This window comes from Lygodium microphyllum, chromosome 4 (genome assembly GCF_053477565.2).
Source record: "Lygodium microphyllum isolate KBCC chromosome 4, Lygodium_microphyllum_v1.1.10, whole genome shotgun sequence".
Classification (NCBI taxonomy): domain Eukaryota; kingdom Viridiplantae; phylum Streptophyta; class Polypodiopsida; order Schizaeales; family Lygodiaceae; genus Lygodium; species Lygodium microphyllum.
This window is the reverse complement of record NC_141138.1, coordinates 97125505-97269683: the sequence shown is the minus strand read 5'-3', so window position 1 is coordinate 97269683 and position 144179 is coordinate 97125505. Positions and strand designations below refer to the sequence as shown.

General features: G+C 42.2%; 1 protein-coding gene and 1 pseudogene across 11 annotated transcripts; one reads left to right on the top strand and one right to left on the bottom strand.

Annotated features, from left to right (window-relative positions):
* Positions 1-27555: 27555 nt before the first annotated feature.
* LOC148037360 (uncharacterized) lies at positions 27556-121580 on the bottom strand. Of its 11 annotated transcripts, XM_087676267.1 has the most exons (7): positions 121400-121580; positions 121188-121281; positions 120973-121033; positions 120142-120350; positions 75232-75279; positions 28334-29803; positions 27556-28232 (listed from the first exon to the last, which is right to left on the bottom strand). In XM_087676267.1, exons 5-6 carry the CDS (start codon positions 75275-75277, stop codon positions 28341-28343), a joined length of 1509 nt encoding a protein of 502 aa, XP_087532393.1. In that variant the 5' UTR covers positions 75278-75279; positions 120142-120350; positions 120973-121033; positions 121188-121281; positions 121400-121580; the 3' UTR covers positions 27556-28232; positions 28334-28340. The 11 variants fall into 11 exon arrangements, with proteins under 11 accessions (XP_087532393.1, XP_087532392.1, XP_087532394.1 ...); XM_087676266.1 differs by lacking the exon at positions 120973-121033; XM_087676268.1 differs by lacking the exons at positions 120142-120350; positions 120973-121033 and adding an exon at positions 75365-75501.
* On the top strand, positions 40042-40973 carry LOC148037361 (uncharacterized; annotated as a pseudogene).
* Positions 121581-144179: the final 22599 nt, after the last annotated feature.

The following is a 144179-nucleotide window of genomic DNA, read 5'->3' as shown; positions in this document are numbered from 1 at the left end:
GCCTAATTTGATTGGCCGCGAATCATCAAGCGTACCAAGGTCTAGCTCGATAACATCTGCATCCCTTATACGATCTTGGCCCTCTATCGGCTCATTCAAAGTGACCTGATAGATGTCCTCCGTAGTGGATCCCTCTTTGGACTCATCACTCGATGATGTCTCACTAGCAGATAAATCTTCTAATGTCTCCAATTCTGTAGAAGATAGAGGAGCTCTCTCACTCTGCGGGGACTCAGGATAAGCATCAACCACCACACGCTGGGCACCTCTGCCGAATATCAATCGACCGGCGGGTATATCCACTTGGCAATCCGCTTGCAAGATCCAAGGTCGTCCAAGTAATACTTGGTAACTTGGCCGCCCTGCAAAACGAATCACCCCAAAGTCCAACATGCATTCTACATTTGCAACAGTGACATGGACCTTAGTAATGCAGCCTTCCGGCTGTCTCAAACTGTCATCTGCCATTCTGAGAATTGTGGAGGTATCTTTCTGAATCGCAAGACCCAACCTTTCCATCAGTTCAGAACTCATAATGTTAACAGATGATCCTGTGTCGACAATGGCATAATCTACTAATATCCCATCGACATAGGCTGCAACCCTTGGGCAATGCTTCTCAGCATGCTCGAACCAGTCATCACCAACTCGCGCAATACCCAAAGGTTCTACGATATACCCGGTACGTAGGATCTTTCTAAATTCCTTGCGTACTCCTGGGGAAAGCTTAATAAGCTGTAAGAGGTTCACATCCGGCTTGACTTCGCAAAGAGAGCTTGCCAAATCGAATTCATGATAGTTTGATAGAGCTCGCTTTTCACGCCAAATCATCCGCTCTTTAGGTCGCTGAACTGGCTTTATTGCCTCTTTCTTAACTTTCACCTTCTTCTTTGGTGGTTCCTTATCGGCTTTACTTTCTACGGGCTTCAAAGGTCCCCCTTCCATGGCAGGATCCAAAACTTGTGTTCCTTTGTTGCCTTGTTTAGGGTTTCCGTCGACAGGCTTATCCATGTCGGCTTCTCTACCCTTTTTACCTCTTGTAAGGACAGCTCGTAGATTAGAGGTTTCAGCATCATTAACGGTACAGCCTCAATCAAACTAACCCCACTACCACTTGGTAGCTCTTCCACTGTAGTCTTTGGTCGTTGAAGTATTTGTTTAGGCCCATTTTCTGGCTGGGAGTCATTTCCTTGGGCACGATGATTAACAGGCCCTGGTTGCCGACTACCACGCTGGAGAGAACTGATCTTACTCCAGCAAGTAGCTGCTAGATGGCCGAATTTTTCACAAATGTCGCACTTAACATTGGGGCAATTTCGTGGATAGTGCTGCCCACCACACCATTTGCAACTAAACCTCGAAGGTGCACCCTCCTCTAGGTATCTACTTCCTATTAAATTCTGTTGTTTTTTAAGGAAGTTGACATCAACGGCTATTTGTCGATACTGCTCCGTAATCATGTCGGTATAATGCTTCATCATGTCCTTAACCTCGCCAAGAACATTGGAAGAACTCGACTCATAGCCTTGGTCATTACCATGTCGTTCAATCGGCCTAACAATTCGATTAGGCACAGGCTGTTGAGCTGCAGGCATGGTGTTAGAATTGACCGCCTGGCCTCCACCATTTGGAGCCATTTGACTGCCCGTCGGCATCGACATGCTAGGGGGAGCTGGTAATAAAGGGACATTCTGTATCATGTTCCCTCTCCCATTAGGGTTAGCCATCGCTATCCCTTGGCCACTACTGCCATTGGCTATTGCCATATTGTTTCCCAATACTAAACCCATATTCGAATTGCCTCGAGAAGCATAGGCTGCTTGTAGTCGGGATTCCACCTCTTGTGCTCGTGTAATGGCAGTATCTATATCCCCCAAGGGGACACTACTCAACTGCAATTGGATATTGAAGTCCAACCCATGTAGGAAATATTGCAATTGGGCAGCTGCGGGGATAGGAATAGAGGTGTCCAACTTACGGAAGACCTCTTTTATCTTCTTCGCATAAGCACGAATATCCTCGTGTGGATCTTGGCGGGTCACGTTGAGTACACGCAACCAGTATTGCCCACCCCTTTCAGGGGCAAACTCCCTTCAAAAAGCTCCATAAAATGCATCAATGTTCAATATGGTTCCGGCTTCTAAACCATGATACCATATAGCGGCTCTTCCTTTGAGAGTCATGTTGAAGAACATCATTAAATGTCCTTCCTCTTGAATGCGACAGTTAAACATCAGCTTTTGAAACTCCCTAATGTGGAGTTCCGCATCTTCCTCAACTAGCCCATTAAAAATGGGTAGCGGGTAACCTAGAGCCGGCAAATCCGTCGTTCCTGCTGGAATTGCAATAGGCTGCACCATGACGCGGATTGGATTTGTACTAGGAATAAAGACCGGTGGGGTTACACCTCCCGTACTTGACGTGGACTGGCTTATAGAAGGAAGGGGAGCACTAGAGCTTCCACCTTCTCCTAACTTACTGCTTGGGGTCCTAAAACCACTAGATCCACTCCCTCGTAAGGGTTCAGCACCGCTACGCTTAAGGGAATATCTCCTAAAAATTTCAGCACGTCGCCTAGCTCTTTCGTCTCTTTCTTGCTTTTGGATTTCTGCTAGACGATGCTTATCAATAAATAACGGATCAAGCTCAGTATCCTCTAGCATAAACTGCTAGTTGGTCCCTAAACAACCAGGATTCGGGAACCGCCACTTTTAAGCAGCTCCCGGCAGACGCACCACTGATGGACCTAAAAACGGGCCGGCACTGGCTCATGCACTAGCCGGACCTCGTCATTATGCACAAGACAACCCCTCGGCCTCGCGGCCAGGAGCGTCTATCAAAATCTCTGCCTTCCTAAACATTGTGTTTGTAATACGTTGTAGTCCAACTGATCCTAACCCAATATTGCTCCTCAGAGGGAGTCCCTTCCACATAGCCAAAAGGCTCGAATCACATACACATGGGGTTCCTCCTACGGCTGAATGCCGTCAACCCTCTGCGACTCTCCTACACCTTGGGGATTGGCCCCTCGATGCGCCGCTCAACATTTAGACATTTCGCACAAACGTCGCTCAAGGTACCAAATAAACGTATCCAGGAATGTACCATTTCCTCACTTGCTGTCCCCTATAACCCTCGTCTATCCTACAGCATAGGAACCTCACGCTCTCAACGGTGGGTCAAGGGCCTACTGAAAACAATTGCTATGCATGTCCAGGAGCTAACTCTGATACTTTTAATTTCCTCTAAATGATCATGCAAAGAGGTGGATGCCTAGTGCTCAAAAATTTTAAAAACCAGCAGCGTGCAAGTGCAAAACATCTCTTTCATGCTTTTCTTTCTAACCGCTTTATGCTTCGCTGCAACACCTAGCACCGAAGTGATCTTCGTGCCACTAGGTTTTAATTTTTATCATTATTATTCCGTCCTAGATGCGATGCATATACAATCAGCAAATTATTCCTCATGCTCAGCGGCATTTAACCATTTTTTCCCCAACTCTACCCTTCCCCGTTGATAGTGCATCATTGCATTCATTTCTTTTAGGGTTTCCTTGTCATTTTATGTGGAGAAAGGAAGGAAACACGCACTAAAACATATAAACAAGGCTGAACTGAAGCATAACTTCATGCCCCAGCCTTGCTATACATCAACAAACATAAATCCTATTTTTCTATATTTTTCGTAGCCCCAAATGTATTTTTCCCCTATTTTTCATGGTTTTTTTATCATTTTCCCGCCATTTTCTTCATTTTCTTGTATTTTTTAAATTGCTGAAAATGAAAACCAGTTTGTGGGCTGTGGCCCTTAGTTCATTTGCAACAAAATTGAAAGATTAGTTTATGTGTATCGACGGTTTTCCCCATTTATATGCCCAAAACCCTTGTTTTTCCCCATTTTTCATGCGTTTTCGGGTTTCTTGACATTATTTCGAGCCATGAAATGCATGTTTTTCATAATTTCTGGTTATAAACAGTAAGAACTCAGAAGAATCAGCAGCATAATCAAATCTTAGTCCATATGAACGGCATTCCATCAATCAAAAGCATAAAACACTAAATTTTCTTTGTAATTTTTTAGTTTACCGCTTAAACGCGTGTTTCGGGTTTTGTGTCCATGGCTGTAGATTTGGAAAACAGCAACACTTCATGTCCAGCAACATCACAAATCACCATTCTCAGCCCGTGGAGCAATCCGGTCCATGCCGGACAAGCCTCCATCATTCTTTCTTCTTCCTTCTTCTCCCCACATGAACTTGCCTTTAGAAGAGAGAGAGGGAGGAGAGAGAAAGACTAGAATCAGAAATTTCAAACCAGGCCACCATTCGACGGGCGAAGGGCGGCGATATGATCAGCATACGGAGTGTAGGCAAGGGCCATTGTCAGATGGGGGGGTTGTGTGCAAGCTGAAGATTGCCTCCTCCTCTCTCTAGCGCATTTTTCGGCGCAGTCTGATGGCGCCTTCTTCTCCCTCATCCCACGTTTTTTTTCCATGCATCTCTTGTCAATTGGCATAAAATGTTGGGCTCCCAAGAGTCACTTACTCATTTGGGCCAAATTTTGTCCACCTCTTCGTATCTTGACCGGTTTCTTGGCCATTTCCCCGTCCGGACTCGGAATCGAGCTCTGAAAAATCCTGGGCGTCCGGCTTAGCATCCCGCATTGGCCAGTAGCTTGTGTCAACCCGCACGACTGTCTGAAAAATTATGAAAAATCACCAAGTGTCGCTCGGGCGCCTTTAAAGCACTTTGGCGCTTAAAATCGTCCTAGATCAAGCCGCCGCCTTTGACGGTGAATATTTTTCCCTTGATATTCATAATTTTTAGCTATTTTTAAGCACTTCCCGTCACCTAAATTCCGCTCTCATAAAGGCACCTTTGCCTAGCTGCCCATGTATTACTACACTGACAGTCACCGCCACTGCACACTGCAGGTGGCGGGCGCCCGTCACCTTCACTTTATTCTTTATTCTTTTAGTGACAGTTTGAATAAAGGAAGGCCCAGTCACACATTGTGACTGTTGGAGTTCCCATTTCTTATCTCTCTCTTTCTTCCTCTTGCTCTCGCGCCATAGCTCTCGAGTGCAAGCTTCCATCCTTCTCACCTTTCAACTGGTATCAGAGCACGGCTTCCCGACTGTTGAGCTTGGCTCATTACATTCTCAGCTTCCCATCGACTCCCCACTTGCATTGGGTCTCCTTCCCGGCAGCCATAGCTCATTCTCTTGAGCTCCCGTCACTCCCTGGCTTCGCGAGCTTCTTCCCAGCCTATTGAGACACCATCAAGGCATTGACATTGAGGTATTGCTTCATTATTTCAGAGATTTATCTCAGTCCACAGGTCTGGGTAAACAGGGTTTTTACAGGTTGTGGGCAGCTATAGCTCGCACCTCTTGGAGCTTCCTCCACCTGGATCTTGCTTCCAGCCTATCAAGGCTTGTTGAGGCTTAGTGTAGGCCTTCTTTGGCCCCCATTTGTGCCCCCTTTGGGCCCCATTATTGACACGTGGGGCAAAAGACCCCCCCAGCTAGCTCACGTTTTTTTTGCGCCTGTTTCAAAATCTGGCCCAAAAATCACTCTTTTCATCATATTTCGGGCATTCGGAACCCGATTCAAGCAAGGTAAGAGTCTAAGTTGGGGTTTAGGCACGCTCTGGACACGATGGTGATATTGGATTTTCCAAATTCTGATGATAGAATATTCTACAACAGATTTCAAGTGTGAGATAGCATGTATTTGTATGTCTATGGCTTATGTGATGCTTCTACTGATGTCTATTGATACCGGATCACTTGTGGATGTTATGCCTCTTATGTGAGACGCATTTGGAGCTGATTTAGCTCAGCCATTAACTGTTTTTTAACAATCCCAGATCTGTTTAAAACAGGGCAGCCACCTGTTACTTCAATTTTATGCTTACAGGTCTTGGCATTTGATGCCTGGTTGGTGCCTATACATACGAGAATGTATGTCTATGGTTTGCCTATGGATTTGAACTTGGATTGAGCACTTGTTTGCTCATTTTATAGAGGTTATATGCTGCTAGAAACTTCAAGGCTGAAGCTATTTATGCTACAGTTGGGTTATGCCTATTGGTCACGGGGTGCTCCCGGCTACTCGGTATGATATCATGATGTATTTGGACTATGCCATATGTCTTGTTTATGCTTCGGAATGCTTTTGAGTTGAGATTAGAGCTCGATTTGGATTTGACTGTCACTTCTTTGTAGCTCGCATTTCATCTATGACATGGTTTATGCCTAGGCTACCTAGTATGGGTTATGATGTCTTGGTGAATGCTTTATGCTTTGGCTATGGATGGTAGTTGTTTGAGCTCGTCTTAACATTTATTTGAGTATTCCCTTGAGCAGTTGGACATTGACTTGGATTTTTCCATTATGACCTGGCTTTTTCCATTACGACCTTGGATGCTATTTGAGGCATTGTCTTGGTTACCTGTCTTTGGTACTTTGACTTGGTTTGCTTGAGTTGTTAAGCTCGTTTATCCGCCTTTTGAGCCAGTGGGAGCATCTTGTATGCTTGACCGACATTGAGCAAGAGGTTTATGCTATTTGAGCATTTTGCAAACACTTGAGACTTTGGGATCTCTTACACTTACATGTTGCATGGTTCATGCACTAATATCTTGGAATTGCTTTTGACCTGAGCTTGGTCTTTGCACGCTTGTGAGCATACACCTACTGGTGTCTGGTCTTGCCAGTGTTATGTATACTTTGCCCTATTGTCCAAGGGGTATGCCTACTCACTAACGGATGCTTTGATGACATGTTTGGGTGTTTGCTCAGGGTCTTGATGATTGTTTGGTGTTGATTTATGCCCGTTTATGGCTGGTCATGTCTTGGTTGTCATTTATTGACTTGGTGCGGTGATTTAATCAGCAATTGCTTCTCACAGTACCCTATTGTCATTTATTACAGCAAGCATATAACTCTGGACTGACATGGATTTCTCATGCTGATGTGATTGAGTCATTCAACTTGTGAGGAGATCTTAGAAATCAATTTGGGATGTGGAGACAATTCAATGGTTCTACAATGATAGCATAGCCACACTTTAGAACATATGTTCTTCCATTAAACATGATTGATGTAGAGTCCACAAGTATGGCTAGTGGCTCTTGGCACAAATTTCACCGCAAAAATAATCAACATGTTAGAGTGTGGAGAGTTTGTTCTATATAAGGCACCACTATAAGTAGGGGCTAATGAAGGCACACATACATATCAATAAGATGTCTTGAAGATTGTAGAAAAAATGATAGATTCAACATTGGCTCTACATGCAGCTATGAAGGGCTACACGTGATGAAAGTCCTAGGACATGAGATTTCGAACATAGAGAGACAACCAACTGAAGTGTCCTAAAGGAGTACCATGATGTGCACTTTGCAAAGAATCTAACATGCAATTGTTGGTAATTTATGGACCATGTTGTAAAAGGGAAGGCATATCTTGTATGTAAGAGCTTATGTACATGTACCTTTGAGTGTTTTGAATGGATACAAATGTAAACATGTTTATACACCAGCCCATGCATACACAATGAAACATGCACCTCAAATTTGCATACACAATGTAAACATGTTTATACACTAGCCCACGCATACACAATGAAACATGCACCTCAAATTTGGAAGTAGAAGAACTTTTCATCATCACCAATTGAGTGACCACCCTAAACAAAAAACATTGTGCTAGTAATATATAAATCTATTTCCTTTTTTAAGGAATGAAATTGTCACTATTCCCATGGTTTGCATTGACCCTCTCTCTCTCTCTCTCTACACACACACATACAATGCAAGATGGAGAAGAAAGGTTTATATACAAGACCTTATAAAAACAAATAAACAAGTAAATATGGATAGTCAAGATGTGGATAATATAAGCACACTAAAAAAATGTCTGATACCTAACAAGAGAGCACAAGAAAGAGATAGAAATTGTGTGTGTGTGTGTGTGTGTGTGTGTGTGTGTGTGTGTGTGTGTGTGTGTGTGTGTGTGTGTGTGTGTGTGTGTGTGTGTGTGTGTGTGTGTGTGTGTGTGTGTGTGTGTGTGTGTGTGTGTGTGTGTGTGTGTGTGTGTGTGTGTGTGTGTGTGTGTGTGTGTGTGTGTGTGTGTGTGTGTGTGTGTGTGTGTGTGTGTGTGTGTGTGTGTGTGTGTGTGTGTGTGTGTGTGTGTGTGTGTGTGAAGATCTAAATAAGGAGAATAGCACGCACACACACACACACCATAGAGAAGCAGATACAAGAAGCCTTGCCCTAGGAAATTGGGAGAGAGAGAGAGAGAGAGAGAGAGAGAGAGAGAGAGAGAGAGAGAGAGTGTGTGTGTGTGTGTGTGTGTGTGTGTGTGTGTGGTGAAATAGGACAAGGAGATGGTGGTGGTGGCATAAGAGGAGAAGGTGGAGGTAGTTGTAGTGGTTATATCAGAGGGTGGACTATGTGCAACAAAAAAGGGCTTACCAAAAAAAGTTCACTCTAAGGCTTGCTCCAAAAGCTCAATCCTTGCCATTCCTAACCTAGCAAATTTCGGTCTGTATCCATCAATCAACCTCATTGTCCTATTTGAGACAACTTTTCAACGCTCACACACTGGCCATTGATCAATCGTCAACTACAATCAACCATGTTTGGACACTACAAATCCCACGATGTTAGGAATACTTTAGTTCATTAGCAAGTTTCCTATTTGTACTCCTTGCAATAGGCATGAACTGAAGGGAAAAAGAAGATGTGTTCATTGATCATTGTTCCACCATAATGATCTAATCAATAATTACTAGTAGTTCATTTTTTGGCTATTTTTGAGAAATATGCAACTCGTAATCCTAAAAACAACATAACACCTTTTTGTTTAACTTTCATCACTTTTCTTGATTAAATTTTGAAAAACATCTAAAATTTGTGAAACATCATCAAATAATTTATTTTTGATGATTTTGGAGGAAAAATCATGTAGTTAATGGACACACAAAATTACAATCTGCAAGCCATGATCTTGCACATGTCTTAGTGCCATTTCCATGACCTACATTTCTATCCATACAACTCTCTTATGATGTTTTGTATGTAGGACAATCCCATCACCTACCTAACATATGAGCACATATACATGGGTGGTGTGCCAATGTGCATTTAATTCTTTCCTACTAGAATTGTAGCTATCCCTAATTACATAGCCTCCTAGTAGATTTGGAGCAATGACAAAGAGTCCATTGAATTGAGTCTAATCCAACCATATTGCCTCATGCATGGGGTAAACCTAATCTTGAGAAAACATTGAAGCTCCTCCATCCATGTACATATCTTGTACATATGAAGCAACACATGTACTAGAACCAACAACCCTTGAACCTTGTTAGCATCCACTAACTCTAACTCTTAATCTAGGGTCCCTATAGGAATAGGTTCATGATCCTCCTCATGATTACTCATATGAAACATTGGATGCATCTTCCAAGTTTAGGGTACCTCCAACATAAGTTACATCACTTAACGTTTCAATAATGCAAAAAGGCTTCTTCCTATGAGCTGCTAGCTTAAGTGAAATCCCCCCAAAGTTCTTCAATCGATGGTTGTGGATCTTGATATAGCACCTTCGACCTTCCTAGAATATCAACTTGTGCTGATGATTGTCAACCTCCTACCTTTGTTGTTGTTGTGCCAATTGGATATTCTATTAGACTTGTTGCTTCAACAATGATCCATGACCATAATCAATCAGTATGTTGCATTGTTTTTGGTACAAGTCTCCAAAGCATAGTGAATATTGCTAGCTAACTATCCATAAAGTATCGTAAATGGTGTCTATTTGGTAGAGGTTTTTTTACCAATTGTGGATAATACTCTATTTCCACATGATGGACTTGACAGTAGCAATGAAGCATGGTAATCATGATATGATTGGAATTCCCCATCTACCCATCACTTTGTGGTGGGTGGAAAGTGGTAGAACACTAATTTCATGCTAAGGCCATAGAACAAAGCCTCCCAAAATCCATTGGTAAAATTCCAATTGCAAGTAAACATTATCCTCTTTGACAAGACATGCTCTCAAAAGATCTCTTTGATGAAAATGTATGCAACCTCCATTGCATCCATGTTGGATTTGCATGGGATCAACCTCAATGTTGTGAACCTATCGATCACTATAAAGTGGCATCATTCTAAAACCACTTTTTTTTTGGAAGTCCAATTGTGAAATCCATTGAAATATGGTTCAAACATAGAAATATTTTCCAAAACATTTGGTTCAATCACAAACTACCATAATTTTTTTCCCTACATCGAAAGGCATGCAATTTTGCAAAGGGCTTAATGTATACTTCTTTGTTGTATTCATTTCTTTCTAGCATTTCACTTTGCAAAGGACCTTGGAGCCTCATATATATTAATATTCTCACTAGAGAAATTATCCTCATGAACTCTCTTAGTGGTATCCACGGCCAATCAAAAATGTGCGTTGAATAGAATACTACTTGCTTTTCGGTTTATTGTTTATTTTATTTGATAGTTTTTTTAAGTAGCATGTTTCCATTTACAGTGCTAGCAAGGTTTCAAGCTTTGGCAATGCCTAGCATCCCCTTGCTTACCAGTGAATGTATTGCTTCATTTGTAGCCAAAAGAAATGTTGCAAACACTTCACAAGAGTGGAACCTTCATGACAATGTCTTGTAGCAGATTCATGATGCATCTCCTATACAATAGCCACCCTCCTACAATATCTTGTACTTTACTTCAACACATGATTCAAACAAAGACCTTGTTTGCACTTTTGCATCTCTGAAGCAAAATCAAGATCATAAATCATCATAGGAGTGAAGAAATGTAACTCTATATAAGTAACCATCATCATTGTCCATTCGTTAAGGGATTTTGCTCTCTATCATCATCAATTTCAAGCCATTCACTTCAAGCTAGGAGATTCCATCCAATGTTTTTTTCTTCAAGTATTATCAAATTTGGACCATGCAAGTTGCCCTTCTTGAAGCACAACTTCGTGGGGATTGTTCTCTACAAGGTCCCTCCTAAATTTGATGGTGTTGCCATAAGGGCCAAAACTCATTATCTATAGTAGTGAGCTTCATATCAATGCAACATGAAATGTCTCTCAAGCTATAGGGTAGGCTACCTTCTTGAGTTGGAACTAACTATTCTATAGCAAGTACAATAGGATGAAGGGTCATAAGAAGAATAGGAAGTGTTACTTCTATGGAAATAAGGGACATTGTTAAAAGGACTACAAGAAGCTATCTATTTCAAAGAAGAAGACGAAGGAAGCTAAGGGAAAGGATGTTATTGACCACTCATTCAAACATTAGCTCCAATTCTAATAGCCAAGGCAACTATGACCTAGGAATTTGTCTTTAAGCCATAGTGATGTTGTTCTCCTCAAGAATTCTCACACCAAAGAGTGTGACCAGCTGGTGGTAGTGAACCATACCAACCTCACTCCTATCTTTGGTGAAGGCATTCCTTGACCATGGCTTTCTACATGATGGACTCATTTCTTTGGTAGTTTTGAAAGCTTGAATTCAGGTCAATGATAGGAGATGCGATTGTGAGTTGCATTTACTCTTAGTTGGATCTCAAGTGGGAAACCCTTTTGTTAAGATGATTGAAGTACAATCAATATCAACATTAATGTATTCTCCATGGCATCTTAGCATTGTCATGATCACCAATGGCTTGGATACCCATGGTTCTATCAAATTTCATTATTGTGTATATTATAATGTTGAGAGTTTTTTGGTGCCTACTATGGTATGGGACATGGTAGACATTAAGGAAATCTTCTTAGTTGATACTTTAAAATCCATACATCATTGTATATTGCATTGTGCATATCAACCATGATTTGAGAGAGTACGTTATTTTTATGCACATTATTGATGTGAGAACTACACTTATTATGCATTTCATTAGGCACTTTTGTGGACATTTCGGTGCCTCATTTGGGTACTTAGTGTGGTTGATCTAGTCCTCATGGATCTCATCTCCCTTGTTGCCAATATATAATGCATGCCTATCATTATTTTTTATTGATTGGCATCCGTAAAGAGGGTGAGATTAGAAGGACTATGGTTGCTCATCCAATAATGGTTATGTTGCTAGCATTGTACTTTTTTTGTGATTTCTATGAATTCCATTGCATGTTAATGAGTTCTCTTTGAGTTCCCTTTTTTTTCATGTTCATTGCTCATGAGAAGGGGGAAGAAGGGGGGTCTTGTAATAGTTTTTGTGCTAGGCATGGATGTGTATGCATGGGTGTGGTGCATTTTTAGGGGTAGAGATCTACTCATGATAATAGCTAGTCAATGTCTAGTTTGCAAGGTTCAATTCCTTGCAAGCTCTTTAGTATAGATTTAGGACTTCAATAATACATTAGAATTAGTGCTTAATTTTTTTTGGTGAAATTTGCATATTAGTATGTAAAGTAGGATTGGTTTGATTTTGATAATAGTCCATTGTTATTGTGTTACTCTACCTAGTTATTGCAACCTCAATGGCTAGTAAGGTAAAGGTATGGGTGATATTAAGATAAAGTATGTGAGTTTATTTAATTATTATAAGATAACTTCTTATTAAGGTTAAGGTATGGAGTATAGTAATGCAAAATATTATTAAGTTTAATTATTATTAAGACTAATTGTTATTGTGTTAATCCGCTAACTCTAAGTCGATCAAGTTATGGTTATTGTAAACCTTCATTGAAATATTATAATGTCAATTGTTATATACTAACGTATGAGGAATATTAAGGCTAGTTAAAGAGAGAGAGTTTTGGAAGAGACGTGGTATAAATCAATCTCAAGCAAGAGAATTGTCTCATATATTAGTAATTGAGCTGGGTAACATTATTTGAATTTTCTTAGATGATGGGAAGAAAACATCCCATCATCAACATCATTACCTAAGTTTGCTTAGAATACAAGAAGAAGGCATGCTGCAAACTCTATGATGTGCCTATCTAATGGATCCTTTACATCACAATTTTGGTAGTCCATCAAGAGATATACCTAAGGGACTCCATTTGAAACTCTCATAGAATATCCAAACTTTGTGGCCTAACATCACTTGAGTCCACCCTTGCATAGAAATCTCCACCCCATCCCCCATGACGATTGACCTACAACAAAGGTTCTTACTTAATTTTAAGGTCTCCTAACAAGTATTTCTAGTGTTAGTTATGGGTAGCTCCTTTTGGGAGAGAACCCCAATCAAAGTGATTTTCACACTTGGTTCAAAGAGAGTGAAAACAAGGGGGAGCTAGACACATTGACCCCTTTCGTTGTAGGGTAAAATCTCACTCCAACCCCTAAAACACTACTAGGTCGAGATCTAAGACGATATTCTAAGACAATCAACATTCAACCCTTCCTACAATTTTTCTAATCTAATATGTTCTTGTGGGAAAATGCATCGACTAATCAAGGCCACCCTACCATAGGATAAATCTATCGAGGATTCACCCTCTCACTTCCCATTTGTGATGGGGTTTGCTTAGTTATCTACCTATCATATTTGTTTAACACATAAAAATGGCTTCCTTAATTAGCCCATTAGAAACAAGGTTCATTCACGCAATTTAACCATTAATACAAAAATGGTAGAAAACAATCCTTTCAAAAAAAAAACCTTTATTCTAAAATTGAATAATCATAGTCTTATTACATTAATTTCCAGTCCATATAAATAATTCCACTTGAAGGCAAAATCACCAATCCACCTTCAGCTCTAGTATCAAGGCATTCTAGAGATCTATTCCAAATTCATAGGAGTCATAATAAGAGTTAGAATAGTCTTAGTGCGCCCAAGGAATTACAACTAGAGCTCCTTTAGCTCCTTAGCACCTCTTAGTAACATCTAGTCCCTATAGAGAGACCTCTTGCATTCCATGTTGCCCATCCCAGTATTGGAGCGGACAAACATCTTCTTGGTGAAAAGCTCCGTGGTTAACCTTGGGGGAGGTCTAGTCCATATTTAAAAGCTTAACCTATATTAGCATAACCTTAAATTAGAATACACAATCATCCAAGAAATCTTTTGAAACGCACCAAATAGTCTTTGAAATACCATTTATCCATCGGAATCCCTTGTAGGTACTGCTCCCTCTAGGGTGACATTCTGCATGATTTGAATAAGTTGTCATGAACTTATGGTAGACATCAATCTTATCTCTTGAAGAAAATTAAGACCTTGGGTTACTTTGACATCTTTGAATTGAGCCTAGTTCTTGCCTTGGGAACCTTTAATTCCTCCTAAATTCAAGGGTTTAAGTCATAAGGAAATTTATTGTTTCTTTGAACCATAATCCTCTTTTGTGGATATGAAAGCTTGGCTATGTGACTTGTTAAGAGCCACAAGTAGTTTTCTTTTCAAGGACTTAAAAAGGAACACTCTAAGTATGTAGGCCCATAAGCATTTATCTAACTAACATATCTTAATTTATCCTTTGTCTTTAAGCTTAGTAGTAAGGAGGAAACCTAACTAACCTATCTTAATTTATCATTTGTCTTTAAGCTTAGTAGTAAGGAGGACACCTAATTAATGTAAGAAAACGGCGTTCCTTAGTTTAAAACATATTTACTTACCTTAGTCAATCTTTCTATGGATGAGGCCTTGATGAAATATATACTTGAACAAGGTTAAGGTTGTTCAACCTTGTCAAGTTTAGCCATCCTTTGTGCTTACTTAAATTATCTTGGTTACAACCTAATTTTATCAATTCTCCTTTCAAGAAGAACTACGTGTTAACCTAGTGTCCCTTCAAATCTAACGTCTTTAAGGGGAACACAAGTTAAGGTTAACTAATACTTCATTTCATTACTTAGAGAAAGACTTTCTAATAATTTATCTTTCATACATCTTGACTTAAGTTCCTTTTCCTATCCAATAGACATTCTATCATCACAAATAAAGAACATATTCTAACTATCACAAAATAACATGCTACACAAGAACTAGTCCCATCACGAAGGGGATACTTCTTTCAAAAATTCCCTCCTAGATGACTAATTTAATGACATCCTACTAAAGTCTCGAGACATCATAAGGATTCTTGAACACCAATAGTTGTGTTACATGATACCCTTAATCTTTGGAATTAAAGCCACCCTAGTTTTTATCATATCAAATGTATTTTAAACATAGGGGAAGGCACTTGAACTAGAGTTGGTCAATTGAATGCACCACCTCTTGTCTAGCTCCCATGTTCCTTCGCATTATAGCCATCATGAGATGCACAAACTATTCCAATGCATCACTTGTACCACTTAGTTGTTGTTGGTCTTGATAAAACTCGAATGTTCTTGAGCTCAAGGGTTGTAAAAGAGAAAGGACAAGGTGACGATATAGGGTAATTTTTTGACTTATGAAGGAGAGTAGTTCTTCAAAGTAAATTTTCTTTGGCTAATAGAGAATTGAGGCTAGAGGCGATTATGAATGGTTTGGTGGAGGAGATGAGGATAGGATCAAAATTGTTGATGTTTCTTGGCTCTCATCTCCAATTGGATTGCCTACCTTCAAGCTATTTTGTCTCCCCCTCTCCCTTCTTTTTTTTCTTGAAAAGGTTTGAATTATTGTATAGAAATATTTAGATCATGCCTTCTAGCCAACCAAGCACAATCATAGCCTTTTCAAAATACATGAGACCTTCAAGCCAACCAAAAAAAATGGCAATAGTTGTTACAAAGCCAAAAGGCTAAAAAAAGAACACAATACACAAACAAAACTCTCCAAAAAGCTATCAAGCAACAATCCACAAGAGCAAAGGAAGGACATCATGAGGATGATACAACAAGGGTGGAGCGAACAGTGTCCATGCATGGAGCAGCCACCTCTCTTATACTAAGGCTACCTGAAATCATAGAATAAATCTACCATAATAGAAAACCTTGCATTCGTCCCACATGGCCATGAATACCTAAGGCCGTGAATCAAACATAAATGCATTTCTAGTCCACTAGATGTGCCAAAGAGCAATCCATCGCATGAAGTGAAAGAGGCAAGGGTGATGAGACTACAACCTGGCTAAAGAAGGTATATTGCCAAGGACCTAAGAATGCAATGTGATTCTTTGACCTGCCAGTGAGGTCCACACTCTAGAAATGAAGTCCCAAACCTGTTTGGCAACTGAGCAAGAAATAAAAAGATGAACCAATGTCTCATCACAAGTAGTACAAAAGATACATCTACCCCAAGATATCTTTTGGGCCTGCAACACATTGCCTATCAGGAGACACCCAATGAGAAGCCTCCAAAGAAAAACTTTCCCTTGATAGGGAAGATTTGATTTTCATAGGTGAAGCAGGTGATCCCTCCACTTAGCCGCACTATCATGCACCAACCAAAATTTATTAGCTTTATTATCCTCCATCATTTGTGGTAAATTTGATTAGTTGATCGCTTGAGAAGGTCCTACAGTTGTACAAAAGCCAATCCAATGATGGCGACAAGGATAGAGAAGCAAGCAAAGGAGAATGCGTCCAAAGGCAATCCTCCAAGGTCAACTAGAGTAATCTATAACCTCTCGGAATTCAGAAGTATTGGCAAATGCGGCAAAAACAATAAACCCTTGCCTGACTCAAAATAAAGCATCATGGATCGTCTTCACACCCAATCAATCCATACTATTAAATTTAGCCTTTTACAATTGCTTCTCATGCCAATCTAGCAGCTTAGAAGTAGGCAACACCTCTATTTGCATAGGATTCACTCCTTTCTAAAGTTAAGAGGACGCCATATAGTAATGCGAAGAGAGTCCTGCCAAGATGCAATTAGGTAGGTGAGAAGAATGGACTTCAAAGTTTTAAATGGTTGGGTGGAATTCATGATATTCCACCACAAGGCCTTGAAAGTAGTGTGCCCATGGGAAATGTCCAAGGGTGATGTCGAGCAGACAAAGCCTATACAAGAGCAAACCTCAAAGCTTTCATGGAAATTTTCACATCCAAAAAGGCAACACCACCCAATCGCATTGGCATAGTCACATGTTGCTAGGATACCCATACTTCGCCCATACGATTTCATTGTTTTTTCTAGAGCATGAAGCAAATAGGCTACACCAACTCATATAATGACTCTTGTGTCCATGGAAGCAGTGGCAGAAAATATAAAATCATAGTGATCATGAGTGTTTGGGCCACTTTCAATCACACATCTAGAGGCCAACCTTGAGATTTCCAATACATAAACTTATTATGTATGCGAGAAGACATCCAAACTAGCAAGGCTTAAGGATCCACATCTACCCCTAACAATAACTCACGTGATAAGATTAATAACCCGCACGGTGAGTAATATCACCTCGAAGAGCCACACCCCCTAACACCCCAGGTTATTCCTGTTCCTCTCTATACAATTGGTAAGAGTGATCTCCCTCTCCCTCCTTTCTTGTTGGAGGTAAAGGCACCTCTACCTAGCCGCCCGTGTATTACTACACTGACAGTACCCGCCACTACATATGGCAGATGGCGAGCACTCGTCACCATCACTTTATTCTTTATTTTTTTTGTGACAATTTGAATAAAGGAAGGCCCGCTCACACATTGTGACTATTGAAGTTCCCATTTAGTCTCTCTCTATTTCTTGCTCTTACTCTCCCACCATAGTTCTTACAAGCAAGCTTCGATCCTTCTCACCTTTCAACTTGTATCAGAGCATGGTTGCTCAAGCATTCCGACTTGGTTTTTGACTCCTTCAGCTTCCTATCAATTACCTACACTCATCGGGTCTCCTTCTTGGCAGCCATAGCTGACTATCCCAAGCTCCCATCACTCCTCGGCTTCCCGAGCACCTACCTGGCTCATTTGGGCACCCTCAGGTCATTCCTTTAGAGGTATTGGATCTCTCTTTTGTTATTTTGCTTCAGTCCACAGGTTTTGTGAAGCAGGGCAGCCATGTCCTCTTGCTTCTTGTGATGCCTACTCTCTATCGGTGGCTTTGCCCTTCAAGAGGGAGCTCATGGGGATCCTTGACTACTCCCCCAACCTTGCTTTGACCTTGCCGAGCCCTTCCATAGGCCCCAAATCAATTTGGTCTAACTTAAAGACCTGCAAAAAAGAAAAGAAAAACTTCAGCCCTGCCTTGGCACTCATTGGCAGCTTGAAAACACTTCATTTGGCACTTGGGAACACCCCCTTGATGCTCAACATTAGTGGTTATCATTGGCATTGATTTGTGGACTGATTTACCTCAATCCAATACTATTTTCCACAGTCCACAGGCAGCCACAAATAGTGTTATATTAGCACTTTATATTTATGCTTAGTTGGCATTGACATTAGTTGCTCGGTTGGTCCCGAATGCTCTCCGAATGCTAAGGGGATGTATGCCTATGATATGAGATGCTTTTGGGACTCAATTTTCTCAGTCATTGACTATTTTACACAATCCACAAGCAGCCCAAAACAAGGCAGTCCCCCTCTCATTACACTTTATGCTCAGGCTACATAGTCATTTGATGCCCGATTATGCCTTGTTGGTGCCTATACATATGGGAAAGTATGCCTATGGTTTGTCTATGGTTTTGAGCTTGGATTGAGCCACTATTTGCTCAGTTTTGGACGTTTATTTGCTATTGGAATATTCAAGGTTGAAGCTCTTTTGCTTATGTTTGGATATGCCTATTGCATTCGGGCTATGTCTTGGATGTATACATTGATGTAGTGACTCTCAGGGATCGATATAGAGCTTGGATTTTCTCTCGAATCATTGGTTGAGCTTGAACTTGCTTCGCATAGCATTGGGATCTTCATCTATGATGTACTTATGGCATGTACTTTGCTTATGTCTGACCGGTCTTGACATGCTTGGCCTATGCCACTACTATATGCCCATTACATTGTTTGGAGTTGCATGCTACTGAGCCTTACTTAGGCTTGACATTTGATTACCCGAATCTTACTTTGGCTATTTCTCAGCTTGCTAGAGTTACAGTTTGGATGTATTTGATGTCTATGGATGCTATGTACGGATCCTACAGGGCCTATATGCTCATGAGGCCTTATTGATGCTTGATCTTGGATCTTCTAGCACTGGTGCTGTCATATGTCCTTGTTGAGCTTCTTTGCTTGATATTTATGGATTTTATACCAGTGGGAGTGTCTTGATATGCTTGACAGACATTAAGCAAGCGGTTCATGCTACTTGAGCATTCGGATACTTGAGACTGGGATCTTCACTTGGATGTTGCATGGTTGATATGTCGTGGTCCTCATAGATGTATTGGGATGATTTGGGCTTTCCATTCCCTGAGCATACACCTCTTTGTGTCAGGTCTTGCCAGTGTTGTGTACACTTTGCCCTATTACACAAGGGATATGCCGACTTACTAACAGATTCACTTGACATGCTTCGGTATTTGCTTGATGTCCGTATAACTGTCACATGCTGATTTATGACCGCTTGATGTTGGTTCTGCTTTAACAATCAGTGGTTGACTTGGTGCATTCATTTTGCCTACAATTTGCTCTCACTGTACCTAGCTATAATTTATTACAACTAGTTATGCATGGACTGACATGGAATTTTCACACTAAATCATCCTAATTTTAGGTACTTTTGATGGTACTTAGTGGGAAAAATCATTAGCTATCAGTTTGTAGTCATTTTGCCTTGGTTTTAGTGATATTTTGGTTGTTTATAGTAAAAAATAACAAGCAGTTTTGAACTGTCTGCACCGTTTTGGACTATAATATGGCTGTATTGGTGCAAAAATTGCAAATAAAGCCACTAAGAATGCATGGCGAGCAACCTAACAAACGGGATGAGCTTGATGAGTTATGCAAGACCACCCTCATCTTGTCTCTCACTAAACAGATGCATTACAATGTGGTTGAGGAAGCATAGAGTGCTTGGCAGCTTTGAGATAAAATTAAGAACCTCTGTGATAACAAAATTCTAGCAAGACAGATCTATTAGCTGAAGCAACTTATGGACCTATGCATGAAGGAGAATATGATGATGTTTGCTCATTTGAGCCAGTTCCATGCTATTCTCAAGAACTTGACTTCACAGGGCATTACCTTCAATGATGAGGTCACTCCATTGTTTTTACTTGGGACTCTAAGTGAGTCATGTAATGTATTCTATACTGCCTTATGTGCTCTTGCTACTATTTTGAACTTACCTGATGTAGAGAGTGCTCTTTTGCAGGAAGAGATCAATTGTAAGAACTTGGATGCCTCTCGTGTGTCGCATGCTTTGATTGTTAGAGGCAGAGATAGTAATGGAAAGAATGACCGTGGGTATGGATGTGGCAGAGACTCGCAAAAGTCTAGGTCTAAGCTGCATGGTAAGTCACGCAGCAAGTCTCGTGGAAGAAATGCTAATGTGACATGTCATCGTTGTGGCAAAAAGGGTCATATACGCCCACAGTGTCACGAATTGCAAATTGAGAAACGCAAAGAGAAGGGGAAAGACAAAGTACAGGAAAAGCCCTCTCATCGTAGCATTATGCTTGCGAAATCCAGTGTGAAAATCAAGGAAATAAATATCATACAGAGTGATGATTACGATGGGGAGTACATACTTGTAGCTAGTTCTTGTGATGCTACGGCATTGACCGAGGTTCATTCTACGTACGTGCACTGCTGGCTTTTGGATTATGGTGCTTCATTTCATGTTACACCATGCCGTAAATGGTTCCATTCCTACCGCACTGTCTCTAGTTCAGTTCGCTTGGGTGATGTCATGTCACTTGCTATTATTGGCCTTGGGGATGTACGGCTGCAGTTATCTACTGGCAGTACTTTTCTGTTACAGGATGTATGTCATGTATATACGCTTACAAGCAATCTTATGTCTACATGACAGCTTGATGATGTTGGGTTTCATGTTTCATTTGGGGATTCTGCCTAAAAGATCACACGTGGCAGACTTGTGCTTGCTAAAGGTGCCAAGGCTAGCAACCTCTATCCTTGTAGTTGATGGGTCCTCTATTGACCATGTTTTGTCAATGGGTTTCATCCTACATGTATCTCTTTGGCATGCATGTTTAGGCCGTGTGCCTTTGAAGGGAATGAAAATGCTTTCTAGTTTGCAACACTTACTGCCCCTTGACTATGCATGTTTTGATTCATGTGAGCATTGTCTTTATGGCAGACAGCAGACTAGGAATACGCATGAGTCTAGTAGGACACGTATGAGTGAGCCCTTGGCATTGGCACATTCGGATGTCTATGGGCCCATGCCCTACCAGTCTATGGGTAGTACAAAGTATTTTGTGATATTCATTGACGATTTTTCTCGTAAGTTTGGGCTTACCCCATTAAGCTTAAGTTAGATGTCTTGACTTTGTTTCAGAGATGACTTGCATTGGTTAAGAACCAGACTGGGCATAGGCTGAAATGTCTCAGGACTAACAATGGGGGCGAATATGTTTCACGTGCCTTTGAGAAGCTATGTGACGAGAGAGATATTAAGCGTCAGTTGACCGCCCCCTATATCCCACCCCAAAATGGTTTGGCTAACCGGATGAATAGAACCATCCAAGAGCGTGTATGTAGTATGCTTAGCCATACAAGTCTACCACAGAGCTTTTGGGCTGAGGCAGTCAGTACAGTTGTGCATATCATAAATAGATCACCTTCCAATGGTTTAGATTTTCAGGTTGCAGAGGAGGTATGGACTAGGAAACCTCCGTCTTATGTACATCTATGTGTCTTTGGATGTGAGGCATATTGCCATGTGCCCAAGGAAAAGCGTAGTAAGTTGGATCCTTAAGAGTGTCAAATGCATTTTCCTTGGCCATGGAGATGTAAGCGAGAAGGGTTACCGCCTCTGGGATCCGCAAGTGCAGAAAGTCATCTACAACCATGATGTCATCTTCTATAAAGCAAGATATATAGGTAGCCTAAGAAGGTGGTAGAGATACACATGGTTATATTTCAAGAGGAGCCATGTGCTCCAATACAGCCTGCACAACTAGATGGTCAGCCTGCATCAACAGTTGATACACATGGCCAGGGTACTGGACAGGCAACAAAGCCTCCCGTGAGACGATCTTCTAGAGATTGACGTCCACATGATAGATTTGAGTCCTCTATGCATTATGACTTGGTTACAAATGCAAGAGAGACTCTCAAATATGTTGAGGCTATACGCAGGGGTGACAGTCACTCTTGGGATAGGGCTATGTAGTCTGAGATAGACTCCTTGCATAAGAATATGACTTGGGATTTGGTTTCCTTGCATGCTGGCAAGAAAGCTCTGCCATGCAAATGGATGTACAAGCTAAAAAGTACCCATAGACACCCCAAGCCGGCTTATAAGGCAAGACTTGTTGCTAAGGATTTTAAATAGAAGCATGGAGTTGACTTTGATGAAGTCTTTTCTCCTGTGGTCAAGATGACCACCCTATGCTTGGTTTTGGTCTTAGTCACGCAACTTGACTTGAACATGTACCAGATGCATGTCAAGACTACATTCTTGCATGGAAATTTGCATAATGAGATTTACATGGAGCAACCTAAGGGCTTTGTAGAATCTAACAGGGAGCACCTAGTGTGCAAGTTAAAGAAAAGTATTTATAGCTTAAAGCAGGCACCTAGGGAGTGGTTTCATAAGTTTGACACCTTTATGCAGTCATAGGGCTATAGCAGGAGTGCTATGGATCCATGTCTTTACACGAAGAAAGCCCATGATGGCTCATTGTTTATTTTGGTACTTTATGTGGATGATATGTTGATAGTAGGGAAAGCTCATGATGAGCTGAATACTCTTAAATCTCAGTTGAAGAAGAGCTTTGAGATGAAGGATTTGGGACATGCCTCGCATTCTTAGTATGCGCATTAAGTGCTCTGCATGCAAAACGTGAAGCCTATTGGCTGTCCATTATCTTCTTATGTGAAACCTTATCTTCTTATGTGAAGGTTTCACAGGCCAATTGTCCACAGACAGATGAGCAAATGACCAAAATCTCGTATATATTAGCCGTGGGTAGTTTGATGTATGCCATGATAGCCACTCATCCAAATTTTGCCTTTCCAGTTGGTATTGTGGCACGCTATATGGCTACACCTAGCAAAAAGTATTGGGATGCCATAAAGGGTATCTTGAGATACCTGAAGAGCACAACAGATATGTGTACTTGCTATGGCAGCTAAGATACAGGAGTTGTGGGCTACATAAACTCTGATTATGCAGGACAAGCAGATAGTAAGAAATCCACTTCCAGCTATGTCTTCACCTATGCTGAAGGTGTTGTTTCTTGGATGTCCAGGATTCAGAAGTATATACGGCTCTCTCTACCATTGAGGCCGAGTATGTTGCGGCTGAGACTTGCAAGCATACCATATGGTTGGGCCGCTTGGTTCATGACCTTGGGATTGATACTATACCTACGTTGCATTCGGATTCTATGAGTGATGTTCAACTAGCCAAGAATTCGGTCTTCCATGCGAAGACGAAACACATTGAGGTACGGTATCACTTCATATGTGGGGTCATAGAGGACACGAGATGACGTTTTTCTTCATCCTGTTATACATGTGTACATTGTAGTGTCTTTTCTTTTTCTTTTTACTCTTCAGTGAGACATATTCACCTTTAAGTAGGAGATTATTTGGGGTAAAGACACTTTTGCCTAGTCGCCCGTGTATTACTACACTGATAGTACCCGTCATTGCATATGGCAAGTGACACACGCTTGTTATCGTCACCTTATTCTTTATTCTTTTAGTGACAATTTGAATAAAAAAAGACCCAATCACACATTGTGACTGTTGGAGTTCCCATTTGATCTCTCTTTCTTGCTCTTACTCTCTCACCATAGCTCTTTCAAACAAACTTCGATCCTTCTCACATTTCATTTCTCTCTCTCTCTCTTTCGATTTACTTCTCTTTACCCTCTCTCTCTCTCTCTCTCTCTCTCTCTCTCTCTCTCTCTCTCTCTCTCTCTCTCTCTCTCTCTCTCTCTCTCTCTCTCTCTCTCTCTCTCTCTCTCTCTCTCTCTCTCGTGTTAGAATTGAGCAAATGAAAAAAAATAAATCGAGAGGCACGATCTATTGTCTAGTCTTATTCCTTCCCTCAATTTTATCGCCCGCCGATCCTTCTCTCTACCTTGAAACGAATGATTAGATAATCTACTTATGCTGATACTATGGAGGCTATCATTGTTATCTTCCTCGTTCGTGTCGTCCTCGAATTAGTTGAGTGGTGTGACTGTTGAGAGCCGCTTCTGAGTATATTCATGGGTGTAGAGGATGAAAGCTACAAACGACGACGTCTCCTCAACTTGCGATGAGGATGACGGCGGAGATGATCAGTTCGATGAGGGAGTTATCGATCTGTTCAGGACGATGACAGTTAATAGCGGCTGCATTATGATAATTCGGAGCTTCTAAAGGAACAGCTTTATTCGGCCTCTTAGCCGTAGTGCTTGCATGTCGGCATCAAGAGCCAAAGCCCATGTGAGGAATAACTACGTCAACGAGTTTGCAATGTGGAAGGAAGCAAAAAATGTGGTTTTAAAAGACTTCCTTATCAAAGTGCTAATGCACTCGGTAGAGCTAAGAGGCAAAGTTGGCAATAGAGTCTCGACTCAAGCACAACCAAGTGAAATCGCTAAGATAAAAGTGCTTAGAAAAGAGCGCATATTAATGCATTTAGTAACTTTTATAGCTTTCAGAGTAGCTTTTCCTTTCACCAATGACAATGGAATTTTTATTATGCCAATCGCAAAGCAAAGTGGCTTTCTTTTAGGGCCAATGGCAACCCAAAGTGGATTGTAACTAAAAGTTGGATGTATATCTCTTTGTCCTATACAAGTTCAAGGCTCTTTGAGGCATTTTTCTAAGGATTTACGTAAGTCTAGAGGCAAGATAATGACACAAATTAGCCTCGCAAGGAATAAGCAAGTTTTGTGCCCGAAGGTAGGCAAAATATGAGAAAGTCTTGACCCACAAGAGGCTTCTAATTTTATAGGATAGTGTGTCAAGGCTTTTCCTTTTGACTGGTGGGCGTTTTACCTCACACCATTGTAACTATAGATCAAGGTTAAGGTTTTGACATGGTCTCAAGAGACTTTTGAGCCACTATGTATAATCATGGAGCACGAGGACTAAAGGTGCCTAGGATTGTTCCTACTCAAGTTGTGATACCACAAGGAGACTCTTCTAAGGGACATGAGATCCATATATCTAGATCCACCTAAAAGGAGAGTGCTCATAGAGTTTCTCACACTGATAGCCACTAAGGTTCCTCCATCAACATCCACTGTCTCAACAAGGACTTCATCCTCAAGTGTGGGGTCACCTTAAGGCAAGGCATATGCCTATGTCGAGTGAGACGTCCACAACCCCCAAGATGACAACCCAACTGCCTTCACCATCAACAAATACAAGCCATTATTACTTGCCCCATTGAGATACCTCAATCCCCTTTAGCTAGAACAACTGCTAGAGCACCATATGTGGGGAGTCTTGGGACAAATAAAGACATATACCATTTACTTTTCTAGATTTAGTTCATACTATTAGTATTGTCTCTTGTAGTACTCTATTTTACTCTAGATATAGATCTTTACATTTGCTTCATCTGTTTAGATATACTGACTATATTCTTTGATGAGATATGCTTAAGTATTTTAGGTGACTTTGACCTTTGTAAACGTTTATATGGGGGTGATTACTTGGCTCATGGATAGAGACCAACTTGCGAATATAAGGATATACAAGGGTGTTATGCTTACCTTATCTCAAGGCAGATTTTAAGCAAGATCACCATCCCAAACTTCTCACAAACTATGTGGATTGACAAGAACCATCACAAATGGTAACTCATAGATAGCATTATTACTTGGTACACTTGGACCCCTAAATATAGTCATACAATAAGCTTATTAAACATATCTATTGCAAAGACAACATTGGACAAAGATTGTCCAACTCTTCTTAAGAGATGAGAGATGATAAAGAGCACTTCACAAAATAGGAGAAGAGATGTTTTTCTCAAGATTTGGAATTCTAGGATTTTCTTGCATTGTCAACCCCATCCGACCCACACAATTATAGACCTTCCATCTGGTTATTCGACCAAGCCTTATGATAGACTTTCCCATTTACTTTTAATACCAAAGGTCCCTTACAAGATTGTTTTGCACTTTGGATATTGCGTTGAAACACTTTGTCATTAGGGGATTTAATAATAGAATTTTTCTCCTTTGAAAGAAGAGAAATAGGACAATAAATTTATGTGGAGAACACAAATTATTCATGCATACCTACGTATAAGAACTTTATAGACCTAGCGAACTTAAAATGTGCCGATGATTTTACACCCATCTAAAACAAGTTGCATCACGACTTGAGTCTTTTAAACCTACCAATTTGAGTTTAAAAACTTACATGCAATCCTAGCGTTTACTAATTCAACATGCTTTGATGAGTTGTATCAAGTCTTTGGAACTTGGCAATGCAAGTCAAGAGTCTAATTACAACAAAAATAAATCCTAAACTTAGATATTGTCCAAATTGGAGTAATCACATAAGAAAAAGGTTCAATGCCAAGGCTTACATTATTGATGTAAGACATTAACTTGAATGGTTTATTGGAGAAACCAATTGTGTTTCTATCATTGGCTTCATACATGTAAAGTGCAATACCAATTGCTCAGGTACTCATCATCTAACAAGTCATTGTATATCCAACATATTGTGCACCAACGCATAAGAACAAGAGATCCATGCCTCACCTCAAGTACAATGCTGCATTTCAATCGCATGTACATACAACAAAGTCAAACAGTCACAGTTGAGATAATTTAAAGCCTTACCAAACCATACAAAATAATTGCCGATTGTACATGTATATGTTAAAATGCATGGCCCTCAAGGAATTCTAGCTTCCCCCTATCATTGCCTTTCTAGCCCAGCACAATTAAACAGCTGAGAGGCATTGATGATCAAATGGTGTAATGACAACTACACATAGTTCCCTCAAAGCTTGCTAAAGATCATGATTTCCAGTCTTATGAAGAAAATATCCCAATCACCTTTTCTAGACCACATTCGGCAACACGCAATTACCTAACATTTGCAGAAATTTGAAACATCTTCTGCTGCTGATCTTTGGTGGCAGGCACTTGTGTTGGCATCAGGTGCAGCAACTAGAATCTGTTAAGTATTTTTTGTAGCAGCCCCGCTTTTCACTGGAGTAGCATATCACTATCAGATCTGAGATGGCCCAAAGATTCTATGCAGTTACAATAAAGAAACTCTCTGTCATTACAATAAAGACCTTTAAAAACTTTTCCCAGTTCAATAGTGAGAATCTATTTCTCAATTGGTTAGAAAAAAACCCTTTATGTGCCATATGTCAGTTCATTAAGCATTCTGAAGTTAGATCAACCTTCTTTTTGGGAAAAAAAAGAACCTTTGCAGACCCCAAAAAATCTTAAAGCACAAGGTTCTAACAAGTATATTTTAACAATTCTTAATTGGTTAGAACATCACCTTCACATGAAATATGCCAGTTTGTTAATGGTTAAACGATCTGCCATCTGTGAAATTAGGATCAGTCTGAAGTAAGATCAAGATTGGTTTAAAACAACCCTCAATTACAGCAAGATGTCATATTAAGCTATATTCTAACATGAATTCTTACAATGTGGTTAATTCAGCTACATTGAATGGCAGGTCCAAGTAAACCATCCCATCACAAAGTGGGAATTTTTGGGGGAAGGGGGTTTTAGGAAATTATTCATCAATCAGTTTTATACAAATTTGTTTCCTGGCATTTCAAAGAATATACAACATCATTCATGAAGAATTTACAGCGAAAGTAAATCAGGATCTTCAGGTCTTGTTTTCTCATACAGATCAATAGTAACCAAAAAATGGCCCATCTCTTTTAAATAGGCCAGGAAGCAAGATGTTCACTGGGCCATCTCTGTTCTGTATCCTGAACAGCTCACTTTGGGATAATAGTTTATAGAAGATTTACACAAGATGCATTCTTAATAAAGAAAGAAATAGGCCCTGACTTACCAAAGACATAGTCAGCCTGAAGAAGTAATATACAGAATGTAGCCTGAAGCATGGATTTTTTACTCTTTCAGAACCTAATAATCAATGGTAACCACTTTACCCTGAGACAAAGCCCAAGGAGGTATTTTGACACTCTCACATGGGAGGCCAACCTTCTTTTGTCCCTTGTACAGCATCAGACAGCCACTTCCTCCTTAAAGAGAAGATGACTCCAGAAACTTTTCCTCTGACGTGAACCAAAAGAACCACAAATTTCAAATCTAGGCATTCTCTAGAATCTCATGTCCATCAAATGAACGACCTAACAAGCCTTCTTGGAAAATTTACCTTAATCTCAATCCTTGCACAAATTTGGAGGGATCGATGCTGGATCAAGCTCTAGCACACTTTCCAAACTCTCATGCAGTTCACTATCTGTTACGCTGTATGACAAAATCCGATGTGAAAACCTTGTTGTTTCATGCTTGCATATTTTCAAGGGTCTTTGCATTCTCTGCTCCAAAAAAAGGGTTGGATAGTTCTCATCATTTTCTAGTGGAACTACACTTAGAATGGTCTCCTCTTCATTGACAGCTACAACTCGAACAATCTTGTAGCCAGATTTGATTCTTTTACTACCATCAAGCTCTTTCCAATCTTTAAACATTGCCCATATGTCTCCTACAAGGGGATAAACATCAATAACTCCATGTCTTTCCTCCCACTTCATGACATGTGAAAATACATCAACATGCCCAATGTACTGCAGGTCCTTGGATTTCCTGTATGCCCCGCAAGCTAAAGGATTTCCTGCTTTCACCCATTCACATGCCTCTACAGATGAACAATCTGGTTCTAGCCGTTGAACTTCAACGTTGAAAGGGCTGGTGCTAATCACTTTGTTGATCTGCACATACCGTGTAGGCATAGAATTTACCCTATCATAAAGGGCCCAAACTTGCCCTGCAGCAAAGCTTTCCTCACACCTATCCTTGTCAAAGTCATAAAACATCATGTTTGGAACTTCAAGAAGGTTCTCATCATCATTGCCTTCTTCTTTAGTTTCTGGCTTATTGATATCAGTCAATGGTTGAATAGTTACAGGTATGTGAAGCACTGCCATTAACTTTACTTTGGCCTCATATTGCTTTGGTGATACATTTTCATCATTCCTATTACTCTTTGAGGGATAAATTCCTTCAATTTCCACTACTTGTATATTCTGCAAGGCAGCCTTCGAAATCTCATCCAATCCCTCAAAAATTTGTTTCTCAATCTCCTTGGACAACTTCATTTTGAAGTCATTGGGAAGCTCTTGTCCATGAGAACATTTCTTCAATTCCTCAGAGTTTGTAAAATTACCCTGATTCTCAAACTGCAAGTCCTTATCATCCCTCTTCATGGAAGCGTATGCTTTTGATCTCTTGCTGAATTTCTTCTTTGAAACCATATTGTGATTAGGCAATGGATCATTCTTTGCAGTTTTCAATTCACAAGGCTGCTTGCGTAATGCCACTCCCCAAGCTAATTTTGAGCTCAAAACAGATGAAATGCGTCTTTTGACCTTTCTTTTTACGGGTGTGTCCTCCTCTTTAGACACACTATATGGAGCATCTGCAATCTCATCTTCTCCTTCACTCTCTGCACTTATGGTAATTGGCTGCATGGATGATCCTTCATTTTTTGTGAAATGTTTTCCTGCACTTTCAGATTCCAACTTGCGCTTCGCCAGTAATCGTTCATATGCTTCTCTGCGGGTGTTCTTTGAAGCTATTCTATCGCTCAAAGACAAGGTAGGATCATTTGTATGCCCTTCACCTGCAAGATATCATGTATCATGTTTGTCAGAATTATCTTTGCCATCAAAACACTATGAATTGCTTTAAACTCTCTCTCTCTCTTTATATATATCTGTGTGTGTGTGTGTGTGTGTGTGTGTGTGTGTGTGTGTGTGTGCGCGCGCGCGCGCACACACACACAGACTTGCTATACGCTGTCGCAGGGGGTATATGCTTTATATGAGACCGTTAACAGGTAATGCACATGCACCAAAAGAGCTGTCAGCGAGAGTAACCAACACCATTGGAGTTGAACAACGTTGCCCACTTTCACCTCCACTATTTGGACTCCATAGATGAGGCAGCAGATCACATAGACAGGATTGGAGGAGCAGGCGCAGGCTGGTGTCTTGATTCTCATCTTGCTGTATGCAGATGAATCATGGCATAGTCCTTATCTCAGACTCACCAGAGAGTCTACAAAAGCACCTTGATGCACTGCAGGCTTTTTGTGATGATACAGATCTCTTAGTAAATCTAGGGCAAACCAAGGTGATGGTGTTCAATACAACACAGGCCTGGGTGACAAAATCAGAGAATCATTTTTCCTTTGGTGGAGAGACCATAAATATCGTGGAGTCTTATGTATATCTTGGTATTACATCTAAAGGCCCACAACTTTTCATGAAGTGGCATATGCTAGATTAACACAAGGATTTGCAACACACTTCCCAAGAAGAGGCTGCAACACCCAAGCCATGAGCCTAGAAAAGTAAGCAAATGCATTGGATGGCCCAAAAGGAAGCACCACAAACTCAAACAGCTCAAATGGAATATGAAATGCAGTCTTTGTGAGAGAACCCAATGGAAGAGGACACAAATGAGACAAAGAAGGGAACAGAGAGACTGATATGAACACAGAAAATAGAAGCAAAAAACTGCACTGATTTGAAAATGGAATGCTGAATACAATGTGGATGGATCAATCCTTGCACGCAGCCCGAAGTGTTAGTGAGGGCACTAGATCAGGCTGATGGAGAGTGCTGTTAGAGATTCAGTCACCTCCAAGATAGGCACCGGACTCGGAAACAGCAGTTTAGGCCTCATTGCCATGTACAAGAGCAGGTCACACAGGCAGGTATATAGTCCCCAGGGCAACACAGCCAGTTTTAAGAAGTGACAAGTCAAGCTTGTCTCAAATGATCATGGGCAGCAGTCGCAGCAGTTGGGCAGGTCAGGTAGGTGCTTTGTGGTAGCCTGTGTGCATTCGGCCAGTTATGCACCAGTCAAATCATTTATTGCTGCAGTCGGTCGGTTTTTGACTAGCCGATCTGCATTATTTTATTATTTCTTTTCTGCTATTTATAGCAGCCTGCCCCTTGTTGAGCTAAAAATCCATCACCCACAGGCCACTGATTAGCTCTTTAAAAGAGCCCACAGTAAATTACCAAAAGTTTCATTAATTGGGGAGCAGTTCTAGAGAGTTTCTATGTCCCACATGCAAACCCTAATTTGGGAGGGATCCTTTTGCATCTATAAATAGACAAGCTGCCCACCATTCAACTCAATCCTTGTCTTGCAGGTTTCAGTCATCAGCCCTCTTTCACTAGCTATCTAGCCCCCAATGACTGCTACTACGTGATCTACAGTTGTCACTCAACCTCCCAATACTAGTAGTGATTAGCTTCCATAATCTACATCAGGTCGTTTTTGTGTTTTCGGCACTTTTCTTCATCAACCTCTACTCCAATTGGTGGTTAGTGCACTCGAAATCCATCTTCAATGGACAACACATACATCAACACCTCCTTCAATCCTCTCCCACAAGAGCCACCGGCTGTTGAATGGCTTTGCCCTCGAGGATGTTGTACATTCTCTCCTTCATTTACAACATTCATTCACTTCAGAGTTTTCTTTCTTCTATTTGTGTTTGTGTATTTACGTCTTGCATGTTGCGTTTAGGATATGAGTGTTTACACGTCACTGAGTTTGTGTTTCAATCACAGTCATACTTTCTGTGTTTCCTCAGTGCAAACCCTAGGATATCTTCACATGGTATTAGAGACCGTGCTCTTGTAAAGAATATTCTATGGCTATCATGGAGTACTTGGTTTTGTGCAACATACACAAACGATTCGTATCTGATTCATGATGGCTCAAATGGCTCCATCTTCAAATCCTATGATGCTTTCTTCACCTACTCCTTTAATGGAGACCCTAAGTAGGCATTATGGTCTTGATTTGGAGGACAACACTCCTACTAACCTTTCTTGTAGGGATCACTCACAAAGGCCCAACTCTTCTTCATCTTATACTCCTTCACAAGGTGCATCTCAATTGGAGCACTCCATTGACGAGACTAATCACCTCTCGGTTGAGGAAAGATTATCCACTCAAGACACATTCGAAAGTTCAAATTCTTCACAATCAAGTCTAGTGGTAAGTTCGTACAATCCATCTTTGTGTGAAACTGATTTTGTCTATATTGCTCCTTCTGTTATGTAGAAACCAACTGTAAGTCACTATGGAGACCTAGATTGGTACCGGTATGGTCTTGAAGAAAACTCTATGCTCAGAGATACTCCACAATGTAATCCTTCATACTCTGTTTCATTTGAGTATGAGTTTGGTGCTTTCCATTCGCCTTTACATTTCTTGCCCCTCCCTCCCACATTCACTTCACATTTAGATTCCTCTTTTTTCAATCTAGATCCTTACTTTAGACCTACAACAAGTTATCCACTCTTAATGAACATTGTCTTTGATGCACATTAAAGGTTTAAGGCTATCACTAGACACTCAGAAGTATACCATTCTACACCCTCGGACATCATTAGCGGGAATGGCACCATTTAAGACTATGCCTTACACACACCCACAAGTGCATTGCTCTTTGTTCTCTGGTCCTGTTGTGTGGGGAATCCCCCTCTTGCACACTACCACCCTCCTTGGTTGCTCAAATGCATGAATCCCCACCTTGTGCTAATGAGTCACCTTCTCCTTTGAAGGAAGCAAGAAGTGAAAAGGAATCATTTCCACACTTACACCCAATTCCACGTTCCCCAATTAACCCTAAGCACATACCACGTTCTGATACCGATGGCCAATCTCCTTCTTCTATGGAAACAGGGAACGGTACACTCTTACCCTCACAAAAACCCTCCTGGCACTTCATGCCTAAAAAGAATAGATTTTGCACACTTTGCCAAAATCCGGCCATATAGATAACAATTGCCGCTCAAAGGCCAAGGGTCTTAGACCCACACCCATACTAGCGGTCTTCTACCCATACCAAAGCTAAATCCAACCCTAGTCCTAAACCAACCTCAACCCCTTCTGGCAACGGTGGTGCCACTCCAACCCCTAGTATCCATGTTCATTAGTGGCTCACCACCAATGCAGTGGACCCTGGATCTTCCCCTTGATAAATGCCTCATAGCATCTCTAATTGGTTTGGTCATTACCTTCCCCTAGGCTAGTCTCTTAGGAGTCCTAGGTCATCCTTAGGAACTTAAGGCTAGTTTTCCTTTAGGCTTAGCTATATTTTTCAATCTTCCACTGCATTCATTCACACATGCATCCTCATTACCTTGTTCTTTCCTTGAGCTTTACTTTCAATTTTGTTTTGCTTTTTTGGAGCATCTCTACAGACCTGTGTGTAGATTCTTATATGTTTTGCAAGATTTTGTATTTCAATGTAGGGCTAACATACATGTTTGCATTGGTCCTTCTTGGGGTGGAGACTTGGGATGCACATTGTTCCTTCGTGGTTTTATCTTCCTATGAGATTTGCTCTTCTAGTAGCATGGAGGCTTTACCCTCTCAAGGTGGATCGTGTAACATCTCTCTTGATGCTATTATGGTGGTGGCTTCTGCCTTGCTCTTCGAGTTGCGGTGCTTCATCATCATGGTTCTCGACACCATACGAAGACTGACACCAGGCTTCTCTTCCTCCGTCGACATTGACATCTACTGTTGAGAGAGGGTTCCTGCCCTTCTTGGTATTCTATAGGATTTGGCACTTGTCTTCGACATCAATCTTCCTTCCCTATTGTACCCCTCCTTTGCATTGTAGGATTTCATCATCTTTGTAAAGGATGCTTGGGCAAGTGAACAATTTCCCCATGAGAAACACTATCTAAGTGGCGCCTATTGCATGCACATTCTCATCATATAGCACACTACTCTATGCATCTCGTTGTGCAAAGCACACCTAAGAAGATCCGGATCTATCTCCACTAGTATCTCTTCACCACCTTACTCCATCACCCTTTTCCTTGATATCAACACCCTCGAGTGGTTGGGTTAGCTTGCTTGTTTTTTGGTGTGTTAGATCTAACCATCCCTTTCATTCTCCCCACGGGGCACAATTACTTGAAAGACCGAAGACCATATCTATTCTCCCAAAAGAAAAAAAAGTTCAACATGGTTCCATCCACCTTTGCAAGACTCGGTAGGCCATTGGAGGTACCCTTTGTCTGATACCTTGTCCTCTTTGGGGTGACTACACAACTCCCTTAGTAAGATAACCATAACCTTTGTGGTCTTGATAAACCATTGGGCAACCAACATGCACCCTTTACCCGATGCCTTGGTTGCTTTGGGATGGGACTCCTCAGGATAAAACTAGACTTAAGCTTTTCTTCAAATCCCTTCTTGGTTCCAATTTTAGGCCTAAGAGAGGGCGTTGAGCTGAAAATTCATCACCACTAATTAGCTCTTTAAGAACTCCTCAGGATAAAACTAGACTTAAGCTTTTCTTTGAATCCCTTCTTGGTTCCAATTTTAGGCCTGAGAGAGGGTGTTGAGCTGAAAATTCATCACCACTAATTAGCTCTTTAAAATAGACCCAAAACAATAAATTATCAAAAGTTCCATTAAACGGGGAGAGATTCTAGAGAGTTTGTGTCCCACATGCAAAACCCTAATTTAGGAGAATCTTCCTACATCTATAAATAGGCTGGCTGCCCACCATTCAACTCAATCCTTGTCTTGTAGGTTTCAGCCATCAACCCTCTTCCACTAGCTGTCCAGCTTCTGGCAACTGCTTCTACGTGGCCTACAGTTGTTGCCTAGCATCCCACTATTGCCAGTGATCAACTTCCATAGCCTACATTAGGTCATTTTTGTATTTTCAATACTTTTCTTCATCGGCCTCTTCTCTCATTGGTGATTACTACACTCTGGATCCATCTTTGGTGGATGACACACATCGACACCTCCCTCATTCCTCTCCCACAAGAGCCATGCCGAACTTCTGCTATGTGGTCTACAATTGTCACTTGGCCTCCCACTATTACCCATAGTTGCCTCCATACGACGTATAGATCTGTCTGTACCATACGATTTGTGCAATACCATATGGTACGTATCCGTACGAATTCGTACGTGATTTTGCGCCTATTTAGGCAACCTCGCATGGGTGTCCTGCGTCCCACGTCACGCATTTCCTACGCCCCTACTTTTACTCCGCCTACCTGAGTGGCACTTTTTGGGGGGTCACAAGCCTTGGATACCTCATCCCACCCCCTTTTCCAACCATGCACTCCCCTCCCCAGCCCTCTTTGGATTCCTTCTAGCTAGCAACCCTCTCTTTGACTGTTGACCCCTCTTTGACTGTTTGAATTTTGACCCTTCTCTCATCTACAAAAGGTGCTCCTCTCCTCCATGCTTCCACACCAATTCAGCAAGCACTTACCATTCTCATATTCCTTTCTTGGATCTTGATTCTTGAATGAACTTGTGATTTGTCATTCTCGAATCTCACCTCCCACCATCCCCTCTTTCCCACACCCTATCCAAGCACTTGCCATTCTCAAATCTCATCTCCCATCCCCTCTATCCTACACCCTATCAAAGCATTTGCCATTCTCATCTCCCATCCCCTCTCTCTCACTCTTGCTCTTTCAACTTTACCCCAACCCGACCCTCCGGCCTCTCGAGTCTCCCTCCCTTTCAACTTTCAAGACTCAACTTTCAAGTTTCAAGAGTCGAGACTCAAGCATCTCTCTCTCTCTCTCTTTACCATAGGTTCACCTCTCCCTACTAGCATGTTGGAGCAGCCATGTGTTGGAGAAATCTCACAGGATGGCATATGGAATTTTTTGGCGACACTTCAAGCATCAATCAATGCACAGAATCGAGAAATCACACGCTTGGCTCTCCAATGTTAAGCGTTCGAAAGCAAGAATACACAGTCGAAACAGACTGTGGAGCAACATGCCAAGAGAATCACACACTTGGAAACGAGTATGGCGACATGCACATGCATGGAAACACTAAAAACATGGGCCAGAGTAGTAGCACATACTCCCCCAAATGGAGACATACCTATACTTCATGCAAAGGGTGGTGATGCAATGGTAGATGATGTGGATGCACGTGAACATAAAGAAAGAGAATAGCGGGCCCAAAACTCGGTTATTTGGGGATTACCCGAAACAAATGATGAGAATGCACTGTCTCTTACTACAGAAGTCACAGAGTTTTTTGGTAAGCATTTTGCCATGGCAGATGTATCTGTCTTTGGTGCTCGACGAATGGGCAAGAAGAAAGACGATGGGAAGGCAAGAGCCATTGTATGCACTCTATTGCATGCACGTAAGAGAACTATACTTTTAGACAGTAGTTGAGTATACCTCAAGGGAACAAATTTTTATGTAAATGAGGATTGCACCCCCATGCAACATGAGGAACGTCAGAAGCAATACAATAAGTGAAAGAAATCTAATGATAACACTCCAAAAGATGCATAGGGATGCGCGACCCATGGGAGCTACGCGCTTGTGAAGGTGTTGTTTTGGAATTGCAAAGGGTTTCCATGGCATAAAGGTGAAAGCATTAATGCTATGGTTGGTGATGCTGACATTGTGTTCTTCGTCGAGACATGGAAGCGGGAGACATGTAGAATTCCAGATATCCCAGGGTATATAATTCATAGGGCATATCAACCACATGTAGGAAAAAGAGGACAAGGAGGAGTTGCATGCATATACAAATGTCACTTGGAAGGAATGATTGACATATGTAAAGTAGACCGACATAAGTGGTACATATGGATTATGATCAAGCACACTACACTGACGTACATTGCGGGATGTTACATTCCACATAAGGAGTCCCCCTTCTGTGCATGACATGAAGGGGATTCGCAAGAACCTTTTGAAGATTTGAGTATGAATGCATGCACATATATGCAACAAGGACATGTGATGGTCTTAGGTGACTTAAATGCACGTATTGGACATATGCAATTTCAGCCCATAGTGCGTGATGAGCTAGACAAGGAAGAGGTTGTGGATATAGATGCACGTTGGTGTAGACAGTCTGAGGATACATACATTTACGCTCATGGATGTGCTTTGATGGATATGGTTAATGGTTTGCACATGCCGATATTGAATGGTATGAATTGTTTACCAGATACTAAAGGATACACGTGCTACTCAGCTAGTGGAGGTTCAAGTGTGGAAGACTGTGCAATGGTACACATGAATGATTTATGCATGATCAGAGAGTTCTGGTTAGGTCGAAAACATCCAAAATTGGATCATATAGATTTGGGCTTGACACTTGATATTTGCCACCATGTAGGACATGCAAGGGACACAGTAGGTACTGGTGCATTGCATATTGATGTAGACAAGAAACAAGCATATGCTGGTCACCTGGAAAGTCTTATGAGCAATCTTACTAGGAGCACATGGGCTGATCTGAGAGATGTAATGTTAAATACGGCTATAGAGGTTTTTGGGAAACCAAAGAGCAGTCACAAAAATGTCAAAGGATTGCCATGCAAGAAATGGTTTGATGATGAATGTAAGGCTGCACATAGAAAGCTGAAAATCCTCCCTAAGGGACAAGAACAAAGTGAGGCGGAAAAACAATATAACGCTTTCGCGCGTAAAAAGCAACAACGATATGTAGTGGCCAAAGAACTTGAAGATGCTAGGGAGTTTGAGAAATGTCCAAGGCAAGCATGGAGAAAATTACAAACCAAACGATCAAATGTTATGGGAGATTTTACAGATGCTGACATGCTATCGTATGTTTCAGAACTTTACATGCATAAAGGGGTACAACCCATCAAATGTGATGTACATACGCAGCCATTTAGTGCTCTGTTCACTTTAGAAACATTGGAGGCAGCCCTCAACAAGATGGCTAATGGAAAAGCATGTGATACTTTGCAATTGAATGCGGAGATGTTGAAATGGACAACAAAGGAGACGAGACTGTTTATGTTGCATGTGATACATCATGCTTTTGCATATGGTTTCCCCAAGAATGGCAGGAGAATTGGATGCAACCGTTGCATAAGGGAGGAGATTGCAATTTACTCGCAAGCTACCACACGATTATGGTCACTTCATCCATGGCAAAGCTATTCAACACTATCCTAGAAATGCAATTGAGTAAATGGGCAGAAAGTAATAACAAACGAGCTTATGGATAAGCAGGTTTTTGCCCTGGTCATAACACCATAGACCATTTGGTTACTTTGCGTGTGCTTATGGATGAGAGTCGGCTTGAGGGAGCAAGCTTCTATTGCTGTTTTGTGGATTTAAGAAGGCTTTTGACACCATACCAAGGGTTGGCTTATGGCAATGAATGCAAAAATCAAGGGTCCCAAATTATCTATGCATGGGAATTTACAGGATATATCAACGACTGGTGTCCTCAGAGGTCGCAACGGGCTGTCACAAGTATTTGAGAGTAATATGGGAGTCAAACAAGGTTGCCCGCTCTCCCCTACATTATTTGTCTTACGCATTGATAAGCTAGAGGAAATACTTCTCACAACTATGAATGAAGAGGAAGCCAAAAGCCCGCATGTTGATATGTTTGCTATCTTGCTCCTGCTTTATGCAAATGAAGTGGTCTTCTTTACATATACTGGGAAACGTATGCAATAATTCATGGGGATTCTAGAACAGTTTTGTCGAGATAGTGGTTTGACGGTGAATGTATCAAAAACAAAGCTAATGGCTAAGCACACCAAGCAATCAAAGGCCCTACCAAAAGTACATTATGCGAGACAGTCTATAGAGGTAGTATCTACTCTCAAATACTTGGGGATTGAGATACCTGCAGAACACAGATAGCATACATGTGTGGAGCGGCGATTAGCGACAAGGAAAAGCAAGTATTATCACTTTGAAAACGACTGCAACCATACAGATACTAAATGTTGGAAAATACGTTGTATGGTTTTTGATGCATATATTCTACACACGGTATTATATAGAGTGGAAGTGTGGGGGGGAGCATCTCCTCATCTGCATGGAACGACATTGAGAAGCTGCAAAAAGCTTTTATTCGTAGACATTTGGGCATCAAAAGCACCACACCATATGTATTTATGCTTTTGGAAACTGGCCGTCGGCCAATTGAGGTACATGCTATGATCCGAGTACTAAGATATGCCACCCAAGTGCGTCAAATGGATGACAGTAGACTCCCCAAACGGGTCTGGAATGCTAGCACACACCTACAGAAAACGTGGAAAAGTAAAGTACTTTCAACAGGATGGGTGTTGAATATGCAAAAATGGTTTAAAGGGTGGGAAGTGGATAGATATCTAGATATGGCATCCGAATATATATGCATGGACACATTTCAATTAGACCTCTTATGAATGTATCAAACAAACCATCAAAGCAAGCGAGCAAATGGCAAACTTGCTTATTACAGTATGCGTATCTATCCTTCATGTTGGGAATCCTACATGTACGCAGAGGCACACATGCAGCCATACATAGCCAACCTGCTCTCAGTGGTATTTAGATGGAGTATTGCATGACGGAGTATCACATTTAGTGGTATTTAGACGGAGTATTTAGACAGAGTATCACACACTTTATTAATCAAGACAGGTGCATGGAGTGAACAAGCAAGAGAGACGAGGTTATGCAAGCTGTGTGGACTACAGAGTGTAGAATCAGAGGAGCACATGATTATGACATGCCCAACATATACACACATACGGGCTGACTTTGATATCCCGTTACAGGGGCCACTTCACCAGTTTTTGACCACTACTCCTATATCGAAGTTAGGGGCTCTCATCACCCGCATGTTACACTTTCAAGAGAACCACGCTGCATAGATTGTTCTTTCACTATAGCTACCCTTTCCTACCATGGGAGAGGAGAATCATTGTATATCTAGAAAGGTCCCATGGGTCATAATTTGGCCTTTCATGGACGATAATAAACTACTCTCTCTCTCTCTCTCTCTCTCTCTCTCTCTCGGGCCTTTTTATCCCTCATCGGCACCATGACTCATGAGAATCACGAGGCCTTCAATTTGCATGCGATCCATGTGGAGAGGGACGCAAAGAAGTCCAACTTCCACCATTGGACATGCAAGTATTGCGGAAAGCGCTATACAAGTGGCGCAACTCGACTTTTCCAACATCTTTCCAAAACGGGGGGGCAAGTTGCTCCATGCAAGGAGATCCCTCAAAACATTGCGGAGGAGATTCTCACTAAGATGAGAGGGGGATCCACAACAGGAGGAGGAAGTGGCTTATCGGCACCAACTCCTATGCCTACTAACGAGGAAGCATCCAATGTGGGCGTATCTTCAACCGATGCGGAAGAGGCACCTACCATTGGTGGTGGGGGCTCCACATCCGCATCTGGCTCCGGTAAAAGACAAAGAGTAGAGGCTCATGTAGTGCCAGAGAGACAATCCTCTCTCTCTCAAGCTCCCGGTCATGTGCATGGATCGGTCGCCTTTCTTAGAGAAAGATAACGGCTTACGGACATTGAAATTGCACGTATGGTGATTGAGTGCAATCTTGCATTCAATGTCCTAAAGTAAGAGCAATGGAAGAAGATGTTAAAAGCCATTGCCAATGTAGATCCATGTGAAGGATGGTTGGACCGGTGTTACATACAATGACATGAGAACGAAAAAGATTGATGAAGAGGAGGATTGATAGAGCCCTTGATCCTATTCGGGCCGCATGGATAAAATATGGTTGCTCCATTCTCACTGACGGATGGAGTGATCGTAAGAAATGTGGCATCATCAACATACTCGTCTCATGTCCACTCGGCACTTACTTTTTGCGGGCCGTCGATACCGGCAAGAGGGGGAGAAATCCGACGGGCACATTCATCTACCGCCACATTCGACAAGCTATCATTGAGGTATACATTGCAATTTGCCTTTTAAATTTGTTTCACTTTCTTTCGTTATGATAATATCATGATTCATGATTGAAATTTGATTTATGCATAACTATCTATCTCCCTATTCTAATAATTAATTTCTCTCTAGTATCTATGATCTATCTCGATTCTCTCTTTCCCCCGAGCTGCAAGGCCCCCAACCCCCAAGCCCCACCTCTCTTCATTCTTGAATCTTGAAAGTCTAAAGTTGAAACTTGAAACTTGAAAGGCTCAAGTTTCAACTCTCTCTAGACTCTTTCTCTCTCTAACCTCTAATTTCCAAGTATTGTTAGTAATAAATATACTTACTTGTAATTTGTAAATTGTGGTTGTAGGTGGGCCCCTCAAATGTGGTGCAAGTTGTTACCGACAATGCATCGAATTGTCGGCGCATGGGCCATTTGCTTGAGTCCGAGTTCCCTACGATTGTGTGGACTCCATGTGCAAGTCATTGTTTGGACTTGCTCATGGAGGACATTGGGAAGCTCAAGTGGGTGAAGAGGTGGTCCGCAAAGCTACATCAATTGTCACATTCTTCACGGTAAAGGTAAAGGTACTTGCAATGTATCGTGAGCATAGCACACTGGAGTTGAAAAAGCCTTCTTCAACTCACTTTGCTTACATGTGGTTATTGCTGGAGTGCCTTTATGAGGTGCGGTCCGCCCAGACAGTGGTGTCCACTCTATGGAATGAGTGGGATGAGCATGAGACAGAGGAGGCCAAAGCCATGCAGCGCTTGTGCCTTAATGAGCAGTTTTGGCAAAAAGTCTGTGCCGTTGTCATTGTCATGACTCCCTTTTATAGGGCGTTACGTATGAGTGATTGCAAGGGATCCACCATGAGCCTTCTCGTTCACTTCTTTAGAGCGGCATTGGTGGAGGCACGTGCTTGTACAGTGATCACAAAGACACAACCTGCACATGTTTTAGAGACAGCAGAGAGGAGATGGCCGTGGATGCATAAGCCCATCTATGGTTTCTCTACATTGGTACAGACTAGCTTGCTTATTTGACTCGTATGGTCCCTATGGATGACCACAATGCAGTGTTGGAGAAGCTAGGATGCTACGCAAATCAGAGAGGGCATGTGTCTTTTGCTTCTCCCACTTGTTGGAGGAGAGAGTCACTTGTGAAGCCTTTATTTTGGTGGCAAAACTTTGGATACGCACTGGAGATCCTTCAGCCCTTAGCCATGAGGGTCCTTGCCCAGGATAGCTCTTCGGGTGTATGTGAGAGAAACTGGAGTGCCTATTCTCTCATTCACACAAAGATTCGCAATCGGCTTAGCACACGCCAGTTAGAGCAGCTAGTCTATTGCCGCACTAACTTACGTATGATGAGGGCTATGATGAGCATGGGTAGTCCGAAGCAGGCAAAGTTTAAACACTTAACCATAACATTCAAATTTTAAAATTTGTTGTTTTAACTTTTAAACTTTGAACTTTGAAGTTTATACTTTACAATTTAGACTAGCATTTACAATGATCAATCTTACATGCATCCCTGCATTGTGTAGAGACATCCCCCCCTTGCCTACACAACCACCACCTAGAGAGCCATCATTTGATGATGATGGTAACCTCATCAGTGAGGATGAGTATGAGTGTCTCATCATCGGATGCCAAGGAGTCATCTTCAGACTCTCTTGATGAGCACTCAGATGGTTCTGATGATGATAGCAATGCCTCATCATCGATTCATATGACATAAGTCTCTCTTTTTTTTTGTATCAGATATACTAGACCGTAGTTGTATCACATGTTTTGCGCAACCCATGCAACCGCAATGGTCACTCCATGTATTCATCTTATTCTGTAATGAAATGGCTATTTCCACTTTAAACATGTATTCTATGATCTATCATTTAATGATTTGTGGTTTTTGTTATTTGAAAAATCATCTTAATTTTTTTTCGTACTAATACCGTACCATACCTTATAAAATCATAAGGTACCATTTAGTACCGTATTTTATCGTACTATACCGTATTGTACCTTTCGTACCTGACAACTATGCTACTACTCGATGGTCAAGTTCCATAATCTACATTAGATCATTTTTGTCTTTTCAACACTTTTCTTCATCGACCTCTTCTCCAATTGGTGGTTACTACACTCCAAATCCATCTTTGATAGACGAACATTTTTCCCTTCATTTAGAACATTGGTTCATTCACTTCAGAGTTCTCCTTCTCCTCTATTTATTTTTGTGTTTTTGCCTTTTGCGTTTTGAGTTTAGTTTTGCATTTTGCGTTTTACGTTTGAGTCTTGCACGTGACTATCTAAGTCTTTGTGTTTCAATCATGGTCATACTTTCTATGTAGTATGTTTTCTCAATGCAAACCCTAGAATACCTTCACATCCCTTGGTCATTTTCACTTCATCTTGTGCAGAGTGAGAGAGATCTTCGGCTATATATACATCACAAGACTGGAGCAAGCAAAGATGCATGGGAAAGGAGATTTATTTGTTGTTTCTGTGCAAGAGTACTTGTCAAAGCAGGAGAAAGGCTGCATTTTCAGCCTTTTGCAACAGATTTGAGTTTTTAATTGTCTCCAACAGTTGAGGCGTGTTCAAAACAAGTGGAAGAAATCCTAGCCAACTGCATTTTCAGAGTCAAAGGGGGCTACCCACAGAGCATTTCAGGTAACATTGTCTTTCAAAGATAATATGGAGTTTCAAGTTATAAAGACTACAAGGTCCTAGTGCTACCAACTCTTCCACACAATCAAAAGCTTGAAGGTGATAACTACCACATTTGGAGGGTGATGATGGTGGCCATATTGGAGTCTTATGATTTGGTGGAGCTTGGAATGGAGGCCACTAATTGCGCAAGGATTCTTCCATACTTTCTAACAGGAGAAAATGCAATTAACTAAGGTGCAAGCCCATTGGTATAAGTTGAATGCTCGCACTTGCTCCTCTCTCTCTTTTTTTTTTTTCGTAAAAGGTAATTGTATTAATTACGAAAAAAGTACAAGATTACTTGATTACAAGATACATGACGACAATCTAAGTCATCATGTGAAGAGGTTCTAAGTACTACAAGTTACAACGTCATGGCAAAGATGCAGAGGAAATTGCCATATGACAGGGACGTAAGTCCTCCCTAGAGAGCAAATCAGAATGCCGGAGAAGATCCAACTGCCAATACAAGAGGCCCTTAAGCCTCGCAACATGCCGCTGAATATTATAGGCGGAGTCAAAAAGAAAAGCATTCCGAATGGTCCAGTTATGCCAGCAGCCCCAATATCGAAGAAAATGAAACACGAGCTTCATATGTGGCTGTGCAGGAGCGGGGTATTTGGACTGCCCGAAAACCCAATCAAAGGGACGCAGGGTGAAACCAACCACTCCTTGCCAAACAGCCGACAAAAATAACCAGACTTTCTTTGCGATGGGGCAAGAAATAAATCGGTGGCGGGCGGATTCCACAGCAGTGGTGCAAAAGAAACAGTGGCCATTGGAGATTCGTCGCTTGGAAAGAGCCGAAGCAAGCGGAAGACCACCAATCATCATTCTCCAAAGAAAGACTTTACATTTGAAGGGTGTGTTGTTCAACCAGCCCACCATCACAGTTTCCCTCCACCATGACCGGGATTTACGTAATCCCCATAAAGCATTCGATTTGGTGGCAAGCCATTGACGATCTTTAATCAGAATATGATACACTTGGTTAGCAGAAGCTTTGCTTAAAGTCAGCCGGCCTTGTAGGTCCCAATCCTACCAGGGATGATCCGAAGCAAGGGCAGGAAAGGGTTGTCTGCTCTGGAGCACCCTCAAAAGCTGTTCCCATAAAGGCCGGTATCCACGAGGGATCCTGAAAAGCCTCCTAGCTGTACGAAAAGATATAAGCACATTGCGACTGGCAAGGGTGGCATCCGCAACTGAAGATAAACCCAAACGGGCCATCCGGTTGAATCAGGGTCTGAGGTCCTGTTTACCTTCCCATGCAAGTAAACGCGAGACTGCCAACAACTCCAATTGAAAAGAGTTAGTAGCTAAGCGATCCTCCGCTGGATGCCACTGAGCCTTCTGGAGGACCTGTTTCCAGGAACACACCAAATGAGTAAGCAGCGACGAAGAAGAACTGGAGAACCGCGAATCAGCATTAAGAACATGCCACCAAGAACTCCGGATTTGGGTATTGCCATGTAGAAGCCCATGGCCCTCAAGGAAATAACGGGCTATATCAACCCATGGATGATGATCCGAGCACATGGCGCGGAAAAGCGACCAACGGAGTGCCTGCATGTGAGTTTGGGCATCTAAAATAGCTCCGCCACCCATGCGTTCGGGGGTACACGCATGCGACCAAGAGATCCAGGAAATACCTGCATGCAATGAGTCTTTCTTCCATAGCATGAAACGAATAGACTGAGTAAGAGCATTGAGAGTCGTAGTAGTCCAGGGCAACAATGGCAAGAAATATGTGAGCATTTGCAACATAATAGTCTGGGCCACTTTGAGGCGAACATGGAAAGGCCATGCTTGAGATTTCCAATACATAAACTTAGCCACCATTTTCTGAGAAATCCACTGCAGAAGCTGCTTTGGGGGAACATCAACACCCAAAGGGTACCCAAGGTGCCTGACAATGGAGCCACGAGGAACAACCAGACCCTGCCAGTCCAAGGACTGCAAATCCGACTCCGTGCAGCTGAGAATGGCTGATTTGAGGGCATTGATACGAAGGCCGGACGCCTGACCAAAGAGGCTCCAAACATCCAATGCTCTTCGAAGGTTATCCCTGTCCGCACGCAAAATCATAAAAGTATCATCTGCCAGGGATTGGCTAATGAAGTGCTGTCCTGTAGGAAGCGACAGTCCTGCCAACTGAGAAGAGGCTGCCATATGAGATAACATCGAAAGAACTGGATGTGTTGCAAGGGCAAAAAATAGAGGGCTCAAAGGGCACCCTTGTCTGACAGAGCGGGCAAGGACAAATGGCTCAGTAACACCTCCGTTCAGCATGACCCGCGAAGATGCTGCAGCGCTAATGGTGTATATTAGACGAGACATCCGCGGACCAAAGCCCATAGCAGACATAAGTTCAGCAACGAAAGACCAGTCCAGATAGTCAAAAGCCTTTTCCAGGTCCAGTTGAATCAGTACGACCTCCTGATTGGAATGCCTGGCATAATCAATTGCCAGTTGAGCATTCAAGACATTGTGTAGGATATTTCGGCCCTTGATGAAACCATACTGGAGAGGGTGCACAATGGCCAGGAGATGCTTATGGAGCTGATTCGCCATTACTTTGGAGAAGATTTTGTACATTGGACCCATCAAAGAAATTGGGCGCCACTGTGTCAACTTAGATGGCGAAGGAGCTTTTGGAAACAGTTTAATAAGGCCTTCTTTCCATGAGGAAGGCATGATCCCCGTTTCCCACACCTGCTGAAACAAAGCCTGCAAAGGTTTCACCAGTTGGGTAGCAAAAGCTTCAAAGAACTCATTAGTGAGGCCATCCCAACCCGGGCTTTTATCCTTAGGCAAGTGTAACAAGACGTCCATAACCTCCGCCTCACAAATATCGGACTCCATAGTAGCTTGCATGTCCTGCGGAAGCTAATTTCGGACCAGGTCATAAAAAGCCGAACGCGCCTGAGTAATTTGGGCCGAAGGTGGAGAAGTGGAACCGAGAAGGTCACGGAAATAATTCCTGCACATATGCACAATAGTCTGCGGATCCAGGATAAGGTGGCCTTCTGCATCCTCGAGTCTGGTCATATTTTCTCGAGCAGGAGAGGCATGGAGAGCTCGAAAGAACTTATGGATCTGACATGCACTATCTTGCAAAGTTTCCGTCAGATGTTGCAGTTTGGCCTGCTGATATGATTTCAACTGGAATGCTTTAATAAGATCAGCCACCCGCATGTCCAGTGCGAGCAGGAATGCATCATCCGGAGTGTCCACCAGCAGAGAACGAACCAAAGCCAGCAGATCCTCTGCTGCCTTGCGACGCTGCCGACAAAGAGAGGCATGATAAATCCCATACTGCCGAGCAACCCGCTGCACATTAGAGAGAAATCTTTCAAAAGACGCAGTGCCCTGCAAAGAGAAGTCCAAGACGAATCTGTCAATCAATTGCTGCATATAGCCCTGAAAGAGTGCATGCTTCAGGTAAGATGAGTTGAAGCGCAAAGGGAGTCGGTCCAGAAATCGCTTGAAAGGTGCAATGGGTTGTGCAAGCAGCTCAAGCTGCAGAGGCTCTCTCTCTCTCTCTCTCTCTCTCTCTCTCTCTCTCTCTCTCTCTCTCTCTCTCTCTCTCTCTCTCTCTCTCTCTCTCTCTCTCCCCCCACAAAAATAGCTCGCACTTGCTCCCCAAAATAGTTGGTATGATGATGAGTGTAGAGTCACCCAAGCTCGCTTACAGAGAGAAGTGGAGCTAGGCACTCAAACACATCGCCAAGCAAAGGCGTTCTTCAAACGCCTTGTGCGGAGGAAGAAACGAGACTACTTAGCGAAAGCAGAAGCAAAGATATATCAGCTATTTTGAGCGGGATAGCAAGAGCGCATGAAAGATGTTTCATGAAAGATAGCCCCCCATACAGATTACATCACCAGATGCTTGGCTTGACTATGGAAGACAGTTGTATGACCTACCAGGACAGCCACCTATGCAGCCCCCACAAGCTTGTAGGCCAACATAGTGGTCTTTCTTCACATGGAAAATGGTTAGGGATGCAATTTATAGATTACAAAATGGGAGGGCACATGATGAGGATGGACTAGTAGCAGAACATTTCTCACATGCTTGTGACATATTAGCACCCATATTAGCACGTACGTTCAATAGAGCAATATGTGAAGGTTTCTCTATGAGTTGGTCAGACAATACTATAATTCCGCTATTTAAAAGTGGTGATCCCCTGATTCCTAGCAACTACAGGACTATCATGATCGGTCATACTTTGGCCAAGATATATGGATCTATATTGGAGCATGAACTCAGTGAGTGGGCTGAAATGCAAGGCAAGAAAGCACAAGGATAGGCAGGTTTCAGACGAGGATATACCACGCTAGACCATATTCTCACACTTAGAGCCATTATTGAGGAGGGTCAAGCCCGAGAAAAGAGGATCTATTGTTACTTTGTAGACTTTCGCAAAGCTTTTGATACGATGCCTTGTACACACATCATGCAGAGATTGCAGGACATTGGAGTACCGAAGGGTATACGATGGGGTGTCTATGCATTATATGAGGCAGTGACAGGTCATGTACAAGCACCTGGGGAGCTATCAGAGAGGATTGACCGTACCATAGGAGTGAAACAAGGATGTCATCTTTCACCCACATTGTTTGGTCTATACATAGATGAAGTGTCTGATTACATAGACAGAGAAGGAGCTAGAGCCAACCTGGTAGGGGTGCTAATACCGATATTACTGTATGCACATGATATTGTTCTCATTTCAAATTCACCAGAGGGATTGCAGTGCCATCTAGATGCTTTGCACATCTTCTGTAGAGATAAAGACCTCACAGTGAACCTTGGAGAGACCAAAACCATGGTTTTCAATACTTCAGCAACATGGGTGACTAGATCTATGTACCAGTTCACATTTGGGGAAGACATACTGGAGCATGTGAGGGAATATGTCTATTCGGGAGTCACCTTCTCTGGCCCACGTTTTTCATTGAGAGAGGCATCAAAGGCACGTCTGCCACGTGGATACGCAACACTAGGGGCACTCGAGAGTCAATGTGCTCACATACAATTCTAGGAGCCCCGCACCAAACTCTGGTTGTTTGACACCCTAGTCACACTACATTACTATATGGAGTAGAGGTATGGGGTTGCAACTTGTACCATAGGCATCTTAGCCCACTCACTGATCAAACTGGAGTAGAGAGGGATTATTATGATGGTTGGGATAGCATGGAAAGGCCATTAATCATGATGATAGTACGCATGATTAGGAGTAAGCCCTCCACCCCACATCCCATTGTCAGAGCAGAGCTAGGGGCAACTGTCAGACATAATAACCTTTAGTCGGGCAAGTAGCCCAAGACGGCCATTAATTAGTGTGTCCCGGACAAGGGCAAGAAGTGCCAACGTCCAAAGCTCGGGGGATACCCTCAAATTTCTTGCTAAATTGGGTAGGACTTGTCTATTTGGGAACACCGGTCGAGTGCACCATGAAAACAGGCCCTAGAGACCTAATCAGAAGGTGGGAAGAGGGTATATTTGGTTGGGAGGTGAGTAAGACACACAGGAAATCTTCTTCTCTTTCTCACATTTAGTATCAGAGCACGCGGGTTTCCAAAAAAAAATTTGGGGGTTTTTGTTACAACCACACAGGTAAGATCGTGCGGCAGTCGCGAGAGCGCACAGGAGTGGGCACTGTGAAGGCATCTCTACAACACACCACAGAAGACAACGTAGCGCCTCTTTCTGGCAGCACCCACTACAAGGCCTAGCAGCAGCCCAAAATCACGCCAATAACACCAACAAGGCCAAGGCATACTCCATCACACAAGAGAGCTCTCTCTCTTTTACTTGAGAGAATGACTATCTCCATTTCACCTTTTATCCTTGGTAAATTCCTTGTGGCACTCTGCATGTGGGATAGAATCCTGTTTTTACCAAGCTTGTGAGCCCTCCATCCCCTTGTAAAACAAAAAAAGGGATGTTTTTCTCCTTTTTTTGAGCACATTTTTTGAGATCTATAACTTCTTGGTACGACATCCAAATTGCAAACCGATTTCATAAGCTTCGAGAATGATTTGAAGACAAGCTTCTGAAGTATTATCATTGCCAATTGAGCTTGGGAGCACTTCCGAAATTTCGCACCAAAGTGACCTCTTGAGGCGGGTAGAATTTGGGATTTTTGGGCTCCAACGGACTTCAATTCAAGTGCCGTCAATTCCTGTGGTTTTCTTGCATCGATGAGTATCGAATTTCAGCATATTTGACTTTTGGTTTTGACTAACGAGGACATTTCAAATTGCTTTCGAGGTGCCAGATACGCTTTATCTCTACCTTTTGGGGCTTAAAATTCACTACTTTGAGTGCGTTTATGTATGCTTGAGAGTGTGGATTCTGTGTATTTGGATGTTTATGCATGGTTTCACAGAGGATTTGCTGACCTATTCAGCTTTGCACTTTTGTTCAAAATGTACAAAGAGGCTTGCTTTTGACATGTATATTTCTTGTGGATAGTACTTGTGTGGAAACATAGCAGTTTTCTGAAAGTACATTGTATTTACGCTTGCCTTGCTTTTGTTGATTTGAATTATCAATCCAAAAAAAAACAAAACAATTAATCAATCATGTCAAGCACTGAAGATATGCCTTTGAATGGCATTGATGTAGAGGAAGAACCTCTTATGCATGATGACGAATTGCCCTCTTCATCTAATGATGTGCATAATCATCTTTCTAGTTTGGAAGGCACTATGCAAGTTTTGCTTGAACAAATGCAAATTTTAACTCGAAATGCTTTGAATAAAGGCAAGAGACCTTTAGATGAGAGTTTACCTGATGCATGTATGCATGACACACAAGTTATACATGACTCCTCTGTAGTCGTTCCTCCGTTGCCAAAAGCTAAGTGCCAGCTTAAAGACCTTAAGCCGCCTAAGTTCAATGGCACGGCGGCACAAAGGACTGCAGATACGGTGGAACAGTGGCTCTCTAAATGGGAGCAGTATTTTAAGTTATGCCATATTCATGAGGATGCTTTAAAGATATAGCAAGCTACATATAATCTCATGGATGCCGCTCACCGTTGGTGGCGGAAAATTGAGCAGGAACATGCACAAAAATCTACTTGGATTGCATTTAAGACATTGTTTTATAATAATTTTGTCCCTCCAGATGAGCCGACCAGGGCTCTAGATGCGTGGTTCTTCATAGCTCAGAAGAGCTACTCTGTCCAGGAATATGCGCACAAGTATAGAGAGATTTTGTTAAAGGTCCCTGAACATATTCCTGACTTTTTGCAAGTGCATAAATTTGTCATGGGCTTAAAAGAAACCTTAAGGCCACTTGCAAGAAGGAGAGATCTAAAACCTTGAATGAGGCAGTGGAGCTTGCATTAGTCCTTGAAGATGCGAAGGCCCAGAGATTTCCTTGGACTAGAGGTGCACGCCCTGTCTTTACTCCTGCAGTTGCACCTAGTGCTCCTCGTGCGAAGGACACTAGAGAAGTACATATGATCAAGACTATGACAGGTACCAAGAGGAAGGTATCTGCTATGGCTAAGAGAGCCAACAATAAATCCATGCTCACTCCACAACAAAGGGAGAAACCAATGAGAGAAGGACTCTGTTACGGATGCCTAGGGCAGCATAAATTTAAGGCTTGTCCCAAGATGGCAAGAGTTAGTGCTCAAATGGTGCTTAATCCAATGCAGGATGTGGATAAGGCGAGAGATGACCTAGATGAGTCACCTCCACATGACTCTGGTTATCATGAACGGATCCTAGCCGTCACAGTAACAAAGAAAGTACCAACTGTGCCAGATGCAGTGTTATCGCCTGAGGCACAAAAGGATTACCAGTTTGCTAACATTGAGCTCATTGTAATGAGAGACATAGTGGCAGAATGCCCTATGCATATTTTATTTGATACGAGCTCTTCACATAATGTTATTAGCTCTAATCTCGTCAAAAAGCTGAAGCTCAAGACTACCCCTTCGGAATATAGTTATTCGGTAGAGCTAGCTGACGGGATGGGCACAGAGACATGGGATCAGCGAGTTGTTGACCTCCTTGTACAGATCCAGTCCTATGAGGACAAATTGGATTTTGAAATTACACGGCTTGCAAGATTCGACCTGGTGTTGAGCAAGCAGTGGCACGCAAAGAAGAGACCTATCATTGACTCCTCTTCTCATATTTATCAATTTGAGCATGAGGGCCAACGATGGTTGATTCGCGGAGAACCGGAACTCCAAGAAGCGAAGATTCTCTCGATGGCCAAGGCGCTCAAGATTGACTGTAAGTCCCTTTACTTTTGTTATATTTTAAATATTTCTAAATGTCTGTCAAAGGATGACATGGATAAAGGTGGAAGTTCCACAAGTATCCCTTCGGCCTTATCAAGTAAAATAAGATCCCAATTTTCTGATGTATTTAAATCTGATCTACCTCTTGGTTTACCTCCTCGTAGGAACGTGGAGCATAGGATTGAGCTCGTCCCAGGAGCTAATCCAATTGCTAGACCCCCGTTTACGATGAGTCTACGGGAGAAGAATGAAATTCGTAAGGTGGTGGATGAGTACTTAAGAAAGGGATTGATTAGACCTAGCTTTTCACCCTTTGCAGCCCCTGTTTTACTTGTAAAAAAGAAAGATGGTTCTTTTCGAATGTGTGTAGACTACAGGGCTTTAAATAAAATAACTGTCAAGCATAGATATCCTATGCCTCATATTGATGATATCTTGGATGCTCTAGGTGGTGCTTCTATCTTTAGTAAGATTGATTTAAAAAGTGGTTATCACCAGATTACAGTAAGAGATGAAGATATTTCTAAAACTGTTTTTAGAACAAGATTTGGTCAATATGAGTATTTGATTATGTCTTTCGGTTTAACAAATGCTCCTGCTACTTTTATGATGTTAATGAATGATTTATTAAGACCATGCATGGGCAAGTTTGTTGTAGATTTTATTGACAATGTGCTTGTGTATAGTAAGAGTATCCATGAACATGAGTCACATTTGGTAACAATCTTTGAAACTTTGCGGGAAGCAAAACTCTATGCTAACCCAGGCAAGACGATTCTATGTTTAGTAGAGATAGAATATTTAGGTCATATTGTATCTGTCGATGGGATCAAGATGGACCCCAAGAAGGTTGTTGTGATACTTAGCTGGCCGACACCCCAAAATGAAACAACTCTTCGTTTCTTTTTGGGATTGTCAGGATTCTATAGGAGATTTATATATGCATACTCGTACATAGCTGCTCCTATGACAGATTTATTGCAAGATATGGTGCCCTATATGTGGATATCAATGCAAAAAGAAAGTTTTGAGGCTATGAAACAAGCAGTTTCTTCTGCCCCTGTTCTCAAGATAGTTGATCCTGAGAAACCATTTGTTTTAGAAACAAATGCAAGTAGCATCGCGATAGGTGCTGTCCTTAGCCAAGAAGGCAGGCCTATAGCTTTTGAAAGCAAGAAGCTTTCCCCAAGCCAACAGAATTGGCCAGTTCATGAACAAGAGCTTTATGCTATTGTTCATTGTCTTAAAGTTTAGTGACACTATTTATATGGTGCAGATTTTAAAGTTTATACATATCACCATACCCTTAAGTATTTTTGTAGTCAACCAGATCTTTGAGGGCGCCAAGCTCGATGGGCTGAAATGATGCAAAATTTCATATGGAAATTCTATACAAGAAGGGTAAGGATAATGTTGTTGCTGATGCATTATCTCGTATAATGTATCAAATGAGCTTTACAATTTTAGAAAGCTCATTGCTTCAAGAAATAAAGGAAGCACAGTTAGAGGACTCTTATATGGCAAAAATTTATCAAGCCATAGAACGAGACTCTTTGATTAGGGATGGACCAAATACTTCTGTTTCATTACCTACTATTATTTCTGGTGAGACAAGTTCATTTAAGAACTTTTCAATTGAGAATGGGTTTCTTAAACGAAAAGGCAAGATCTGTGTTCCTAGTGCACGGGAACTACGAAAGAAAGTTTTGTTTGATAACCATGATGTGCCTTGTGCAGGACATCCTGGTATTGATAAGACCATACAGCTTGTTAGAAGGACATTTTGGTGGCCATAGTTGGCCAAGGATGTCTGCCAATATGTCCAACAATGCTTTCATTGTCAAGTTAATAAAGTAGAAAGGGTGAAGCCACCAGGTCTGCTAATGCCATTACAAATTCCAGAATCCAATTGGAAAAGTAATTCCATGGATTTCATTGCCGGCTTACCTAGAACCCAGAGACAAAAAGACACTATCCTAGTGATAGTGGATTGCTTCAGTAAAATGGTTCATTTTATAGCCACTCACGATAGTGTGGAAGCTCCACAAGTCGCACATTTGTTTATTGATCATGTGTTTAGGTTGCATGGTCTGCCTACGTCCATTGTGTCTGATAGGGATGTCAAGTTTACTGGTCATTTTTGGCGTCATGTCTTTGGTCATTTAAAAGTGTCTTTAAACATGTCAAGTGGTGATCACCCAGAAACAGATGGTCAAACAGAAAGAGTCAATCAGATACTAGAACACATACTGAGAGCATATGTATCTGATAAACAAATAGATTGGGATACGCATTTGTCTTTGTTAGAATTTGCGTATAACAACAGACCTCATAAGGCGACAAGTTTGTCTCCTTTTCAAATAAATTATGGAATGAATCCAAGTTTTCCTAGTACAGTAAGGTCAGATGAGAAATGCCTAGCTACGGCAGAATTTCTTACTGACATACAGGCTAATATTAAAATTGCTCAAGCCAAGTTACAGCAAGCTGCTGATAGGACTAAGCATTTTGCAAATAAGAAAAGGTCAAGTAGGATCTTTGAATTAGGAGAAAAAGTTTTTCTCCAAGTACCAGCCAAGTCGTCTAGCTTATCGACTGTCAAATGTCCAAAGTTATCTCCAAGATATTGTGGACCGTGGAAAATTATTCAGAAGCTAAGTGATGTAGCCTACCGATTGGAACTTCCTCCTAGAAATGGGTGTCTCTGGAGGTACATATGCAAACCTTGAACATGTCCAATTCTTCTTCCATACAGAGCATGTGAATAAGCTTTGGCAATTGCAAATGCAAGTCCACAACACAAGGAAGATGATTATCTCCGAGGGCATGCTGATAACTCTTCTTTCGCAATTAGCTACATTCTATTCCACCTTGATTTTGGACAGATACCCTTAAGTGGGAGGAGTTGATTTTGATGGTCTTGGACCAAGAGGAACAACTCAAAGGTCAAAACACTCCCAAGACAAAGGCATTAACAGGACAATCTTCCCAATAAAATGAGAAGAACACCTACAAGAACAAGAAGGATGAGAAGACCAAGCAAGATAAAGCCAAGGAGTCTACTTGTCACATTTCTAGCAAGACACATGATTGGAAGAAGGATTGGCCTGACAAGGACAAGGACACCAAGAAGGAGAAAACTACAAAGGACTCAAGAGCAATGGCTGCTCCTTCATTGTCCGCCTTCCTCCATTTAGAGACGATTGACAATGCTCCTCACACGGCCACCAATGCAACGATATTGGCCCACAATCTCGTGAGTGGATTGTGGATAATGACACTTCTTGCTACATGACTCCTTCAAATGGCATTTACCCATATGCATCTGATGCATGGGTAAATTCTCATATGTGATAGCTCTTCGGTCCCTATCAAAGGCAAAGGTGATATGCACTTGATTCAATACGGCGGGCAACATGACACTCACACGTTAAAAGTTCTCTATGTGCCAAGTTTGGGATACATCTTCTTTCAATGAGCAAGATTTACGCCCCTAGTGGATATTTCCAACACTTGTAGCAAAGAAAGAGCGGCGAGGGGAGTATTGGCCTCCTCATTTGGCACACCGTACACTCCATGATGCAAGGATTGAGGGAGTTCCTAAGGAGTGGCAACCGAAAGATGGCCCAAGGTGATCTCAAAGGCACTAGACACACTCCACCGAGCTTGTTTGTACTAAATATCGTTTGATGTCTCGTGCCACGCACGATAGAAAGCCCATGTTCATAAAGCAGACTTCGCAATCACAGCATTGAAACAAGGTTACGTGGCAAGAGTTGAAGTGATTAAGCAGAATGGCATTTGGGATCTTCTATCTCAGTCCGCTCATAGGAAGGTGATTGGAGTCAAATGGATCTTTAAGACCAAGTATCATATTGATGACCCTTTGGATAAGCACAAGGCACGAGTCATTGCAAAGGAATTCGCAGCAGCCAAGGATAGATTTCCAGGACACCTTTGCATCTAAAACTCGAATGGCTACTGTTAGGGTTGTTCTTGCCTTAGCCATCCATAGAAGATGGACAATTTATCAACTTGATGTGAAGTTTGCAATCCTTCATGGAGATTTGAAGGAGGAGATCTATGTTGAGCACCCTCCTTGCTTTTCCTCATCAAATGGCAAGGCGTAGAGATTGAAGAAGGCTCTTTTATGGCCTCAAATAGATTGTTGTGCTTCGAACAAGAAGATAGACTCATTCCTCCAAGGAAAGTTAGGATATCGGCGTTCCACTTCCAATCCCTAATTGTATTTCCACACCGCAACTAAAGGGCACACGTTGTTCGTGCTTTGTATGGATTATCTCATATTGACAAGTGACCATGCCCAAAAGGCCAAGTAGACAAAGGAGACACTATACGAGATGTTCAATATGACGGATATATGCCTTCTTCACTTCTTTCTAGGTCATGAGATTTGGCAAACTTTGCGGAGGATTTTCATCTCCCAACAACAGTAAATGCAAGAGCTTTTAACTTTGTTTGAGATGAAGGTGTATAAGGCTATTTCTACTCTTATGAATCCTAACTAGAAGGCTATGGCCCATACAGATTCACCGACAAGGGATGCTATCCGCTATCTACACGTGATTGATTAGATTGTTGATATAGCTTATTAACACTTGGATTGATTTGTGTTCTCCTATAGGTTTGCTTCTCAGGTTCATGAGTGAATGCAAGTATCACGAGAACGTGAAATTTTATTGCTTTGCTTAGCATTTGATTAAAAGTTAATCAAATGTGCTAACGTGACTTACACATATGTGAGATGCAACTTAATTATTTCAGTGTGGAACCCACGACCCCGAGATATCAATTGGTGCCAAAGACAAAAGTTATAGTAAGCTATGCCTCACACGTACTTAGTAGTACTTGGTCTCAAATTTAGGCCTAGACCAATTTATTGGCCACTAATGTTAGTAGTGACATTAGAGACTAGGCATTAATTAATGCTAGTCTAGGGATCAATAACTGCTCAGGGACAATTGGGAGACAAATTGAGCTAGCCAATTTAATTATTGGTAACTACTCAGGGATAATTGGGAGACAAATTGAGCTAGCCAATTTAATTATTGGTTGGTGGAATTATTTTTTTGAAAACTAGAATAATTGTTAAATTAATTTTCAAAATCAATATTTTGAGAATTAATTTAATAAGCTGGATAATGCTAGAAAATGGGATTAGAAGGCTGCCACTTGGCAAAACTTGCCTATGCAAGTGGAAAAGACGTTTTTGAAACTCGGAGAGAGAGAGAGAGAGAGGGGAGGGGGTCATTCCAACCTTGTACAAGTTGAGAGAGATAATGAGAAAGCATAGCTGCTACAACAGTTGACAAGTCATTTCAAACCAGCAAGAGACCTTCCAAGAGCTAAGCAATAGGTGAAAGCAGTTTGAGGGCTATTCCAACCAAACAACATCATATTTAGTGTGTTCCATCAATGGAGAGAGCTTTCATGGCTATCTAGACAAGGCAGCAACTAATTTCTTCCATTTTCTCGAGATCGAAGTCTAAAAGTTCTCTCTGACATTCTCTCTCATCCTACAATCATTTCTCAACTCACATCAACATTTTCCAATACTTTGAGTCATCAGAGGTGGAGATATTGGAAAATCTATACTGAAAACCCTAAATTATACAAAAATTAGGGTTTAGCAGCCACCTCGGGATACGCACTTAAAATTGAGGACCTAGGACTTGAATTCCAACAACTAAAATTAAAGCATTTCAAGGATATTTGGAGTAGGTGAAGGCCAATTCCCCAAGCAAACCAAGGGGCAAATTGGTTTGTAGATTTGCTCGTCAGTTTTGATAGCAAGAGGCACTTGGATTAGTGGAGGGAAATCAAAGAATCTCAAATGTACTCCATCCATTTGCAATAAAAGCTAAAGAAATACCGCAAGGGACGCCAGTTTTGGGGCCAACAAGCTATCCATTGTTCAAGATTAGAGCGGTAAAGTGTATATAATTACTTGTTGTAATTAGTGTTAAACCAAATTAGTCCCAACCTATCCAAGGAGGAAGGTTGGTTTCATAGTTCCATTACCAGGATACCATCAACTCCCTTGAATTGGTGGACCCAAGGCACCTGATTGAAGGTCAAAAGTTTTGCTCAAGTGTTGAAATTGTGTTCAACTGAGCATTACAGCAAGTATGTCATCTTACAGTAAAATGGGATCAAGCAGTGATGATGCATCTCATTTTGAAAATGTAGTCATGGTCTAATCATCGACAAAAGCCACTCTAAAACAATAACCGATCAATACACTGGTACCAAGCCCTAAGAGCTTGATTCAAACCATAGAGTACCTTCCACAAGTGATAGACATTGTCCTCATTTTCAAGCACACGGAAGCCTAGAGATTGTTCTACACAAATCTCCTTCCAAAAGACATTGAAGCCACTCTAAAGATATAACCGATCAATACACTGGTACCAAGCCCTAAGAGCTTGATTCAAGCCATAGAGTACCTTCCGCAAGCAATAGACATTGTCCTCCTTTTCAAGCAATACACTGGTACCAAGCCCTGAGAGCTTGATTCAAACCATAGAGTACCTTCCGCAAGTGATAGACATTGTCCTCATTTTCAAGCACACGGAAGCCTAGAGACTGTTCTACACAAATCTCCTTCCATAAGACATTGAAGCCACTCTAAAGATATAACCGACCAATACACTGGTACCAAGCCCTAAGAGCTTGATTCAAGCCATAGAGTACCTTCCGCAAGCAATAGACATTGTCCTCCTTTTCAAGCACACGGAAGCCTAGAGACTGTTCTACACAAATCTCCTTCCATAAGACATTGTTTAGAAAGGTTGACTTAGCATCCATGTAATAAACACATCACCAATGGTGGGCTCCAAGGGCCAACATAGCTCGAATAGTAGACATAGAAGCTGTCAAAGTAGAAGTCTCTAAGTAATCCAAGCTTTCCCTCTATGAAAAGCTCTTGGCAAAAATGATTTAGAGTAGCTTTGTGCTTATCCACGGTGCCATCAGCCAAATATTTGGCCTTATAGACCCACTTCACACCAATCACTTTCCGCTTTACTAGACATGGCACCAACTCCCAAGTCCCATTACGCTTGATGGACTCTAGCTCCTCTTGTATAGCATGGTGACAAACATCCTGTGCCAAAGCCTCTTCAATGATAGTAGGCTCTTAATCCTCTAAAATCCATGACATAAGGGCATAGTTCACACAAACTAAATGCCCCTACTTGGCATGTATCCTTTCCGATCTAGCCCACCGGTGTCTGGGGAAAAGAAATGACTCCCGAATCTTGCATGAGTTACCTAAACCATCATGGAATGACAATGAGATGATCATGCTGCAAAGGAACTCCCTCTCACTAGATAAAGATAGTTCTCCATGAGAGAAAGAGAGCTCCCTCTAGCAACTCAATACCCCTTGAAAAATCCTGAGGGGATGGGGATGGAGTAGGAATACTCGAAGAAGAAGGTGCCGGCAAGGATGGGGGAGGCAAAGAAGAAAAAGGAGCAAGAGGAGTCAAAAACAATGAAGTGGTACTAACAGATATCATAGAAGGTAATAGTAGAGCTAATAGTGTAGGAGGCAATGGAATCAAAGAAGATCCACTTGATGAAGAAGCACCATCGCTGGGAATGTCAAAGGCCCTAGCCTCATTAAAGATTGCATCCCCACTCACCACAATCTTACATTTCTTACGCTTATAGAGCATGTATCCTTGGTCACTTCACAGTAACCAAGGAAAATTTGCTTCTTTGACTTCGCTTTGGGCTTGCCCTTGTGTTTCTTGACCACATAAACATGGGCATCATATCCAAAGATACGAAAATAGGAGTCAGAATGCCTCTTTCTAAAGAAAGGTTGGTATGGAGTCATGTCCTTCAAGATCCTTGTCGCGCAGACTTGTAAAAGATATGAATACCATAGTAGAATCTACCTTGTCTCAAAGGGTGTGAGGAAGTCCTTGATGCTTCATCAACCACCTTGTCTCTAGCATGGTCTGGTTCGCTCCATGACACCATTCTCATATGGGCGAGAAATCAAAATCAACTGGAGAAGAGAGAAATGAGACAGTGATGGTAAGTTGAAGCAAGGGAGTAGAGTACACTTGCTAAACTGAAAGATAGAGTGAAAGTACAACTCTAGTTTATGTCATAGGTTGATCTAACCAGCCTTCCATCGACTAACTACAGTTAAGTTTATTTGCTATAGAGCCTAGTGTCCCTACTTTCAACTCCTAAGACACTAGGTGTAGACACCCTATATTGACACATTAATAAAAGCCCACACCACACAAAATACATTGGGCACTACCCAAAATTAACAAATTCTAACACCCCCTTGCAATACCAATGTCATGAAGTACAAACATGATCAATCACCAAAGGGTAATAAGTTTAAGGACTTTCGAAAAGCATCAAACTTTTCATGTGGTAATGCTTTGGTGAAAATGTCTGCAACTTTTCCTATATAGATACATACATCAAGCCAATCTCTTCCGCATAGCATCTCTCTCCCACAAAAGGGTAATGCACCTCAACATGTTTTGTGCCAATATGAAACATAAGATTTCGTACCACTGGAATAGCACTCTAACTGTCAAATAGAATGGATATAAGACCCTCCAATGGTAAATGTGGATTAACAAGCAACCTACACAACCATACACATTCCATTGTTGCCATAAAGGTTGCCATGTACTCAACCTCACAAGATGAGGTAGCCACTATACTTTGTTTCTTGCTTAGCCATGAAAATGCATGAACAACCCAAAAAAAAAAGTGTCCACTAGTAAACTACCTAGTGTCTGCATCATTGGCTGAATCTCAATCACTGTAAGCCTGTAAGTGCAACTCTCTCTCTCTCTCTCTCTCTCTCTCTCTCTCTCTCTCTCTCTCTCTCTCTCTCGTAATGAGTTGTTATATCATATCATAGACAAAGGGAAAAAGAAAATTAAAGAGTACAAAAGTCAAGGCAAGGTCATTGAGAAGGCCGGCCAATGCCAAGAAACTAAGTCATCTCTGACCAAGATATTACAAGATCAAGCTGCCACTGAAGAAGTCCCTTAAGTTTCGCAGCATGATGCTGAACACATTGCGACTGACACAAATATGCCAACAACCCCGAAATCTAAAAAAGTGAAAACAGAATCTTCATGAGGTTGTGAGACCCGTCTGATAGTGCGAAAAGAATCTAAAAAAGTGAAAACAGAATCTTCATGAGGTTGTGAGACCCGTCTGATAGTGCGAAAAGACATAAGTGTGCCTCGAGGCAAGAGAGTTGCAACAGCCACCGAGGTCAATCCAAGGCAAAAATCTCTCTCTCTCTCTCTCTCTCTCTCTCTCTCTCTCTCTCTCTCTCTCGTAATGGATGTTATATTTAAATTACTAAACAACAAAAGAGTTACAAAAGTCATGGCAAAGACGCAGAGGAAATTGCCATATGCCAGGGAAGTAAGTCCTCCCGAGGGAGTATGTCAGAGTGCCGAATGAGATCTATCTGCCAATGCAAGAGTCCTTTAAGCCTAGCAGGAAGGAACTTTTGGAAGCAATTTGATAAGTCCTTTCCATGAGGAGGGCATGAACCCCGTTTCCCAAACCTGCTGAAACACAGCCGTCAATGGTTTCACCAGTCGAGTAGCAAAAACCTCAAAGAATTCATTGGTGAGACCATCCCAACCGGGACTTTTATCCTTGGGCAAGTGTAACAAAACATCCATAACCTCCTCCTCACGAATATCGGTCTCCAATGTAGTTTGCATGTCATGCGGAACCTGATTGCGGACCAAATCATAGAAAACTGGATCAATGACCATTTGACCATCTGCATCCTGGAGTCTAGTCATATTCTCTCGAGCAGGGGATGCATGGAGAGCTCGAAAGAACTTATGAGTCTGACAAGCACTATCCTGCAAATTCTCAGTCAAATTTCGCAATTTGGCTTGCTGATAAGATTTTAACTGAAACTCTTTAATAAGATCAGCCAAACGCATAGCCAATGGCAGCAGAAATACATCATCTGGAGTCTCCACCAGAAGAGAACGAGCCAAAGCCAGTAATTCCTCCGCTGCTTGTCGATGCCGCCAACAAAGAGAGGCATGATGAATCCCATACTGGCTAACAACCCACTGCACATTAGAGAGCAACCATTCAAAAGAAGCATTGCCCTCAGAGGAAAAGTCCAATAAAAATCTATCAATCAATTGCTGCATATAACCCTGAAAGATTGAGTGCTTCAAATAAGACGAGTTGAAACGCAAAGGGAGTCCATCTAGAAATTGCTTAAAAGGTGCAATGGGTTGTGCAAGCATCTCAAGCTGTAGAGAGATATGGTCCGATAAGGCGTATTGCTGCAACACTTTCATTTCCAGCATCTCACGAAGAAAAGCATCATCCTGCATGATATATATGTGGTCCAACCGCGACCATGTAGTTATATACTGCACAGAATGAAAAGTAAACCCTGTAGAAGAAGGGTGTAGCCATGACCAGAGATATTTCTTAAGTACAGCAAGAGCAAACGCATTCCACACACGGCTTTCCGGAGCATCCATCACCGAATGCTCTGATGTGGACTGTGAAGAATCAACACACATATTAAAATCCCCCATCAAAAAACCCTATCTGCCAAGTGACAAGGAGTTCTGCAAAGTATTCCAAAGATCCCGACGGGATAAGGGGTCATTCGGAGAATAGAGCCCTGTATTAAGTCTATCCTGCCATTTACAGCAGGCATCGACTCCAAAGAAAGCGGTAAAAGACCCTCAATGACATCATCAATATCATGAGTGGCTCGCATTTGAAACCGGTCATGTGAAAATGCAACATTTTCAGCAAATATGACATCTCTATTAACAAAAACTTTCTTCATGCGTGGGTCATGCAAAGGATAGCCCTTGCTCTCCAAACTGTAGCTAATAAATATGCATTTTAAAGCCTTGTCATCAAGTTTTCTACAAAGCTCTTAAGGAAAATGCACATAGGCTATGAAACCAAACACACGAAAGTAGTCACCCTTGGGTTTATTGCCATGCCACGCTTCAAACTATGTGATCATCTTCAATGCCTTAGTGAGTGCATAATTCAGCACATGATTTGCACACTCAAGGCCTTCTAGCCAAAATTTATGAAACACTCCCTTGCTCTTCAAAATACAAGAAGTCATTTCCATGACAGTGTGATTCTTCCTTTCAACAACACCATTTTGCTGATGGGTTACATCCTAATTCCTAATGGCTTGATGCATAATGCCATGATCAAGCAAATATGCCTCAAAAGCACAAGACATGTACTCCCCCCCCCCCTCCAAAATCTATGCAAAGTGTTTGCACTTTTAAGCCAATTTTAGCCTCAAGCTTTGCCACAAGATGTTTAAAATGCATGAATTCATCAAATTTGGCCTTCAACCCATACACCCATGTATACCATGAGTAGTCATCAACAAATCTGACAAAGTAAAGATGACCCCCATGTATACCATGAGTGGTCATCAATAAATGTAACAAAGTAAAGCTTTGCCACAAGATGTTTAAAATGCATGAATACATCAGATTTGGCCTTCATTCCATACATGCATGTATATCATGAGTAGTCATCAATAAATAAATTGAAGTAAAGATAACCCCCAAATACACATGTCCTCATGGAAAGACAAACATCACAGTGAATAAGGTGCATCTTTTGAACAGCGCACACTACACCATCGTTTTTTAAGGTAAATTTGTGCATCTTGCTCAAAATATATCCTTCATATGCATGAGGAGATGAAGTCTCCACTAGAGGCAATGCATCTACCATGTGATACCTTTGAAGGGTCATCAAACTTCCAAAACTCATATGTCCATAGTAGCCATGCCATGGCTCCACATTCTGCATAGCGGGCGAAAGGACAATAACAACCAAAGCATCATGAGACTCTCTCTCATATGTATCCAACAAGAATAGACCCTTGTACAAGGTGTCGGCTAGCTTGAGTGCATAATCCATCTCTCAATCTCTAACAATGCATTTGTCATCCTCAAAGATGACCTAAAAGCCATGCTTATTAAAAGCAAAGATAGACAACAAGTTCTTTGTAATGCTAGGCACAAACAAGACATCTAGAAGCATGAAATCAAAACCATTTGAAATAGTAATAGTGATTGTCCCAATTCCACACACATCATAACTGTTATTGTTTGCACATGTAAAACGCTTTCTAGCAGGGGCTGAATTCAAAGAGGTAAACAAACACTTCCTCGAAGTGATATGCTTTGATGCTCCACTGTCAAAATACCATGTTTGATGCATTTCAACAACATTAAATGCTGAATCAGTCATAGAAGAATCATAACTGCGTGTGAGAAATGCATTATCTTCCACCACAAATTTGACTGAAGCATCCCATCCATGGATTTGCTCCCTGATGTCTCTTCGAAAGCCAAACTGGAGCCTTCTCTTTGGCCAGTCGCCAATCTCTTTCTATATTCATCAATATAGTGACCAAGCTTCTTGTTTTGGCAATGCTCTTTGAGAGAAACACAAAAATCGATCGAAATTTCGAAGAAGAAAGGTATTAAGTTCAAGAATTCAACTATCAACAAGTTGTGCCCTTTCTATAGCGAATTTTGGACTCAAACTCTTACATAAGCTCCATCCATCTCACCTTCCGGCCACACAGAGATCAAGCTAATCACAAAGATATCTTAGCGAATGGTGGTCCATCCAAATAATATATCAGGCACTGTACAAATAACGACACCATACTTTAAGCACATGGATGACCGCTAGTAATTCCTTCTCTGTGAGAAAATACACTGGCTATGGAGGAGAAAGAAATAAGTAACAGTGACAATCAATGAGCTGAAGCAAGAAGATAGAGCGTACTTGCTAAACTGAAGCAAGAAGATAGAGTGTATTGCTGAACTAAAAAGATAGTGTGAAGATACAACCTAAGTTAGGTCAAGGGTTGATCTAACTGGTCTTCCACCAACTAACTAGTGTTAGACTAACTAACTCTAGTCCCTAGTGTCACTTCTTTAATGTCAAGACACTAGGTATGTACACTAAATTGACATTTATTAAAGTGTCCACACCACACGAATTACATGGGCACTACCCGGAATTGGCAAATTATAACACCCCCTTGCAGTGCCAATGTGATGAAGTATAAGGATGATCGATCACCAAAGACTAATAAGTTTAAGGACTTTCGAAAAGCCTCAAACTTTTCGCGTCGTAATGCCTTGGTGAAAATTTCTGCGATATTTTTCTATGTGGGTACATACATCAAGCTGATCTCTCTTGCATAGCACCTCTCTTTGACCTAATGGTAATGCACCTCAATGTGTTTCGTGCAAGCAATAAATACAAGATTTTGTGCTACTGCAATAGCACTCGGACTATCAGACAAAATGGGCGTAGGACCCTCCAATGGTAAATGTAGATTAACCAAGAATTTGCACAACCATACACATTTCACTATTGCTGCACACCCTATACTCAACTTCACAAGGCAAGGTAGCCAATGTAGGTTGTTTCTTACTTAGCCATGAAATAAATAAGCAACCCAAAAAGAAACAGTGTCCACTAGTAGATTGCCTAGTATCTACATCACCAACCCAATCTGAATCACTATAAGCCTATAGATACAAGTCTTCCCCATGGAAAATAATGCATGTGACTGAGTATCTTGTAAATATCTCAAGATCTGCTTAACAACTTGCCAATGTATGGTCTGTGGGTTGTGCATATATCTGCTCACCTAAGATACTACATATTGAGCGTCACAGCGTATGTTGCAAACATAAATAAGATAGCCAAGAGCGTGATGTGAAGTGAAGCAATTTCCTACACTTCCATCTACAATAAGTTCATCCTCTCCAATATCTGCTCGTCCATCATTTACGGCACACGACATCTTCTCTTTCCAGAACATCACCCCTTGTTAGTAAGATGCAGACTTAGGCTAGTAGAGATGCAAGTCGGTTAGAGAATGCATTGTCATTCTAGAATTTCTCTGTACACTTGCAAAGGAAGAGGAGAAGGATTGTTGAGAAAAAGAATGAGTGGCTAAAGCCAAAATTGAATCATTTGAAGGATGGCCACTCGAATGTGATGTTGTACATGAAGATCTTGTGATCTATCTGATTATTTAACCTCCTCCATCGTATTTGCCATTGCATCCGACAATGAACGGTTTGTTTGCCTAGTCTGCGATGAGAGCTGTTAATAAGAAACGGCGTCCTGATGATCAGGTGCCAATTGATCTGATGATATTGAATGGTCTTTGACGTCCCATTCAACAAAGAAGAAAAAAGATTATGATACTAATCCTTGATAACCTTTGTGTTTGAGATGCCTTCTACATGTCCTTCATCAACATTTGAAGCTAACTCCCTGTGAACACCAGTTTTTGATGCGGATCCATAGCACTCCTGCTGTAGCCCTGTGACTGCATAAAGGCATCAAACTTTTGATACTACTCCCTAGGTGCCTGTTTCAAGCCATAAAGACTTTTTTTCTATTTACACACTAGGTGCTCCCTGCCAGGTTCTGCAAAGCCCTTAGGCTGCTCCATATAAATCTCATCATGCAAGTCCCCATGTAAGAAAGCCGTCTTGACATCCATCTGGTATAAATCCAAGTCAAGCTGAGCAACCAAAGCCAAGACTAAGCGCAGGGTGGTCATCTTAACCACAGGAGAAAAGGCCTCATCAAAGTCCACACCGTGCTCCTGCTTAAAACCCTTTGCTATCAATCTAGCCTTGTATGCCGGCTTGGGGTGTCCAGGGGTACTTTTCAGCTTGTACACCCACTTGCATGGCAAAGCCTTATTGCCCTTAGGCAAGGAAACCAAATCCGAAGTCTCATTCTTATGCAAGGAGTCTATCTCAGACTGCATAGCTCTCTCCCAGGAGTGACTGTCATCCCTGCGCATAGCCTCATCATAAGTAAAAGGCTCTCCTTCATCTGTAACCAAGACAATGCATCGAGGGCTGAAATCTATCAGGTGGACGTCTATCTCTAGTAGACCGTCTCACGGCAGGCTCTGCTGCCTGCCCAGCTGCATGTCCAACACCCTGACCATGAGCATCTGCTGCAGCTATAGACTGTCCAACTGGCTGTACGGGAGCTCTCGGCTCCTCCTGAAATATGACCCTGCGGGTCTCAACAACTCTCTCAGGCTGTCGATGCATCTTGTCTTCATGGAAAACTACATCTTGACTGCGGATGACTTTCCGCACCTGCGGATCCCAGAGACAGTAACCCATCTCGCCTGCATCCCCATAACCAAGGAAAATGCATTTGACACTCTTAGGATCCAGCTTACTTCTCTTGTCCCTGGGCACATGGCAAAATGTCTCACATCCAAAGACACGAAGATACACATAAGAGGGAGGTTTTCCAGTCCATACCTCCTCTACAACCTGGAAATCCAAACCACTAAAAGGTGATCTATTTATGACATGCACAGCTGTACTAACTGTCTCAGCCCAAAAGCTCTGTGGTAGGCCTGCATGGCTAAGCATACTGCGTACACACTCCTGGATGGTTCTATTCATCCACTCAACCAAACCATTCTGGGGGGGAGGGGGGTGTAGGGGGCGGTCAACAGACGCTTAATACCCCTCTTATCACATAACTGCTCAAAAGCACGTGAGACATACTCACCCCCATTATCTGTTCTTAGGCATTTTAGCCTATACCTAGACTGGTTCTCAACCAATGTAAGTCATCTCTGAAACACAGCCAAGACATCGAGTTTCAGCTTAATGGGATAAGCCCAAACTTTCGTAAAAAATCATCTATGAACGTAACAAAATACTTTGCACCACCCATAGACTGACAAGGTATGGACCCACAGACATCCGAATGTACCAATGCCAAGGGCTCACTCATTCGTGGTCTACCAGACTTCTTGTGCGTAGACCTAGTCTGCCTGCTATAAAGATAATGCTCGCATGAATTAAAACATGCATAATCAAGGGGCGGTAAGTACTGCAAACCAGAAAGCATTTCCATTTCCTTCAAAGATATATGGCCCAAACGGGCATGTCAAAGAGATACATGTGGGATAGAACCCACAGATAAAACATGATCAAGGGAAGAAGCGGATACAATCAAGGGATAGAGGCTGCTAGCCTTGGCACCTCTCGCAATCACAAGTCTGCCACGAGTGATCTTCCATGCAGAGTCTCCAAAAGATACATGATAACCTGTGTCATCAAGCTGTCTAGCTGATAGGAGACTGCGTGTCAAAGCAGATACATGACGTACATCCTGCATAACAAAACTGTTGCCAGAAGGAAACTGCAACCTAACATCACCAATGCCCACAATATCAAGAAAGCTGTCATCACCCAAGCGCACAGAACTCGAAACAGTACGATATGAATGAAACCACTCTCGGCAAGGTGTCAAATGAACGCACCTGAGTCCAAGAGCTAACACTGTGCATACATAGAGTGTATCTCTGTCATCTGCGAAGCACTAGAAGAAGCTGCAAGAATATAATCATTATCATCAACATCCTCAGGCTGCATAACATTGATCTCTTCAATTTTAACACTGGACTTTGCAGACACTATGCCACAATCAAAAGACTTATCCTCCACTGTCTTTCCCCTTATCTTTGTGCCTTTCATTGCGCAGTTCATGGCATTGTGGCCTAATATGGCCCTTTTTCCCACAATGGTGACAAGTAATATTTGCATTCCTGCCACGGGATTTGCTACGTGACTTCCCACGAGACTTGGACCGAGATTTTTGAGAATCCCGTCCACGGCCACTGCCACTGCCATGCTTTCCATACCCATCATTCCTGCCTCTAACTTTCATAGCATGCGACACACGAGAGCCATCCAAATTCTTACGATTAACCTCTTCCTGCAGAAGAGCACTCTCAACATTAGATAATTTCAAGGTAGCAGTAGAGGCACATAATGCAATGCGGAATACATCCCATGACTCATTAAGAGTACCAAGCAAGAAAAGAGGAGTGACATCCTCTGTAAAAGTGATGTTCTGCGAAGTCAAGTTCTTGAGTATAGCATGGAGCTGGCTCAAGTGAGCAGACATAGTCACATTCTCCTTCATGCGCATATCCATAGGCTGCTTCAGCCAATACATCTGACTCGCTGGACTTTTCTTGTCATAGAGATTCTTGATTTTATCCCACAACTGCCATGCACTCTGTTCTTCCTCAAATACATTGTAATGAACCTGTTCTGTGAGAGATAATACAATAGTGGACTTGCATAACTCATCAAGCTCAAGATTTGATCAGCAGATTCCGAGAAGAAGAGGATGAAGCTCAGCTGACTCTCTCATGGGACCACAGATTAATTGGCCATTAATTCCAGGGGACTGGACAATTGCTAGTCAAGCATACCAAAAATACCTCCATTTTTCTCAACAATATTCACAATCTCTAGATTCTTCAGTGAGATTGACAGCCCATTTTTCTTGGTACTTAGCATATATGCATAGGCATTCCCATAACACCTTCTACTTTTCCTGCTTATCAATTGACACCTTTCCTAACTGATTCGCTTAAATTTTCAGCCACTCATTCTTTAGCTTATTCCTCATTTTATGATTTTGCCTACCCATCTCTTCATCCTCTTTTACTTATTCCACTTCCATCTCCTGCCACTTCTATTTCTCAACCCCCTCAATTGATTAGTGGGTACGAATCCACAAGATAGAGGAGATTCGGGATGAGCTTTTATTCCTTCGTACAAACATTTATTCAAAGAACCTAGTTGTGACACTTCTCTCACATCTTCCATCACTAACAAATGATGTGTTCAACACCAGTCTTCTCACTTCTCATAGCCGAGAGACTCACACTTGGGAGAAGCTAGTTCCATTGGTCCTTGAGCAAGATGCATGTCACAATGAGCCAGATTGTTGCGGAGCTCGTACACATGCCCGTGTTTATGTGGCTTTATCTACAAGTATAGGACAAGCCAAACAAAAGAAATGAAAGAGGAAGAAGTTGTAGTCATCTTCCAATTCTAATACAGATTTTAAGGAGAAGTGTAGAGGATATCCCACATGTCCTCATTTCGGGAAGACCTCGCACCCCAAGGAGAAGTGATGGAGGATATACCCTCACCTTCATCCAAGAGCGGAGAGTGGATCTACATTGGAGCCTTCATCTACCTCTACTTCGTCACCTACTATTTTCACTAAGTCAATGTTTCTATACATTTATCAAGTGAGGAGCCTTCTTTGATTGTCTCTTCCTCTAAAGAGCCTTGGTTCTTTGACAAAGGTGCATCGAGTCCTATGACTCCCCAAGGTGATTTATTACAGGTTCTTCATCCATCAGAGGGTATAATCACTGTTGCTCACATTTCTTCAGTGCCTATTAGTGGTGTCAGCACCTTGCATCTATTTCCTGACCATCTATTGAGTTCCATTTCTAAGGCCCTACATGTTCCGGACTTGGGCTTTTCTCTTCTCTCAGTTCATGGCCTTCCTAAACTCGAGCCCCGCATTGTCTTCATCGAGCCAACCATCTTTGTTGAGGATCCTTCTACACGAGCCACTTTTGTGACAAGTTGGCAAGAGAGGAAGCCATCTATGCTCCATTTCCCTTCCCTTAAGCAGTGTCCTCCGAGGCAATTTTCTATTACCACATCCATTCCCAATTGTGCGCCCTTTATCCACAGGTTCCATCCCAATCCCCACCATCTTCTCTCGTGGTTCCCTCGTACCTCCCATCCCTTTCAAAGGGGGACGATATTGGTGATGTAGTTGTAGATTTCCTGGCCTTGAGTGTTTCTTTCAGAGGGGGCCTTCTAAGATCATGACGAGTTGCTTCAGGGTTTCCAATCTACTTTGGGCCTTTCTTTTATGCAGCTAATCCTTTTCTTCGCCATCGAGTCACCATTCCCTACTGCTTGGCCCTTGGTCCCTGGTGATCCATTTGAGATCTCTCCATTTCCATTGCCCTTTGGTGGCCTTTCATTTGATCAACTATTTATATGGAGAGGTGATCTTACTCCTTGGCTAGCTTTCTTCATCAATAGACTGCATCAGCATTAGCACTCTTCATGCCACCCTTGGATCCGCATCTCCTTTAGCCTTCCACCACATCTCAGATCAAATAAGGGATGTTAGCAGTCATGTGTGTCTCGTGTGGTCATCTCCTACCTGCAAGTCAGATGAGGACATTAGAAGCTCCAACATTATATTTGTCTGTAATTTTATGTGTTTTAGACACTTTAGATAAAGACACATTAGTGCATTTCTTTTTGTGTACTTTTTGGCTATATTTTAGTGGTTTGACCACATTTAGGGTTTTCTCTCTTTTTCACCTATATATAGATAGCCTGCCTTCCCACTTTGTTTATTCATTATCCATCATTGGTCCTTCATGATCAGCCAGCCCTCCTCATTCTCTCATCCCCTTGCTACCATCCAGCACCCATGTTAACACCTAGAGCTATGTGTTGAGGCTAACTGTTGCAACCCTGTACCTTCAACCATTGCAGTCACATTGTTCCTTCTCTCTCTTGCATTCTCTTTGTCTCTTCTCCGTGTTCACTTTCCCCTTTCCATTGCAAACTCTCATAGTAGGCTGGTCACCAAAACATAGCAGTCGAAGGCCGAAATCTAATAAGCACAGCAGTGTACTACTAGAGGAAGGCTGAAAACTAATCACCCAAGGTAGAGAACTATAAGGCTACAACAAGAGAGGTATTTGCTGATGTAGACGGCTTGCTAGACACCGAAAACACAGGTATTGCAACACTCACCTGGTGGGAGAGATGGCAACAACTTGTCTCCTAGCACCAGATGCTAAAAACGCAAGCTGATCAGGTGCTATGATGACGCACCAGATGGAGACCCCGAAACAACAAGGTGATGTTTGAAAACAAGCCACCTAGAGTTGGATAATGATGGGCTGCAGTCGTCGGTGATGGCTAGACAAGCAGATGGTAGGTGGCTGATGGTTGAAATCCACACAGTATAATGAGAAACCTACACCAAAGGATAAAGCTGAATGGTGGGCGGTTTGTCTATTTATAGATATTGAAGGGTGCCCCAAAAAATTAGGGTTTTGGGGAACCACTGAAACTCTCTTGAACAACGCAACAAATTTTCGTTTTTCATTTTTAAGCGTGTTTTGGGACTGTTTAAAAATTCTAATCAGCTATAAAGTGTGTTTTAGCACAACAGAGAGACAATATGGTTTGCAAGGAGAAACATAAGAGTGTATACGACAAACACTAAGAGGAAAGAGAAACTTAGAAGCACAGAAGAACATGATGATGGAGCACTGAAACATGCTATGTGAAGAAAAGCTCATACAATGGAGTCGAAGCTCAAAAGATGACTACACTATCCTTTCCGAATCAAGCGGTAGCACTTGTAAGGAATTTGCACAATGAAAAGAGCGAAATACAATCCTCCACGCAATGGGCAATCGAAGATATATGCCAATGATGGATAGCTATGCAAGGAGCACTAGCCATCAAGGGAGCGAAATGCAATCCTCAAACGCCACAAGGTTAGCCAGGGCTGCAAAACACAAATGCTAGAGGCCTATGTGAGCTGACGCTTGATGAGATGGAGATCACTAGGTGGAGAGGCAGCCACCTAAAGGGTAAAAGCAACATGTGAAGGCCTTTAAACACAAAAAACGCAAGTACCTAGGGCTGTAGCAACAACTGACGCCAGGTGTGGAGGTGGCGTCGAGCAAGAAGATACTGATGCCTAGTTGGGGAAGGTGATGTCAAATGTGGAGATCTCCAAGCTACCAAACATAAATGCCAATGGCACCTGAAGAGAGAGAGAGGTGACACCTTTGGTGGAGATGATGACGCCAAGCAAGGGAAGCTCCAAGCGCAAAGCCTAATGATGTGGAGCAAGGCACCAGAAGCAGAGGATGAAGATGGAGTAGGCAGCCACGAACCTTGAACTACAATGTCCTCTAGAAGGGGTGTGAGCAGCAAGGAGAGGGTGGAGAGAAAAGGGAAGGGTGTCTAATTACAAAAGAAGAGTCACAAAGAGTGTGGGTGGTGGTGAGAAATGAATGAAGAGGTGGGCTATTTATAGGCCTTGACTGTCTAGGATAGTGCACTATGTGGGCACCCACTGATAAAGTGACCGGACTAGCCCTTTTTTTCGGGCTGTCAGTGCGACACCCTAACTAACGTGAAGAAACTCAAGTGGAAGGAGAATCATCAACAAATAACATTCAGAGCTTCTTCTCAATGGTGATGTGGTAGGCAAAGGTCTTGGTCTGACAAAGAGATGACAACTTTGTCCAAACCTTCACTACGATTTGGAATTCGTGAACATGTACAAGAACTGAACCTTGACAGCTCATGAAGAGGAAAGGTCGGGCTCAAGAGTTGAGTTGATCCCAAAGAGCCGCTTGATCAATAGTAAAACCAATACATGGATCCTCCATTGGACAAAGAATAGGGGTAGTAACAAAAGCCCATAAATCAAAAATATTGAAAATTCAATCTACTTTGCAAGACCGAAGGGAGTATCTAGTGCCGTCCAAAGGATCCTTCTCGAGCAGTGTGGGAAGAATAGGCACCTACAATAGATGGTGCCATAATGGCCATCTAGAGTCCTTCAATAGGAGCCCCATTAGCCAAAAAAGAGAGAAACTAGGGGTAAAGAAGACCACTCCGAACATCTAGACCACTCAAAGTATCGATCTCTCTTGGACCGAGCTCTAATCTTTGGTCTTCTTCATATCAACACTCAATCCTGACAATCTTGACAATCGTGATGGTCTTTGCAACGATTTGACTGACAGGAACATCAATCTTTAGAGCATTGATCAGTATCCTAATCAATGTCATCAAACCTATCGAACCAGAAATCCACTTAGCCTTCAATGTATTTGCAAAACACGTAAAGAAGCTTTTTGTGCTTTGATACCAGACTGCCTGATTAAAGGAGTGATCAGCTAGACTACCGGAAAATAGAGTCTAGAAACTTTGCACACGCAAAGGAGGCCCAAACTGTGCAAGAAAAGCTGCATTTGATGCAACCCGGGCTGCAAGTTGCTATCGCCAAGAAGGAACAGCTGTCGCCTCTCTTGAATGGCTGATCTTCACATCAACATGATATTTCCCTAGATGCCCCAAATCCAGCATTCAATAGCCAGCAATGCAAGGATACCTCTCTTTTCCTTTTTCTTCGGTGGAGGGTCGAGGCCATGAGTTCTTTAAAGCACAAATGAACCAGTATCAAAGGCATCAAGCTTTAGAGCATAATGAGTCGAGAGATGTAGAGATCATTGATGACGCAACAATTTCTTTAAATGAGGGTAACTTCAAGTCCTTCATTGCGACTTGTGACACCCCTCTAGCCTAAATTGAGTCCTCATGAGCTCCTCACTTGGGTCCTTCAGGGGAATACTAAGGCTGCCATGTGGGGATGGGCATTTCTTCTCAGCAATTGGCAACCTTGCTACTAAGCATCAAACAGAAATTACTTTACTGAGTTAAGCACAGCTAGACCATCTCTTGTGGGGAGAGTGGTGATTCAAGAGCTTCAATCGAATAGCAAGGATGGAAACCTAGCAAGATGGATGGAAGTTATCATTCAGTGGAGATTCAAAGGGGGACTAGGCATTATTGGTTGAAGCTTATGTTTGAGGTATTCTCCTAAGAGAGAAGCCCTAGAAAAAGCTTCTCGTCTCCAAATCACAACAAAGTACTCTACAACTTTGAGGGCCTTGGAAACCTCACATGTAGAAGTATTGGAAGAGCTTTTCAAGACAACTTTGCAGGGATGTAGAGCCATCATCTGGCCACACATTTACACAGAGAGACCCCACCTTCAACCCTCCAGCAAGAGCCACAGTAGATCGAGGTTAGGACCATGGTTTCAAGAAGCACAAATGACAACCACAACCTACCTGGTAAGTCACTCACAACCATTTCATGGTAGCTGCCTTAAGAATTAACCATACACACTTGATTGTAGCTGTGTTAAGCACCTCTGTCTTGTACTTGGCAGACGAAGAGTCAGATTATCTCCACCTACACTACCACATTTTGGGCTTCGTGAACTATATAATTGACAAACTCTTTCAAGAACCTAACAGAGATACGTTCTTTTTACATTCAAGATTCAGTAAAGTTGTTTCTATATGCTAGTCAGCAGATGAGCAGCTAGATGGGAAACCGTACTACGAGTGATATTTTTTATCTTAGTCTATAAATCTAGTGCAGTATGAGAATTTAATTCATTGCATGAAAAAATTAATGGAAGAAACGTCGTTTACAGAGAATGTGTGAGAGAGTACACACATACACGTGTATCTGGATGTGTTTGTGCCTGCAAGTTGTTGCTTTGCAAATAAAATTAACTTACTTACCCTCCAGTTGCTGCTGAGTTTGTGGTTCCTCATCCTCACTCCACATGACTGCACCATTAACACACTCAATCAAAAAATCCACCCAAAATATTCATACACTCAGATCTAGAGCATGCATATTGGATGTACCTACCTTGCCTCCACTTTTTTTAATCCGCTTGATAGCCAAAATAAATATATTGTACATGCTACATTGATAATCATCATGAGAGCAACACAGCGAATGAAAGGTGAAACCAGTCGTCCTCCTTGGCAAGGGTGGTAAATGGCCTGATTTAACACTTGTTACAGCAAGCATAAAAGTCACTAATCTAAAATAAATACATTACCACATTAGTCTTGGACAGCCAACACCTGATTGGAGCCAAAACTAGGGCCCTTTGCAGTATTTCTTTAACTTGTATTCTATCAATCTGCAATACACTAAGGTGTGGAGTGATCTCTACAAATTCCAATACTTTGGGCTGTCATTAATGACCAGTAACATCAGGATCCAATTTGCCCCCTTGATTCTGACACAATTCAAGGACAGATTGAATCAACAGCACTTGCATGCGGGCCAAATTAAGAATAGATGAGCATTCCTTCTCAGATCTATTATAATTTCTCAAATTTACGGCAAATCCCCTTGTTGCTTGGCTGAGATTTGATGGCAGCTTCTCAACACAACTAAGAAACCTTAATACTTACAAAAATTCAAAGCTGTACAAGAAATTAGTACTGAGCAATATCAAATCTGCTGAGGGAGAAGAGATGAGCAGCAAATTAGGGAAAATTCTCTAACTTTCCTGCAACAGAAATGTTTGCACAGTAGCTGCCCTGCTATTCCAGCCCTAGAAAGTGCTATAGATCAGGTCATTCTGCTGTCCCTGATGTCTCGGCTGCTCTTTCTCAGCCCAGCACTCATTCTCCACCCTCAAATCTTCCCCAAACAGCCTAGAATGGGAGAAAATGGACCCAACATGAACGATACACTTGCATACAGCCCAAAACTGGTCCAAACTCACCATTTGGCCCAACCTCAATTTTAAATTCCTAATCTCTTTGAACATGAAAGTGTTGAAACTTTCCCCAAACCTTAGTTTATGACATTAAATCATTTAAATCTCAAACATCCATGACAACAAAAGTCATTTCCAAGGGGAAACTTAATGTGCCTACGACATGAGTACCCCATGTGAAGAAAACTGCTAGGGTTTGCACCGAGAAAACACAGAGTGTACGACCATGACAGAAACACAAAGAGACAGACACAGACACAAAAAGTAAAACTCAAACCCTAAACCCAAAACTCAAAACTCAAACACAAATAGAAGAAGGGAGAGAAGAACACAACTCTAAAGTGAATGAATACTCCAAATGAATGTAAGAGTGTACATATACTCAAGGGCAAAGCAGTGTGTCGGTGAGTGACATCCACCAGAGACAAATCCAAAGTCTGTGACCGCCAATCAAACTGTGAAGAGAGAGGAATCTGCAAAACACTGACACCAAAGGCTGCTGAAGATAGAGGCGACAGCTGCAGAAGGGTGAGGTGATGTTAAGCGGCTCCTGATGAGTGCAAACACAAGTAAGAAGATGTCGCCAGATGGAGCAGGAGTAACTACACTGTCGCCAAGCTGATGGAGGCCCAAACACAGGCAGCTTGAGGGTATGGAGACTGATGCCTGGCTGATGAAGATCAAACGCAAGCACCAGATGATGGTGGAGAGGCTAGCGATGGCAGTTGGAGGCCAAACGCAGCCTAGAAGGAGATGCCTGACAGTGGGCAACAGCTGGAAGAAGGCACCAAGGCACTGCAAGGCTTGAGGGGCTGCCACATGTGAATCGACTGATGGCTGCAATCTGCAAAAACGATATAAACTGAATGGAGAGCAGCATACCTATTTACAGAAAGTTTAGGTCCTCCCAAGTGGGGTTGTGCTTATGGGACAAAGACACTCTCTAGGAACGCATTTCTATTTAAAGAACAAGTTCGATTCATTAATTAGTACGCTTTTGGGGCTATTTAAGTAAAGCTAATGCATTTTTAGCTCAACACCCCATTGGCACCTCTCCCCAATAACTTCTACCAATGTCCCTTAATACCAAAGCTAGGATTGTCTATCACCGTGACACACATCTGACTTAATCTCACATGTGCACCTCACATGTACACAACTCAAAAGTGTTACAACTTAAGCATCCAAAGAGCATTAAGTTAAAAATTCACATCCTCATGACAAAAGGCCCGAAGTATGCATAGTTGAATCGTTATGTATTATAAGACTAATAGTTGAGAGCCCCACTGTAAAAGACCATCTCATATAAGGAGGTCCTCTAAGTCACTAAGGTGAAGGCCACAAAATAAAGTAGCAAAAATTCCAACAATGTTGACAATTGCCAAACTAGATCACTATCAACAACAAGGCAAAGCTTCAATGTCTCCCACTAGGTCTAACAAGGCAAGAGATGAGTGCACAATATAAGGTCTTAAGACCTCTTCCCAAATCAAGGACTTTTTTTCTAAAAACAAGAAACTTGTGAAAACTAGAACCAAGACTCCAAAGATACCTCATAGGCAAGATACTCTAGGTCCTAGAAATATTGGTGTGCCACCTTTCTAAGACCCACCTTGACAACTCCAAAACCATTTATCATCCAAGAAGTAGTCACAAAGAGATCTTAGTACAAGACCTCATATGTAACTGGAGATCTTGATCTCGAAAACACATTAGCATCTGCAATGATCACTAACTTTTATCTAGCAAGGCTTTCTTCATAGAAGCAAGCTCCTAAAGATGGGAATGTATCAAAGTTGATGCACATGATGAAGACCATGGCAAATGCAACCAAGAACATAACTAGGGCACTCTCAACTTGCAAAAGCACTTCAACTAACCAAGGTCATGGCCTGTAAGAAAGAAATCCCCATCAAAAACCAATCTGAAGTTGGATTCAATAAACCCAAAGGGTAGGGGTAGTAGACATAAACTTTACAAACACAATAAGCTTAAAACAATGAATCAGCAAACTAAAAGCTCACAAAGTGAAGACAAAAGGCTCCCACATAGAAGATAGAAAAACAATTAACCCTAAACCACAGCTGTCAATTATTCCTTGAGCACAATTCCTTGCACACCCTAATGGTACAATGGCATAAGAGTGTTGAAAAGCCTCAATTTTAGTAGTAAATTAATCCTCATTTCTACCCCAAATTCTCTCTGCACCTCTTCCAAATCAATCCGACTTTGTCTTCATCCATTTGCCAACTGTTCTTTCCATAAAGAGCAGCCTTTCAAGTGACAAAACTAATCATTGTTTCCTCCAATAAGTCCTTCGTCCCTCATGCCTTTGCTAACTTTTTCTTGAACAAAGAGTGACCTTTCACCATTAACTCCATATGGCAATGGTAAAAGGTCAAAGGTCAAGACGAAAGCTACAAGGAATGACAAAGATGTAAACTACCGACTTAGCAACTTCTAAAAATAGCAACTATTAAAAAGGTTGACTTCTAAAAATGGTAGGTAAAGATCATACGATGACAGCATGAGAAGACCAAGGTGAGAGCTAGAAAAATACAAGAAATTATATGAAATTATTTAGGGTTCCAATGCTATAGAAATTAAGCTTTATACTTACGTTACAAATGTTGTACAATTCTATGGTCAATTCATTCAAAAGTCTTGTAGCACACAAAGAACATTTATCATAAAATCTAGCACACTAACCTCACTCCCATGCAAATTCTAAGAATCTAGGAGCAAATTTTAAAGTCTTGCATGCAAACTAAAAGTCCCATATCATGGGATTCTCGCACTTTTTTTCACCTAGCCCCTCATGGTTTGGCACTATAGCCCACCAAATTGATTGTTCACACAACTTTTGTATTTAGATGCATTTAGTTGCTTTTTAAATTGGGCCTTGTTTATACTTTCTTTTCACCCTAGGAATTTCCCTAAGGTGTCATTAATATAATTTTCTTTTCTTGGAACTAAAAGATTGGAAGTCCCATAACTTTAGTATTAACCCGCAAGCAACTCTAGAAATCCCACGAAAACAATGCAAGCTAGTTTAAAATCCTATGAGCAAGCCATGATGGCTTATGGGTATTGTAACGAGCATGGACAAAGGGAAAAATGGTTGAGTGACCACCATAAAATGCCACATATGAAACCTCACAATGAATGAAATCTTTTATTCTTGTGTGTGCAACTTAGAGAGCTCTAGTGACCTCACTCAAGTGGTCTTCTAAGAAGACGTGCAATGGAAACCTCTGATCAAACTGCCAATACACCCCACAAGTGCTTCCTAGTCACATGCCTTGCAAGACATCCACTGCGCGGAACAACTTCACACCATTGCACTATGAAGAGAGAATTGGAGGAATTTGCAATCTTGGACAAGTCCTCGGCCACTCTCCCTACAAAGCACAACTCTGGGATTAACTGCAGTCCACCTTACACATCAATATCTCATATATAACAAAGGTGGTGTGGATGGGCCCAAGCATATTCATGGTTTATCTTACCTTAGCAAAATGTCACACAAGAGCTCATTGACAACTCTTAAGTTGCATCTTCTAATGGATTTATATACATGGTTCCATAGTACAACAGCTTCACTATCTCATGCTTGGGCATATCCATCATTTCCTTAGATATACTATCACCCTGTTCCGTAGTACAACAGCTTCACTATCTCATGCTTGGGCATATCCATCATTTCCTTAGATATACTATCACCCTCTTCCTATGTTTCATAGTCAAGTATAGCCAATTCATGAGCTTTGGTCGACTCTTTAGCACAATGCTCTTGCTCCTTGCTTTATCTATCGATGCAGTGTTGGGCATAGAGGTGCCAAAGGTGCATGGGATAGTGGTAGACGTTGAGAAAATACCTAAAGTTCCATAGATTGAGGCTAGAAAGGCACTTATCAAAGAGCAAGCCATATCAAACAAATGCCTCAAATGCTATTCTTTCGAACACCAAGGCTCCTAGTGCATACGCTTTGGCATTGAAGCCACTCAGTAGGATACAACTAATTACTCAAAGGTACACTCGTCGTTAGTGGAGGATGGCTTCACTAGAGTTCAATGTCATGGAGTTAGGGGCCAGCCCAATCTTGAGCAGCCCCAACTAAGAGAAAGCCATCTAGATGCCTACCCAAAATCACCAAGCCCCCCCTCCCCCCCCCCCCCCACAGCAACACCCTCCTCCCCGCAAGAGCATTGTTGTTACATACTTGGACATCCGAAAGGGCACTAGTGGCATTAGTCACAATGGTCATAAAGTGACTTAGAATCAATGCACTGAGGACACTTCAAGGTTAGGGCAGTGGAGTCCTATTCATAGATAAAACCAACCTTCCTTCTCAGATAGGGTGGTAAATGACCTAATTAAGCACCAATTACAACAAGCGTAAAGTTCACATAAACTAAAATACAAGTTAACTAGGCCATTTTAACTCCCAAGTGATTATGTGCATCAATTACCCTTGGATTGGCATTAATTAATTAATTAACGCCTAGTTCCTAGTATCACCACTAACACTTCTTGGTCAATTACATGCCCTGGGCCAAAATTGACACCAAGCACCACCTAGTATCTATTAGCGCTTCCTTTAGCACTTCATGCCTTTCTACAAGTCCTTAATCTAAATATCTATCACCAACACAGAACACATTAATCCTGCTATATATGTCTTGCACAATGGAATCAATGCTACATATTCTTACATGCAACAAGTCACAATTATGCGGCGGATTGACAGAAAATAAATATCCATATAAAATAAAAATTTCAATCGGTTAAAATCAATAACTAATCAATAAAGTAATATGAATACTCATAACATTGCCCAAATAGAAAAGTGATTGTTTTCAATTGACAAGATCAAGAAATGGTATGGGTGCTCAACGACATGTGAGAGTGATCAATATGATTTATTAGAATTTTTGCTTGTGACACCCACTAACATCTTGAGGTCCTTGGCCCATCAATGTGACTTAATTAACTTTCACATCACATGTGCACATTTCATTAATGTCTAAGCCAAAATGCCAAGCACAACATTAAAATTTCATGTATCTTTGGGACGTGGTCATGACCCAAAGAGCCACATTTAGATTATTTGAAACCTCAAATTTTTCTATCTAGATAGCTACATCCTCCACCTACTTTCTTAAGTGCTATGTCTCAACTTTGGTTTTCGTATTTACCAAAAAGGCTACTCCATTGGTTGTGCCACAGTGGTGAGTACCATTTGGAGACTTCTTGACAACTTGTCTTGCATCAAGTTTCCAAATGCTCCATCATCCACCAAGCAAAGTGCAAGATGACCTACAACTATCACTTACACGGGCACGAGTTCATGATGCCCCAAGGAAGAAGAGTCCAAGCCTCCTAGAGGTGATACTTTAAAGGTAGTAGGTGTGACATACGAGGTTGAAGTTCCATCCACGGTCTTTCTCCCACCTTGGGAGTTTCTATTAGCCTACCATTTTATATTGTCATTCTATCATCTCCTCATTGTGAGCTCTATCAGAGTATGACAATGACATTGGAGCTCTAGCTATCATTTTCACTCAAATTAGTGCATTTTCTTCATTAGCCACGTATTTGTCAACTTATGCAAACTTGCCAACCCGCCACCTTGGGAGTTTCTATTAGCCTACCATTTTATACTGTCATTCTATCGTCTCCTCATTGTGAGCTTTGTCAAAGTATGACAGAGACATTGGAGCTCTAGCTATCATTTTCGCTCAGATTAGTGTGCATTTCCTTTGCCAATGTGCATTTTCTTCATTAGCCAGGTATTTGTCACCTTATGCGAACTTGCCAACCCGCCATTTGCCCTATCAGCCCTTGTTAGCCACTTTTTGTGCCACATCAGCATTTTTCGGCTTCACTTGGTGCTGGTCGGCCAGATTTGGCTGGCCAACTGCCAAATTTACTCACATTTCTAGCTGGTCAGCCAGTTTTGGGGTAGTTTGGCTATATGTAGCCATTCCCCTCATTGAGGCAGATTATCCTTCTCATTCTTCTACAGGTCCACAATCAGACTTCAGCATTCTCCTCCATCTCTTGCAGGTGCTGCTAGCTGCACACTCCATCTCCATCTTCATCATTGTCACCATTTCCATCACCGTCTCCAGAACTATCATCATTTTCTAGCCTGATCTGGTGCCTTCACTGACGCTTTGGGCTGCCTGCAAGGATTGATCAGTCAATTCAGCATTCTTTCCAAATTCAATGCAAATTTCTCTTTCATTCTTGCTCTCTTTTCTCTTCTCCTTTTCTCGAATGTTCACATTCCTCTTCCCTTCTACACTCACATATAGTATCATTGCTTAAGTGAGGACATAGAGGTTTCCTTCAAAGAAAACCACCCTTCTGTTGAAAACATGAGTGTACAGCCTGTCCTTTGCTGCAACAAATGCAGATTTTCTGCATTTTGCAGGTGCTTTCAACAAAGGTGGGACATCTATAACTGTGTTCAAATGTAGCTGATTATTCTCTCCGTTCGGGCTCTTCTACAGCCAAACCAGCAGATTTAGTGTGTTTGTAGGTCTAGAGACATGGAATATCACCACTTCCAAGGCTTTGATGACTCACATAAGGAGTCCACTCATGCTCCTTCTATGGGTGGTGTGATCATTGGAAAGATCGGAGGTCCAAGTCCCATTCTAAATGGTGACCCTCTCTTGACAGGTCACATAGATCCAAGCAGCCATCTCCTCCTCCCTCTCTTCTATTAGAGAGTAGTCATTCCCTGAACTAGCATCTCTCAAGCTGCTATTAGTTCAATTAGGTCTCTTCAAGGTTCTCTCAAAGGGTATTAAGCATTTTTCATGTCAATTTGTGGGCATTTCCAGCAATCACAGTGTATGGGAACATTCTCAAGCAGAACTATGCCACATGGCAAGCAGGATGGTCAGCGCTGATTATTTTATTCATTTATGATGTTGTCAGCTGGTTGCTGGCCAGGTCGGCCAGCTGGCCAATTGCATTATTTTATGGCTTTTATTCACACTATTTATGTCCCCACTCACAGCCTACCCTTCTCACTTGCTTTTTGGGTATTGGTGGGAGAGATTCCACTTGAGGAGAACATCGATAGCCCTTTTACATCTGCCCTCTTCATTTCAGCATTCATTGACTGCAAATTTCTATGTTCTGTCTCTTTTCTCTCTCCCTTTCTCTCATGTTCATTGTATTTCAATCTTGTCCATACGCTTTTGCATTCGCTGCACTCTAACATGGTATCAAAGCAGCATTGAAGGGCTGATTGATCATGGGCAGACCTAATTGGGAGGATTCTTCGTTGCAACAAAAGTTTGAATTTTCAGCATTTGGAGGCTGCAATGAACAAGTTGTGTGCAGAGAAAGCTCAAAGTTGCTGCTTTTTGCAGGTCTTTGCTGCTCGTGGAGGAAAGGCTGCATTTTCAGCCTTTTACTGCAGATTTTGAATTTTCACCACTCCGACAAGTGAAACTCTTTGCAGACGAGCAGAGGAAGCCCTAGCACGCACCGACACCATGCACAGAGTTAGATGGGGCTGCCCTTGTTTTTGTGCAAGTCATTCCATTTACAATGTCGACTGAAATTGATGCAAAGTTTCACACTATTATGGACTGTAAGGTCCCTATGTTGCTAGCTCTTCCTTTAGATCAAAAGCTTGATGGGGAGAGTTACTGCATATGGCACGTAATGATGCTCACCATCTTGGAGTCTTATTTTTCATCGGAGCTCATAACCAAGGCTATAGAGCGTACTACAACTCGTGATGCCTCTAAGCTTTCTTCAAATGAGAAAGCCGAGTTGATGAAGGTGCTGAGCTAAAACACGCTCCACAGCTGATTAGCATTTTGAAGCAGCCCCAAAACACACTTAATTAATAAAAAATGCAAATTCAGCGAACGGCTCGAGAGAGTTTCAATGGTCCCCCAAAACCCTAATTATTGGGGCACCCTTCAACATCTATAAATAGACAGGCTGCCCACCATTCAACCTTGATCCTTTTGTGCAAGTTTCTCACTCTATCATGTAAATTTCAGCCATCGACCACCTACCATCTGCTCTCCAACCATCACCGATTGCAGCCCATTGCTATCCAAAACTAGCGACATGTTTTCAACCATCACCCTGCTCTTTAGAGGTCTCCATCTGCTGTGTCATCATAGCACTTGATCATCCTACGTTTTCAACAACTGGTAATAGGCAACAAGCTGTTGCCATCTCTCCCACCAAGCGATTACTGTAATACCTTCGTTTTTGCTATCCAAGAGGCCGTCTAAATCAGTAAACACCTATCCCATTGTCGCTTGACAATTCTCTGCCTTGGGTTATCGGTTTTCAGCCTTCCTCTAGTGGTACAATGCTGTATTTACAAGATTTCAATCTCTGACTACTGTGTTTTAGTGGCCAGCCTGCTTTCCTTTATTATTCAGTATCCTCTCATCTCCAACTAGTGGTTATAGTACCTCGGATCTGTCTCCGCTCGATGTCACTCTCCGACACTCCATTGCTCTACCCTTGGACATTTTGTACACCCTTACATTCATTTACAGCATTCATTTACAGCATTTATTCACTTCAGAGTTTCTTCTCTTTGTGTTTGTCTTTGTGTTCGAGTTTTGAGCTTTACTTGTCATTGTCTGAGTCTTTGTGTTTCAATCTTGGTCATACATGATGTATTTCCTCAATGCAAACCCTAGCATATCTTCACATAGTATCAAAGTCGGTGCTCTTCTTAAAAGTATCCTACAGTAATTGTGAAGGCTAGTCTTTGTGTGAGACTCACACACAATTCAATTCTAACTCATAATGTCTCACGTGCATTCTTCTTTAGATCCTGCGATGCCTTATCAAGGTTCCCCATCATTGCAAACTCTGAGAAGGTATTATGGTCTCAAGAAGGAAGTAGACACACCTTCACCATTGCCATCTTCTTCAAGTTTTCATCATCTTACAAATGAACTATTTGAGGAGTACTTGCGTGTCATGTACAATCACGTTTACACTCCTCCAATGTTGGGTGTAAAGTCCCTTCGTCTCTGTGTATAAAGATATATGGGTGTAAACACACCCTTATTGTACCCTAACATATAAATATATTCTTTTATTCTTTGTGTACCATCACAATCTAGTACACCTATCTCTGCATTCACTCTCTCCCACTCTCAACACTGCTGCTCTCGCTTTTGTCTCGCAGTCTCATTGAGCACTCTCCCCTTAAAACTAGTATCAGAGCTTTGGCGAAGGTGTGCACGCTTCCCAAAGTCAAGGCGAGTCAGTTTTCAGCTCGCGCACGCAAAGAAAATAGCAGGTCGTTTTTTAGCAAGTGGCTGCACGCACATCAAGGCGACAGTGTTTCAGACTCATTTTCGCTCAGACAATCACTCGACATTACACGCCTGCGCAAGCAAGCGACAGCCAAGCAGCAACTCCCAAGCAGGCAATAGGCAGGCGACAATCTAGCAGGTCACGCAACAGTCAACACGCAGGCGAGCAACTAAGTCGTCACGTTTTTTGATAGATTTTCATCAATATTTTATTACCTTTTTTTTCCAAGCAATACCCTTGCTTCTCTTGCAAGCAGCCCCCTGCTCACTGACAAGGGTTCGCGCGTGTAAGCACAGTTCTCAGATTTGTGCGGATTTGTGCCCGAAAATTTGGGGCTTTTCCCAAAATTGATGTTGTTCATGCATAACAGTGACATTTGACCCAGAAATTGTGAAAATTGTGCACATTGGCCCTAAAATTTTTGGGGCTTTTCACGTGTCAGTGAAATTTTGCTCAACTGAGTCAGATTTACTGACATTGGTGCGCACATTTGGACCCGAGAAAGTTGGGGCTTTTGCAAAATTTTGTGACATTTTGCTAATCTTGCCCGTTTTCCACTTTCCAGAACATGTATTAATGCAATCGGGGCAGATTGGTCAGTGAAATTTTGGGGCTTTTGTCGAAATCTGTGGATTTTGGCAAAATTGATGTGACAAATGCACTTCGCGAACATTGCTGAAGCAATTTTGGTGCTGTAAGCGGTGAAATTTATCTCCCACTTGTGAGATTTTGGAGAAATTGCAGTGAATTTTGGTGTTTTTGTGTATCAAAAGTTGACTTGGTCACATATGTATGCAGTACACATGTTGGGCAACTCCCATTGAGTTGATGTATTGCTGAATATTCATGTTGCAGCCATCTTAGTGATCATTTGCAGATCTGGGATTGTTGTAGATGTATTTTCGGTGATATTGCTGAAGTGGGAGCCACCTGGCAATGATGTATGCATGTAATGCATGCTGAAATTTTAGTTATACTACTAAAAGTCATCCATTCTACTGCTGTACATGTACTTGGACTGAATTTTGCTCTTATTTTCTGAAAATCTGGGTTTAAATCAGCTGAATATTCAGCTCATTGTTTGCTATCATAAATTGCAGCATTGATTTTTGGTGCATTGCTGAAAAATGGCTGCAAATGCTTCTAGCAGCAATGACACTAAATCCATCTTTGAAATCAAAAGGTTTGATGGCACTAGTATTGATTTGTGGAAGGACAAGATGCAAGGCATTCTATTTCTCAAGGACTGTGAAAATGCTCTCTTGGAAACTAAGCCTGTAACTATGACAAATGTGGATTGGGCTAGACTCAACAAGAAGGCTATTGCATATATTAAGATGGCCGTGTCTGATGATGTACTGGAAACTAAGCTTGCCACTATGACAGATGTGGATTGAGCTAGACTCAACAAGAAGGCTACTGCATATATTAAGATGGTCGTGTCTGATGATGTACTTACAGATATTAAGCGTCTCGATACGGGTTATGCTATATGGAAAAAGTTAGAAGACACTTATAAAAATACAACTCCAGTGAATCAAGTGCATCTTATGCGCAAGCTTGTGAACATGGAGTTGGATGAGTCTAAGCCAATAACTGAGCATTTGAGTACTTTCACAAGGATTTTGAGTCTGTTACAAGACTCTGGCTTGCTAGTCTTCGATGATAAATTGAAGGCTATTTTCTTGTTGATGACTTTGCATGATAGCTAGGAGTCTTGGTCATTTCACTTAGCAACAACCTTGCTTTAATCTTTGATGGTGTTAGGGGCTCTATTCTCAATGAGGAGATCAAAAGAAAGTCCAGTGGAGAAAGCAGTGGTTCAGCCTATCACCTTAGAGGCAGGTCAGAAAACAGGGATAATGCAGCAAATAAAGGCAAAAGTAGGAGTAAAAGCAAGGACAAACAGCAGGATGTTACTTGCTACCAGTGTGGGCGTAAAGGGCATAAAAAAGCCCGATTGCCGGTACTTCAAGAAAAAGCAAGAAAGAAAGAAACAGCAGGGTAAGAAAAAGAAGGATGACAAGAAAGATGATGACAGCTCTTCCTCAAAAAAGTTGCAAAGGCAAATGTTGCATCAAGTGTGGTCATTGAAGAGCTTCCTGGTACTGAAGAGATACTTGTTGTAGCCTCATGTAATGATGCAGATATTATGGCAGCAGCATGTGATATGCACATCACCAAAAGGGAAGTAATTAATGCCTTACTTTGAGCTCATGATGGGCTGTCACAATCATGGATAGTGGACAGCGGTGCTTCTTTTCATGTTACTCCCTCTTTGGAGTCATTTTTTAAATACACTGCAAGTTGCCTAGGCAAGGTTTACTTGGGCAACAACTATGCATGTGCGATAGAGGGTGTAGGTACCATTCACTTGGCTCTTGAAAATGGCTAAGAGCTAATTTTGCATGATATTAGATATGTACCTGGCAAAAAGAAAAGTCTACTATCAGTTGGGCGGCTTGATGCAAGAGGATATTTTACAACCTTTGGTGGTGGATCTTGGAAGGTCCACAAAGGCTCTATGCTAATTGTTAAAGGCAGCAAAAGGGGAACTTTAAATTATTTGCATTGTAAAGCATTACCTGGCAAGTTCTTGGTTGTGGCTGAAGTCCACTCACAGATAGAACTTTGGCACAAAAGACTTGGCCATATGAGCCAGAAAGGCCTTCAGGTTCTCTCCTCTTTAGGGAGATTTGATGTAAAAGGCTCTGGTCTCGAATTTTGTAATGATTGCATATATGGAAAACATGTGAAGTCTCCTTATTACTCTGGTGTCGTTAAGAAGTCCAATGCTCTTGATTTAGTACACTCTGATGTGTGCACTATGCCTGTTAATTTACCTTGTTACATTTATTGATGATTTCAATAGAAAGTCATGGGTGTATGTGTTAAAGAGCAAAAAGGAAGTGTTGGATGCTTTTAAAAAGTTTCATGCTTTTGTTACTACACAAAAAGGGCTTAAGTTGAAAGCTATAAGAACGGATAATGGAGGTAAGTATGTCTCTAATGAGTTCAAAAAGTTTTGTGAGATGCATGGTATCAAGAGGGAGTTGACAGCCCCCTATAATCCTGCATCAAATGGCGTGGCTGAAAGATATAATCACACACTTTGTGAGAGAGTTAGATGCATGCTATCCACAGCTCATCTCTCGCAACAATTCTGGGGAGAGGCTCTTAAAACTACAGTTCATGTATGCAATCGCTCTCCTAATCATGCATTGGAAAATGGCATTCCTGAAGAGGTTTGGTCTGCCAAACTTGCTTCATATGATCATTTGCGTGTCTTTGGTTGTGATACCTTTGCGCATGTACCTATAGATCAGAGAACCAAACTAGACATGAAATCCATCAAGGGCATCTTCATGAGATATGGAGATGAGGGAGAGATGGGTTATAGAGTTTGGCTCCCTCAAGGAAGGAAGATAGTACGCAGCCGAGACATAGTATTTAATGAGGCAAAATTGCTGAAAAATGCTACACATGCTGACCTTGACAAAAACAAGGTCAAATTTCAGCATGAACAACCAGCCATTCAGCAGCCATTAGCTGAAGATTTTGTTCCTTTTTATGCTGAAAATGAGCAGCAACCCATTGTGCTACAGCCAAAAGATGATGCACAGCAAATAGATGCACAGGATGGAATAGGACAGCAAGGAGAACATATGAAGGTCTACACATGTTAGAAGACAGCCACAGAGGTTTCAACTATCTTTGGACTGCATTTTGTTGACTGATGAGGATGAGCCTCTGACATTTAGAGAGGCACAGTCATGTGAAAACAAGAGAAAGTGGGAGCTTGCTATGCAAAAAGAGACGAAGTGTCTGTATGCAAATAACACATAGGCACTTGTACATTTGCCCAAGGATAGAAAAGCTATCCCTAACAAATGGGTTTACAAGGTGAAATGGATTGATGGGAAGCCCAAGAACAAGGCACGGTTGGTTGGTAAGGGCTATACACAGAAGGAAGGCATAGACTTCTAGGATGTCTTTTCACACTACGCTCCATGTTTTGTTTGCTCTCACTGCATCCTTGGATTTAGAGTTGGATCAAATGGATGTAAAGACTGCTTTTCTTCATGGTGACCTGGATGAAGAGTTGCACATGAAACAAACCGAAGGTTTTGAAATCCCGGGCAAAGAGAATTTGGTTTGTAAGCTGAAACGCAGCTTATATGGGCTGAAAAAAGCCCCTAGACAGTGGACTGTGGTACAAAAAGTTTGATACCTTCATGCTCAACCATGGATTTAAACACAGTCATGCAGATCACTACTTATACACTAAAAAAGGCTGATGATAAAAGCCTTATTGTGCTGGCCTTATATGTGGATGACATGCTGATTGCAGGAAAGCATAAGAGTACTTTGAATGCTCTTAAAAGGCAATTGAGTTCAACCTTCTCAATGAAAGATTTGGGGGCAGCTGAACACATTTTGGGCATGTGCATTAAAAGAGATAGAGGACAGCACTTCTTTCTCTCACAGGATGAGTACATTAGCAAAGTACTTGACAGGTTTAATATGGCTGATGCAAAGCCTCTTGGTGTGCCTTTACCGCCACATACAAAGCTTAGCAAAGTTGATTGCCCAAAGGATGATGCAGCTGCTAGTGCTATGAAGGGCATTGTTAACCCCAAGCCGAGAAGGCGGAAGGACGAATGAAAAAGCAGAAAGAAGATGGAAAAGGAGCAAGGACACGTAGGCAGCCTCCAAAGCTAAGCTGGGGCCAAAAGCATAGCTTTAAATAAAAGGCGTCTCAAAAACTCCAAAAACTCTTGTAAAAAAACGCCAGGCTCCCTTCTGTGCCACCTGTAAAAGAATAGTCGAATATAGGCCTAGGGCATGAAGCAAAAAGAGGGAATTAGAAAAAGGGACCTTGCCACAATGGCCGGTCATGTAAAAAAGGATGGGTGTCCATGGGGTTTTAGGGTTTGTATATATAAAGTTCAAAAAGTGAATGGAAGCTCATTCTTTGGTGTGTGCCTAACAAGAGCTCTTCTCTTCTTCTCCTCTCCTTGCTTGTGTGTGTGCTCTTGAGAGAGGGAGTGATTGTGAGTGTGAGGGAGTGAGGGATCAAGGAGGTGAAGCTCTTCACCATCACCATCTCCTCTTCTCTTCTCTTCTCTTTCCTTCTCTTGCCCACGCGGCTATGGCGGTTGGTACTTGGAGATGGAGGAGGCTAAAGCATGCTTGAGCTAGCATTTAGGATCGTGGAGCTATCAGAGCGTGAAAGAGAGGAGGCAACTCATATCGGCATCAAGGTAAGCTCACTACACTCGTAGGATCGAGGGCACGTCGGCTATATGAGAGGTAGCCATTAGAGCTCCCTTGAAACGCTTGAAACAATAAGCGGTCCGTGGGTCTTGGCGGTTGAGCGAAAGCTCCCACATTTTGGTTCTGTTGCCAGGACCACGGATTCAAGCTTGAGCGCTTACTCGCCCCATATCAAGCATCGAAGTAAGGGATTCTCCCCTGAAACGGAGCTTGAGGTAGGTAGGAAGGTTGGGTGTTTTGATCTTCAAAATAAGTGAGTATTTTGGGTTAGTTTGTTTGTTTGATGATTGGAAAATAGGGAGAAATCATGTCAGTTTGTTGCTTTCGATTCTCGTTGCATTTAGTGTAGGATAGCATTAGGAAATCGAACCGGGAAAGGGTAGGGTTTACTGTTGCAAACATGGCAAAAAAGGGCATAAAACATAAAAAAATTTGCAAAATGCTAGCTTGGGATGCTTAATGTCAGCAAGTGAGTGATTGAGAGTGTCAAAGCCCTGCCTGGGAAGGGGTTTAAGGGCCAAGAGGCCAAGGGAGAGCTCATTTGCAACCGTTGCAGTGAGAGAGAGAGAGAGAGAGAGAGAGCCCCCGCAAAGATTCGATTTGATCGCATCGTCGGAGAGCCTACCGCTCACCCCAGGTATACCAGTCACTTCCCTTGGTGCCTTAGCCAGGATCTAGAAGTTTATGCAGGGGATGATTGCCTGACTAGGGAGATTCGATCGAAATCGTCAATGCGCGGTATTCGTTGCGCCGCGTTCGGCCCATCCAAACGGCCCTTGTTAGGCCGAGTCCTAGACTCGGCCCTCGGACCCGCCCATTCGGACCTCAACCTGAAAACCCTAATCGGACCTCAGACCCGATACTCCACTCGGTCTGTCCGAGTTACTCCACTCGGTCCTTTGAGCAAACCGACATTCGGCTCAAAGTCCACTCGGCCCACGACCCGACTCGGCCCTCGGCCCATCATCTGGCTCGGCCCGTCCAAGTCACTCCACTCGGACCTCAGCCTACTAAAAAAACTTTTTGCACTCGAACAGGCGCGATTCGGCCCATCCGAGTCACTCGCTCGGCCCCTGCAATTCGGAACAGTTGGGCCGAGTGTGTGCCTAACTCAGTCTCAGAGATTTGACTTGACCCAACTGGAGCTCAGTAGCGCAACCTGTCGTGAGCCGTCCTGACGATTAGAGCCTGATTCTGGTGCACCGAGTAGACAAAATCGAAAGGCATGGCCGCTTAACAATTTGAGTGGGCTATTGCGATACCTAGAAACCCAAAGACCTAGAAGGTGACCCACTGAGCCATAAAACCCTGATCGAGCCCAAAAAACGGCAAGGCAATGTAGCCAAAAGGCCCTAAATCCTGCCTAGACGGCCAGAGAATTTATCTACAAAGCCTATCAGGCCCGAGGGTGCATCAGACGCTTAGAGGCTGTTTGCCGCACGCACCTTGAATTTCCGCACTTGAAGTGCACTTAAGAAAAACTGAAAGCCTGATTGAACACACGTACACCAGAAAGAACACACACACGGAGTGGAGATAACTTGAGGACTGTATTCAATAAGTCAAGGAACTCACTCAGATAAGTCACTCAAGGAACGCACAAATAGGAGAGAACCCACGGACGAAGACAAACCATCAACACACAAAGTAGGATCAAGCAAGCGGCGCAAACAAAGGGGATTTGACAAACCCACTCAATCCGATCGATAGCTTGGCGAAGCACGAGAACTCGACCATGGCAGAGGAAAGCTCGGACCGCAAGTCCAACGAGGAACTCGACTTGGGCGTCTTCCCAGAGGCTATTCAACAATTGGTCAGCAACTACGATGCGCACGCCCAATATGAGCACCATGGTCGGACAGCAGATGCTATCATCACAGACTTAGAAGAAGAGAGGAAGCTAGCCCATAAGGCGTTGCAAGGCATAGCCGCGTACAATAGAGACCAGCAGGTCAGGAGTCGAAGGCAAAGCACAGAGTTGCGTGAGGTACAGCCAATGCTGAACTTAGCCGGCAGAAACCGAACGGATCACGAGATAGCCCTAGAAGGAGACTTAACGCTGAGCGAACTTATGAAGCGATTGTTAGACAACACCGCAGCAGAACAAAGTGTTGCAGCATTAGCAACCTCACTGCTGGCAGGGTTAGGAGCAACCCAAGGCTCTAAGAGCCAGTCTAAAATCCCGATAGTCGCAAAGCAGCTTGACAAGTACCAACCCCATGACGACCCATACAGCTTTGTAGAGCAGTTCGAGCAAGTCTGCGAAGCCAATGCCCTCAACGACCTGACTCAACGTTCTCAATCGTTCAGACTCTGCTTAGGTGACAAGGGCAGGACCTGGTATACAAGCTTAGACGCTGCAGAGCGGGCAAACTTCAATAGCCTCAAGGATCTCTTCATTAAGAGATTTGCCGAGCCTGGATACTCCAACAATTTGCTGGTGCGACTGATGAATGTCAAGCAGAAAGAGAAGGAGGACATTCGCGATTACGTAACCCACATAAGGAGCCTCTTCAAGAAAATCCCTACAGGTGAACGACCGACTGAAAGAGCAGTTTCAACTGTGTTCATCAGTGGAATTTGAAACGAGGAACTGTGTAAGGCTTTGGCAACCAACTCGAGCTTGCAGTGAGACATGCTAGCTAGGGTTTTTTAGGAAGCTATTAGAGTTGACGATCAACTGAAAGAGAGGAGCTCCAGGAACTCCAACTCAGAAGAAACCATCTCGCGAGGTTTGGAAGGAGCACCAACCTCTGGTAAGCGACCAACACCATCATCCCAAGATAAGGGGAAGGCCGCTGAGACGAACCACGACTTGGCTGATGTCAAGATGGAGATAGTCAAGCTGCAAGACCTGTGGAGACAACCAACGCGGCCACACATCCAATGTGTGTACTGTGGCAGAAATCATTTGCCAGCCGAGTGTCAAGAGCCTCGGTTGAGACCTTGCGCTAACTGCGACAGGTTTGGTTACGACACTATGCACTGCAGATTGCCCAGGAGACTTTCGTACTCCCAACCATATGGTTAGCCTTACCTAGCAAACAGACCGCAACCACTTTTCGGAAGGGGAGCCCCATTGGCCCTTCCTGCGCCTAATGACATGAAGCCGGCTGTCCCCAGCATGGACATAAACCCTACAGGTATACCTAGGCCGCCCGGTCCCTATGGGACCCATCCACCGAGTGACGCTCTAGTCCACTACGTGGAAGAGCCAAATGAGAAAGAGACTTACTTATATCCTTATGTCTCTCACGATGAAGAGGGCAACGCCGTCCTCATGGACTATCGACCAGTACCAGTGATGGTGTTAGGGAGAGGACGAGGTAGAGGCCTAGGGGGGCAGACGCAAGATCCAATCATCTATTGGACCTGTGGACACCCAGGCCATGTCTCATCACGTTGCCTCGAGAGGGAGCAGCAGAACAAAGACAAAGCTGACCTAAGGTGTGTAGAGTGTGGAATCACCCATCTCTTCATCGATTGCCTAAAGCGAAAACCTTCTGCAAATTCAGCCGAAGTACCATCTGTCCCATTGGGGCTGTTCGGCGTCGAGAACCTTGACGGGAGGCCACACCCATCCCATTGCGGGTCATGAACTGTGCCCAAACAAAGTAGGCCGGCATATCACTACCAGGGCCCAGCAACCTCGATGCAGCCTCGACGGGAAAAAAGAGCCACACGCGAAGGAAGAGGAGGCCGGAGGCTAAGATCGCACTAAAAGCTGAGAGTGCTACAATTCTACCTGTTGGAAAGAAAGTCGAGGACACAGAGACGGAAACTTCTACCCCCAAGACGGCCGAAAAGGGAAATGCCAAGGTAGGGGAGTACCCGCATCCGAAGAGCCAACTCGAGGCCATAGAGAAGGTGAGGGACTGGGTAAAAGAGGCACAAGAGCACTTAAGAGACGCTGAGGCCATCCTAGAGGACGAGAGCGAGGATCTCATCAGCATGAGCACGGCAGACTCACCCCCTCAACCAAAGTCAGGAAGGGCATCCGCACCACAGACAGCACCCCTTAGGGCAAACCTTGATGTTGCAGGCCCACAAATCAGTCACTGCCATTGGCCAGGACAATTCGGCACAAGAGAGGGACGAGCAACGGACAGCCTCCTCACCACGCTAGTGACCACCCCAGTGACGTTAAGCCTAGGAGACCTGCTTAAGCAGCACCCCACCCTATGGCGAAACCTCAAGCAATGGATCGAGGAATCACGAGAACAGGCGTCAGATCTGCAGGATCAGGGCGCAGAAACACAAATACCGAGTCTAACGCTACACTCTGTGCCAAAATCCTTGCACATTAACGCTTTTTGAGAAGGCACCGAGATGCATGCAGTGTTACCAATCCTAGCCTTAGGAGACACAACAAGAAAGGGGATCCTAGACACGGGAGCCAAGGTTAGTATGCTAAGCCATGCAGTACTGCAGACCTAGGGAAACCCACCTGTTGAGACCACTCGGTTTAATGTCACGTTAGCAAACGGCATGAGGGTGAGGCCATTCGGGGTACTTAAAAACAAGCCAGTGAAAATCGCAGGTGTCCAGTTCTCTGTCAACTTTATAGTCATAAAGGGGGGTGGACTACGATGTCCTGTTGGGCCGGCCCTGGATGCGCAATGCCAGAATTATTGGATTGGGGTAACGGCTTGATATTCTTAGGCAACAGAACGGAAGCTGTGAGGGTGGAGATGGACACTTGGAAAACCTCACCAGTCAACTTGGATGCCATCTCCTCGATGCTCAAGGGCGACAGTCAAGTCAAAAAGTCTTATGGGCCCTTGACCAAGTATATCGCATGTCCAGAAGACGAGCAGGATTGGATGCATGTCCTTGCTACAATCGACCTGCCGTTCTCGGACCAAGAAGCGCATGAGCAAGCCATCAAGATAATGGGCATGACCGATGGCACGCCCTCTATACCAGTGTGCATGATAGAAGGAACCCATCTTGGGAGATCTAAGCCCGTCACCTTCCAAGTGCTAGGCAACAAGAGAGAACTCCACGAGGCCCTCGAATACTTAACAGACAAGCTGACTGGCAACTCAGCAGCAAACCTCACACCACTCCAGGACCTCTTAGGTAAATCCGAGTGACAATGGACCAGAGTGCATGACTTGAACCTTATGTACAACTAGGCCTTAGTCCCGGAACGGCGACAAGAGATGTACCAAGCCCTACGGGACGACGAACCGGCTGGCGCAGAAGACTCTGACGACAAGTACGAAGACTGCCAACCCTTAGGTGATGGAAGTGAGGGTGAGGTGGATTTGGTAGAGTACGACATGGAGGGACATGAAATAGAACAAATACGGGCGGATTCCAAGCCGCAAAAAAGAAGTGCCTACAAGACAGAGCAAGGACTCATGCACATAAATTGTGACCGTGTCTGGTTAGAACACGTAGCAGCCATAGACCTTGAGCAAGCAGGCCTAGCTCAACCAGGGGCGACACAAGTGCTTAGAGTAGAATCACCATTTGAATTGCGACTACCAGGGGAGACCCCCTCTTCTAGCGAAGACGACGAGTTCGACTCTGAGTCAGAAGTGAGCTCGGATAGCGACCCAGAAATACCTAGGCCGCCCAAGACCCGACACACAGCCGGGGACTTACCTGTCCACCTAAGGCGTAAACGATTGAAGCAAGGAAGGGCGAACCAACCCAGGGACACCCGAATAGACGAGCAACGAAAACCATGGGACCTTCCAAAACAATTTACCAAATTCAAGAAAGGAGATAGGATAGTGATCTTGATGGGTGCAAAACGGCAAGGGTAAACAAGCGAACCAATCGAGGGACTAGCCAGGGTCAAAGAGGTGAACTTAGCCCGGGAAGGGGAGACACCCCAACCAGTCTTCGTTGCCGATGACTTGGCTGAGAACGAGGAAGCGAGTCTGGTCGCTCTCTTGCGAGAGTATGTGGACGTGTTTGCATGGTCCTTAGAAGAGCTTAAAGGGGTAGATACGAGTGTAGTGACTCATAACATACCCATGACACCTGACGCAGCACCGGTGAAGTAGCGACCGTACCCAATGAATCCTAAGCACGCTCATGCTGTCAAGGAAAAAATTAATAAGCTGATGAAAGTAGGATTCATTTATGAAATTGAGCACATGAACTGAGTATCACCCATAGTCATTGTGATGAAAAAAAACGGAAAAATTAGAGTGTGCGTCAATTATAAAAAGGTGAACGCTGCTACCAAAAGGGATAATTATCCATTGCCATACACCGAGCACATGCTTGAAAGAGTGGCAGGCAAGGAGGCCTACAGTTTTTTGGACGGCTTCTCAGGATACAACCAGGTGCAAGTGCATCCTGCCGACAGGCATAAGACTGCCTTCGCCACTGAGTGGGGCGTCTTTGCGTACATAGTCATGCCTTCACGTTGACTAATGCCCCTGCCACCTTCCAACGTCTCATGTGCACCATATTTAAAGACATGCTTCGCAAGGAGTTAGAAGTCTTTGTCGATGACCTCTGCGTTCACTCAACCCGGATGGAACACTTAAACAAACTCCAAGCAGTCTTTGATCAGTATCGCCTATATCATCTCTCCCTGAACCCCTTAAAATGCCAGTTTTGGGTGAAACATGGATGCATCCTTGGCCATGTAGTGTCGAAGAACGGCATTGCCCCACTGACTTCTCGAAGGTCATGGCTATTGTCGACCTTCCACCCCCAACCAACTACAAGGGAGTTCAATGCTTCTTAGGCAATACGGGATACTATCGACGGTTTGTGTTGAATTACGCAATGATAGCAAGACCTTTATACAAACTGCTGATTGTCTTCGAATGGACTAAAGCCTACCAACGCGTATATGAAGAGTTAAAGAGGGCTCTAACCACAGCACCGATTCTACGAGCCCCGGATTGGACCATAACCTTCCACGTGCATATCGATGCTTCTAAAATCGCTGTGGGGACAGTGTTGTGCCAACCTGGCGAGCACAACCTAGATTATCCAAGTGAGCTTTGCTAGCAGACAACTCACGGAGACGGAAATGAATTACTTGACGACGGAAAGAGAGGGCTTAGCCATGGTGTTTGCTGTGAAGAAGTTCCGGCATTATCTATTGGCTACGCCCTTTACCTTCTTTGTAGACCATCAAGCCTTGCTATACCTAGTAAACAAACCTTGCCCTACAGGACGCATAGCTCGGTGCCTCCTGCTTTTGGAGTTTGATTTCTCTATGGTTGTACGGAAGGGGAAACAACACTACATGGCTGATCATATGTCACGCATCCCCACAGGGGAATCCGCTAGAGAAGACATTACCGATGAATTGCTAGACACCCACCTCTTTAACCTCTCCAACGGGAGGGATTTATTCAAGGCCGATTTAACACCATATTGGGCAGATGACATAGTCCAACTGCTTGAGCACGGACTGCTTGAACGACCAATAAAGAAGACAAGACTGAGGTGACTTATTCTCAAAATCCAACCCTACTAGTTGATAGCAGGCAAGCTATATCGCTTAGGGCAAGATGGATTGATGCGCAGATGCGTGTGCGAAAATGAGATGCACGACATGTTCTCGAAGGCACATAGTGGGATTGCTGGTGGATACTTTTACGGAGACACAATGGCCCGCAAGGTGTTGCAGTCTCAACTATGATGGCCAACGTTGTTTCGTGATGCCACGCGATTTGTTAAGCATTGTGACGAATGTCAACGGACGAAGGTCCCGATTCGCAAGAATCAGATGGAGTTGACCCCAGTCATTGCACGACAACCCTTCGAAAAATGGGAAATCGACTTCATGGGACCCATCAGCCCTGCTGCACAGTATTCTCTGGCCAAATACATCATTGTGGCCACAGACTACCTAACGAAGTGGGCAGAGACGAGAGCAACCCGAAAGAACGATGCTCGAACGACTGCCAAGTTCTTATGGGAGCAGGTGATCTCACGATTCAAATGCCCCATCGAACTAGTCAGTGACCAGGGGACACACTTCATCAATGAAGTAATAACTCATCTCCTATCCACCTTCCTAATTATCCATCGGAAATCCTCTCCATACTACCCTCAAGCAAACGGCCAGGCGGAATCCACAAATAAGATTCTTGTCAACATCCTAACCAAGGTAGTCTCAGCCTCACGCAGCGACTGGGATAATAAGCTGATGGCGGCCTTATGGGCTTACCGCAGAGCTTACAAAACGGCCGTCGGACAGACCCCCTTTAGGCTGACCTACGGAACCGAAGCAATACTCCCCGTAGAATTCTTCGTGCCTAGCCTACGAATTGCACTTCAGGAGCGATGGAAGGGAAAGGAAGCATGGACGCAGCACCTAGTAGAGCCCGAACGCCTCTCGGAGACTCATCTTCTAGCCACTCATGCACTCATATGCGAGAAGGCACGACGCAAGAGCTGGTTTGACAAGCATTGTCAAGCAATGCGACTTCGAGCAAGGCAACCTAATGCTCCTATACTAAGTCAAGGGGCACAAGCAAAAAATGAAGTTTCGGGGTCTTGGACCTTTCAGGGTCCGTTCGATCAGCAAAACCGGCAACGTCAAGCTCGAGACTCTAGCCAGCGAAGGAATAGGCTTCTTCAATGGCAGCCGCATCAAGAAATACTACCCCCCCACGCATCCTTTGCATGAACCACTAATGTTGGAACCACCAGTCAACGTTCGGGTGGCCACCATCACCGAAATCGATGACACGGATGAGGAAATCGTGGAACCTGCATACCTGCACATCACAGTCACTGCCAGGCGAACATGCATCTTCAATGCCTTAATTGACGAGGGAGCGGACTTCAATGTCTTGACTCACGATCATTGGACCCAACTTGGCAAACCGCTACTACAACCCACTAACGCTAGGTTAAATCCATATGGGGACCGCTCCTATGCACTCCTCGGCAAGAGCAAGGCCGTCGTTTCTATCGAGACTGAAACTGTACCAATGATCTTCTACATGCTGCCAAACACCAAGGGCGCAGGCACGGAGACGCTGCTAGGGCGAACCTTCAAGAAGCAAACTCGTTGCCACATCGATTATGAGTTGCAGCGCATTCACCTCGCCATAGGCAACATCCGCATAGATACACCTTTCAACAAGGATTGCGCGATGGAACAGTCCGCACGACCACCGATAGGACTATTAGCATCCGAAGCTAAGGAGAAGGGTAGTGCTCGGCCACCACCCACCACCTCTCAAGAACCACTACTCATGGTAACAAAAGCTAAGGCTCAACAACCTAGGTTCCAATGGAGGCCTAAACAGCCGCAATCGCCCCCTAGGAGTCGTCGCACACGACCTCATAAGACCCAAAGCACTAAACCTAGGATGCCAAGGCGCAGTTACAGAAATCAGGGCATGATCCGGCAAAGGTGGGTCTCCAAAGCCCTCCTGCATGCGTAAGGCTACTATGAGGAAAAGACCTGGTTATATATCCCTAAAGCTCACTTGGCCAAGACCGCCACTCGTATGCTACCCCCAAGCTTGATCACCCTCAGCCCCATCAAACCTCAAAACCATGAGCCGCAGTGCTCCCCAGGCCCACATCCATCAAGCCCATCTACACATATTCCCAAGAGACTCGAACAAGCCTACCGGCCCAAACGACAGACACCGTCCCATGACCCATCACCCACTAGAGTCCATCCGACTACAATGATAACTCTGAAGGCAACAGTCCATCAAAAGTAGTTGTTGCTTCCCCAGCCCTAAGCCAAAAAGCCCAACCGCAACCTAAGGCACACCCGCAACCACAACTATCCACTGTCAAAGGCTCTAGTGCTATCAAACCCCAACCACCAACACGTCTTAAATCCTCCTACGAGTGGAAATCATTTTTGACACTGGCCTCAGATCTAGCTGAAGATACAGGGAAAGACGTGGTTGATTGCATTAGACGGCTCAATGCCACCTTCAGAGAGCTAGCTCTAAGCTATGACTGCTTGGACTTAGGCTTGTTGCCGAGCCTTTTGCAACCGAAATTCGCACGATGCCTTGTTCTTGGGAGACATTTGAACTTGCATTCGCAAAGGCAGCAAACTCCGCTGTTGTATTGCTCGACAGCAAGGTCTCTAAAGAGCAATCCCTCAAACAGCACCTCATAACGTCATACGATCAGCGAACCACTTCTGCCATCACCGACCAAGAAATTGCAGAATTATCCCAACTTGCTAGGGCTGAATCCCCATTCTTGCGGCACTGGTACACTCTTAGGTTGCAATGGGAAGTAGAGGGATGCCGAGTCATGATCAACGCGGAGCAGCACCGCGCAATCAAAACAACGGAGTACAACCGCACTTATATCACGTCAACCTCGTACAGAGTATTAACCACTCTTCGCAACCGCCCCCTAGAAGAGCATATCAAGGGACATCCTTACCTCGATCGCCTACTGACTGAGGAGGAGCTACACATTGCTAGCCGCGCTGCCTCCGGTGACTTCCTAACAGATGTTCTCACTTACATAACACACGTTGGCACTCGCCCTTTTGATCTCGATCGCGCAGCTCAGTTAGAGTACAACCCCGATTTTTACACTTGGTTTCTACGCTGGTGACTCCTAAGACCCATTGGAGTAAGGATTCTTCTCAAGCTGGGAAAGAAAGGGAAGTAAGGTGAATCAAGAGATCAATTAAAACCAGTGAAAATCAAGCAAAACGCATAAGCGCCTAGACAACGAGCGAGGTAGAAAGATGTCAAGAGAACTTTAAAATAAAAGGCAAAAAGTAAAGCTGAAAGGGAAGACTCCACATTGGATAAGATTTTAAGGCTTTCATTCAATAAACACATAGAGTCTTTCCTTTTTAGTCTATGATTTCTTTTGTGAATTGTTAATTTGGAAGCACTAATGGAAACTGGGGTCTATGACGACATGAACGAAAGATGTCGCAACAAGACCATGCCCACCGACTTCCATTCACGGAAAAGGAAGGAGCGTGGTACAGCATCACTCTGAAGAGCCGCACCTACAACCAACTAAAGTTCCGAACCATTCACAACATAGAAGGTTTGGTGGCCAAGGAGGAGGCGGCCAGGAGAGTCATTGAAAAATGCAACTTCACCAAGTACTTGGAAAGATTCGCACAAGAACCCGACCACACAAAGTGTGTGGAATTTCTCAGGTCTTACAACCCCGACAACGAGTGCGGCACCGTCACAATAGAAAGGGGACAAAACGCCAAACAAGTGCAAGTTTGCTTAACCCCCGCCTTGGTAGAGAAGGCGTTGGGACTGGAGCCGAAAATAGAAAAGAAGCAGAAGAGAGATATATACGCCATGCTGAGGATAGGAAAGGAGGACGTGCTAACAAATGACAGCATCAGCATCCAAGACATCCCTGATGCAGAAACCAGATTGCATGCAAAACTGGTACACGCGCTCTTCTCCAGCCAGCGCTACAACGCATTGATGCACCGAATCAGTGTGCCTGTGCTGGAGAACGTAGTGGCTCATACCCTGCATGAAGTCGATTGGAACGGCTATGTACGCAAAACTATCGACCAGGCGGCTAAAGCACTGGCTTTAGGAAGCACGCCCACAGGAGGAGAGTCTCTAGCTTCTAGAGCCACAGAAAGAAAGAAGGCCTCGTCCAAGGCCTCGTTCATCGCCTATGGAAGTATTTTAACTGCGCTCATCCAGGAGGCAGTGAAAGAGACGCAGGATACAAAAGAAGGGGAAGGGGAAACGCCCGACAGGCCACCCCCTCATTAGTACCAAGAGAGGTCCAACGACAGGATTGAGACTGATAAGGAAGGACAGGGGCAAAAAGAGCAATCAAGCAAAAAACATGTCAAGGAACCCAAGAAGAAGACAACGTAGAAGAAAAAAAAACCGGATGAAGGCTGCAAGAAGGAGAAAGAGGATTTGGAAAAAGCAAAAAGACAATCCCTCAAGGAGGCCGAGGAGAGAAAGAAGAAGAGGAAACAGAATGAGAAAGAAACAACAGAACAAGTCAAGAGGGATAAAAAGGCGTCAAAATAGGAGGCTGAGAAGAGAAAAAAAGAAGAGCAAGAAGAAAAGGAGAAACTGGGGAAAGAATACAGGAAGGCCGAAAAAGAAAGACAAAGAAGAGCTGCGAAGGAAGAAGAGAAACTAAGAAGAAAGGAGGAGGAAAACTTGGCCGAAGCCACACGCCGGTCCATTGAGCAATAGTGCAGAGCTGATGATCCAGGAGCCTGAAGCCAGCTGAGGGAAGAAGGGCCTAGCTCTAGCATGCAGATACCAGAAGTCGCGCCGCCCGCCGTCTTGGAAGGCAAAGGCAAGGCCCTCCTCCATCCTATCCCCACCCTCATAGCACCCTCCACCGAACCAACTATACTCACCCCTAGCATCCCCACCAGCATGGAAGTTTCTAACTTCGTGGCCTGGATGCAATACTTCATCAGTAAAGAAATGACCTAGGAAAAGAGCACAGAAACCACGGCCACGGGGCAAAAGAGGCCAGTCGCAGATGCTGAGTCGAGGCAAAACCAAAAGCGTCCGCGAGTGGAGGCCTCGACCACCCCAACCCACACAACAATGACGCCACCAGCCAGTTACGACGAGTACGTCGTCGAGCTGCTCTCCCAATTGGAGAGGGCAAAGGAGAAAAAGAGAATAGTTGTGGCTGAGTTGGTGGCGGAAAAGAAGTCAGTAGTTGCCTTCCAGTTGGAGAAAACCCGCATAATAGCCATGCAACAACGACAAATCTTTGACCTCAAGCAAGAATTAAAAGCCAAGGAAGACATGGAAGAAAGCTATAAACAGCGGCTCGAGGAGGAAAATCAAGAACTAGTGCAGATGCAGTGGGAATACAAGCTCCTCTCAATGCAAAATGGGGAACTGGAGGCAAAAACCGCCAACATCGAGCAAATGATGGAGAAACTAAATGCCAAAGAAGAGGAGAGAAGACAAGAGAGGGAGCAGCAGCGAAAAGAGATCGAGTCTATGACCGATCAACTCCACCTCAGAAGGAAAGAGCACGAGAATATGAGCAGAGAACTCAGAGCCCAGGAGCAGAAGCTCGTAACCCTAGCACAAAAGCAGGGGGAGAGCATGGAAGGAATGAACAAAAGGACAGAGGAATGGACCGCACAGAACGAGAAACGAGTGAAGGCACTGGCGCGGCGCCTCGCTTTGGTGGAAAAAGAAAAAATCTTGGCAGAAAGTAAAGCAGACACCGCCCACACAGCCTTCAGTGCCTAGCAGCAAGCCTTCCTCAACACATTACTCGACACGACCCGGCCAGAGGAAAAGGAGTCATTGGAGGTGGTGCAGAAGAAACTGAGCATCGCACGCAGGGCCCTGCATGCAGGGCTACAGATGCCACCCCAACCTGCGGAGGTTAGGCTGGGCTTAGAAGAACAACGAAAGTACCTACTATTGGCCAGCCTAACCCCCCAGGAGTTGGACGCACTCAGCTTTGAGGAAGGAGCGCAACTAGAAGACCGGCACGGGGAGGAGGCTGACATTGAATTCGTCATAAGGAGAACCAGCGAAGAGATAATCCCACAACCCCCCTCGCCGCATGATCAAGAACAGCAAAGATTGACCTGCCCTCGGACAGACAAACCGCGCTCAGGGAGCAACGGAGGAAATTAGTTGAAGAAACCAAGAGGCAATTAAGAGCCAAACCAGTCGTGCGGCCATCCGCACCCCTCCCACCGTGCCCCGATGACCTCCCTGCGGGATTCCACGCGGAGCTGGTGATTTGGGAACAGCAAGAAAGCGAAAAGGACCCTTTCACCTTCAGCTTCCTCATGCCTAACAGCCTGAGGAGGGTCCTACCAATTAAGGTAATGGAGGAGGTGATCACGACTGGCGGCCGACTGGGCCAAAAATGGTTGGAAGAAAGAGAGAAGTGTCAGAGTGCAGCGATGCAGAAGCGTGGGACCAAGACTGAGAGAGAGAGTGAACACTGAGAGAAGAGAGAGAAAGAGACAGTGGAAGATGAAGATCTGCTGTATAAGGTATGCTGTATACAAAGATATGCAGATATGTACACGGGCGCAGTGCGCGTGACTGCCTGTCTCCACTTCGATGATGCAACCTGTTGTTCACCTCGAAGTACGCTGCAATCTGCACGATCTCCTGCTGGGATCTGCAATCACAAGTGTGAAATAATGTGCTGGCTGCCGGCTATAAATAGCCTGGGAAAATGCGATAAAATATGACAGGTCGGCTGCATTAAATGCAACCGACTGGTACAGATCTGTCCAACCTGCACCAGACTGCCACATGGCAGCTGACGTGGCACTGGTGACGTGGCTGCCTGCTCCGCACTGTCCAGCTGCCCTTGCTGTGCACTGTCCAAGGGATGACAATCGCTAACACCCCCTCTCAGAGCCTAGACAGGGCATAAGACTGAGGGATCTGGCATGTCTCCGAAGTAAAGCCTCGGGAAGCGCCTTCGTAAACAAATCTACAAGATTTTCCTCCGTCTTGCAGTACTCCACAACTATGGTCTCATCCAGAAGCTTCTCCCTGATGAAGTGGTACTGGATCTCTATATGCTTCGTCCGGGCATGGAAAACACGATTCCGGGCCAAGGCAATGCAACTCTCATTGTCGCATCGCAAAAAAGTAGGACGAGTCTGGGGGCAGCCAAGCTCCTCCAACAATATCCGAAGCCACACAACCTCACATGTGGTGGAAGACGCGGCCCGATACTCCGCCTCAGTAGAAGAAAGGGCTACCGTGGGCTGCTTCATACTACTCCATGAGATAACACCTACACCCAAGGTAAAACAGTAGCCTGTAGTAGACCACCTGTGGTCCACATCGCCAGCCCAATCCGAGCCGCTCCAACCTGCAAGTACAAGATCTAAACCACATGTGCCTGCGGGATAATGAATCCCTTTTTTAACTTGTAGACTTGCCCATCGGAAGATCCAAAGCCAAGAGGCTGCTCTACATAGATCTCCTCCTTCAAATCACCATTGAGGAAGGCCGAATTCACATCCAACTGGTAGACAGGCCATCTCCTATGGCCAGCCAAGGCAAGAACAGCTCGAATAGTCGCCATACGAGCAGTGGGGGCAAAAGTATCATGACAGTCAATCCCTAGGTGCTGTGCAAAACCTTTAGCAACAAGGCGAGCCTTGTGCTTGTCCAAAGAACCATCACTAAGGTACTTGGTCTTGAAGACCCATTTGACGCCAATCACCTTCATATGAGAGGGGCGAGGCACGAGGTACCAAGTGCCATTCCTCTCAATAGCCTCCAACTCGGCTTCCATAGCTTTCTTCCATGGTGCGGACTGTAAAGCCTCCTTCACGTAGGTGGGCTCTCAATCCTACATAACACGGGTCATCAAACAATAGTTAGAGCAAACAAGCTCTATAGAATGTGCCTGGTGCCGCCGTGACCGCCGCGGACCATCCTGCAGTCCCCACTCCTCAAGAACCCCCTAGATCCCTGAATCTCGGAGTGTGTCACGAGCCCAACGAGGAGGAGGCTGGATCTCTCCTCGTCACTCTCCATTAGCTGAAGACTCTGGGATATCCACCGATGGTAGCTCCTCGGGGGTGACCGGTGGAAGAGTAGACTCTGTATCTGAAACAGAATCGGAATCATAAGCTGCTGGCTCCAAAGGAATTGCCTCGGGAGCCCAATTCTCCCCTGGATCTCCAAGAACGGGATGCTCCTCACCTGCTGCTATGGCCGGAACCTCCACGAACCGCACATCTCGACTGGTGTACACATCCCGCTTACGGGATCATACAAGCGATAACCTTGGGACTGAGAGCTGTAGCCAACGAACACCTGTCTTCGGGAAGCCGCTTCAAATTTATCACGATGAGTCTTGGGAATGTGAACATAAGCATCACACCCAAAACCCCTAAAATAAGAAACATCGGGCTTAGTCCCAAAGTAAGCCTCAAAAAGTGTCATCCCATCAACGGCCGAAGTGGGGGATCAGTTGAGAATGTGGACTGCAGTAGCCAAAGCCTCGGCCCACAGAAATTGAGGTGTCTGTCGGTGCTCCATCATGGTGCGCGCCTTCTCGATCACACTTCGGTTCTTCCATTCAAGAATGCCATTTTCTTGAGGAGTGTTGGTGTTAGCAAACTCCTGGTGAATGCCTCTATCTGCACAAAAACGAGCAAACTCATGAGAAACAAATTCACCACCCTTGTCGGAGCGCAAGATCTTCAATCGCTGGCCCGATCGGTTCTCCTCAAAGAGAAGCCAATCCTTGAAGTGGGAGAAAGCCTCCGACTTCAACGCCAAGAAGTAGGCCCAAGTCATCCTGCTGTAGTCATCTACGATCAACATGAAGTATGAGCTTCCTTTCAAGGACTTGTTCCTCATAGGGCCACAAAGGTCCGTAGATACAAGCTCCATCGGTGAAGTACACCGCTGCGAAGCTTTGGTGGAAAATCGCATCCCTATGCTGCTTCCCACGAATGCAGGAGACGCATGGCTGCTGGCTCACCACTATGTCCGGCAACCCTCGAACAAGCTGTCCACGTGACGCCCTCCGAAGATAATCATAGTTTAGGTGACCAAACCGAGCATGCCATAGCTGGGACTGTGTCTGAGAGGTAAGAAGAATAGTGAGAGCGGCAGAAGACGTCAATTTGTAGATGCCGTTCTCCTCATATCCTGATGAGAGAACCTTCCTTGATCCACGATCAAGGACTCGTACCGAATCACTGTCAAACTCCACCAAAAGTCCAAGTGAACAAATCTTATGAACCGAAAGTAGATGATACCCTAAACCTAGCACATGCAACACCTCTGAGGTATGGGTAACACCACGTCCATCTGGAATAAGCTGCATCTCACCCCATCCTGCAATAGACACCGAAGAGCTATCTCCGATGAGAATCTGCCCACGCGAAGTTCGCAACTGGGCAACACCAACTGATGAAGGAGTCATGTGCCGAGAGGCACCACTATCTATGATCCACTCTCAAGCCTGTGGGGCTGTCATCGCAGCATCAGAAGCCTTCGGTGTTGTGACATTAATGTGACATTAAAGTGATATTTAATGTGACATTAAGGTCACAAACATTGAATGTGACATTAATGTGACATTTAATGTGACATTAAGGTAAATCAAGGGGAACACGCACGAGGATGACCGTCCGGGCTCTTGGGCACCCGAACGGGGTTAAGGGGAGCCTAGAACTAAAGAGAGTCCAAGAATAGTAGCACTCACCAAGGTTTGACGGCTGGCAATCGGATCACGATGGTCTGGCCAGCAATATACTAGGGAAGGCTGGGAGGTGAAAGGAATCACTCGTGCTCATTCATCCCGACGGCTTTCTCTGGCTTTTATGGTTTTCTTCAGAGTCATCTGTCATTGGTATCAGAGCCGACGGGTCTAGTCTTGTGAATCTGTGAAGTTCTTCGACGAGAAGGCAAAGTCGACGGGTCCCGCTATTCGTTTCAGTCGATGGGTCCCGCTATTCGTTTCAGCCGACGGGTCACATTAAGCTATTCGCTTCCGGCGCCTGGTGACACGTCATATTAAATTTGACGTAACGATTAACTGCAATTCGTCACTTATCTTATGGCAGGGGAGCTATTTTCGATATGGAACGCCGTATGCTGGATCACGCGCCGAATCCTGGCTCACGCCTGTCTTTAAACGCACCAACGGACCACACGCCCTTTTCCCCTTTCCGCAGGCTGGCCCTTCAGTTACGTGAAACTGAAGTTAGTGTTCTGGTCCCTTTGTGACCAGCCGACAGCACACCATCTTTATCTGTCCGGTATTCTCCCAGCTGAGCAGAGAACAAGTTCAGGAAAGGTGCACTGATGGCCTACATGATCATTTAGAAGGGGGCTGAATATTAGTCGTTTCTGCAAAGAAGCTCCATTTCCTGCGTGACCGACTTTGTTCGGAAGATAAAATTTGTTCCTTACTCTTCGGGTTTAATCAGGGAAGTACTTTACTTTGTATGCAAATTTCTTATCTTTGCTTTCCAATTCCAGTGTATTAATGGCAGAAAAAGGGAAAGAGAGAATAATGGAAGGTTCTAGTTCTGGGGACCACCCTATGGTAGATCCCCATGAACTAGAGATGCAAGAAGAACAGTGGGAAGAATTTTTTGCTACACGAGAACAATTTGATGATCTTACGGCTCGTGTACAGGCTCAGGGGGTTCAAATGGAATTTTTAACCCAAACACTCACTGAAATAAAATCTCAATTAACTTTATTATTAGAAAGAGATAAAAATAAGATAGAAACCTCGGATGTCCCATCTTCATCGAAAGATTTAGATGTGACTATGCGAGATCCTAAGGAACCCCACCATAAGTTGAGGGATAATCCAGTTTTAAAGGATATGAAACCCCCTCAGTTTCACGGGGAGGAAAAAGATAGAAATAAAGATACAATCTTTAATTTCCTCCAAAAATGGGAAGATTTACATAAACTTAAAAATACCCCACCACATCTCCAAGCACTGGAAGCTAGTTTAACTTTGGGACCCAAAGCATATAAGTGGTGGCGAACTTTAAAGGAGGCAAATAAAATATCTGAAACTTGGGCTCAATTTGAATCCGTCTTTTTGAAAAAATTCCTTCCTGAAAATGAAATGGAAAGAAATTGGAAAGATTGGGATTATGTCAGACAAAAGGGAAGACCCCTGCTGACATATTTGGAGGAATATCGTGAGATAATCCTCAAATTGGAAGCAATAGATGAATTTCAAAAGACAAGAGGATTCATTAGGGGACTAGATAAAGCCTGTAAAAAGGAAGTAAAAAGGAGTTCACCTAAGACGCTAGAAGAGACAATTAAATTTGCATTAATCAATGAAGATAGTATACGTCCAGGTACACTCACTAGTCTCACTCATACGGAGCCCAAGTCTAAGGAATTGGAAACCTCAAAATTTGTGGGCAAATTTAAAAGGAAAATGCCATTTTTTAAGGGTAAAAAACAACCTTTTGAAAAGAAACCATATGTGAGGCCAAAGTTAAGTCCTGATGACTTTGATAAGGCCAAAAAAGAAAAGTTGTGTTTCAATTGCCTATCCCCTAACCATGCTGCTTGGAATTGCCCTCAAAAGAAAAAGGGGGAAGATAAAGGAAAGGATAAGGACAAGGGCAAGGGAAAAGAAAAACAAATCCATGTAGTGCAGACCTTTGAATTAAAGGGGCATGAAAAGTACAAATCTTTAGAGGTCTTGCACATGGATGTACAACACAAGTGTTGTATGTCAACTTCTATGTGGCAGCCTACTTTTGGGCCACATGATTTACTTAGAGTACATGGATTGATAGCTTGAAAGAGAGTTAGAGTCATGATTCATGACTCTGCTACACATAATTTTATTAATTATGCACTTGTCAAAAAATTGAAACTTCCCCAACAAAAGAGTGGGCATCAATATGTTGTTCGTATGATGCAAGGCCAAGACAATAAAATATGGGATACAATGGTATCCAATTTGGAAATTGAGATTCAAGGATATAAAGATAAACTTAATTTCCAAATTATGAACATAGAAAGAGTTGATATTGCTCTAGGGAGGGAGTGGCTATGGGGATTGGAACCATCCTTAAAACGTAGCTACCATCATAATACACTGGAATTTGAAAGGGATGGTAAGACTTTTGTCATTCAAGGTGAACATGAAGTATCTGATAATCCTTTGCTGTGTTCTACTGAAGTTCAGAAGCTGATAAAGAAGGAAGTTTGTGAGGTATATATGTTATGGTCTCTTCCTATACAAAACACTTTTACTCTCTGTAATATAAAGCAACAATTTTCTTATGTTTGTGAGTTGAATGTTAATAATGAATTAAGTAGTTTGTTAGATGATTTTAAAGATGTGTTTCCATTTGATTTACCAAGTGGCCTTCCACCAGATAGGGGTGATATAGATCACCCAATTGACACAAATAAGGATACACACCCTATTTCTAAACCACCGTATAGGTTAAGTGAAACACAGCATCAAGAAGTTGAAAGACAAATTAAGGATTACCTTGATAAAGGGTTTATACAACCCAGTAATTCACCTTGGGCTTCACCAATTTTATTGGTAAAGAAAAAAGATGGTTCTATGCGACTTTGTGTTGACTATAGAGCACTTAATAAAATAACGGTGAAGAATAAATTTCCTATGCCCAGAATGGAAGATCTTTTTGATCAATTACAAAGGGCAAAATTCTTCACAAAGATAGATTTAAAATCAGGCTATCATCAAGTAAGAATTAAGGCACAAGATGTTCCCAAGACAGCATTTCGTATTAGATACGGGCATTATGATTTTTTGGTGATGCCTTTTGGCCTCACTAATGCATCAGCTACCTTTATGAAGCTGATGAATAGTGTTTTACGGCCCTATCTAGGACATTTTGTAGTAGTCTTCTTGGATGATATCTTGATCTTTAGTAAATCAAGAGAAGAACATTTGGAACACTTACGATTAGTATTCCAACTGTTAAGAACACATTCCCTTTATGCGAAGAAAACTAAATGTGAATTCTTTGCACAAGAGGTCAAATATTTGGGGCATATTATCTCGAAAGAGGGAATCAACATGGATCCAGAAAAAGTAAGGGCAATTATTGAATGGCCATCTCCAAGGAGCCTGGAAGAGCTGCAGATCTTCCTAGGTTTATCTGGATTTTATCGTAGATTCATTCGAGATTATGCCAAAATAGCTATTCCAATGACTGACCAACTTAAAGGGAAAGAAAAAAGTTTTAATTGGGGAACAGACCAAAATGAAAGTTTTCAAAAACTTAAGGTAGCTATTGCTACAGCTCCAATATTATTAATAGTGGATCCCAATAAACCATTTGTGGTTGAAGCTGATGCCAGTGATAAGGCGATAGGCGCGGTCTTATTACAAGAAGGTCGACCAATTGCTTTTGAAAGCAAGAAATTAGATCGTGCAAAACAGAATTATTCTGTTTATGAGAGGGAGCTGTATGCAATAGTACATGCAATGAAGAAATGGAGGCACTATCTGTACGGTGCCAAACTTTTGATTTTATCGGATCATGAAAGCATTAAGTGGCTTAATGATCAACCGGATTTACACGGGCGTAAAGCCAGATGGGCCGAACTCCTTCAAGAGTTCGACTATGAGATAAGATATAGAAAAGGAAAGTATAATATAGTAGCTGATGCACTCAGCAGAATGCCCATCATTAATGAATTGAGTTTTACTCAGTTCACTTCCAACTTGCTTGAATCTTTAAAAGGGAAATGCCAGGTTGATCCGGCATATTCCAACATATGGGAAGCAATAAAAAATGGGGATCCAAATGAAAATGCTTCTACTGAGGAAGGAATATCTGAGGATATTCAACAAGGAAATGGAGCATCAGGCGTTGCTCAAACTAGATTCAAGTGGAAGAATTTTACCATTGATAGTGGTTATTTACTCTATAAGGGTAGGATATGTGTCCCGAAGGATACAGAAATAAGGCGCCAGATACTCTTTGAGTGTCATGATACCCCTAGCGCGGGACATCCAGGAGTTAATAAGACTTATAGTCTTATTAAAAGGCAGTTCTATTGGCCTGGAATGAATAGGGACGTCCTTGACTATGTGGTCAAATGTAATAAATGCCAGGTTAATAAAGCTGAAAGATTGAAAATGGGAGGACTTCTCCATCCACTAGAGATTCCTTCGAGAAAATGGGAGAGTATCTCCATGGACTTTATTGTTGCTTTACCCAGAACACAGAGGGGGCACGACTCTGTGTGGGTGATTGTGGATAGATTAACCAAAATGGCTAGGTTCATTCCAACTTCAACTGATGTTAAAACACCAGAATTGGCTAGATTGTTCGTAGAGAACATATACCGATTGTATGGCCTTCCGGCAAATATAGTTTCTGATCGGGATAGAAAATTTGATAGCCAATTTTGGCGTGCGATATTTAGGAAATTGGATACTAAACTTAGCACGAGTACGGCGGATCATCCGCAAACAGATGGGCAAACTGAAAGGGTTAACCAAATTCTTGAAGATATGCTTAGGGCATATGTAAGTAAAAGGCAAACTAATTGGGAAGAGTATTTACCGATAGCAAAGTTTGCATATAATAGTGCCAAGCACTCTTCCACTGGATATAGTCCATTTATGTTAATGTATGGGTTTCAGCCCAGAGCTCCTTTTGCAGTAGGACTGCATAAGGAAAAGGTTCAGGCACCTAAAGACTTTTTGGAGGATATGAATAGTATGTTAAAATTTGCTCGAGAAAATATTAAAAAGGCTCAAAATCGAGCTAGAACATATGCAGATCCTCACCGAAGAGACATCTCCTTTGAAGAAGGAGAATTGGTCTATCTTAAGGTGCCTGAACAAACTAAAACTATGAAAAAGGGACAATGTCCAAAGCTTTCACCAAGGTACTGTGGTCCTTTCATAATACTTAAAAAGGTGGGAGAATTGGCTTACAAGCTCCAACTACCTGCTGGTAGTAAAATACATCCAGTTTTTCATGTAAGTAAATTAAGGAAGAAGCTGGGTGATTTGGATAATCTAATCTTAAATGATGACATTGAGGAGCTATTAAATGACCAATCTAATCCACATGAACCAAAAAGAATATTAAATGTTCGTAATAGGCGAACAAGGAATACTATTTATCAAGAATGTTTGGTTAAGTGGAAAGATTGTTCAGAAGAAAGCTCAACATGGGAGCGAGTAAGTACTTTAAAGAAAAGGTTTCCCAATTTACAGTTAGACCTTCCAAGTATCGTTTTCGAGGACGAAACCGATTCTTAAGGGGAAGGAAATGTGACATTAATAAACTGCCTGAAATGGGGCGCCAGAAAATAGGGCAGGTCGGCTGCATTAAATGCAGCAGACTGGGCTGCAGGCAGTCGGACTGCCACGTGGCAGTCCGACTGCACAGTCCGACTGTGCAGCCCAGGCAATCCTGCCTGCCTGGCAATGATCTCTAACAGGGAAGGCGTCAGGCGGGCTAGAAGAGGCAAGCACCTAATGTTAGACGGATGGGCTCACGCTGGCGGTGCCTCCACAAACTAGCAGGGGACTCTAGAAATGTGACACAAGATGAACATAAAGGGGTCAAATACCTGAGGTCCACACAGCAGGAGTTGGAGGAGCTAACGAGCAGAACACTGGCCACTGCTACAAGTCGTGTTGAACCTGGGGCAAGGTTGAGCTGAAGAGAACTGCGAAGCAGAGCTGAGCTGAGCAGAGCCACTACTGCTCTGATACCAAATGTGAGAGAGGACGGCAAGATCGAAGCTCAGCACAAAAAACAGTAGACAGTCTGAGAGTGAAGCACGACACCCAATGCAAATGCTGAAAGAGTGTAGAATGCAAGTACAAAGTACAACCCTTAAACCTTAGGGTTGTAGGGGGTGTTCATACCTGAACATGGTAAGTGCCCGTAAGTGTGTATCATAAGCACATACGAAATAATACCATAAGTCTAGGGGAAAAAACCTCTCCTACCGAGAGTAAAAAGTGCCCCAATGTCCTACTGATCACCGACACTCCTATGTGAGCGTAGGCGTAAGTGAGGCGTGAGCGAAATAGCCAACAGGAAAGCTGTGAAATGTATCTTCAGATACTTAAAAGGTACACAAGAGAAGTGTATATCCTATGGAAAGGGTACACTAGAGTTGCAGGGATTTTGTGATTCGGACATGGCAAGAGATCTTGACACTAGGAAATCTACCAATGGATATGTCTTTACATTGCCTGGTGGGGCTATCTCTTGGTGTTCAAGGTTGCAAAAAATTGTGGCACTGAGTACTACAGAGGCTGAATATATTTCAGCCACCAAAGCTTCTAAGGAAGCTATTTGGCTTGGCCGTCTGGTCAAGGATCTTGGTCTTTCTTCACGTACTCCAATGCTTGGTTGTGATAGCCAGAGTGTAGTATGTCTGGCTAAGAATGCCATGTTCCATGCATGAACCAAACACATAGATGTTCGGTACCACTTTATTCGACAGGTCTTGGATGATAGTCTAGTCATGCTAACTAAGGTCAAAACTCAAGATAACCCTGCTGCAGATGTTCTCACTAAGAGTCTTGCAAAGGCTAAACATGAGCATTGCATCCATTTAGTGGAAGTTGGTTAGCTTAAAGGTACCACTTCGAGCATTTAAGTGGGAGGTTGTTGGGTGTAAAGTCCCTTCGTCTCTATGTATAAAGATATACGGGTGTGAAAACACCCTTATTGTATCATAACATATAAATACATTCTTTTATTCTTTGTGTACCATCGCAATCTGGTTCACCTATCTCTGCATTCACTCTCGACACTGCTGTTCTCGCTTCTGTCTCACACTCTCTTTGCACGCTATCCCCTTCATCCAACGAGTGCTACTATTCCATCTAGATTGATTGGTGAGACTGGCTATCTCCCTAATCTTGGAGGAACCACGACATTCGACGTGTTTGGTGATCCATCTTCATCACAGCCAAGCCTTATGTCAGGTTTATATAACCCTTTTGAGTCATATGAGCTAAACCCCTTTTCTGTTTCTCCTTTTGGTATGCAAGATCCAAATAGTTTTCAGTATGTTAACTTTAATAGAGGAGGCTCTCCTGAAGCAAATATCCTTCATCAAGTATATCTCTACCATCTGTTTCATTTAAGCAAGTAAACCACACTTCTCAACTCCCTCCCATCCCACCACTATCTTCCCCACATTCTAATCTCCTCATATCTTCCTTCCTTGGATTACAATCCACTTCCACTCAAAGCACGCTAGGGGTTGGATCTTCCATCTCAGCTCCTAGCACTTTTTCATTCCGCATCCCAGCATCCACCTACCCTCCATTCACTTCACCTCCTAGTGTATCATTAGGGAGAATGCCAACCTTTAACACTGTATCTTCCACATACCCCCACTTTACCACATCCTTACACTTTGGGACGGCTCTAATGGGCATCTCCCTCACTATCCCCGAACACTCATAAACCCTCCCCTCCCACATGACCTTTCAAACACAATTTCCATCCTCTGCTTATGGACTATCATCACACATGCCTTGGGTCACTCCTATACAGGGATTTCCATCCTTTGCTCCACATATCCCTATCCCTCCACCCTGAGCTCCTCATGAGATTAGCATGCCCATTCCCACATTTGGAAACATTATGCATACTCCTCATATGCATGGTGGACACTCTGGGATTTCTTCCTAGGTGTACTCCACTCCTCCATCTTATTCCCCGTATCCACCTTACCCCCATTACACACCACTTCCATCTCCAAGCACTATCACTCCTATTGCAATGGCCAAGAATGCCTTCATGGATAAAACTTGTTATAATGAGTCAAATTTCACCACTTGGTCAAACTTCGTGTAGCAAGTGCTTGAATCTCATGGTCTCTGGATTTGTTGGTATTGATCCTATGTCCGACCAAGTGGAACCAGCTATATGTATTTGAAATGCCCCAAACTGGCCAATCAACCAGCTGAGCCACTAAATGTGGCAATCAGCCAGCTAAATCTGACCAAGGAACACCAATAAATGCGGAAAATGCTAACATGGCTAAGGGAAAATGCAGACAAGGGCACAAAGGGCAAATCGCATCTTATAGAAGCTACACAAGCTCATAGATGCTTGGCAAAACCAAGAAATGCACATCTAAACTAACTAAGAAAAGAAATGCATGCTCTGAATAGAGCTACCTCCTCCATCAAAGCACACAATAGACATGTTAGAGCTCCTAATGTCCCTGTCTCGTTCAAACTGAGGGTCACAAACAAGATGTGATAGTGCATGACAAACATGACTACTAACAAATCCAGTGCCCTCACTAATGCTTTGGGCCTCTTGCAAGGATTGACCAATCCATCATTGTATTTAGCATTCTTTCAAGATTCAGAGCGAATTTCTCTTTCATTTCTACAACCTTTTCTCTTCTCTTTTTCTATCTATGTCGTTGTTCCTCTTCCATTGTGCACTCTCAAAATTTCACCTTTCAAGTTAGGCTTCTTGGGGTAATTCTTAGCAATATGCCCCATCTACTTGCACGCAAGACTCATAGTCTTGATGCACACAACTCAATAGAAGATGAGAGAACCCAAGAAAGGCAATGTGAGGCTAAAAAAGAAAGAGAAGAGAGAACACTACCTTAGACTAGCACACCCACAAAACCCTAATTCAATGCAAAACACGCAACTCATCAAGGCAATGTGAGGCTAAAAAAGAAAGAGAAGAGAGAACACTACCTTAGACTAGCACGCCCACAAAACCCTAATTCAATGCAAAACAAGCAACTCATCAAGACAAGAAAAACATAGAGTAAGGCCAATGTATAGCTCAATACACATACAAATAACTACAACACCCCTTGTAGCTCAAAGCAAGGTATAGCATCACACTCTTATGGGCAACTCTCTGTGGAACATGGTATATACAAGCGCATCCATCTACTAACTAGTCTTTGATAAACTTGACTACTAACACCATAATAACACTTCAAAAGTACAGACAACGCATCAAGAATTGTAAATACAAACACACTCTCCACATCAGATATAATCACTCCTTCAAATATCTTCAGTTGTTCATACTTCCACAACCCATTGTATAAGTTTCTGCCTTCTATATTCAGCATTCATTCTTTGCAATCTTCAGCAATCCTCTCTCTCTCTCTCTCTCTCTCTCTCTCTCTCTCTCTCTCTCTCCATGTTCACTCTTTTCTTTCAATCTAGTCATATGCTTCCCATTGTATAAGTTTCTGCCTTCTATATTCAGCATTCATTCTTTACAATCTTCAACAATCCTCTCTCTCTCTCTCTCTCTCTCTCTCTCTCTCTCTCTCTCTCTCTCTTTTTCGTAAAACTCTCTCTCTCTCTCTCTCTCTCTTTTTCGTAAAACTCTCTCTCTCTCTCTCTCTCTCTCTCTCTCTCTCTCTCTCTCTCTCTCTCTCTATGTTCACTCTTTTCTTTCGATCTAGTCATATGCTTCCACATCGTTGCACTCTGACAAAGCCTCCTGGACAATCCAAAATGTCATCAATTCTAGGAATCGAAAGTCGATTCTTCATGCTGATTTGTTGAGGGCTCAATAGTCAATGCACACTCTAAATGTGTCATCCTTCTTCTAAACAAAAAGAACTGATGAACAAAATGGTGAGCTACTTGGCCTAATTAGCCCACGGTTGAGTAGGTCTTCGAGTTGCTTTCTAATTTCTTGTTGAGGGCAGCTCACATTGTATGGTGCTATATTGGGAGGAGAGTTGCTTGGACTAATATCAATGTGGTGGTCTTCCGGCCTTTCTAGGGGAAGTTGATAAGGAAAATCTTTCGAAAACAATATTTATACTTTTCCACGAGTTTAAGTTGCTCTTGGTTTTCAATATTTGTATTATCTTTCGTATCATTGTCTTTAAGCAAACAAAATTGAACACAATCCTTAATTGCTCGAGACCTACATATAGCTTACCATAGGTATGGTGTCTCTAGTTAGTCTAGCTTGGATCTCTTACTTCTTGCCTTTGTTGGTGAATTCTAACTTCTTTCTCTCAAAAAAGATGCAAAACCTACCTTATAATTCCAAGGCATACCAAGAATTACATCACAACCATCAAGATATGTGATACATAAGGTATCTTATGTTGAGGTATCAAAGTCATTAAGTGCATTGTATTCCATTGATTTCTATTTTGGTTTCCATTAACAGCCCCAAAATGGCTTTATTTGCATAATTTACTAGTGTCGGGGCGCTAAGAGGGTCGAGGGACCACCCTAGAGAGTTTAGTGACTCTCTATGCTGATAAATAGAGCATAGGCATTCATCCATCTTTACTCCACACTTACTCTCTCATTCATTCTTTATCATTTCCCCATCACGGCTTCAATCCCAGCCCGTACAGGAGATCATGCTCAATCTCAATGCAATTCAATCTTTAGCAACACAAGCTAAAGAAATACTCCAAGGGGCGCTAGTTTTTAGACCCGACTTGGATTCTATTATTAAAGATTGATTGGTAACATTTGCAGTTCAGTTTACATGAATTTTATGCTAGCTGTAATTAGTGTTAAATTGGATCATTAACATACTTTTCCCAAAAGGAATGTTGGCTTAGGTCCACCAAAAATAATTGACTATGCAAATATATAAGGTCCTTTTTTTTGTTGTGTGGTGTCAGTGATGATTCATTTCGATTTACCCATCAACCTTGAGATACTTCACAAACAACAAAGAAAAATTACACTCCATATACAAATATCCATTTGCCAAAAATGGCTAGTGAGCTATAAAGACAATCACTAATAATTTCACCAAGCAAATTATGTAACAAGTACCACTTCTATTTGTGAATCTCAATATTAGTCAAACAAGTATTTTGGGAGTTGTCACAGTCTTTGTCCATCATTCATTCTCGTGTGTCAAGCATGCTCATTTCAAGCACATTAGAAGCATACTAGAGAGCATTTGCACCAACCGACTCTAGCATGTTCACATTGATTATTTCCAACCTATTCATGGACATCAGCCTGCCTATTTTATGGTGCATTTGCAGGTCTGCCACATGGTGGCCTGGGTTGCTACATTCGCATTAGGACAGCAGGTCCAACTTTTCAGTATTTTGCCACATTGGACAGCCAGATGGCCAATTCCCGTGGGTTTGCCTATTTAGGCATCAGCTGCTTTTGCTGTCCTATCTTTGCCAAATTTAGCCATCTCTACCTTCTCTCTCATTGATTGCATTCCTCATCTCTTCTGCTGCATGCTAGCACCCTCATTGACACAAACTGCATGCAAGAGCTGATTGTAGCAGCATTGTATTCAGCTTTCCTATCAGTGCAGATTTGTTCCTTCTCTTCCTACGTTCCCTTTGTCTCTCTTCCCTTCTCTTTCCGTGTCCATCATCTGCTTCTATTGTGCACTCACACACAAGCAAGCCTCCAAATGTCAGAAGACCAATTGCCAAAATTACCAACAAACTAATAATCATGGTTGAATTCAGGGGACAAACCAGAAGTATCAAAACTTGACAACAGATAAGCCAATTCATGGCTTTGGACAATTTTTCATTGCTGAAATGAATGCATCATCTATAGGTCTCAGTCAATCAAGACCCAAACTGCATCATAGCCATGGCTATACAAGGCAACCCTCCTTAAAACTCCATGGATGTACAAGTCCATCAGGAATTTGCAAAGGATGATAAGCCCAACTTTTGGACACTACGAGTACACACACATATTCATCCACAAAAGGATTCATTGTGTGGCCAACAAAAGTACCAAGTGTCCAAGGCCAAAGCATAGTGTATGCTAAGGTGTCCAATGCATAGGTCCATCTACACAAGCATAAAATTTACTCGAGGATATTCTAGCGAGGTATCACCAACACAACGATTCAAGCATTTACAAAAAATCATCAAACATTGTCCTGCATAAAAAGAAATGAAGTACCTAGAATTTGAACCTCCGAGGTCTTGCATTTATCGTGCAAGCAATCAAGGTCTCCAAGGAAGTAGACAGTGTGGGAACATCTCTCCTCACTTTGCCTATCTTCCTCCTGGAACCATGGTTGATTGACTAACAGCTGTTGTAGGGGCGACTGTCAAAGGATGCTGAACGAGTCTCCGATAGCTAGACTCTTGATGGCGTATATAGATATTCTACAAAAATGCCATGTCTTGAAATATCAGCAATAACCCAAAATAAATCCACTTCTTAATGATTATATCCGGACCAAGTGGCCCAAAATGCTGCTGGTCAAGGGGTGAGCCTGTTTGGCTCTATAGCTGGGAGGTGAGCCGAATATCTCTTTATGTTCTCTTTATGCTTTTTACTCAGCATTGGAATAGGCTCCTAGTCATGAATGTACAAAGGCAATAGCCCTCGAAACAAGTACCACCCAACAAAACGATGCATGCATGCATTCAATCATTTCAGACCTACAGCTACTTTCACTATTCGGTATTGCGAGTTCTTCGGCATTCAATCGTTTAAAACCTAGAGCTGCTCTCGGTACCCTTGCAACAATCTTTATATTACAGCAGGATGACTCTTTATATGATAGTTACCATGCAGGTAAGTTCGATGCGTCTCTCGTATGGATGCGCTTTACTAATTGTATTAATGCTTTTGCATTTTTTCCTTAGAAAGCCTTTGTCAAGAAGCCTTTTTTTCTTTGTCACTAATGAGGCAAGACGCCATGGTTTCAATAAGACCAAGGTGTGTGTATCTCACTTGACATTTGCAAGACCTAGAGGAGAACTGTGCATTGGCCTTACTTACCGCATCAAAGGAAAGCGTATGCTGACGAAAGAATCCCAACAATGATTTTCTCAGCGCATCGCTTATCACATCCAGAGAAAGAGGATATGAGAAGCGTCAGAATGATGATCATGATGAAGAGGAGGAGGACGAGGAGGAGAAGGGGCCCTTAAAAATACATATGGGTTAAACATTTCAAAGCAGAGAAAGGAGGAAAACAAACAAGATTTTGCTACCGTTACAGAAGCATCATCATCCGTAAGCTTGTGACTCGCGAGTCCTCACCCTATGCTGGTAGCCTCAAGGGAAGCAGCTGCTGCCGATGCTACACTGAGTGAGACAGAGAGAGAGAGAGAGAGAGAGAGAGCACCAAAAATAAGGAACCACGAGTTCTTTGAAAAGATCAGCAGGAGAAGACACAATGGCAGACTCAAAAAACAACATTTACCTACTGCTCAGTGCTTCCTGCTGCGCGATACTACAGCACAGTGGCACACCCTGAGGGACGGGCCCAATGAGCATCAGGATGTAATGCACCCTCTCTTCTTCTGCCTGGTCGCTTTTGGACATTCGACGGAAGACGTGCTGTGCCTCCTGAAGTCCTGGAGCAGCAAACAAGTGTCAGCGTCACTCACAACATAACATATAAATAAGCATGCGGTAACCGGTTGATTCCTCTGTATTTACCAATTTATTTATTTGAAAATAACACCTTAAGGTACCTACAACTTACAAGAAACCATAATCATCTTCATCTATGGATAATGGCATACGTGGACTACGTGGACACTTATTGTTTTAAGGAAACTCCTTTTGCACGGCGAACCTTCAACTTACAAATTTTTTCTTTAAATTTAGGCTGGTTGCATTGTACACACCAAGAAACCGCCCCCAAACAGCAACACTTGAGAGAGGCACAATGCCACATGTTAAAAAAGTGTTGCTTTCGCATCTTTCAAGCCTCCAACAAATCTACACAAGCAATAGGGTAAAGGGGCCAATAAAGTAGTATCTTCCAAAAGGAAAACATACCCCACCCCAATTGAGTGACAATTTTACAAAAAAGATGTAACTTTTTTAGCCACTTAACAATATAATATGAATTTTTTAAAATTACAAATGAGATTACCTTAAGTCAAACAATTGAGCCATGTAATTTTTTTTTATTTTAGATTTTGTAAAACCCTAAAGTAATGCATCCTCGAGTCTCACTCTATTGGCCCCTCACTGTCCATCTTTTGTGAACCTTTCATTTGTAACCAAGGCTACTTGATAAAAATATCAAAATGTCCTAATAATTTTTCTTTGAGCTCTATATAATATAAATAGTTTGACCATTAAAAAACATTTAGGTAACTCACTTGGAAAAAATATATATAATGGAGGATTGTTAGATGGCAATCTATTGGCCCCTTTACCCTACCCCCACCCAAGTGCATCACCCAAGTCAAATAAAGATATACAATTTCCTCATTTTAAAAAAGACGCATTAACTAAGACTTAAACTCCCACCATTAGTATGGAGGACTATTGGCCCTCAACCACTAAGGCACAAATCGCCTTTTTGAAAGCTTTTGTTGGCTTTGTGCGTAAAGAATTCACACCCAATTTCTTAGTTTTTTAATATGATCAAGCAGGGGAATGGCCATGTGTAATCAGCTTTAGACCCACGCACCACAACAAACCCACAAAGGGGCCACCTACCTTCAAATATTAGATAAGAATCGATAGGAGATATATCAGTAGTAAGGATACAAGGCCTCAACCCAAAAGTCCCAACCTAATCTAGATGACAATTTGGAATCACATACCTTTTGGATTTGTCTAACTTGGATACCAGCACTAAAAACATTTGGCTTTTAAATGCTATTTTCCTCTAAGAGGGTTATTCAACTTTCTCTCCATGGCATAAAATAACCCAATGAGCTCAAACTATAGCTCATTGATAAGATCCTTGTTCTTGCATATCCCCAAAATGTATATTCCAACAAGTACTCCTCGTTCACTTTGGCCACTATATGACTAATGACTTTTTGCCAATTCAAATTGGAATAGCACCCATCCTAGAATAGATATCTAAAGGTCTTCAACTCACCACAACTACAATTGACAAAGGTGAGGCCCCTCTTGCCTAGTTTCTCCCCTATGAGATGCCGCTTATTATGATGCACCAAAGGACGATCCTATCCTTCAAGGGTGGGGGAAGGGACAAAAATGCTAACCTGGTGTTGCTCAATTTTCCTGTATTTATCAATTCTCCCCTAAGACATCTAAGTTGGTTGCTTGCCACTTGAACAATTCTAAATGTACCTTTTGCGTGTTTTATTTTTAAAGCTGACAAGGTACTCTTGCCTTTAAATTTCAAAAAATGCTACCTTTTCGTAATGCACATTTAGCTTGAGTATAGCTAAGCAATGGAAAATTATTAAAAGTGTGCATATCATGCAATGTGATTTGTTTCCCATTAGAATGAATCTTTATTGAATGCATGGAATAATCTATATCAGGATTGTACTGATGACGCCAAGGCATTCCTAAGATAATGTCACTAGATTGCAAAAGCACAACTAATAATTTTTTACGTTCAACATAATCACCAATTTTAATTTATAAGTCATGCACTTCTTGTGTTCCATTGTATCTAGTGCCTAAGAATGCAGCCTTAATGAGATAATATGTAGAAACAGTATGCACATTCAATTCTTTGACCAATTTTGCAAAAATAAAGTCGTGTGTGCTCTCATCATCATGTAAAACAGTCTTTTCTTTACCATGCACAAGACATTTCATCATTAATAAAGAATGGGGATTTGGCATACCTGGTAAAGTATCTGAAGTAGTACCAATATCGTCATCGTCTTCCATGAAATCTGGCATTTCTTCATGGTCTTCATCTTCTGTCGCTCCCAAATAATTGATATGAACAGTTGGCTTTTTGGATTAACAATTCGCCGCTAGATGTCCAAGTTGATGACATTTGTAAACTATGGGTTTGGCTTTCGATACATTATTGGTAATAGCAGAAAGTTTAGGAATGTTAGGATTTGGCTGGGGAGATGGCTTAGGGTTTGGATTTGTGTCTGATGGTAAAGCAGGTGGTCGTGTCCAAGATTTACGGAATGAAGATGGAAGGAAATGGTTTTGATTGAATCTTCGAAAATTTGAATTGAATTGTTTTGAACCAAAGTTACCATTAGTTTGAAATTGTTGTGATCTCTTCTCTCGTTCTCGAATTGTTGTGGTTGCTTCTCTCGTTCTCGAATTTTGTCTTTAGTGTCATGGGCCAAGGAAATTGCATTTCCGAGAGTCATTGGCTTGAACATATTGACCTTCGCATAAAAATGTCCAAGTAAGCCAGACATAAACTTGCGTTTATGGGTTGCCTCAGGTACATCTTCAAGCATTCGTAGTTGCAATAAAGCATTCCAGAAACGCTCAGTATATTGTGAAATAGGCTCACGATCCCTTTGTTGTGGAAGATCCCATTGTTTGATAGCTTTTTCATGGAATTGGGGTGGAAGGAAATTCTGCAAAATTTTCTTTTGGAAAGTCTCCCAAGTAGTAGGACAATTGATGCTCTTGCGGATAACAGTCCACCATAGGGATGCTCGGTCCACTAGATGGTTAGTGACACACTTAATTTTGTCTTTCTCAGCATACTGTTCTTCATGGAAATAATCATCAAATTGACTGATAAAAGCAAGTACAACCTTTCCATCGCGTGACCCATTGAAAGTACAAAATTTGAAATTTCTTTTACTTATCTTTTTTTCTTTCCGAATAGATTGTGCTTCAAGTGTTGTATCGATCGTACGTCGTATAAGATCTTCAGATTGCGGTCCATCTTGGTCGGCGGTAGATCGTTGCAGATTGGCCAGTTGAGCTTGCAAAGTTTGATGTGCTCTTCGTTACTCTTGAAGCTGCATCATAATCAAATCCAGTTTTTGCTCCATCGTTGGTCGAGTAGGTCACCTTCAGCCATAAAATCTTCCATGGTTTGATCGAACATCCTGCAAAATTCCAAAAGACCTCACACACTCACACTTGCTTTTATCAGTCAATTTGATGATTATTTCCATGAAGAATCATATGTTGAGAAAGACAAAATTAAATGTGTCACTAACCATTTAGTTAATCAAGCATCCTTATAGTGGACTGTGGTCCGCAAAAGCGTTGATTGTCCCACTACCTGGGAGATTTTCCAAAAGAAATTTTTGCAGAATTTCCTTCCACCTCAATTCTACGAAAAAGCAATCAAACAATGGGATCTTCTACAACAAAGGGATCGCGAACCTATTTCACAATATACTGAACATTTCTGGAATGCTTTACTGCAACTACGAATGCTCGAAGATGTACCTGAAGCAACTCATAAACGCAAGTTTATGTCTGGTTTACTTGGACATTTTTATGCGGAGGTCAATATGTTCAAGCCAACAACCCTTGAAGATGCAATTTATTTGGCCCATGACACTGAAGACAAAATTTGCGGACGAGATAAGCTACCACAACAATTTCCAACTAATGGTAACTTTGGTTCCAAACAATTCAATTTAAATTTTTGAAGATTTAATCAAAGTCGTTTTCTTCCATCTTCATTCCGTAAATCTTGGACACAACCACCTGTTTTGCCATCAAACACAAATCCAAACCTTAAGCCATCTCTACAATCAAATCCCAACATTCCTAAACTTCCTGCCATTATCAATAATGCATCTAAAGCAAAACCCATAGTTTGTTACAAATGTCATCAACCTGGACATCTAGCAGCCAATTGTCAATCCAAAAAGCCATCTGTTCATATCAATTATCTGGGAGCAATAGAAGATAAAGAACGTGAAGAGATGCTGGATTTTACGAAAGAAGATGACGATATTGGTACTACTTCTGATACTTTGCCAGGTATGCCAACTCCCCATTCCTTATTAACAATGAAATGTTTTATGCATGGTAAAGAAAAGACTATTTTACATGATGATGGGAGCACACACGATTTTATTTCTGCAAAATTGGTCAAAGAATTGAATTTACATACTGTTTCTACACATTATCGCATCAAGGCTGCATTCCTAGGTACGAGATATAATGGAACACAAGAGGTGCATAATTTAAAAATTAAAATTGGTGATTATACTGAATGTATAAATTTTTTAGTTGTACCTTTGCAGTTTAGTGACATTATCTTAGGAATGCCCTGGCGTCATCAATACAATCCTGACATAGATTATTCTACGCATTCAATTAAAATTTATTTTCAAGGAAAACAAATCATGCTGCATGGTATGCATACTTCCAATAATTTTCCATTGCTTACTCATACTCAGGCTAAACGTGCATTATGTAAAAGTAGCAAATCCTATTTAATATGGGTGAATGAAATTTAAGCTAAAGAAAACTAGATGCATTCTAAGCATACACAATTTCTTTCCCAATTCCAAGATTGTTTTGCTACTAATTTACCACCTGGATTACCACCTGCACGTCCTGAAGATCATAAGATAGATTTAATTCCTGGAACACAACCACCATGTAAAGCACCATATAGACATAACCAAATTGAACAGAAAGAAATTCAAAACCAAATAGACGAATTGCTTAACAGAGGATTGATTAGACCTAGTAGCTCTCCATTTGGTGCACCTGTCTTATTAGTGAAGAAGAAAAATAATACCTATCGCATGTGCATTGATTATCGTGCCCTAAATAAAATTACTGTTAAGAATATATATCCGATTCCTAGGGTAGATGATCTTATGGACAAGTTACAAGGATTTGCCATATTCAGTAAGATAGATCTTAAATCTAGATATCATCAAGTAAGGTTGGACAAATCTGATATATTCAAAACTGCATTTAGAACACAATTTGGACACTATGAATTCTTGGTTATGCCTTTCGGTTTAACTAATGCACCAGCCACATTCAGTCGTATGATGAATCACATATTTTTGAAACATTAGCATTGTGTCATTGTTTTCTTTGATGACATATTAGTTTTTAGTAAAAATGAGAATGAGCATTATGAACATTTGTCTTTGGTTTTTAAGTTATTAAAAGACAATCAAGTATATGCTAATCCAGAAAAGAGTGAATTCTTCCAAACAGAAATTGAATATTTAGGACATATTATTTCATCAGAAGGTATTAAAGTCGACCCTAAAAAAATAGAAGCAATTTTAAATTGGCTGATACCAAAAAATGTGCATGAATTATGTTCTTTTCTAGGTATTGCTAGCTTTTACAGAAAATTTGTGAGGAATTTCTCATTACTTGCATTACCTTTGACAAAACTCTTAAAGAAGGATATCGTGTATAATTGGTTTGACAATCAACAAAAGTCCTTTGATTTGCTGAAACATGCTTTAACTCATGCTCTTGTATTACAATTACCTGACTTCAATAGACCATTTTTCTTAGTAGTTACTGACGCTAGTGGATTTGGAATAGGAGCAATCCTTATGTAAGATTCTCATCCCATAGCTTACTCTAGCTGCAAACTCAAACCAACTGAACTTAAATATTCTACCTATGACAAGGAATTGCTAGCCGTAGTACAAGCCTTACGTTAATGAAAACATTATTTAATGGGATTTAAATTCATGATCAAAACTGACCAACAAAGCATTAGACATCTCCTTAGTCAACCACAAATATCTGACTGGCACATTAAATGGGCTGCTTTTATTCAAAGTTTTCATCCCCTTATACAATATCAACCTGGAAAAGAGAATGTTGTTGCTGATGCTTTGAGTAGAAGACTGACAATTCAAAATATTTATGTGATATTATTTGATACCCTTATTCCTATGAAAGATACTTATCACCAAGATTCTACTTTTCAAGCTGATTGGAATAAATTAGTTGCAAATAATTGGATTCCTATTGATTCATTGTCTTACACTAATGGATTTATGTTTTATGAAAAAAGATTATGTGTGATAGTTCCATTTCGATCATTTGTTTTGCATGAAATTCATTGTCCTCCATATCAAGGTCATAGAGGAATTATATCTACTTTGCGTACATTGATTGAAGATTTTTATTGGCCACATATGGACACTGATGTATCTAATTTTGTATCTGAATGCCTAATTTGTCAATGAGTAAAAAGACACCATGGTAAACAATATGGTTTACTACTGCCCTTATCCATTCCATCACGACCATGGGAACAGATTTCAATGGATTTTATCATTGGTCTACCTGACACTAAAACTAATCATGATATGATTTGGACTATTGTATATATGTTTAGCAAACAAGCATATTTTATTCCATGCAAGAAAACCTTGACTATATCTCAAGCTGCTCAATTATTTTTGAAAACTGTTTTCACTAACCATGGTTTACCAAAAGCCATTATTTTTTATTGTGATTCTAGATTCTACAATAATTTTTGGGTTACTTTGCTTTCTAACTTAGGTACAAATATTGATTTTTCATCTACATTTTATCCTGAAACAAATGGTCAAACAGAAGCTACTAACAGTACCATTTTAGATCTTTTGCGTGCTTACACAATTTCAAAACCACACACATGGGATACATATCTACATTTACTTCAGTTTGCATATAATAACACACCACATACAGTTACAAAGAAAGCACCATTTGAAATTATTTATGGATATCGATTACCTACACCTGTTACATCATTATCAAACAAAATTCAAACTGCTGATGATATTACTAACATGCATGCTACTATTTTTGATGAAGTTAAAGATATGATAGCCAAAGCCCAGCAATCATACACAAAACAAGCAAACAAGAAAAGAAAAGCTATGAGTTTTAAAGTTGATGATTATATTTGGTTACGAATTGAAAAACGAAGATTACAAAGTGTAGATAAACACCGCGTTGTCAAATTAGCACCTAGATTTTATGGACCATTCAAGATCATACACAAAATCAATGACAATGCATTTAAATTAAAATTACCACAACATTGGAAAATCCACAACACCTTCCATATCAGTTTATTACGACCTTTTAGAGGACAACTACCTGTACACCCTGTCTATGAAAACCCTCCTTTGCTAGACGAAGAAATTGAAATCCTAAAGCCTTAAACTATTATAGATACTGACTTTATGACCACTAGAACTGGCCGTAGATATTCTAGATATTTGTTCAAGTTTAAAAATCATCCTGTTGAAGAGGCCCAATGGATGCACGCTAGAGACCTAAATGCTTTTCCCACATTGTTCGCTCCACATTGAGCTAATAGCAATTGAGGACAATTGCTATCCCACCTTGGGGGTATGATGCCAGGAGGCATATTCCACGGTGGATTCTGTGAGGTTTTACGGTGGATTTCGTAAAATTTTATTATCGGGGCTCATACACAAGGTGGATTCTTTGTGCGAAAAGTCGATGGGGACGCCTATCCTTTTCACCATGGTGGATTCCGTGAGGTTTTGCAGTGGATTTCATATCGGGGCTCATACACAAGGTGGATTCTTTGTGCGAAAAGTCGATGGGGACGCCTATCCTTTTCGGGTGTTTTGTTAATTTAATGTGTAAGTGGGTGATTCCATAGCAGGTGATTCCACAAAATACATATTTAAATTAATAAATATTTATGAGTTTAGAGTGCGCACTCGTAATAAATTAAGGTTAGGATTGAGTTCTAACCAATTTATTTTTGTAGCTGAAGATTGCTAGGTATTCACTTTTGTCGGTTTAATTGTATTATTTTTCTAACAATTGTGAATGCTTCCGTTGATGTGTAGAGCAAGCAACGGTGGCATTGGGAAGCATTGGAGGATAATGTGTATTCAAATTATCATCAATTTTTGATGGGCGCGTATCTTAGGCATAGCGTCCATAATTTTGACGCACATATTTATTAAAATGCTTTATATTTATTTATTATTTTTGTATGTGCATGGGTGCACGATTTAAATATTTGTATTGGACATTATATTTGGGTATTGCCTGACTCCTTGGGCGCCCAATAGCTTTAATTCTTTAGTGGCACAAAAGCAAACACAAAAGCTAAAGCATGCTAATTGTAAATTGGGCTATTTTTTGAGCTTGAAGATGAATAATATATAAAATACATGCTTTGTGGAGCACTCACACAAGGCATGGGGGGAGATTGCACCCAATTAGTCTCTTGCTTCATGTCGTGCAAGCTTTCTTCCTTGTTTTTTGTGCAAAAGTAGAGTTTTTTTGTTCTTGGGGACCTTCTGACGCTCACTACGCGCGCATACGGCGTCCGATCTGTGCACCACTGGTAAGAAATAAAATTTTAAGGAATCCACTGCAAAACCTCATGGAATCCACCGTGGAATATACCTCCTGGCATTAGTATTCACCCTCAATGCTGGTGGGGAAGACAAGAATCCTCAAGCTCCAAGAAATGGAGAAGTTTACAAATTTGTTAAAAGATGTTTACAATGCACACATTGTTGGGGCCACATAAATAGAGCCTAAACCTAGACCAAGAGAAGAGGAAGACTCATTGACCATCCCTAACTGGAAGTTTTGTCCTCAAAACTTGTAGACATGAAAGGTAAATTAATTGTAGAACTTAATAGAGAAGACCCAATGATATAGTAGCCTTGTGAAACCTTCAAGATCTAATAGTGAATTCTTGAAATTCTAACTTGAACGGGGTAGCTATAGAAAATGACCCATAACTTTGGATATATATATTGGATTGGTATATACGAGGTATAGAAATGAAGTATACTTCAGTAGGTATCCATCAATGCCTTCGAAATACAATTTTGACATTAGTATATCAATTATTTTGAATGCACAAATTTTATATAGGAATTTGTCCATTGTTTAATGAGCTAGTATCCTCTTGGAGAAGCCATGGAAATTGTTCCAAATATGAAGCATGCTGCTGTGAAGATTCTTTCATAGGCAATCCCTTCCATTTAATAAGATATTCCATGATAATACAATTTCTTAGAACCTTCTCCTACTTGCCAACAATCCTCTCAGGTTTAGAGATGATTAACCCATTCTCATCAAGGGGAGGTAGTTCTTCAAGAACTTGAATATCATGGCCAATATACTTTTTGAGCTGAGAGACATGGAAAACATTGTGAATATGGATAGTTGAAGGCAAATCAAGTTGGTAGACAAGATTTCCAACTTTTCTTGAAATTTGATATGGACCATAATAGCAATGAGCAAGCTTGTTATGTCCACCTTTAAGAAAAGCATAACAGGTCCACATGCTTTCACTTATCATCAGCATAAGATTTCATAGTCTCTTGTGTTTTTCAAATATTTTCCTTACATTGCTTCATTAGGGCCTCCATCTTTTCTAGCTTTTCCTTAGTAAGAAAATTCACTTTATCATCAAACAATGTTGAAGGTACTTGAACCTTATAGCCATATAAAGCATCAAAGGTTGGCATGCCTATACTTATGTGATATGTGTTGTTGTAACAAAACTCCGCAAGATGAATCCAATGATCCTATATATTTTGTGTGTCATGGCAAAAGTGTCACAAGTAGACTTCTAATCACTTGTTGACTCTTTTAGTTTGACCATCTATTTGTAGGTGGTAAGTTGTACTTGGAGTTAAAATTGTTCCCATGGAAATAAAAAGGCTTTTCCAAAATTTCTCCATAAATTTTGTATCTCTATCAGAATCAATGTTTTTAGGTAAACCATGAAGTCTGAAAATTCATTCCATGAATTGATCCGGGCTTAATATTAAACTTTGGTGGATATAAAATAGACTAATTTGGTAAGACAATCAACCACAACAAAAATACTATTCCAATCCTACTTAGTGGTAGGTAATCTTGAAATAAAGTCCATGCTTATATAATTCCATTTACCATGTGGAATGGATAATGGCTGAAGTAGACCACTAGCCAACAAATTGGAATCTTTATTCTGTTGGCATGGTAAACACTTCATCACATATTCTTTGACATCTTTCCAAAGTCCTTTCCAATAAAAGCATTTATGAAATTTATCAAACGTTTTAAACAAATCACATGCATCTTCTATAAGTTCCTTTGCTTAAAAGATGTCTGAGGAGTCAAATGTACTTTGCCTTTGAACCAAAGAGATCCATTCTACCACTTGGAATTGGCAAATTCATATTCATTGCCTTGTTGTAATTTCTTCATAATGTTGGATGTTTGCTCATCTAACAAATATTCTTCTTGTATGTCTTGGATTCAATCTTTGTAGAGTGTAGAAATAGTAGAGACAGAACATGCCCACATCCTAGATAATGGATTTGCCACTACATTATCCTTTCTTGCCATATAAGAATCTCAAAGTCATATCCCTATAATGTGGCTAACCACCTTCTTTGCTTAGGAGATAAGTTAGGCTGTGAAAGAAAATACTTCAACACTCTGTGATCACTTATAACTTTGAAATGGTTTCCATCATAAATGTAGTGAAGCTACTTCTTATTGGCATGAAGTATGACTAACATTTCTTACTCATAGACAGGAGTTCCTTTCTTTGTCCAACTTCCTACTTTCATTGGTAATAACACCATGTTCTTGGCATAGAATAGCCCTAGCATCAACATAGATTCTCTCTATTCTTGTTGTATATGAGATTGCCATCAAAGAATACCAAGATAAATTTATAAAAGAATGGATGTAAAACCTTGTTCATAAGAGCCTTGAAAATAACATGTGCATTGGAAAGCCCAAATGGCATAACCAAGAAGTGGTAGATATCCCTTTCTATTCTAAAAGCCATCTTGTATTCATCACCTTCTTTCATCTTGATTTGGTGGTAGCGTGACCTCAAGTCAATCTTAGTAAATGTCTTTGCATCCTTGAGTTCATCCAACAAATCATCAATGCGGAGGGTTGGGTACTTTTTCTTTATAGTGCTCTTGTTGAGGTCCCTATAATTAACACATACCCTGTAGGATCCATCTTTATTCGTAACAACTAGTATGGGAGAAGAAATAGGTGATTGACTAGGCTAAATAAACACCATTTTCGACAAGTCTTTAACCTGTTTCTCCACTTCTTCTCTTTCAAACTTTGATAACCTAGAAGGGGGTTTGTTGATAGGTTTAGTGTTAGGTGCAAAATTAATAGGATGGTCCACTTCTCTGTTAGGTAGTAATGATGTAGAAGGCTAAAATATGTCCTTAAAATCTTTCAAAAGTTTACAAAGACATGGATCACACTCTTGTTGAAATGCATGGATATAGAGCATGGCTATGGTGGCTCAAAGACCTTGACTAGACGCATGAAGACACCAACATGATCGAAACCAAGAAACTTGACTCAAGAGCAAACAACAATCATCAAGTACACTATATTGAGGAACCACGTGACAATGACAATGACATTGCATTCATCTCATATGAAAATGACAAGCAAGTACAATGTTAAATAGAGTTGGGTAGGTGCCTATGGGATTTCTGCAGCCTGCATGTCCTTAGCCCACCATCTGCTCTTACAAAGAGGCAGCATGGATGTGATTGCAAATCTCAACACCCCTCCTCAATCACAATGAGAAGTACAAAGTGTGTAGAGGCTTTAGTGAAAGCAACACTTGCAAAGTGTGGGCACACCATAAACATGGCAAAACACCAAAGGCTATCGCAAAAAAGGCTTAGCGTGGGTACCACAAATATGGTGAACATCCATAGGTTGTAACATGGGAGTCACAAACTGTACAGAGGCTGTAGCACAAGGCTACATGAGGAGTTTACAAGGTTATGTGAGAAGCATTTGGGCTTTAGACATTACAAGGCTCAAACAATCTATCAGAGTAGACATAGAAGGGCGAATGAGGCTTGTCCTTCTCCTAGTAGTCTTCTTCTTCTCCTTCCTTTGCTCAATGGTCTTCTATTTTTTTCACTGCAGCAAGATAGGCCTTATAGGACCTCTTTCTAGCATGGGAGAACTTCTTAGTGTGTTTGGTCCTCTTGCAAAAATCACAGAAAAGCTAGTACTTCTTGCCTTTATACATTTTGCCAACATATAGCACTTGTTCATCTTTAGAGGTGCTTGGTTCTTCTTTAGTTTTTAGCTTATTTTCCTCCTCTAACAGTGATGCCTGGATATCAACAAGCTTAGGGTTTGGCATATTGATTAAGGTTGTTGATACATTATTATATTCAGGACGCAAACTTTTAAGCAAAACACCAATACAAACATCTTCTTCCATTTTAATGTTGATTATTGCAAGTTGGGTTAGAAGTCCTTCCATGTAATTTAGATGTGTGGCAAGTGGTGTGCTGGACTTCATGTCAGGCCTGAAAAATTCAATCAAGAGACCATACTTTGATGACAGACTGTGCACCAAACAAGGTGTCCAGTCTCTTCCATGTATCATGTGAGGTTACACAATTATCCACATGGTGGATATAGCTGTCGTCTAGCTCCAGTTTGATAATGGCCTGAGCCTTAGTGAGTCCTTGTGCATGCTATAGTTGCAAGATCAGCAATAAATAAGCTCCCAAATTCTTAGATTTCAGCAGTAGAAGATTTGAGCACAAGTGTGCTAACAAGCACAAGTGCCAAGAAGCATTAGGTGGTAGTATCAAGAGATACTTGTGGAGTTTCAATAGGTCTTAAATAACTTTAGGAATCTACTCCAAAAACTCCTCCAAATCTTCTAAATCCCCTCCTTGATTTGGTGCTAACAGTAGAAGGGTTGATTGTGTTAAGAAATACTTGAATAGTATCGATAGATACTATGCTTTCTAGTGCTTGATGTTTGGATTTCTCCAAAATTTTTCAAGAATCTTTGGTGGAGAGTAGGCCTATACAAAGGGCTAAAGAAGGCCTAAACTCGCAAGATGATGCGCATCATACACTACGAACATGGACTATACAACCAGATGAACCCGAAAACCATGCAGCGACCATGAAACTTGAGAATGCCAGAGCCAGCAAGAAGCAATGTCGACAATTTAGGTGCTGGGATGAAGTGCCCTGAAGTGTAGAACAATCCTCTAGAAGGAAGCGTGTGGAGTTAAGGCCTGTATCAAGAGATCTGAGAGCTCCACCAGAGGTAGATACTATGTGGCTATGGTTGCCATGGTAGATTGGTGGAGTTAGAGTTGAGAAATGAGGTCATTAGTTAGCCTTGAGATGTGGGCTGAGGTTGGAAGGACCTGAGAGAGTAGAGAGGAGACTTGAACACACTAAGCCATGCTCAACTGTGCTCTTATACCATGTTGGATTGCATCGATCTAGATCATGGCTATGGTGGCTTAAAGACCTTGAATAGACACATGAAGACACTGACATGATAGAGACCAATAAACTTGACTCAAGAGCAAATGGCAATCATCAAGTACACTATACTGAGGAACAACATGACAATGACATTGCATTCATCTCATATGAAAATGACAAGCAAGTACAATGTTAAATAGAGTTGGGTAGATGACAGTCTTTCCCTCTATGCTTATGGGATTCCTGCAGCTTGCATGGCCTCAGCCCACCGTCTCCTCTTACAAAGGGGCAACATGGATGTGATTGCAAATCTCAACACCCCTCCTCAATCACAACGAGAAGTACAAAGTGTGTAGAGGCTTTAGTGAAAGCAACACCTGCAAAGTGTGGGCACACCATAAACATGGCAAAACACCAAAGGCTGTCGCAAAAAAGGCTTAGCGTGGGTACCACAAATATGGTGAAAATCCATAGGCTATAACATGGGCCTCACAAAGTATACAGAGGGTGTAGTACAAGGCTACATGAGGAGTTTACAAGGTTATGATAGAAGCATTTGGGCTTTAGACATTACAAGGCTAAAACAATCTATCAGAGTAGGCATAGAAGGATGGATGAGGCTTGTCCTTCTCCTGGCGGTCTTCTTCTTCTTCTTCCTTTGCTCCATGGTCTTCTTTTTCTTTCACTATAGCAAGATAGGCCTTCTAGGACCTCTTCCTAGTGTGGCAGAACTTCTCAGTGTGTCTGAACCTCTTGCAAAAATCACAGAAAAGCTAGTCCTTCTTGCCTTTGTACCTATTGCCAACATATAGCACTTGTTCATCCTTAGAGGTGCTTGGTTCTTCTTTAGTTTTTAGCTTATTTTCCTCCTCTAACAGTGATGCCTGGATATCAACAAGCTTAGGGTTTGGTATATTGATTAAGGTTGTTGATACATTATTATATTCAGGAGGCAAACTTTTAAGCAGAACACCAATACAAACATCTTCTTCCATTTTAATGTTGATTATTGCAAGCTGGGCTAGAAGTCCTTCCATGTAATTTAGATGTGTGGCAAGTGGTGTGCTGGACTTTATGTCAAGCTTGAAAAATTCAATCAAGAGACCATACTTTGATGACTTAGACTCTGTGCACCAGACAAGGTGTCCAGTCTCTTCCATGTATCATGTGAGGTTACACAATTATCCACATGGTGGATGTAGCTGTCGTCTAGCTCCAGTTTGATAATGTCCTAAGCCTTAGTGAGTCCTTGCCCATGCTATAGTTGCAAGATCAGTAATAAATTAGCTCCCAAATTCTCAGATTTTAGCAATAGAAGAGTTGAGCACAAGTGCCAAGAAGCACTAGGTGGTAGTACTAAGAGATACTTGTGGAGCTGAATGCTTCGAAAGATCTTTAATAGGTCTTCAAGAACTTCAGGAATCTACTCCAAAAATTGCTCCAAATCTTCTAAATCCCCTCCTTGATTTGGTGCTACCAGCAAAAGGGTTGATTGTGTTAAGAAATACTTGAATAGTATCAATAGATACTATGCTTTCTAGTGCTTGATGTTTGGATTTCTCCAAAATTTTTCAAGAATCTTGCTTTGCAAATCTCCCCTTCCTTAAAATATTATTGGGCACTGAGTATTTAGTGTACTCAGGATGGCATTTGAGTGGCAGGAGAGAGATAACGAAGAAAATTAAAGCTTAAGAGTACTTGGCTATGGAGGACCTTTAGGGTTTCAAACCCCCATATGACAAAAATGACGAGAGCAACGCGTACATGCAGGCATTCCAGCCAATCTTTGGTGGAGAGTAGGCCTATACAAAGGGCTAAAGAAGGCCTATACTCGCAAGATGATGCGCATCATACACCACGAATATGGACTATACGGTCAGATGAACCCAAAAACCATGCAGTGACCATGAATCTTGAGAATGCCAGAGCCAGCGAGCAACAATGTCGACAATTTAGGTAATGGGATGAAGTGCCGTGAAGTGTAGAGCAATCCTCTAGAAGGAAGCGTGTTGAGTTAAGGCATGTATCAAGAGATCTGAGAGCTCCATCAGAGGTAGGTACTATGTGGCTATGGTTGCCATGGTAGATTGGTGGAGTTAGAGTTGAGAAATGAGGTCATTAGTAGCCTTCAGCTGTGCCGAGGTTGGAAGGACCTAAGAGAGCAGAGAGGAGACTTGAACACACTAAGCCATGCTTAGCTATGCTCTTATACCATGTTGGATTGCATGGATCTAGATCATGGCTATGGTGGCTTAAAGACCTTGACTAGACACATGAAGACACTGACATAATAGAGACCAAGAAACTTGACTCAAAAGAAAATGACTATCATCAAGTACACTATACTGAGGAACAACATGACAATGACATTGCATTCATCTCATATGAAAATGACAAGCAAGTACAATGTTAAATAGAGTTGGAGTCTTTCCCTCTATGCTTATGGGATTCCTGCAACCTGCATGTCCTCAGTCCACTGTCTCCTCTTACAAAGGGGCAACATGGATGTGATTGCAAATCTCAACACCCCTCCTCAATCACAACGAGAAGTACAAAGTGTGTAGAGGCTTTAGTGAAAGCAACACCTGCAAAGTGTGGGCACACCATAAACATGGCAAAACACTAAAGGTTGTCGCAAAAAAGGCTTAGCGTGGGTACCACAAATATGGTGAAAATCCATAAGTTGTAACATGGGCCTCACAAAGTGTACAGAGGCTGTAGTACAAGGCTACATGAGGAGTTTAGAAGGTTATGATAGAAGCATTTGGGCTTTAGACATTACAAGGCTAAAACAATCTATTAGAGTAGTCGTAGAAGGATGGATGAGGCTTGTCCTTCTCCTGGCGGTCTTTTTCTTCTTCTTCCTTTGCTCCATGGTCTTCTTTTTCTTTCACTATAGCAAGATAGGCCTTCTAGGACCTCTTCCTAGCATGGCAGAACTTCTCAGTGTGTCCGGTCCTCTTGCAAAAATCTCAGAAAAGCTAGTCCTTCTTGCCTTTGTACCTATTGCCAACATATAGCACTTGTTCATCTTTAGAGGTGCTTGGTTCTTCTACAGTTTTTAGCTTCTTTTTCTCCTCTAACAGTGATGCTTGGATATCAACAAGCTTAGGGTTTGGCATATTAATTAAGGTTGTTGATACATTATTATATTCAGGACGCAAACTTTTAAGCAAAACACCAATACAAACATCTTCTTCCATTTTAATGTTGATTATTGCAAGCTGGGCTAGAAGTGCTTCCGTGTAATTTAGATGTGTGGCAAGTGGTGTGCTGGACTTCATATCAAGCCTGAAAAATTCAATCAAGAGACCATACTTTGATGACTTAGACTATGCACCAAACAAGGTGTCCAGTCTCTTCCATGTATCATGTGAGGTTACACAATTATCCACATGGTGGATGTAGCTGTCGTCTAGCTCCAATTTGATAATGGCATGAGCCTTAGTGAGTCCTTGCCCATGCTACAGTTGCAAGATTAGCAATAAATTCGCTCCCAAATTCTCACATTTCAGCAGGAGAAGAGTTGAGCACAAGTGTGCTAGCAAGCACAAGTGCCAAGAAGCATTAGGTGGTAGTATCAAGAGATACTTGTGGAGTTTCAATAGGTCTTCAAGAACTTTAGGAATCTACTCCAAAAATTACTCCAAATCTTCTAAATCCCCTCCTTGATTTGGTGCTAACAGCAGCAGAAGGGTTGATTGTGTTAAGAAATACTTGAATAGTATCAATAGATACTATGCTTTCTAGTGCTTGATGTTTGGATTTCTCCAAAAGTTTTGAACAATCTTGCTTTGCAAGTCTCCCCTTCCTTCAAATATTATTGGGCATTGAGTATTTAGTGTTCTCAGGATGGCATTTGAGTGGCAGGAGAGAGATACTGAAGAAAATTAAAGCTTAAGAGTACATGGCTATGGAGGACCGTGTTAGGGTTTCAAACCCCCGTCTGATAAAAATTACGATAGCAGCGTGTACATGTAGGCATTCTGGCCAATCGTTGGTGGAGAGTAGGCCTATACAAAGGGCTAAAGAAGGCCTATCCTCACAAGATGATGCACATCATACGCCATGAACATGGACTATACCACCAGATGAACTTGAAAACCATGCAGCGACCATGAATCTTGAGAATGCCAGAGCTAGTGAGCAGCAATGTCGACAATTTAGGTGTTGAGATGAAGTGCCCTGAAGTGTAGAGCAATCCTCTATAATGTGTGTGGAGTTAAGCCCTGTATCAAGAGATCTGAGAGCTCCACCGGAGGTAGGTACTATGTGGCTATGGTTGCAATGGTAGATTGGTGGAGTTAGAGTTAAGAAATGAGGTCATCAGTTAGCCTTGAGTTGGGCTGAGGTTGGAAGGACCTGAGAGAGCAGAGAGGAGACTTGAACACACTAAGACATGATCAACTGTGCTCTTATACCATGTTGGATTACATGGATCTAGATCATGGCTATGGCGGCTTAAAGACCTTGACTAGACACATGAAGACACTGACATGATAGAGACCAAGAAACTTGACCCAAGAGCAAATGACAATCATCAAGTACACTATACTGAGGAACAACATGACAATGACATTGCATTCATCTTATATGAAAATGACAAGCAAGTACAATGTTAAATAGAGTTGGGTAGATGACAGTCTTTCCCTCTATGCTTATGGGATTCCTGCAGCCTGCATGTCCTCAGCCCACCGCCTACTCTTACAAAGAGGCAGCATGGATGTGATTGTAAATCTCAATACCCCTCCTCAATCACAACCAGAAGTACAAAGTGTGTAGAGGCTTTAGTGAAAGCAACACCTGCAAAGTGTGGGCACACTATAAACATGGCAAAACACCAAAGGCTGTCGCAAAAAAGACTCAGCGTGGGTACCATAAATATGGTGAATATCCATAGGGTGTAACATGGGCCTCACAAAGTGTACAGAGGCTATAGTACAAGGCTACATGAGGAGTTTAGAAGGTTATGATAGAAGCATTTGGGCTTTAGACATTACAAGGCTAAAACAATCTATCAGAGTAGCCGTAGAAGGATGAATGAGGCTTGTCCTTCTCCTGGCGGTCTTCTTCTTCTTCTTCCTTTGCTCCATGGTCTTCTTTTTCTTTCACTAGAGCAAGATAGGCCTTCTAGGACCTCTTTCTAGTGTGGCAGAACTTCTCAGTGTGTCCGATCCTCTTTCAAAAATCACAGAAAAGCTAGTCCTTCTTGCCTTTGTACCTGTTGCCAATATATAGCACTCGTTCATACTTAGAGGTGCTTGGTTCTTCTTTAGTTTTTAGCTTATTTTCCTCCTCTAACAGTGATGCCTGGATATCAACAAGCTTAGGGTTTTGCATATTGATTAAGGTTGTTGATACATTATTATATTCAGGAGGCAAACTTTTAAGCAGAACACCAAGACAAACATCTTCTTTCATTTTAATGTTGATTATTTCAAGCTGGGCTAGAAGTCCTTCCATGTAGATTAGATGTGTGGCAAGTGGTATGCTGGACTTCATGTCAAGCTTGAAAAATTCAATCAAGAGAGACTATACACCAGACAAGGTGTCTAGTCTCTTCCATGTATCATGTGAGGTTACACAATTATCCACATGGTGGATGTAGCTGTCGTCTAGCTCCAGTTTGATAATGGCCTGAGCCTTAGTGAGTCCTTGCCCATGCTATAGTTGCAATATCAATAATAAATTAGCTCCCAAATTCTCATATTTCAGCAATAGAAGAGTTGAGCACAAGGGTGCTAACAAGCACAAGTGCCAAGAAGCACTAGGTGGTAGTATCAAGAGATACTTGTGGAGCTGAATGCTTCGAAAGATCTTCAATAGGTCTTCAAGAACTTCAGGAATCTACTCCAAAAACTGCTCCAAATCTTCTAAATCCCCTCCTTGATTTGGTGCTAATAGCAGAAGGGTTGATTGTGTTAAGAAATACTTGAATAGTATCAATAGATACTATGATTTCTAGTGCTTGATGTTTGGATTTCTCCAAAATTTTTTAAGTATCTTGCTTTGCAAGTCTCCCCTTCCTTCAAATATTATTGGGCACTGAGTATTCAGTGTAGTCAGGATGGCATTTGAGTGGCAGAAGAGAGATAATAAAGAAAATAAAAGCTTAAGAGTACTTGGCTATGGAGGACCGTGTTAGGGTTTCAAACCCCCGTCTGAGAATAATGACGATAGCATCGTGTACATGCAGACATTTTGACCAATCTTTGGTGGAGAGTAGGCCTATACAAAGGGCTAAAGAAGCCCTATACTCGCAAGATGATGCAATTCATACACCATAAACATGGACTATACGACCAGGGGAACTCGAAAACCATGCAGCGACTATGAAACTTGAGAATGCCAAAGCCAACGAGCAGCAATGTGGACAATCTAGGTCCTGGGATGAAGTGCCCTGAAGTGTAGAGCAATCCTTTAGAAGGAAGCATGTGGAGTTAAGGCGTGTATCAAGAGATCTGAGAGGTCCACCAGAGGTAGGTACTATGTGGCTATGGTAGATTGGTGAAGTTAGAGTTGAGAAAAGAGGTCATTAGTTAGCCTTGAGCTAGTGGGATGAGGTTGGAAGGACCTGAGAGAGTAGAGAGGAGACTTGAACACACTAAGCCATGCTCAACTATGCTCTAATACCATGTTGGATTGCATGGATCTAGATCATGGCTATGGCGGCTTAAAGACATTGACTAGATACATGAAGACACTGACATGATAGAGACTAGGAAACTTGACTCAAGAGCAAATGAGAGTCATCAAGTACAGTATACTGAGGAACAACATGACAATGACATTGCATTTATCTCATATGAAAAATGAGAAGCAAGTACAGTGTTAAATAGAGTTGGGTAGGTGACAATCTTTCCCTCTATGCCTATGGGATTCCTGCAGCCTGCATGTCCTCAGCCCACCGTCTGCTCTTACAAAGAGGCACCATGGATGTGATTGCAAATCTCAACAGCCCTTCTCAATCAGAACCAGAAGTATAAAGTGTGTAGAGGATTCAGTGGAAGTAACACCTGCAAAGTGTGGGCACACCATAAACATGGCAAAACACCAAAGGCTGTCGCAAAAAAGGCTTAGCGTGGGTACCACAAATATGGTGAACATCCATAGGTTGTAACATGGGCCTCACAAAGTGTACAGAGGATGTAGTACAAGGCTATATGAGGAGTTTACAAGGTTATGATAGAAGCATTTGGGCTTTAGACATTACAAGGCTAAAACAATCTATTAGAGTAGGCGTAGAAGGACGGATGAGGCTTGTCCTTCTCCTGGTGGTCTTCTTTTTCTTCTTCCTTTGCTCCATGGTCTTCTTTTTCTTTCACTACAGCAAGATAGGCCTTCTAGGACCTCTTTCTAGCATGGCAGAACTTCTCAGTGTGTTTGGTCCTCTTGCAAAAATCATGGAAAAGCTAGTACTTCTTGCCTTTGTACATTTTGCCAACATATAGCACATGTTTATCTTTAGAGGTGCTTGGTTCTTCTTTAGTTTTTAGCTTCTTTTCCTCCTCTAACAGTGATGCCTGGATATCAACAAGCTTAGGGTTTGGCATATTGATTAAGGTTGTTGATACATTATTATATTCAGGAGGCAAACTTTTAAGCAGAACACCAATACAAACATCTTCTTCCATTTTAATGTTGATTATTGCAAGCTGGGCTAGAAGTCCTTCCATGTAATTTAGATGTGTGGCAAGTGGTGTGCTGGACTTCATGTCAAGCCTGAAAAATTCAATCAAGAGACCATACTTTGATGACTTAGACTCTGTGCACCAGACAAGGTGTCTAGTCTCTTCCATGTATCATGTTAGGTTACACAATTATCCACATGGTGGATGTAGTTGTCGTCGAGCTCCAGTTTGATAATGGCCTGAGCCTTAATGAGTCCTTGCCCATGCTATAGTTGCAAGATCAACAATCAATCAGCTCCCAAATTCTCAAATTTCAAAAGTAGAAGAGTTGAGCACAAGTGTGCTAACAAGCACAAGTGCCAAGAGGCACTAGGTGGTAGTATCAAGAGATACTTGTGGTGCTAAATGCTTGGAAAGATCTTCAATAGGTCTTCAAGAACTTCAGGAATCTACTCCAAAAACAGCTCCAAATCTTCTAAATCCCCTCCTTGATTTGGTGATAACAGTAGAAGGGTTGATTGTGTTAAGAAATACTTGAATAGTATCAATAGATACTATGTTTTCTAGTGCTTGATGTTTGGATTTCTCCAAAATTTTTCAAGAATCTTGCTTTGCAAATCTCCTCTTCCTTAAAATATTATTGGGCATTGAGTATTGAGTGTACTCAGGATGGCATTTGAGTGGCAGGAAAGAGATAATGAAGAAAATTAAAGCTTTAGAGTACTTGGCTATGGAGGATCGTGTTAGGGTTTCAAAACCCTGTCTGACAAAAATTACGATAGCGGCGTGTACATGCAGGCATTCTGGCCAATCTTTGGTGGAGAGTAGGCCTATACAAAGGGCTAAAGAAGGCCGATACTCGCAAGATGATGAGCATCACACACCAAGAATATGGACTATATAACTAGATGAACCAGAAGACCATGCAGCGCCCATGAATCTTGAGAATGCTAGAGCCAGAGAGCAGCAATGTCGACAATTTAGGTGCTAGGATGAAGTGCCCTGAAGTGTAGACAATCCTCTAGAAGGAAACGTGTGTAGTTAAGGCCTGTATCAAGAGATATGAGAGCTCCACCAGAGATAGGTACTATGTGGCTATGGTTGCCATGGTAGATTCGTGGAGTTAGAGTTGAGAAATGAGGTCATTAGTTAGCCTTGAGCTGGGCTGAGGTTGGAAGGACCTGAGAGAGCAGAGAGGAGACTTGAACACACTAAGCCATGCTTAGCTATGCTCTTATACCATGTTGGATTGCATGGATCTAGACCATGGCTTTGGTGGCCTAAATACCTTGACTATAGACACATGAAGACACTGACATGATAGAGACCAATAAACTTGACTCAAGAGCAAATGACAATCATCAAGTACACTATACTGAGGAACAACATGACAATGACATTGCATTCATCTCATATGAAAATGACAAGCAAGTACAGTGTTAAATAGAG

Coding starts and splice junctions, on each gene's coding strand:
- LOC148037360 (XM_087676267.1), bottom strand. CDS start 75,277: ATGTGGAGTGAGGATGAGGAACCACAAACTCAGCAGCAACTGGAGG. Junction 29,804..75,231: donor AACTCAGCAGCAACTGGAGG/GTAAGTAAGTTA, acceptor GATATCTTGCAG/GTGAAGGGCATACAAATGAT.